General features: G+C 38.9%; 6 protein-coding genes and 1 long non-coding RNA gene across 12 annotated transcripts in view; 1 reads left to right on the top strand and 6 right to left on the bottom strand.

Annotated features, from left to right (window-relative positions):
* Nucleotides 1–26,405: 26,405 nt before the first annotated feature.
* Nucleotides 26,406–75,586, bottom strand: fxr2 (FMR1 autosomal homolog 2). Of its 2 annotated transcripts, XM_067446891.1 has the most exons (17): nt 75,176–75,586; nt 72,039–72,091; nt 69,864–69,957; nt 67,584–67,655; nt 64,893–65,041; nt 61,255–61,348; nt 61,051–61,167; nt 57,261–57,431; nt 54,203–54,281; nt 53,920–54,077; nt 53,617–53,703; nt 50,229–50,448; nt 47,240–47,419; nt 40,358–40,561; nt 33,806–33,904; nt 28,710–28,804; nt 26,406–27,734 (listed from the first exon to the last, which is right to left on the bottom strand). In XM_067446891.1, the coding sequence occupies exons 1-17, from the start codon at nt 75,224–75,226 to the stop codon at nt 27,624–27,626; spliced, it is 2,034 nt and encodes a 677-aa protein (XP_067302992.1). In that variant the 5' UTR covers nt 75,227–75,586; the 3' UTR covers nt 26,406–27,623. The 2 variants fall into 2 exon arrangements, with proteins under 2 accessions (XP_067302992.1, XP_067302983.1); XM_067446882.1 differs by lacking the exon at nt 33,806–33,904 and having other exon boundaries at nt 75,176–75,365.
* Nucleotides 75,587–80,082: 4,496 nt separating this feature from the next.
* Nucleotides 80,083–86,755, bottom strand: si:dkey-165a24.9 (probable G-protein coupled receptor 132). 2 transcript variants are annotated; one of them, XM_067452021.1, is made up of 4 exons: nt 86,384–86,755; nt 86,114–86,242; nt 84,383–84,965; nt 80,083–81,790 (listed from the first exon to the last, which is right to left on the bottom strand). In XM_067452021.1, exons 2-4 carry the CDS (start codon nt 86,121–86,123, stop codon nt 81,382–81,384), a joined length of 1,002 nt encoding a protein of 333 aa, XP_067308122.1. In that variant the 5' UTR covers nt 86,124–86,242; nt 86,384–86,755; the 3' UTR covers nt 80,083–81,381. The 2 variants fall into 2 exon arrangements, with proteins under 2 accessions (XP_067308122.1, XP_067308121.1); XM_067452020.1 differs by lacking the exon at nt 86,114–86,242.
* A 4,667-nt stretch (nt 86,756–91,422) lies between these two features.
* On the bottom strand, nt 91,423–98,806 carry ugt5g1 (UDP glucuronosyltransferase 5 family, polypeptide G1). 2 transcript variants are annotated; one of them, XM_067446912.1, is made up of 2 exons: nt 97,742–98,806; nt 91,423–94,806 (listed from the first exon to the last, which is right to left on the bottom strand). In XM_067446912.1, exon 2 carries the CDS (start codon nt 94,793–94,795, stop codon nt 93,209–93,211), a length of 1,587 nt encoding a protein of 528 aa, XP_067303013.1. In that variant the 5' UTR covers nt 94,796–94,806; nt 97,742–98,806; the 3' UTR covers nt 91,423–93,208. The 2 variants fall into 2 exon arrangements, with proteins under 2 accessions (XP_067303013.1, XP_067303002.1); XM_067446901.1 differs by lacking the exon at nt 97,742–98,806 and adding an exon at nt 97,293–97,433.
* A 15,671-nt stretch (nt 98,807–114,477) lies between these two features.
* Nucleotides 114,478–123,447, bottom strand: LOC137086778 (cornifelin-like). The gene is made up of 5 exons (XM_067452022.1): nt 123,433–123,447; nt 123,152–123,244; nt 117,162–117,289; nt 116,924–117,078; nt 114,478–114,683 (listed from the first exon to the last, which is right to left on the bottom strand). The coding sequence occupies exons 3-5, from the start codon at nt 117,265–117,267 to the stop codon at nt 114,486–114,488; spliced, it is 459 nt and encodes a 152-aa protein (XP_067308123.1). The 5' UTR covers nt 117,268–117,289; nt 123,152–123,244; nt 123,433–123,447; the 3' UTR covers nt 114,478–114,485.
* On the top strand, nt 121,141–122,642 carry LOC137086767 (uncharacterized). The gene is made up of 3 exons (XR_010907520.1): nt 121,141–121,184; nt 121,298–121,351; nt 122,125–122,642. It is a non-coding gene; the product is annotated as an uncharacterized lncRNA (long non-coding RNA).
* A 3,089-nt stretch (nt 123,448–126,536) lies between the features above and the next one.
* LOC137086795 (cornifelin homolog B-like) lies at nt 126,537–130,848 on the bottom strand. The gene is made up of 4 exons (XM_067452023.1): nt 130,653–130,848; nt 130,354–130,483; nt 129,736–129,890; nt 126,537–127,232 (listed from the first exon to the last, which is right to left on the bottom strand). The coding sequence occupies exons 2-4, from the start codon at nt 130,454–130,456 to the stop codon at nt 127,110–127,112; spliced, it is 381 nt and encodes a 126-aa protein (XP_067308124.1). The 5' UTR covers nt 130,457–130,483; nt 130,653–130,848; the 3' UTR covers nt 126,537–127,109.
* A 5,247-nt stretch (nt 130,849–136,095) lies between these two features.
* The window catches only part of ponzr3 (plac8 onzin related protein 3), a 7,153-nt gene continuing 401 nt past the window's right edge, over nt 136,096–142,847 (bottom strand). For 2 of the 3 annotated variants that reach the window (XM_067452026.1, XM_067452024.1), the window contains exons 2-6: nt 138,667–138,756; nt 138,474–138,539; nt 137,965–138,080; nt 137,730–137,884; nt 136,096–136,504 (exon numbers count right to left, since the gene is read on the bottom strand). In XM_067452026.1, coding sequence (XP_067308127.1) covers nt 136,385–136,504; nt 137,730–137,884; nt 137,965–138,067 — 378 coding nt within the window. In that variant the 5' untranslated portion in view covers nt 138,068–138,080; nt 138,474–138,539; nt 138,667–138,756 and the 3' untranslated portion in view covers nt 136,096–136,384. Of the gene's footprint in view, nt 136,505–137,729; nt 137,885–137,964; nt 138,081–138,473; nt 138,540–138,666; nt 138,757–141,805; nt 141,896–142,847 lie in introns of all 3 variants that reach the window. The other variant, XM_067452025.1, reaches the window with a different exon arrangement.

Here is a 142,847-nt window from a genome sequence, read left to right on the forward strand (position 1 = left end):
GCTTTGCAGAAAACATGATCCAGCGCTGTTCAGTTCTCCTCCAATAGCATCAGTGCAATTAAATCAATATTATATAGACATTAGAAATACCATAGACATTTTGTAATTCTTGCTGCCAATGATACAAAAAAATTGTGCTTAGAAACAGTCTCTCTGACAGCGTGCACATGTTGTCAAATGAGGTGTCTTTCACTGCTTACTGCACTTTAGCAGTTTAAAATCCCTTGTTTTTTAACCATAATGCTTAAAAATGCAGGCAGATGATAAGATTTCATTACCACACAAGCAGAACAGCAACGTAACTACGATAGAGATGATGGTCCAAAATCAGTAGCAGTTGATACATTTCTACCAGTTAATCATATCTACCAGTATATAGCCCACCCCTATTGTAGAATATTAAGCGTCCCAAACTAAGCAAGCCTAAGGCGACAGTGGCAAGGAACCCAAAATCCATCAGGTGACAGAAATGGAGAAGAAAAACCCTTGGTAGAAACCAGGCTGAGTCGAGGGACCAGTTGTCTCTGGCCAACGAACATGGTGTGAATATGATTCAGGCTGCATTACAAGTCAGACTATGGATTGCAATAATTCAGAATATTTCATCTAGATCCACCAGCTTGAAGATCAGGATACAACATGCCGACATGGACTTGAAGCTGGCCTTAGGGGTCTGTGCAGAGGACAGAGGATCTGTGTTGATGGCTGTTAGCAAGTTCCTCACAGGGGATCCGTCTCTAGGAGTTGTCTAGTTGACATGTTATCTGTTGACATTTAGGGCTGCGTTGATGTCTAGGTGCAGGTCCACCATCTGATCTGGATTTGGAGCAGATCCAGCTGACAATGGTTACCTCGGGATAAGAATGAAAGATTGTTAGCAAAGAATACACCAAATAAAACCATTACTGTACCTTATCGCTGCCATATTTATAAAAAAATGTGTATGTCACTTTTATGTATATAGATTATAACATCCTAAACACTAAAATTAGGGTTTTATTGACATGATTTATTATTTTGTGCAAAAAATACTGAAAATTTGGCTTCCCAAACGTTGATTTTAATCGTGTCTGGATTTACTTTCAGTGCAGAAACAACTGCTGATCCTTGTATCATTTGGTTAATTTCTACAATTCAGAAAGATCAAACAGATCTTAATATTAATCTGCACAAGCGACAATCAGGTCAGTTTTGGGAAAGATCTTGGGACATGTGGTCTTCACCTCACAGCCGGTAGGAAAAAAATCGGGATAGGACTCAGAAATCATGTTCATGGGAGTGATTATTAACATTTAGGGGTTTAACGATACACTCGTGTCACGATTAAATATGTATCTCGATACTGAACTCCCGACACGATATGTATCCCGATACGATATGTATCCCGATAAGCCGAAATAAAGTTTTTATTTTTATTTTGTACTTTTTTATTGTTATTATATTATTATTTGTGTATTATTATCAGGACCCACAAATATTCCCCCATTGCATTATTATTAATTATATTTAACATTATGTTTTGTCATTGTATGATTCTATGTAATCTGTAAATTAAAAAACAAAAATCCCTCACGAATTACTCACACTTTCAATGCAGGCAGCATTGCTCATGCTCGCTATGTCCTGCTGTTCCTGCTATTAATGCAGTATAAGAATGAACCATCTAAACTGCTTTGAATAATCATACTACTAAAACTAAATGTGATCTGGTGATTTAAATTATGTTTGCGCTTTTACTAAGGATTGCCGCTTTAAATGGTGTTTGCGCTTTGACTTTGGAGAGTGCCACTTTAAATAATGTTTTGCGCTCTCACTTTGAAGAGGGTCATTCCAGCAGTGCATGCATTTCAGATGATCAATGCAATCAATCACAGTTCTAATCGCAAGAAAGTGTCAAAATGGCCGCTCTCAAACTGTAAATGTTTAGCTCATCCAAGAATTTTAACTCACTCTCATGTTGTTTTTGCACGTCACGCAATCATTTGAACATCTGTTTACTACAGAATGTTCACTGTGTTAAAGCTACACTGTGTAACTTTTTTAGTTTATTCTTAGCTAAAAACACTTAGTTCTTTCAAAAATATGTGCTCATTAATGTATGTAATGTGATGTAATGCACTTCTTTCAAGTAATAAAGTATTCTCGTAAGTTTATAATATGCCATTGAAAATACATACGGGTGAGGGGTTCGAATGCCGGTCGTCATGTTGCTCCTCCATCTTAAAGTACATTAGCCAAAGAGGGACATACCCGTAAATTCAAGCTTCGCCTTTCGCGTTTTAACACTCGATGGCACTCATGGACGAGGTTGAACTGGATGCCATGTGAATCTTGGACTAAATTGGCCACTGTAGGAGTTAAAACAATTGAGAGGAACAGAAACTAATAATCACTGGTTGGTCTTATACCTTTTCACCACTAGATGGGGGAAATTATCACACAGTGTAGCTTTAAATATTTTCACCACATAAAGCCATTGTGTCTATTCAGAAGACTTGAAGATTTTAGAAGATTTGGATTAGACCACTTGATTACTTTATTTTTTGCATCGTTTAAGTTTGAGAGTAATGGACTTTAAAAATGGGTTTCATAAAGAATATCTTCATTTGTGTTTGGAAGTTAAACGAAAAACGACTTGATGGTGAGAATTATGACAGAATTTACATTTGAGGTACATTTGTAAATTTGTGTCTGGGTAAATTATACCTTATAAATAGGCTTACTACAGCAAGTTGAGCCTTGAATAAAACAACTATATTGCAAATCATATCGTTTCCATCAACGATACATATAGTCACATTTTATTAATGCGATATAACAATTTATCATTACATCCCTATTAATGTTACTGCAGTGTGAAGCAGAGCAGGAGCGAGTGTTGTGGAGCTGAGCAAGGCTGCTGGAGTGATTGTTAATGAGATGAACAACAAAAGCCTCACGAGCAGCGCGAAAAACGTTGATTATGCCATAGTCGCCGGCACCATTTCTGCTTTTCTGGTAATGAGTATGAGGTAACGCAGCTCTGTTTATCATATAACACATTTGAGTGAGTTTTAAATTATGTTATGACGTTACTCTGTGCGTTCACTCAGCGGCTGCTGTGACACTTGTTAACACTACAGTCGGAGTAAAGCGCATCAGCAGAATAAAACCAGAAACCGAGGGTTAAGAGATATGATGACATCGTTAGGCGACGCCCTCACACGTCCCGGTTCCTTGGTTAAAATAGCAATTTTCTCACGATTTACAAATAGTTGGAAACATTTGGGATATTGAAGGTTCTCAACTGAACAAAATATGTAGTATTGGCCTAGTGGTTTTGGGATATCTTACTGCAAATGTTACATAATGCTATTTTACAAATCTAGACGCACCCTAGCGGCAGCAAATCTAATTTGCCATGAGTTTAGTCTAGCAACTCTAAATACACTTCTGAGCTGTAAAAACCAAACTCTGGTCAGGCCAAACACATTGTGTGTAGAGCCAGTGGGCGGGGCTTAACATAATGACGGCAGAGAAGGTTCCGAGAAGGTTGGTTGTAGCGCTATCCTATCGCATGCAGAGGTAGTTTGAAAGACAACCGTTTATCCCGCCCCTCGGATTGAGCCCTGTCAATGGTGAGTTCCCAGAGCTAACTTCCTGATGTGGCTCTGGCTTGTCAGGCTAACTTAATGCAGTTTTAAGTGAACATTTGGGGAGCAGTTGGGGAAATGATGTGTAACATTATATTAGATCTGTGAATTAGGTCTTTATATTTATGTTAATGAAACAATAAAAGAAAAAAGGTAATCACTCACTGTTCTTAACTGAACTACATTTGTAGCTTTAATAATGATCAATTCATTTGTAATAAACACACTAAAGACTAAACATTGATTTTTATTTTATTTGATTATTTGTTTTTCTTTCCTAAAAAGTTTAGATAAGTAAAACACTACAATATCTATACAGCTCTGGGAGAGAAAAAAAATTAAGAGACCACTGCAATTTTTTTCTTAAATCAGCATCTCTACAAGTATGGAAGCCTACAAGTATATTCTGGCTTTACTGGCATAGGGATACAGTGAGCGTCGGGTTGCTTCCATCCTTAAAATTTTAAAGATGGCGGTTCATAAGAACAACGTCAAGCAGCAGACATTGGGGACAACAAAGTTACAGACTGGCAGAGGGCGAAAACGACTCTATACTGACTGGAATGACCACCAACTCATTCGAATGTCACTCAACAACCATAGGATGACCTCAGGTGACCTACAAAAAGAATGGCAAAAGGCAGCTGGGGTGAAGTTCACGGCGAGGACAGTTCGAAACGGGCTGAAGTTGTTGAAAGGTAGAAAAAAGCCCTTCATCAATGAGAAGCAAAGAAGAGCCAGGCTGAGGTTTGCAAGAGACCATAAGGATTGGACTGTAGAGGACTGGAGTATGGTCATCTTCTCTGATGAGTCCAATTTTCAGCTTTGTCCAACACATGGTCTTCTGATGGTTAGACGGAGACCTGGAGAGGCCTACAAGCCACAGTGTCTCACACCCACTGTGAAACTTGGTGGAGGATCGGTGATGATCTGGGAGTGCTTCAGCAATGCTTGAATTGGGCAGACTTGTCTTTGTGAAGGACGCATGAATTAAACCACGTACAAGGTTGTCCTACGCTCAAAGAAATGCTGGGTTAATAACAACCCAAGTTGGGTTGAAAATGGACAAACCCACACATTGAGTTGTTTGAAAGGGTCCATTCACTGGGTTCAAACAACCCAATTTCTGGGTTTGTCCATTTTCAACCCAACTTGGGTTGTTAGTAACCCAGCGTGTTTAGAGTGTAGAAGAAAACATGCTTCCTTCTGCTCTGACAATGTTCCCCAACTCTGAGGACTAGTTTTTTTTGCAGTGGTCTCTTCATTTTTTCCAGAGCTGTATATATATATATATATATATATATTAGGGATGCCACAATACTCAATATAATATTGAACCGTTAGGTACGCATTCATGGTTCAATCTGCGCCGGTTTTGCATTTAATTAATTATTTCCATTTCCCCCCGTTTGAAATATTCCCATAGACAGTAAAAGAAATGGACAGAGCTATCCCATTGACTTCGACGGCGGAAAGTGAGATCAGTAAAGGAGCACTCATTTCCTGATGGCTGAGCGAACTGCGCAGGGTCAGACTGAGCTTGACGACGTAGACGTGACGTGAGCCTCCTGTCTGACAGCTGTAGGTCTTCTAGTAGATGTGGAAAGTGAAATCTGAATCACATTGTTTAAATATTTTCTCCCGTTGCTTTTGGTTCTCTATGGGCTTCTCCCCATTTTTCCCCCTTGACTTTATCAGACTTTATGTCTCCTCGTCCCCCCGACTGTCTCATAGACAGTAAAAGATTGCCTGCGAGCGTCTCCTCTGGTCTATACGGTAATTTCTCAACTGTGCGACAGAGTCGCGTTGGTTATGACGCAATAGTTAGCCTATTTTTACAAAAACAGCTTCTGCGGGGCGATAGTGTAAGATACAAGGTAATGGAGCCTTTTATGCATTGTCGAGTTTCTTTAGAAATAAACAATGGACAAATGGAGTCTTTAAACGCCTCTGATGTAAAGTTATTCACTGTCAAAGTGACGCAAAAATGAATGGGAGTCAATGGGATGCTAACAGCAGGTGATGACTTGGTTAGCAATGGTCTGATCAAGTCAAGGGAGAAGAATCGGGAAGCCCATAGTGAGCCAAAAGCAACGGGAGAAAATATTTAAACACCCTATGGGTGGAACGCTTTCCGAGCGCTAGATTACCCCCTTGAATATTCCTCTTTATTTATTCTGCTCTTTTTTTAATGGTTTGCCTGAGTCTATGCGCTGATTTGAGCAAATATCCAATCATATGCACTAAAGTTAAGGGTGTTTACCCGCATTTACGTTTATACTCTACATTTATTCATTCAATTTCATACTTAAATGCTACTGTACATCTCTGAGCTGCCACTGTAAATCTTTATATATATTTATTTTATTTAATACAATACACTGGGAATGTGTATACATTTTTTTATGTAAAGTTTTAAGTTTAAGTAAGGGTTTTCAAGTCTTTTAAGTAAAATAAAGAAAGAGTATTGCAATAAAAACCATTTTCTCCTTAACCTTTTTCTGTTCCTGTCACCTAAGAATAGAAGAGCACAAAAAAAAAACCCGAACCGGAAAACCATGGTTAAAAACCAAAGTAAGGTTATGTATTGAACCGTGGACTAACTGTATTGTTGCATCCCTAAAAAAAAAAAAAAAAAAAAAAAAAATATATATATATATATATATATATATATATATATATATATATATATATACAGTTTCTATTACTGTTTTTTATTGCATATTTCTTCTAATTTTTATTAACAAAGATGAAATAGATGAGATAGACCTAACAAGTGAAGTGAAGTGTAGTCCCGGATTTACTCCAAATGATTACAAACAATTAGTAAAATAGACCGTGTAAATTACTTGCGTGTCCATTTTCGTTACTCCTTTTCTCTTCTCCCTCTGTCTCACTTGCAATTTGAAGCCATCTGTTGAAGTGGGATTCTACAGCTTACTCGCTTGCTCTGTGATCCTGTTGTTTCTGTAATACAACTAGTTAGTGCAGTTTAATGTCAAATTTATACATAGATGAATTTCAAAATTATACATTATAATTATAACATTATAATTGGGAAAATACGTTGACCATACAGAACTGACTGCAGGTTGGTATACAGTGAGTGAAAGTGAAATCATGCTGGTCTATGCTTTTTTTTCAGCAGAAGACAATGTGATTTTCAGTTCGAAGGACTTCTTTGTAACGTTAGTGATGGGAAGATCAGATCATTTTACTGACTTGGATCTTTAAATCATTTAGCAATCACCTCAAGTAGCGCAAACTTTGATAACAACTTCATATTTAAAATAAATAATAAAATAATGATAATAAAAACTATACATATTGCAGGCAAAATAACAAATTATGAGAAACAGATGATTCATTTAGGTTATTCTGGTAACGTTAGGCCTTGTTCATACTTTTGTCACGTGAGAGCCGCATAGGTTAACGTTAGTACAGCAATGAAACAGACAGATATTAATATTTTATCACCATTTATTTAGCAGTTAGTAATTATCAAAAATCACGTGACAAATGTATGAAAGAGAGGTGAACTAACGATAATCAACTTGAATTGCTAACGTTATGTCACTTACAAAATCCTTCAGGCAATGGCAAAAGTTTTGAATTGACAAAATAACTAATGTTTGATAGCTAACAATTGTAGCTTTCATTAGCTAACGTTTTAATATCACATAACATGCAGTAAGTTACTCCAACTGAATATAACGAAGCAATCCCTAAAACGAAGCAATATTTTTTTTATTAAATCTTACCTTAACTTTCTTTGCCGTTTTCCACCGTCAAATCTCCAAACAACAACCCTCTTCTGCAGCTCCGTCTTTTGGGCGCCTTTTCCGCGGCTATTTTTTAAATTTAAAGGGCCGGAAATAGGAACTCGAACCATTTGATTTTAAATATATATATATATATATATATATATATATATATATATATATATATATATATATATATATATATATATATATATATATATATATATATATATATATATATATATATATATATATATATATATATATATATATTATATTATATATATATATATATATATATATATATATATATATATATATATATATATATATTATTATTATTATTGTTAGGGTTGAAAAAAGTTGGCTTCAAAATAACAATAAAATGTTCTCATAGCAGGTTTTGCTGATTTGTCATTCATTTAGCTTACTCTTAAATGCATATCTCAATTAATATACTGACAGGTTATAGGACAGGACATAAATGATACAGATAATATTCAATATTTAAGTCAATATTTAGCAAAAATGAAAGACAAATTGAATATTTTATTTATAATAATTTAGAATATCAGGGTCACTTGAAGCGGTTTATAAGATGACACTGCCTTACAGTTCCATACATTTACAGGTGAATGTGATTTCAACAAGACTGTTTCTGGATATTTATAACATTGTTAATCCTGCATTCCAATCAACAAATCATATTTCAGTGACAAGCTTAAAGTTTATGTCAAGTTTATGTTTAAATGCAGGGTTTGGTGCTAGTTATTTACCTATCATTTCCCTCTGGGTTAGGTTAGGGTTAGGGGGTTAGGACAATGTTTCATGACAGGAATTGTGTTCCAGGATAAATATATACATATGTTGACCCAGGAATATGTCCTACTTAAAATCATGACAAAGATTTTCACATACAGCAACTCAAAATGTATCTCAGCCAAATATTCAAGTCAGGACCATTTAAAACAGTTCACAAATTTGACCTGTTGCAAACAATTCATAATCAGACACACACACACACACACACACACACACACACACACACACACACACACACACACACACACACACACACACACACACACACACACACACACACACACACACACACACACACAGACACACACACACACACACACACACACACACACACACACACACACACACACACACACACACACACACACACACACATATTTTCAACCTGTAGCTGTCTGTGTGTACACAGTATACACACAAACATGATTTTTATACTGTAAAAACTGTATATTGTATCACCCTACACTAAACCTACCCCTAAAACTTCTACCCTTCACAGAGAAATCTAAACTTTTTTTTTAAATTTCAAAAAGCATAATTTTTAATTTAGTTTTCTTCATAGAGACCAAAAACATCCCCACATGGACAAGGATTTCAAATATTGCCATTTTTGTGTCCCCATAACATAGGGTTTACCTAGACCACACACACACACACACACACATTGTTTTTTGTGTGAATTGTGGGGACTTTCCATAAGCGTAATGGATTTTACACTGTACATTATATCCCCCTACACTGCCCCTACCACTAATCACAGGAAACATGCTGCAGTTTTACATTTTCAAAAAACATAATAATAATAATAATAATAATAGATTTTATTTATAATGCACTTTTCATTCCGAAGAATCTCAAAGTGCAACGGGGGGGGGGAATAACAACAAAAAATGAATAACAAGTAAAAATATAGAATACTACAAACAGTCAACCAACACAGAAAACAGAACAGAAACAGAGCTGATGGTGAACAGAAACAGAGCTGATGGTGGACAGAAAACAGCTGATGGTGGAAGTCTCTGTTAGCTCCGCAGCACACTGTGGTCCACTCCATGTTTCAGATTTCTCCCAGCGGCAGTGTCCCGATGACATCGCCGAGGCACGACAGCTGAAAACCAGATGATGGGTCTTCATGACGATTCAAACGATGGGGATCGCCGCAGCACCATGCAGGAGTCAGAACATTCCTCCGGGCACTTCTGTGGACACACCGGGGCCGGCGCAGATGTCCAAGCCGCTCCACGGTCGCAGTGCAGGACGGAACAGCGACGCAGCCGAGAAGCAGAACATCCCAACATCATGCCGGACGCCGACGACGAGAGCCCGGATGACGCTAGCCCGGTGCAAACTTCAGCCACCATGCAGCCCAAGCCCAAGGGAGACCACCAGTGAGCACCCGCGGCGAGAAACATCAAATGTCCTCCAAACCAGAAACCAACCGCAGCAATTCAAACGTAAACATTAGAGAAGCGGTTGAAAACGGCGAAACGACCAACAATGACCTCTCAGTGGCTGCCAGCAATCAGCAACAGTCCCAATTGTAGCTCTGACTGTTAGACTAGTCACAAACATAAGGAAATAAAATAAAATGTAAATCTAATAGTACATTAACATGATCATTTGTGGGTGGAGAAGCGGCGAACAGACAACGCCAGCGTCCTCTCCCCCACGTTGCCTAGCAAGGCCAATCCACAACTGATATAGTCTTTTTGTCCAGATTAAACTGTACAATTAAGAGTTGCATCCTATCAAACATAGCCCAATTTCGTTACAAAGTATTATGCCATATTTTCAAATGTGGGCATTTTTAGCTATACATCTAAATTAACTGTAATTATATTTATGGCATATTTTCCATGTCAACTAGCCTAGAAATCTAGACACACCCTAACGGCAGCAAATCTAATCTGCCGCGAGTGTCGTCTAGCAACTCTCAATACCCTTCTGAGCTGTAAACGCCAAACTCTGGTCAGGCCAATCACATCGTGTATAGAGTTGGTGGGCGGGGCTTAAAATAATGACGCCAGAGTTGCGCTTGCGTGCTTCTAGTAAACACAAAAGCTGGCGAACGGCGGTCTTTCGAATCAGCTTTGACCGCGACTCTGGAAGACTTGGAGTTAAGCTTTTCTCTGAGAAAAGAACAAAGAACAGCACTGAAGTCATTCTTAAGAAGGGATGATGTGTTCGGAGTTTAGCCGATCGGATACGGCGAATGTTTAATCTATCAACGAGCTCTGCTTCACCTTCGCTGCTCTGGTTGGTTGTAGCGCTATCCTATCGCGTGCAGAGGGAGTTTGACAGACAGCCATTTATCCGCCCCTCTGATTGAGCCGTCAATGATGAGTTTCCAGACCAAACATCTTGATGTGGGTCTGGCTTGTCAGGCTACATGTCAACTGTACTGTATATTTGGCAAACATGGCTGTAAATGTTATTAACTATTAACAGGCTTACACCCTGGTTAGCCACTGCTGACTTTGCTGTACATTTACCAAATGTGGCCCAAATTTGGTGTAATGTATTCGGGCCATATTTGCTATGCCATGTCTGGGCCACTTTAGGTTCACATTCAGATTTGCCAGTGATTACTGTCCCTCACCTTTGCCAAAACTGCCCCAGATATGTTTTAACATAATTGGGCCTCATTTGCTGCACTATTTATGGGCCAGTTTAGGTTTACAGCCTGGTTAGCCAGTGCTGACTTTGCCATATATTTGCCAAATGTGGCCTAAATTTGGTGTAATGTATTCTGGCCATATTGGCTATGCCATGTCTGGGCCACTTTAGGGTCACAATCAGATTTACTGTCCCTATTGGCCAAAACTGGCCCAGATATTTTTTAATAAAACTGGGCCACATTTGCTGCATAATATGTGGGCCAGTTTAGGCTCACGCTCTGGTTAGCCAGTGCTGACTTTGGCGTACTTTTGCCAAATGTGGCCCAAAGTTGGTGTATTATGTGCAGGCCATATTTGCTATGCCATGTATGGGCCACTTTAGGTTCATATTCAGATTCACGAGGGATTACTGTCCCTCACCTTTGCCAAAACTGGCCTGGATATGTTTTTAAGGAAACTGGACCATATTTGCTGCATTATATGTGGGCCAGTTTAGGTTCACACCCTGGTTAGCCAGTGCTGACTTTGCTGTACTTTTGCCAAATGTGGCCCAAATTTGGTGTAATGTATTCGGGCCATATTTGCTATGCCATGTGTGGCCCACTTTAGGTTCATATTCAGATTTGCAAGTGATTTCTGTCCCTCACCTTTGCCAAAACTCGCCCAGATATGTTTTAACATAATTGGGCCTCATTTGCAGCACTTAATGTGGGCCAGTTTAGGTTTACACCCTGGTTAGCCAGTGTTGACTTTGCCATATATTTTCCAAATCTGGCCCAAATTTGGTGTAATGTATTCGGCCCATATTTGCTATGCCATGTGTGGGCCACCATAGGTTCACATTCAGATTTGTTAGTGATTACTGTCCCTCATCTTCTCCAAAACTGGCCCAGATATGTTTTTAAGAAAACTGGGCCACATTTGCTGCATTATATGTGGGCCAGTTTAGGCTCACATCCTGGTTAGCCAGTGCTGACTTTGCTGTACTTTTGCCAAATGTGGCTCAAATTTGGTGTAATGTATTCGGGCCATATTTGCTATGCCATGTGTGGCCCGCTTTAGGTTCATATTCAGATTTGCGAGTGATTTCTATCCCTCAAAACCTGCCAAAACTGGCCCAGATATGTTTCAACATAATTGGGCCACATTTGCAGCACTTAATGTGGGCCAGTTTAGGTTCAAGCCCTGGTTGGCCAGTGTTGACTTTGCCATATATTTTCCAAATGTGGCCCAAATTTGGTGTTATGTATTCGGGCCATATTTGCTATGCCATGTCTGGGCCACCATAGGTTCAAATTCAGATTCACCATTAATTACTGTCCCTCACCTTTGCCAAAACTGGCCCAGTTATGTTTTAACATAATTGGGCCACATTTGCAGCACTTAATGTGGGCCAGTTTAGGTTTACACCCTGGTTAGCCAGTGTTGACTTTGCCATATATTTTCCAAATGTGGCCCAAATTTGGTGTAATGTATTCGGCCCATATTTGCTATGCCATGTCAGGGCCACCATAGGTTCACATTCAGATTTGTTAGTGATTACTGTCCCTCACCTTCTCCAAAACTGGCCCAGATATGTTTATAAGAAAACTGGGCCACATTTGCTGCATTATATGTGGGCCAGTTTAGGCTCACATCCTGGTTAGCCAGTGCTGATATTGCTGTACTTTTGCCAAATGTGGCCCACATTTGGTGTAATGTATTCAGGCCATATTTGCTATGCCATGTGTGGCCCACTTTAGGTTCATATTCAGATTTGCGAGTGATTTTTATCCCTCACCTTTGCCAAAACTGGCCCAGATATTTTTTTAAGAAAACTGGGCCACATTTGCTGTATTATATGTGGGCCAGTTTAGGCTCACATCCTGGTTAGCCAGTGCTGACTTTGCTGTACTTTTGCCAAATGTGGCCCAAATTTGGTGTAATGTATTCGGGCCATATTTGCTATGCCATGTGTGGCCCGCTTTAGGTTCATATTCAGATTTGCGAGTGATTTCTATCCCTCAAAACCTGCCAAAACTGGCCCAGATATGTTTCAACATAATTGGGCCACATTTGCAGCACTTAATGTGGGCCAGTTTAGGTTCAAGCCCTGGTTGGCCAGTGTTGACTTTGCCATATATTTTCCAAATGTGGCCCAAATTTGGTGTTATGTATTCGGGCCATATTTGCTATGCCATGTCTGGGCCACCATAGGTTCAAATTCAGATTCACCATTAATTACTGTCCCTCACCTTTGCCAAAACTGGCCCAGTTATGTTTTAACATAATTGGGCCACATTTGCAGCACTTAATGTGGGCCAGTTTAGGTTTACACCCTGGTTAGCCAGTGTTGACTTTGCCATATATTTTCCAAATGTGGCCCAAATTTGGTGTAATGTATTCGGCCCATATTTGCTATGCCATGTCAGGGCCACCATAGGTTCACATTCAGATTTGTTAGTGATTACTGTCCCTCACCTTCTCCAAAACTGGCCCAGATATGTTTATAAGAAAACTGGGCCACATTTGCTGCATTATATGTGGGCCAGTTTAGGCTCACATCCTGGTTAGCCAGTGCTGATATTGCTGTACTTTTGCCAAATGTGGCCCACATTTGGTGTAATGTATTCAGGCCATATTTGCTATGCCATGTGTGGCCCACTTTAGGTTCATATTCAGATTTGCGAGTGATTTTTATCCCTCACCTTTGCCAAAACTGGCCCAGATATTTTTTTAAGAAAACTGGGCCACATTTGCTGCATTATATGTGGGCCAGTTTAGGCTCACATCCTGGTTAGCCAGTGCTGACTTTGCTGTACTTTTGCCAAATATGGCCCAAATTTGGTGTAATGTATTCGGGCCATATTTGCTATGCCATGTGTGGCCCACTTTAGGTTCATATTCAGATTTGCGAGTGATTTCTATCCCTCACCTTTGCCAAAACTGGCCCAGATATTGTTTTAAGAAAACTGGGCCACATTTGCTGCATTATATGTGGGCCAGTTTAGGTTCAAGCCCTGGTTGGCCAGTGTTGACTTTGCCATATATTTTCCAAATGTGGCCCAAATTGGGTGTAATGTATTCGGGCCATATTTGCTATGCCATGTCTGGGCCACTTTAGGTTCAAATTCAGATTTGCGAGTGATTTCTATCCCTCACCTTTGCCAAAACTGGCCCAGATATGTTTTAACATAATTGGGCCACATTTGCAGCACTTAATGTGGGCCAGTTTAGGTTCAAGCCCTGGTTGGCCAGTGTTGACTTTGCCATATATTTTCCAAATGTGGCCCAAATTTGGTGTAATGTATTCGGGCCATATTTGCTATGCCATGTCTGGCCCACTTTAGGTTCAAATTCAGATTCACCAGTAATTACTGTCCCTCACCTTTGCCAAAATTGGCCCAGATATGTTTTAACATAATTGGGCCACATTTGCAGCACTAATGTGGGCCAGTTTAAGTTTACACCCTGGTTAGCCAGTGTTGACTTTGCCATATATTTTCCAAATCTGGCCCAAATTTGGTGTAATATATTCGGACCATATTTGCTATGCCATTTCTGGGCCACCATAGGTTCACATTCAGATTTGTTAGTGATTACTGTCCCTCACCTTCTCCAAAACTGGCCCAGATATGTTTTTAAGAAAACTGGGCCACATTTGCTGCATTATATGTGGGCCAGTTTAGGCTCACATCCTGGTTAGCCAGTGCTGACTTTGCTGTACTTTTGCCAAATGTGGCCCAAATTTGGTGTAATGTATTCGGCCCATATTTGCTATGCCATGTGTGGCCCACTTTAGGTTCATATTCAGATTTGCGAGTGATTTCTATCCCTCACCTTTGCCAAAACTGGCCTAGATATGTTTTTAAGAAAACTGGGCCACATTTGCTGCATTATATGTGGGCCAGTTTAGGCTCACATTCTGGTTAGCCAGTATTGACTTTGCCATATATTTGCCAAATGTGGCCCAAATTTGATGTAATGTATTCAGGCCATATTTGCTATGCCATGTGTGGGCCACTTTAGGTTCACATTCAGATTGGTTAGTGATTACTGTCCCTAATCTTTGCCAAAACTGGCCCAGATATTTTTTAAGAAAACTGGTCCACATTTGTTGCATTATATGTGGGCCAGTTTAGGTTCACACCCTGGTTGGCCAGTGCTGACTTTGCCATAAATTTGCCAAATGTGGCCCAAATTTGGTGTAATGTGTTCGAGCCATATTTGCTATGCCATATGTGGCCCACTTTAGGTTCACATTCAGATTTGAAAGTGATTACTATCCCTCACCTTTGCCAAAACTGGCCCAGATAGGTTTTACCATAATCGGGCCTCATCTGCTGCACTCAATGTGGGCCAGTTTAGGTGTATACCCTGGTTAGCCAGTGCTGGCTTTGCCATATATTTGCCAAATGTGGCCCAAATTTGATGTAATGTATTCGGGCCATATTTGCTATACCATGTGTGGGCCACCTTAGGTTCACATTCAGATTTGTTCGTGATTACTGTCCCTCACCTTTGCCAAAACTGGCCCAGATATGTTTTAACATAATTGGGCCTCATTTGCTGCACTTAATGTGGGCCAGTTTAGGTTCACTCCCTGGTTAGCCAGTGCTGACTTTGCCATACATTTTCCAAATGTGGCCCAAATTTGCTGTGATGTATTCGGCCCACATTTGCTCTGCCATGTGTGGGCCACAATAGGTTCACATTCAGATTCGTCAGTGATCAATGTCCCTCATCTTTGCCAAAACTGGGCCAGGTGTTTTTAACTTAATTGGGCCGCATTTGCTGAATTATATGTGGGCCAGTTTAGGTTTACACCCTGGTTAGCCAGTGCTGACTTTGCCATATATTTGCCAAATGTGGCCCAAATTTTGTATAATGTATCCAGGGCATATTTGCAAATTCCATGTGTGGCACACTTTAGGTTCATATTCAGATTCGCCAGTGACTACTGTCCCTCACCTTTGCCAAAAATGGCCCAGATATGTTTTAACATAATTGGGCCTTATTTGCTGCACTATGTGTGGGCCAGTTTAGGCTCACACCCTGGTTAGCGAGTGCTGACTTTGCCATATATTTGCCAAATGTGGCCCAAATTTGATGTAAAGTATCCGGGCCTTATTTTCTTTGCCAAGTGTGGGCCACTTTAGGTTCACATTCAGATTTGCCAGTGATTACTGTCCCTCATATGTGCCAAAACTGGCCCAGATATGTTATAACATAACTGGGCCACATTTGCTGCAACATATGTGGGCCATATTTGGTTTACACCCAGATTAGTCATTGTCGGTTTTGCCAGATTTTTCCCATAGGTGGCCCACATTTGGTTTGTGATATTTGGGCCATATTCATTAATTATCATATGGGCCACTTTAGGCTCATATTCAGATTACACATTGCCATGAGTGCCGCATCTTTGCCTAAAAAGGCCCACATGTGATTTAAAATATTTGGGCCATATTTGCCATTTTACTTGTGGGCCACATCAGGCTCACATACATTTTATCCGGGCCATAAGAAGGCCTGCAGTGCCGCATCATTGCCTGAAGTGGCCCACATCCGCTTGCTATCTGGGTATAAACCTCTATTGTGCGTTTAGCATTTATAAACGCAAATATAATTACTTTTATAATTATCGGTGGTCCGGTTTCCTCTGGAAAATAAGCCTTTTCCTCTTTATAAAGTCAAGCTATTCAAAACTTAAATATGATTTGATAGCTTAGTTTGCGTTTGAATGCATGAGGCACTCCCACATGGACTTCATAGTTTGTCTTGATCAATACACGAGAACTCAAACGCCAGTTTCTATTTAACTGTGGTTAGCAAAGCTACATGATTTCCCTCTGATGGTAATAAAGAAATAAATTGAGCAGCTAATAGTTCTTTCTACAAACACTTCAGCTTTTTTAAAAAGAGATGTATTCAATGATTTGTTTGCGGTAGGAATGTATTAGCTAAAATTAATCTAGCATAAAAACTAGGTAGTCTCAAACATGGCCCAAAGCAATGTTTAACTATGCCTGGCATTTGGTTATTTGCCAAGCTAAACCACTCAACCTTATATACTTTAAAATTATAACCATTGAAGTGAATAACACTGATTTTCTCTTAATCACGGCTCCTGTTAGTGGGTGGGATATATTAGGCAGCAAGTGAACATTTTGTCCTCAAAGTTGATGTGTTAGAAGCAGGAAAAATGGGCTAGAGTAAGGATTTGAGCGAGTCTGACAAGGGCCAAATTGTGATGGCTAGACGACTGGGTCAGAGCATCTCCAAAACTGCAGCTCTTGTGCGGTGTTCCCGGTCTGCAGTGGTCAGTATCTCTCTATCTATGGCCCGTGTGGTCCGATCAAACAGACGAGCTACTGTAGCTCATTGCTCAAGAAGTTAATGCAATAGAAAGGTGTCAGAATACACAGAGCATCGCAGTTTATTTCATACGGGGCGGCATAGACACAGACCAGTCCGGGTGCCCATGCTGACCCCTGACCCCGCCGAAAGCACCAACAGTGGCACGTGAGCATCAGAACTGGACCACGGAGCAATGGAAGAAAGTGGCATGGTCTGAGGAATCATGTTTTCTTTTACATCACGTGGATGCCCAGGTGTGTGTCCGCTTACCTGGGGAACACATGGCACTAGGATGCACTCTGTGAAGAAGGCGAGCCGGCTGAGGCAGTGTGATGCTTTGGGCAATGTTCTGCTGGGAACCCTTGGGTCCTGCCATCCATGTGGATGTTACTTTGACAAGTACCACCTACCTAAGCATTGTAGACCATTTTCACCCTTTCATTGAAAGGTATTCACTGGCAGCGGTTTTCAGCAGTAATGCTCCTGCCACACAAAAATGAGTTTGAGCTTTGAGGTGTTGACTTGGATCCATAGAGGCCCCACCTCTCAACTTAAAGGACTTAAAAAATGTGTTGCTTACATCTTGGTGACAGATACCACGGCACACCTTCAGGGGTCTAGTGGAGTCCATGCCTCGACGTGTCAGGGCTGATTTGGCAGCAAAAAGGGGACCAACACAGTATTAGGACATAGGTCATAATGTTATGCCTTGTCAGTGTGTGTGTGTGTGTGTGTGTGTGTGTGTGTGTGTATATATATATATATATATATACATATACATACATATATATATATATATACACATACATATACATATATATACACATACATATACATATATATACATACATACATATATACATACATACATACATATATATATATACACACACACACAATACATTTTTCTTTAAAATTTAAATATGAGTGTGTATTTATACATAATAATTAAAACAAACATTTATTTTGGATGTGATTAATCGTGTGGCAGCACAAAAAAAAATCTGATTAATTTTTTCACGTAGTAAAGTAATGCATTACTTTTACAACAAAATATCTGAGTTACTTTTTCAAACAAGTAATACAAGTGTTTTCCCGTTTATTGACTGTCAGCTCTCTTCTCCCCGTGTTGAAACTGCAGAGACGTGTACGCTCTGTAAACATGAGCTGCTTTAGTAATGAATGAAAACACTGAAATGCACTCAGAATATTACATAATACATATTAAAATCCCCCTCAATAACTTTATCCCTTAAAACTCATCATCGATCACCAAAAGGACACCTCTGAAAAAATGTCTTTATGCCTTAAAATAACTTGGATGTAACTCTACACCTTTGCCTCATTTAGTATGCGGATACAAGAATATGCAAATGATCCCCGCCTCCACTCACAGCAGCTCAGAGATCCACTCGGTCGGTTCAACCTGTAGTAAATGCTGCACAATGGCAAGAGAAATACTGGTGTAATCAGCCATATATGCTTCAACCTGATTCAGAAGAAGTGGAAGAGTAAATTATACAGGCTCGATATATAAGAAATGTATTGCATTTTAAGTATCACTCTCTGCATCATCAGACATATAACGGTAATTAATATGATTCGCTTTTGGCTTGGCTATGTTCAAACCGCTGATAATGTGATGCTAATGTTACACATGATAATATGATTCGCTTTTGGCTTGACTATGTTCAAACCGCTGATAATGTGATGCTAATGTTCCCGTTCGCCATCTCAGAGTCAGAGCTCTTCTGAAAACCAGCATCCGTAGAAACGCAGTCAGTGCAGAAAGGCATATAGTTCATCATAACATCAAAATATACATCATATACATAATTCACTCACTATAACGCTAAATATAGCCGATTTTTCATATCACCAGTAAAATTAAAGCAGCACTAGGTAACTTTTGCTCTCGGGGTCCCCCTACAGTTGGGAAAAAATAATGTCCTCAACTGCTGTCGTAAACTCTGTCATCCTACATCAGGGGATGCCATCGTGCGTGCATTTGTTGACATGACAGCCCTGATAGCCCTGAACTAGTGATGCGCGGGTCGTCTCATAACCCGCAGACCCCGTATGTCTATTTAATGGTCGCGGGTGAGCGGGGCGGGTTGTAAAAATATGTACTTTTTAGTTACACCACTTTTTCGTTACACCACTGTAAAAAGTGGTGCAGGGCGGGCCAAATAACTTCATAAAAGTGGCGCCGCGGGTTGGTGCAGCACTAACAGTTCCCCTGAACACTGCAGGAGGAGTTCACTGCAGGTGTTCTTCTGGCGTCGCGTGTGAAATGTCTTCATCCCAGGTACAGTCAGTGGCTTATGTTTCAGCATGTCATATGAATATAAGTTCATGGGTTTTATTTTTTTCAAACGCCAAATAATCGCGATGCTCACGTTTACAAGCCAGCGTCATTATAGTAGTCTATTGGTTACCGTTTTACAGAATCTATATGATACTTCAGTTCAATGTTTGAGTGGTAGCTCACCGTAACAAGCAGGACAGCATCGGTCGGGCACCTGTGATCAGGTCCCATCACTTTTTCGTTTCCTCTTATTGCTTTCCTCCAACAAAACCTTTTCTTTCTTATTTGTCTCTGCTGCTTCGGACATGACTATATTATCCGCCAAACAAAGTTGGGCTCGCACGTCTGAATGTAAGGAAGTGTGGGTGTTGGTGGAAGTGACGTATTTGCCGTAAAGCAGTCGAATTCTGTAGTTCTTTTTGCTCTCGGGTTACTACCCGAAACCCGAAGTTTAAAAGTACGATTAAAACCGATACAGACCCCCTCAGGCTATGGCAGACGTGTCATTCAACCTATTGTAAGTCGATTTATCATCACAAGTCTTGAAAATATATTATGAAGGTTGAAAAGTTACCTAGTGCTGCTTCAACCAGGATAGCCTGCTTCTTGAGACTCCTCTGCTTAAGACAATAGTTAATGATATGCTAAGCCCCGCCCTCGTGACGTGATTGGTCAGCAGGTAGTTTGTGAATTCAGAAACACCGGCGATTTCAAACTGAGCTTTTGATCAAGTCTTTGGTTCACTGCAGTTTAAAGGAGAAAATACTCAGCAACACAGCAAATTTTGAACTTTTGCAGTACAGTCGACTTGGATGTTTCAGTTATTTCAACTTAAATTATGTTAAACTGACTTTAAAAAAATGAGTTACATCTTGTATAACTGATAAAAACATGTTTAACATTTCTTAACTTATTTTGATGAGTTAAAACAATGTAAAAAACATGTTGTCATAACTTATTGAACATATAATTTTTTTTACAGTGAATAGTGTTGACTGATGAGTTTACACACCGTTTGTCTTAAAGCATATTTAAACCCTATTCAAACAGTAATTGTTTCTCGTGGGAATTTTCAACATTGGCAGAGGATTGTCTGTGATTTTATTGCAGTCTAAATCCAGAATGTCAGTGTTTTTCTCCCACCACCCGTGTAAAAATCCCCGGCCGAATTACCTCCTGTTTTTTTTGACAAACACCAAGGTCGTGTGGTGATTGAATTGCCGTCCGAATCCACATCTCTGAGTTTACAAGAGATCACCTCAAAACCCATTGTTAAAATCCTTTTTGACCACTGCAGAACACCGTACAATTGTGATCTGCTGTAATTTGGATTTTAATGATCTAGCCCAGGGGTTTTCAAACTTTATCAGGTCACGGACCAGAGGTGGACAAATTACACAACTTCATTACTTAAAAGAAAATGTACAACTGGTCAAATATTACTCCGTTACAAGTGAAAGTTGTAAAAACAGATTTTCACTTAAGTAAAGGTACAGATTTATTTGTTTTCAAAAGTACTCAAATATCAAAAGTTAATTTCCTTTTTTATGTCAACGCATTATTATATTATTGTTGTAAAAATGCACACTATGCCATCAGGGTTTAAGCCAGTCAGTGATGCTCCAATCTGACATGCTAGCATATAATAGACTAATAACAAATACTTGTAAAAAAGTTACAAAAGTTACAAAGCTGCTGTCACTTTAAGGCCGAATGCACGGATCCTATACACGGATACACATCTGATATTCTCCCAAATGTTTATGTTCACTTAAGAAATAATCATGTTATACAATTAAACATTTTGACATCCGTCTTCTTCCATTTTGCTATAAACTATAAATGAGTGTTCAAAAGATGCTGGGAAATCATTGAACTTCAAGAGACCCTACAAGAGAGATTCCTGATAAGCTTTCTGCAAAAACCCAAAGATAAAAAGCATCCGCTGACTTCAAACGTTTCTACAGAAATCACTTTCGACTTTGAGGACCGTAGTGGAGTAAAAAGTACGATATTTGTCTTTCAAACGTTGTTAATCAGACGTTTACAGAAAAAATAATACTGAAGTAAAGTACAGATACTCAAAAAGTGTACTTAAAGTATAGCACTCAAGTAAATGTACTAAGTTACTGTCCAGCTCTGCCAAGGACCCCCAAATATGATGAACCTTCATGAGGGACCCCCTTCCTAAAAGCCATCTGTTTTTATGTACAAAAAACATTTAAACTGTTTGATAAATAGTAAATGTGACATTATAAATATAACATATTGTTTCCCATCTTCAATTAATGTTGGATGTATAAGCCTGTAGAACATTTTCAATTAAAAATGATTTACATTTATGCATTTAGCAGACGCTTTTATCCAAAGCGACTTACAACTCAGGAGAACAGGAAGCGATCCGTCAAGAGGCAAAGAAACACAAAAAGTGCCCCAAATACCAAGATTTGTAAACTACTCAGAGTAGCAAAACAGAAAAGGGAAGAAGAAATGAGAAATAGAGGAGGAAGAGTTATTTTATTTATTTGCATACAACTTTTTATTTGCATACAACTTTCACAATAAATGTATGCAAGCGGCTTACCCTTCCCCCTCTCCTGATTGGCTTCATCACTCGGTCTCCTCTCCACCAATCAGCTGGTGTGTGGTGAGCGTTCTGGCGCAATATGGCTGCCGTCGCATCATCCAGGTGGTGCTGCACATTGGTGGTGGTTGAGGAGATTCCCCCTTCTATGTAAAGCGATTTGAGTGCCTTGAAAGGCGCTATATAAATGTAATGAATTATTATTATTATTACATACTATGTTAAGAAAATTGCCTTACAAACCCAGTGAGCGAGATAAAGAGGAAAAAATAACTCAAGACACAAATCAAACATATTCAATTCTGGAATGTATACGGCAAGAAAGGAGAGAAACAGTTAGAAATGAAACGGTTCGATTGTTTGGTAGACTTTTACTCCATTTTTGCTTTGTCTTTTTATTCTCTGAAATTGGGACCCCTTAGAACCTTCTGAAGGACCCCATGTTTGGAAACGCCTGATCTAGGCTACACTTGTATTACTGAAATGCAGGAAATTATTTACAAGTACAATATTTCATCACTGCTTAGAAGAGAAAGAGAAGAAAAGCACGTAAACATTTTGAAATGGGCCGTTATTACGGCAGTAATTCTGTTAAAAAAGCCACGCATCATCTTTACCTCATGTTTTAACTTATTTCCTCCCATTTTCCACAATTTAAAAATTACATTTTGAGATGAAAACACAGACACCCTTTTTAAATATAATGCATTAATATCGTCCTTTTTGTTAAACAGGAGATATAAATTAATTAAGATACAATTTTCCTAATAATAAATTACGATTTAGGATTCAGATGCGTTATATAATCAATATGGTTATATTAATATAACTAAATCTATGAAGTTAGTTAATATACAATATTATATATTGATTCTAAATCACTATTATAACAAGCTTATGTTTAAATGTTAATTCAATTCAAATATATTTTTTCTTTATTTTATTGTCATCGCTGCATTCAATTAATTAGCATCAAACAAACAATCGAATCCTCATTCTCAGTGAATAAAGATGAAACGAAAAGATTGAACAAATGATTGATCCACCAAATATGTGGCGGTATGCATCTTTTGTCATTAAACAAAAGACGAGGAAGTAAAATGGCTTTTTCTTAGCATCTGTTTCCACTGTGAATCATCGATTCGTCGCTCTGTCTTGTGTTATACGTACTCTTGAGTTTTCTGAATTTACTCACAGACACGTTTTTGGATCCAGCACACCTCGAGTAAGCAAGTTTGGGTTAATCAGCTGAGAGTTCAGGGTTTATGAGACCGTAAGTTAACCTACTTAGGTAAAAAAGAAATTAATAAGTAACATAACTGGTAACTAAAACAATTAGTTACTTTTTTAGGTAGTAACACGGTATTCTTAATCCTGTCACGATAACTACTTTTTTTGTTTTCCGATATATCGTCCAATTGCCGATAAACATTAGTCATTTTAAGATTATTTTATGCCACTGAATATATAATCCTAATTAAACAGCATAATGCAAGTAGACCTACACACTTTCAAATGACAAACTTTTAATTCTTTAGAGATCATGGAAATTAAGGGTTAAAAATATATCCTTAATAAAAAAAAAAGTATCAATAGTAAATAAACATTTTCCCTTGTGAAATGTCTGACACTCGTCATTCTGTATTGACATTTATATGTGCACCGGGACAGGGGATTGCGGCTTTGAAATGAGTCCATTTGGGCTTATTCTTCCGGACTGTCAGCAGCTGTCCGGAAAACACTATAAACGCCTCAAATGGCACCTTTTTCCACCTGTCTGTGTATATGAAGGAACCGCTCGAGAACCACTCTCGCCTCCGTCATGGAAAACATACAAGATGAAAACACAGTACAGTAAAATGTTGGTGACATTCATTATCATGTAAACATAATGGGCGATATATTGCAACACACTAAATTATTGAGGTCATTTACATATATTGTGCGATATATAGATTATTTCGACAGGCCTAAGTATTGTAACAAATTACTTTTAAAAGTAACTCTGATATATATTAGAAATGCATCTATCCATATCAAAATTAGGTATCATAGTTGTTTTTAAAGGGGTCATATAATGGTACATGCACTTTTACAAGTTGATTATACAGCAATGCGTGTTGGTAGTGTACCCTTACCCAACCATCCTATAATGATAAAAATCCATCAAGTGTTTTTTTTAAATCTCCTTATGTTTTCCCGTCTGAAATTAAGCCGTTCGATGTGTGACGTCACACGATCGGACACCCCTCCCACAACTGTCGATTGACAGCAGCGTTTCATCTCAGACCCGCCCTGAGCGAGTGCAAGCTGTCCGCCATAGGCCTTTTTCACAAAAAAATGGAAATACGTCACTGTCGCGTAGGCGTTCTTCCGCTTCGCGCTTATACTAAGCAAAATGTATACCGGCAGTGTTTTCTCTGAGCCTTTTTTGACGCAGATTCCTCCACCAAGACCAATAAACTGGACAAAGGCTACAAATTTCGCAGGCACCATAAATACCATTAGAGGATGCTGATGTATCACATTTTAAACAACTTAAAACATGTTGTTTCGCAAAGATAAACAATAAAAAGCGTCAATATGGCAAGAAAACTTGCAAATGATGTGTACATTTTATATTTCTAACACAACTGTAATGTTTAGACGTTATTTAAACCTTACCTCACATAATCGTGATCCATTTTAGCAGCTGCACCGTTGCCCTCCGCCTGGGAGGGACCAGCTGACGTTTGTTCACCCTTTCAAAATACAGATTCCCTTTTGAGTGGTACTGTAAAATTGTTCCAAGGGAAAAGGCTTGGGACAACACCACTTTTAAGGTGACTGATGGTTGTTCCACCGAAGTAATCCTCCTTGGCAAAGTGTCTGCTACAGACGTAAGTGCTGCCTTTTCTCACAGAGAAATTCGGCCCTTCTTCTCTTCTAATAGCATGAATCCACAAATTTCTTGTTGCTTGACCAGACGGAAATGAGTGAAAAGACAGGTATGGTTGTTTTTGGGTACAACATGAACAACCCAGGACACAACAAAAACTCCTGTTTTTTGACTCACCCATTTTTGCATTTCCCGCTAGCTACTACTACGGTAACAGGAAGTGTCTTTGCACGTCCGTAACTAACTTCCAGTTAAAAATGCGGAAGTGTGAAAAAGGTCTATTGTGGATACGCTGGAGCAGAATGGCATCTTAGCGATTGTGGCGTTCTGTTCTTGGGTGTAATAATGAACACAGCAGTCATTTTGATGTGGATATCTCTGATATCTCGAATTGATACGGTTGAACTGGCACAGATGTGTCCTGAGAGACTCGCGTTGTCAAACTTTCTCCTGTTGCCTAAGCAACGCTTCACACTCAAAGCCCCCACCGAACATAGGGGCGGGGTGAGCAAAGCTCATTAGCATAAAACACACATGCACAGAAACTGCTTGCACCAGGTTAAATAAGTGATTTCTTAGAATACTAAATATAATTTTTAATTAAAGTATATTACAAAGTTTTAATTTAGACACTAAATAATCATATTAACTTGTACAAAAATGGCATTATATGACCCCTTTAATGGTTTTCTTTAACTAAAAATTGAATTAAAGTAAGTCTTTTGGGGATTTTTAGTTCGTGTGTTGCTTAAAAACAAAACAAAACCTCAAAATGACTTCTAAAAGTAACTTTCACTGATATACATTAGAAATTCATCTATCCATATCAACATTAGGTATCATAGTTGTTTTAATGTTTTTTTTAAACTAAATATGTAATTATTTGGGGGGGTTTTAGTTTGTTTATTGCTTAAAACCTCAAATTGGGGGTTTGATTTATTTAGATGTGTTCAGAAACCAGTTCATATTATATTTAGTTTGACCACTTTATTTTACTAGTCGTTTACAGGAGGGATGCGCATTTCTTGTTAAAGCGCTTCTGACGTATTCTGCGGTATTGTGCACCCCATTTCTGGAAAAGAGCCAATAACTGAAACCAGAGAAAAAGGCAAGCAAGACTGCACACAGGTGTCATTCCAGAAATAATTTATTTCACTTCCATTTTAATCTTTTTTGTTTTTTTTACTACGATGTGGAAAGTACAACCAAAAAAAAAAAAAAAAAAAAAAAAATACCTTTGAGAGCAGGAACTGAGATGACAGTAATAAAGTGAAGGAACGGCCCCTCCCCTTTAACATTGACGACCAGGGACACGACAAACGCTTGAACAGCTTCTCTGCCACGGCACCAAACTCTCCAGCAGAGACAGAAGAGGCCACAACTCCTTTACAACAAACTGGAGTGCATTACAATGCTCTCGGACGCATGTGTGTGCATGCACGTGTGTGTGTGTGTGTGTGTGTGTGAACTACAGCATCTGTCTCAGTGTTACTGGCTTCATCTTAATAGGGTTTCACTGTTCTCAGAGTGCCTTCTAGACCATTCACACCAGAGGGGCATAAACTACCCTTCCGGACGCGGTCGAGTGTGTGCGCGCTTCCTTTCACGCTCACACTCATCCTGCCTTCCTTTCCCAGAAGGGCCGGTGGACCGCTGAGGAAAGAGATGTTGAAACTCTGAAAATTAAATCAACACTCTCATCCTGTCAGTTAGTTCATTGGCGTCTCTCTCGCTCTAGCTCCGTTTGGACACTTGTGCCACTTTCACCCCACTTTACCCGAAGAGACTGAATCCATTCGGGATTCTTCTGAGTTGTCTCCCGGATCATTTAACGCTCCTCCCAATTTATATGCTCACAACATGTACAATCGGACACACACTCGTACACACAAACACACGTTTCAAATAACGACTTGACCTCGGACAAACATCCTAATTTCATGTTTGGCATTAATTATCGCTCTTTCGAAACCCCTTATTCTGCATAATCCTGTCATTTCCTCACACAAAATAAAAACACCAAACAAACAGGAACCATCTACTTCATCTCATGAACAACGCAAATATTAAGGAGAAGGAAAAAAAAAAAATACTCAAGTTTTTTTCAAATTCAAGGCACAATGTCTCTCCGTTTTGCCCTTAAACTCAGAGTACCACAGACTCGACTGTCAATCACTCGCGAGAGGCTCCGCCTTCAACCCATCGGCTCTCCGCTAGCTCCGCCCTCGTTTAGTTAACACTGTTTTTCAGAGATGCGTCTGTTTGGGAGTGTTTTTACAATCCCACACCAGTGAGTACAAACAAACAATGACAGCAACAACAACAGCAAAAAACAAAAAAACAAAAAAAACAAAAAAAATAAAACCCAAATAGTCACGTCCTGTTTTCTGTGTTATGTCAGAAATTTTGAGTCATATCCATCAGCTCATTTTTGGCAAGCTTGTCTTAAATATGCACTAAGTACTGATAGATAGGATAAACATACACCGTTATGTGTGGTTTAAAGTAGATGCGTTCGTCATTTTTTTTTGTATCATTTTGTTCTCGTAGACTTGTATGAATTCAAGGATTTTAGTCGATTTTCATTCGTCAGTTTAAAGGTTTACGTGAATGCAAGCAGGGACAGAGTTTGCCATGGTGTCTTGCTTTAGACGTGGGTCTTGAGGGGGCGAGATGACTTTTTAGGAGACCCCGTTGACCAGGGCTCCAGCGTCCCCGGGCGATGCCACGCCGTTGCTCGGCGAGCGTTTGGAGGGAGTGCGCTCCTCCTTACTCACACTGGTCCCGTTTTCCTGAAGAACAGAGAACGAAATGCAGTTGAGGAGTTTGTTCTATGCCTGATCCTAATGAAATTGTCCTTTTTCCCAAAGGAAAGCTTTTTAACATTTTATAATGGACACACACACACACGCACGCACGCACGCGCGCGCACACACACGCGCGCACACACACGCGCGCACACACACGCGCGCACACACACGCGCGCACACACACGCACACACACGCGCGCGTCAGGTGGTACTTTAAAATGATTATATTTTCTTAAATCCTGCTTTTTTTTATTTATTAAATGTATTAATGTTCTATTAATATTTCATTATGTGCTTTTGTCATTTTATCAATTACATTTAAAAAAATACTGCTATGTAGGATTCATTTATTTTATTTCAGTTTTACTTTTTATTAGTGCTGTCAAATAGATTGATAGAATAGAAAATAAATAGAAAATAAAAGTGTGTGTATATTTACAAACTGTGTTTAAAGTTGCGATTAAATAAGGATTGTGAATCGATAAATCACATCTAACAGTCTAGTGTTCATTATAAACATTATCTGTAAATAAATAAATAAATAAATAAATATTTATATAAAATGTATAAAAATGTAGATAAATATATAGAGACAAGCCTGTTAGATGTGATTTATCACGATTAATTGATTTGACAGCACCATTTTTTATTAATTTTCAGTACAAAAAAAACCCCAAAAACATTTTTGCCTCAAATGTATTATAGTTTACTGCCATCACAACATTTTTAATTCTCATTTAGTTTAAGTTTTTCAAGTAATATTTTAATTTTATTTTAGGTTAATTTCAATTAAAAAGAATGTTATTTTTTAGTTTTAGTTAATCATATTGATAAGTAAATTAAACAATTTTGGTCAAAAATGTGCAGCCCTATAAGGCAAACAGAGCAAACCTGGAAATTTTTTATAAAAGTAATAATAATAATAATTAAAACAATAGTGTTGTAGTATTCGCAGACCTTGGGATGGGACACGTGCGGCGTCGCCTCTTCCTTTCCTGGGAGATTCTGTCTGCTCTGGGAATCGGCACGAGAGATGAAGTCAGCAACAGAAACTAAATCAACACAGATCAGATGGGGAGAAAAACGGCACGAGATCAAACAAGAGCAGCAAACTGATAACCTACAGCATGAAAACATCTCGTATACACACCTGACACCTTCTGAAATTAACCTCAACCAATCAAATCAGCAGAAGCCACAATCTAAAGATTAACATACGGATGCAGCGAGACCCAGGCAGAACAGGAATGACATTTAAGAAAATGTAAAATTAGAGACATTAACATTGTAATAGGAAGATTCAAAATAACAGAGAAAATAAATCAAGTCTAATATCTAAAGAAGTGCATCTAACAGATGAAGATTAGAGTATAGCGAAAGAAAGGCCCAAAAGAAGATATTTGCAGAGGGAGAAGAGACAAAGCCAAGAGTGAAACTACACATTTTAATGTTGTGTCTACTTAACAGGAGGGGACTTTTTACAGGAAAGTAATCAGTGAGATTCTTTGTATTTCTCTCTCAACCATTTAAGCGACACCAGCTCCCTATGGTCTTTATAAGCAGTAGCTGTTCCGGCTTATTTGGTGCCCTAGACGAAATAAGCCATGTGCTCTTGAGATTTGTCATTACATGCTTAAAACGAAACTATAAAAAAAGAGAAGAAAGTTGTGTCTGAGAGTGTGTCTGTCTATATCGCCTTAGCCAGGGACCGGAAAAACGAACTGTGGTTAACACATTGAAGAGACAATGGCAGATCTTGCATCATCTGCAGAGATGGAAACATATTTTGATAACCATTTTGAACCAACTCTGATGGAAAATACACCCGCCCAAAAAACCAACACACACAGGAAACATCGTGCTACATAAGAATCTAGAAGTCATAAAGATGGATAAGATTCTAGGGCTGTGAAATCAATTAATTGAGTTTAACATAAAAGTTTGGATATATATAATAAAAGTGATAACATTTTTGTAATCTAAATTACACAATGTGAATAATCAAACATCACTAGGGGTGTAACGGTCCACAAAACTGACGGTTTGGTACGGTACAGCAGGGGAGAAACACACACTAGTGATGAGCAGTATACCGGTACTGGAAAAATACCGGTATATATTTTATTTAAAACGGTATGATATCATGATTTTGCACATTTCGGTATATGCTGCCTTCCTGAAGTTCACCGCTGGATGGCAGCGCGCTACACAAACTGACCCGAAACAACCGGCAATTGTGACAACTTAGACGAACAAATGTATAAAGCAGTTGAATCTCACTCGATGCCCAAAACGAATTAATAAAGAGAGGGGTAGAAGTGGAATTTGTAATTATTTTGCTTATAAAACTGATGAAGAACCATCAAACCTAGGCAAGAAGCATCTGTCACTATCCTGACTTTAAGACTTCTGAAGAGATCGACAGGTCAGTGAATCAAACCGTTTAATTTAGACATTTATTTCCTTTTAACACTGATCAACGCACACACATAGCCTAACATGAGATCGAATAACACAAAATCTCCAGCGTTCGTTTCAACCAATGACATTTAGATCTCATAATATTCGCATACGTAATATTGCACTATTTACATTCACGTTAGACACAACCGACTCGACTGTGTTTATGTGAATACTCACTAAAGGCGGACATTTTTACATAATTCTGTGTATTTGAGTGTTTAAGGAAACTTAATTTGTAATGTACGAGCTCTAAGTTACAGGCTTGTGTGTGTGTGGTTATGAGCTCATATCTCTTGTAACTGTTATTACGAAATGCTAAAAATCGCTTGCATGTTCAATTGATTTCCGTTCTCCATCCCGAGACGAGCGTGAACTGTTGAATCGGATTATGCAGATTGCTTTAGTGTAGGTGCGACGTCTTTTGAAACCAGAAGCAATTTGCTAATTTTGAGAGATTTTTGCTGAAATGATTTATCACAAGAACGTTTTCAAATGACTGATTTGATGTGATAATGTGTTATTTGTTGATTCATTTACTATTAAACATTTGTGGTAATTTCCCACTTTATAAACTCAAAACTTGCATAATTGTACTCATTCGCGTGCATTATACCCGCGTTAATAATTCATTGGATTTTTTTTACCACGATTCATTACAGGCCTCGACATTAAGCATGTTCATGTGGTTGTCCTTCGAATAAGTAAATCATCACTTCATTAAATCATTCACTTTTTTCCAGAAAAAATGTATATTTGTATTTTTTTGTGTGTTGTAAATATAATTTATTCTGCAGCAATATTCTCAACAGTGTTTAATCAGCTTTGGCATATTGAAAACTGCATATTTTTGATAGGTTTACCTTTTTTAAAGGACATTTTAACCCCAATCTTACTTTATATTCTTAAATTTGATCTATACATTCAATTAAAATAAGACACTAGGCTATATTAATTAAATTAATTTACACTGAAAAATTACAACTGCATTAAATAATGTTATGAGATTTGTATTTTTGGATGAATAAGAAATTTTAGACAGTGTTTAAACATGAAACTAAACCTCCAGTAGGTGGCAGCAGGTGAGTCTTAATGAGTGAGTCATTGAGTCATTCATTCAAACGATTCATTCCAAAGGCTGATTCATTCACGATTGAGGCAGTCGTTTACAAACAGGTTATTGAATCTTTGATTCAACCGATTTATTTAAACACTGAATCATTCAGTAACGCACACTGTTGCTGTGAGACGCGTTATTTATGGTTCTGCTGTTTGGAACTTTGTTACTTTTAATCTTTGTTTGGAACTATTTTCACTGCTGAAATAAAACAAAAACACTCCGGCATCTACAATGTAAGTGACATAAAAGGGTTACTTCAGCGATTAGCATATGGCTTTGTATCAGTAGAAACCCTGGAGTATATTCAAATGATTGTGCTTTCCCCCCTCATATCTCCCTGAGACAAGAGATTTATGCATTTTATTTCTGGAAAAATTCCTCCTATGATGCAAATTGACGATTTTTGCATCATAGGAGGAATGTTTGCTCAAAGGCTAAAGACTACAGCCAGCAGAGGGAGCCATTTCCGCATGTTTTGAATCCGCGCATGGGGGATGGAGATCACACTGAGAGCTCAGCTCGCAGCTACAGGCACTCATTTAAACGGAGCTATGGTGAGCAATGTAAGTCTTTTAACTTCTCAAATTAATTTCTATGAAAGTTAAGCTTGCAAAGGCATGAACTGAAACGCGCCAGACTGAACTCGCGTTGTGAATGTATGCCGCGAGTGTAGTCACGATTACCTCAGCTCTCATCACGACAGCTCATCAGCTCATTTATCTCACTCCTGCGGCGACTCACTCATTATATTGAACAGACACGTTCAGTTTTTAATTGTAGTGTCTGTTCTCTAACTCAGTCACAGTAATCAAGTTGGTGGCTTTGGGAATGGCCTTACAGGGCAGCGAAGCATTCTGGGAATTGTAGTCTTTCATCCCCAGGAGACAAAAATACATTTTCTGTCTTTTCTCAGTCTAGAAGACACCAAATTCAAAAATAATTTCACATTTCTACTGCATTGATGACCCAGTTTAAATACAGATTCATCTTCCCAGCGCTGAAGTACCCCTTTAATGTTAATTTGTTTACGGAACTGTCATATGAAATCAGTGTAATTTTCAGTCGTGATGGTATTCAGGACACTCTTGGTTGAGTGATGTTGTTTAATTGTATCATTTGATATAAATATAAGAACAACATTTTGAATGTTTAGCGCTGTTTCTCTGTGTGAGCGGCATTCATGTGTTGTGATTTATCCCCGAGAGGTTGCGCGAGCGTCAACAGTGTGACCTTGTTATCGTCAGTTTAATAGATATGTGATTTTAGTCATTCTTTTAGGATTGGGACGGAATGGAAATTTTTCGTGGGATTGGGATGGGAAGAGATTTTTTGAGTGGGATTGGGATGGGAAGAGATTTTTTGAGTGGGAGTGGGATGGTAGAGGTTTGAAAATCCTCTCCCGTGGGCCGTATCACCCTCTATTAGGTACCCCATTGGAAGGGGTCAAAATAAAGAGATACGATACGTTTCAGGACTAAGGTACCATTCACAACTTCTGACAGTGGAGTTGGAAATAATTGCATACCGTACTACTCGGTGGAAAGCCATAAGATTCATAAAAAGGAAAAATGTATAAAAGACCAATAAACATGTGTTTTTGCAGAAAACATAGTCCTGTTAAAAAACAAAAGCTTAAATACTATAAATGCACAAAAAATGATCATGCAAGTTTGAATCTGGTCAGCAACACAATCCCGCCCAATCCTCTTCTCTACCATCCTGTCTATCTCTCTACTAAATCTGCATAATAAAGAGGGAAATAACCCTTAAGGGTCTATTAAAGGGTTAGTTCACCCAAAAATGTAAATTCTGTCATTAATTCCTCACCCTAATGTCGTTGGACACCCGTCAGACCTCCGTTCATCTTCAGACACAGATGAAGATATTAGTGTTGAAATCCGAAGGCTCAGAAAGGCCTTCATTGACACCGATGTCATTTCCTCTCTCAAGACCCATAAAGGCACTAAAGACGTCGTTACAAAGCCCATCTCACTACAGCGGCTCTATAATCATTTATGAAAGCCACTACTGAAATCACGAGACATTGGCGATCCGAATCATGAATCAATACACTGATTCATAACCGTTCGAAACTGTTTTGAAATCGGCCCATCACTATACAAGTCGTTATTTAGTTTTTTTTGCGCACAAAATCTATTCTCGTCTCTCCATAAAATGATTGTAGAGCCGCTGTAGTGAGATGGGCTTTGTAACGCCGTCTTTAGTGCCTTTATGGGTCTTGAGAGAGGAAATGACATCGGTGTCAACGAAGGCCTTTCTGAGCCATCGGATTTCAACACAAATATCTTCATCTGTGTCTGAAGATGAACGGAGGTCTGGCGGGTGTCGAACGACATGAGGGTGAGGAATTAATGACAGAATTTTCATTTTTGGGTGAACTAACCCTTTAAATGTGCAGCTGGATGATTCTCTTTCTTTACTCCCTGCATCTGCCCTCTTCCCACTCTCTCACCTGGCTGTCTGTCACGGCTAGTAGACCCTCCCTCAGGACGGTTGCCACGGTTACGGCGACGGCGGCTCCTATTGCGGCGCTGGGGCCGGCCCTCCTCTTCTGCGAGAAATGAGGAAAGGCAAAGAGAGCATGAGATGCAAGGGGACCAATTTGTCTTCATTTTATCTTCTGAGGCACATTCCTTTGAGGATTCTTTACGACCTGAAGGCTTTCAGGTGGACAGACTTTAATCATTTTCTCAAGCATGCAGATTATCCCCATTTTACAAATATAACTCGTTCCAAAAATCCAGTTAAGAGTTGTTTTAGTTGCCATTACCTTGGAAATAAGTCATGTTTTTTTTATCTTTTATCCTTGAGACAATTTATCCCCTTAAACTCAAAGCAAAGAAACTATTTTATTTGAAAAGAGGGACATGCACTACAAGAATGAGGTCAGTAAGATTTTAAATTAATACTTTTGTTTAGCAAGGATGCATTATAGTGAGCAAAAGTGACTAGGGTTGTCAAACATACTGCCACTACTGGTGACAGTCAGTACTGTAATTTAAAAAAAAAAAAAAAATGTTTTTATAAAAAAGAGACAAAGAGAGAAAGGTTGCCATTTACCGGTAGGACCAAGTACCAGATTATAGACATTGCTTTGAAACGCTCTAACTCGTGTTTGTTTGAGTGTTTTCTGAGTGTAAAAGTCTTCCGTTTTCTGTTTACAGCATGTTTTTACAAGCGTTGAGCATTGTAGCCAATCACCATCTCATCTGTTGAGCTCGTTGGCCAATCAGCAGGGATAGTCACTAAGGCCTAGCTTTTCATCCCATCTTTTTCTCTCCGTTTTGTCCTTTGTCTGGCAAAAACGCTCTCCAAAGTGGATAAATCTGAAAACGGCATTTTCACATTGTAGTGTGGGCCGTGAAAACGCAGGTGTTTTTGAAATACTTAAAGGATTTGCTCACCCCCGAATGAATATTTCCTGAGAAACTTACTCACCTCCATTCTCATGCAAGATGTTCATGGTTTTTTCTTTCTACAAGTCATAAAGAAATGAAGGTTTTTGAGGAAAACATTCCAGGATTTTTCTCCATATTGTGGACTTCAGTGGGAACTAATGGGTTGAAGGTATAAATTGCAGTTAAATGCAGCTTCAAAGAGCGCAACACGATCCCAGCAGAGGAATAAGGGTCTTATCTAGCCAAACATTTTCTAAAAAAACAAAACAAATTTAACCCAAAACGCTCATCTTGCACTAGCGTCCACAACTTCAAGCATTACGTAGTCAAGATGAAAAGGTCACACGTGACGAAGGCAGAAGAATCGAGCCAGTGTTTACATGGCAAAGGAGGACTGTTCAAAAGTTGTATGTTGAATAGTACTAGGACGGTTACCGTTTTACCGCAGTCACGTGATGCCTACCGCGGGTCTGAGATCATCACCGCTATCACCACCAAAAAAAAAAAAAAAAGGTTTACATTCTAGCCTTCATATTTTTTGCTAGAAAAACTAGCATGTTCACTTTATCGTGATTTTTTTTTATTTGTATAAAAATATATAATTTACTATAGGCTACTCATTTTCTCTCTTTACATAAATATATTTTCTACTTAAAAACTACATTTTGTTATTTTACTAACCCGAATAAAGACTCAGGCCGGAGACACACTGCAAGCGTGTCGTGAGCGTCTCGGCTGCGTGGCGTGTCCGTTTTTATTTCGGCTCCCATGTTAACCGGTTAGCGCTTGCATACTGCCAGCATCAGCCGCGCAGCTCACGCGTGGTCCGAGCCGCGCGGAAAACGCGTGCATGCTTCAAACAGAAGAGACGCCTATTTTTCACGCGACACGCGAGCGTGTTGGAAGCGTTTCTAGGCAAAATAGCATAGGAAAATATGTTTATATGCCATTTTGACACAAATACATATTAATAAATGACATTTTCATGTGTGAAAGTCTGTAGGTTAACATAAATGCAGAAATAGGTCTAATTGTAATAATAAAAAACAACATAATTATCGATTTTGAAATATTAAACCTGTCAATACAGAACGACATATTCTGTAGCCTATTTTGCCATCAATACCATATGTATGGTCAATAGGCTACTGCCGACATGTCTTTGCTGTATCAATAGGCAATATATTTATATTTAACATGAAGTATAGGGCTTCCCAGCAGCAGCAGCGCCGCGTCAGACACGCTTCTGGTGTGCAAAGACAGAGAAAACGCCGCGCAGCCGCCCCGCGGCCGACACGCAGCAGAAACGCCACGCTTGCAGTGTGTCTCCGGCCTCATTCGCGCTAGTTTGTGAACGCTGTTTTACGTGATTTTTACCACAGGGGTGAAGCACAAAGCTTTTACAAGGGAAATACATTTGCAGATGTTACATCGCAGCCATGAAAACAGGCTATGGATTCCTGCCGAATGAGAGAGGGAGGCTGAGCCCAATTTAAGATTCGCCAGCTCTTTAAATCGGTTTTGCAATCTGGTCGGCCGATATTTCGATTTCCGTAAATCTTAACAATAGGGCTAACGTTAGTCCATTTTATCCCACGGGACATCTTGTTTCTTTCCCCAAATCTTCACTCCCTGCACACTAATTATCGCAGGGAATTATAAATGTTTCTTCCTTTCTTTTGCTTTCGTTTTTGTCTATTACACCCGTTCACATCTTACTGCGGTAAAGTAGAAAAACACTGTAGGACGTAATATTATTTAACACAGTTTGTGCTTGTTTTTAGACTTGAGGCGCGTCAAGTTTATTTGAATAGCGCCATTCACGTGCACCCAGCGGTTTTACTTTCGTTTTCTCTAGCGGTGAATAATCAAACATAGCCTAAATGTCTTGACCCTGTGGAAGATAAAATTCACTCTTCAGACGTTTTACAACATCAGGAGAAAACGAAGACGAAGATATTCGAGCAGGAGTCTATCCAGCTCGTGTCCCACATTCATCTCAAAGCGTCGAGCGGTGTGACACATCTTTGCGGGACAATAGGTTATAAAACAAATATTTTTTAAACAAATATTTAATTCTCTTATATTCTTAAGTTAACCATTATTTACACCCATGCTTATGAAATGGATGTTTGCACGTTTATTATTGTAAAATGTAGGATATATATATATATCTGGAATACAGTACAGTATTTAAAATACCATATATGCATTAGTTATACTCTCAATTTAATTTACAGAGCAAACTATAGAAAAAGATTAATGTGTGGCATCACAACAAGATGCACAAGAGGGTGCGCGGCGCCACGCCTATTGCACGTCTTTTCTTTTATATCACGGGTTTAAAACCGGTTTACCGCGGTAGTTTCTTGCTTTTCAACCGCGGTAAAAAAAAAAAATCCACACCGTCCCAGCCCTAATGTTGAATGACATGTGCGCATACAGGATGTTTACTTAAGTTTTCGTTTTCAGTGCATGTGACCTTTCCAGCGTGATTATGTAATGCATGAAGTTGTGGATGCTAGTGCAAGACTTTTTAATGACTGATGGTTTCTCTAGATAAGACCCTTATTCTTCGGCTGGGATCGTGTAGAGCTCTTCGAAGCTGCATTTAAATGGCAATTTGGACCTTGAAGTCATTTAAATCCACTATATGGAGAAAAATCTTAATTTATTTCCGACTGAAGAACATCTTTGATAACAAGGGGATGAGTAAATGATCATGAAATTTTAATTCTGGAGTGAATTCATTCTTTAATTCAAAAGTTTTTGCTCTGGTAACAAAATCGGTTGTGTTTACTGTTTTTACTCCATTTTCGATTGTTGATTCATTTCCACAAAAAAAAAAAAATGAAGAATGAGAAATACTTCTGAAACATTTACTGATCTTAGTTGATTAGGCAGTTATTGCCTTGATTAGTTTATTTCAACATTTAAAAATACATTATTAAAATCAGATTGAGATCTACAAATCAGAGAAGTGGAATCAGTTGAATTCTGCTTAGTGAACGTTAGAAGTAGGTCACCTCACCACACTCTTCAAAAAAAAAAAGAAAAAAAAGTTATTGTTGTTGCCAACTGTTGTTGAGATTTCAACTCACCAAAACAAACACGTCCCTACCCATAAAAGGGTCTCTGCCCTATTTAAATAGCTCCGCCCCACACATACACAACCCAGGCCACGACAATGGCAGAATCTGTGTGTTACTAATCTAGGTCGAATATTCAATGAAAACGTCACCCCTTCCATCACAAAAACACAAACCGTTCTCATGAACAACTCGATAGTACACGAGCCTCGACAGTCTAACTAATGAACATATTGCAATTACGACCAGATAAGGGTATTATAGATCATGAAAGGAGGAAAAAAAAACTACATATTAGGAGTGTAGTATCTTACTTGTCAGAGATTTTTTGTAAGATGACGCTTGAGACAGACAGTGAGGAGATTTAGACGCTCCATACAGTGTAGAAATGAACGGATCTTTATCATCTCTAAAGTGAGCCACAATACGATCACAAACTTGGACAAACAAGTGAACATGACACGAGCAGAAGCAGCATATATTAGTTCTCGGCTAATGTACGTTTTTATGTTAGTCTTGTGTTTTGAATAATGACGTGCACTGAGCACTTCTCCCCATCAATAGTAGACGTGCCCCTTGCTGCTGATTGGACACAAGTTTGTTTTTGCACTCGGCTTGAGTCCGTTTTGTAAAACAGTTGTGAAATAAACCTCATCACACCTTTAAAGGGATAGTTCACCCAAAAATGAAAATTCTGTCATTTACTCTCCCTCAAGTTGTTCCAAACCTGCATGAATTTCTTTCTTCTGCTGAACACAAAGGAAGATATTTGGAAGGATGTTTGTAGATAAGCTGATTTTGAGCCCCTTTGACTACCATAGCAGGGGAAAAAATACTATGGTAGTCAATGGGGCTCAAAATCTGCTTATATACAAACATTCTTCCAAATATCTTGCTTTGTGTTCAGCAGAAGAAAGAAATTCAAATTGAGGGAGAGTAAATGATGACAATTTTCATTTTGGGGTGAACTAACCCTTAGAAGCAGCCAGCTAGTGAGGTGAAAGTGAATAACCACAAGAGCACGGATGAAGAAAGATGCACAGAAACCACTGCTTCGCTGCTGCACTGCATACCCTTGACTTTAGGGGTGAGGCGAGCTCTCGTGTTACAAGTGCTCACAATATTAAAACGTGACGATATTTCTGGTTGAGGTGTCTCGCCATATGAGGCGAGTTTGTGGAGTAACCTAGACTGGGTAAACTCAGCCCATTCTGCTGACAATTTGATATCATTCTGCAGCTCAGGCTGGAAACGTACATGTTTTATTCTGCTTTTGTTACAAATTTGCACGGACAAATCACAAACCGGCTTATCCACCTGACGCGCTATTGGTGGGTTTAACACAACGACGGATAGAGACGCGATGGATCGCTGGTCTGACTGGTTGAAGGGCTATCCAATTGCATACAGAGTCATTTGAACAATGCTCGTTTATCGCATCTCTTGAGCAGTAGCAAATACAGAGCAGACTCTCCAGACCAATGATCAATCTTTAAAGATTGAGCTTGGTCTGGTGATAGCCAGATTAGGCGTAACCTTTAACAGTGCTTGCATTATATTGTTCTGTTGCATGATAATTCATAGTCAGAAAGTGTAATGAATGTCACTTCAGCTCTGAGATGATTAGCGTAGGGCTGTCACGATTCCTCAATTAAATATCGAATTAAATTATTTACCAAAATTGGCACATTCCACAGAAGAGGACCCATGAATACATTATTTCCCTCAAGACCCCATTAATTTCCACCTTGCTTATGATTATCCAAATTCAGTATTTCCAGTTAATTTAGCTGCAAAGAAACAACAGCATGAGACTGTCTGGTTTCACCTTGTAAACAATCAAGTGAAGTGTATCACTTGACTGTTTACACTTGAATGTAACTCGCTCAAATCCTTACTCTAGCCCATTTTTCCTGCTTCTAACACATCAACTTTGAGGATAAAATGTTCACTTGCTGCCTAATATATCCCACCCACTAACAGGTGCAGTGATGAAAAGATAATCAGTGTTATTCCTTTCACCGGTTATAATTTTACTCCTGATCGGCATCGGCAATGTTATGATCAAATGCCAGGCATAGTTAAACATTGCTTTGCCATGTTTGAGACTATGTAGTTTTATGCTAGATTAATTTTATCTTAGCTAATACATTCCTAACGCAAACAAAAAATTGAATTCAGTTCTTTTAAAAAAGCCCTGAAGTGATTGTTGAAAGAACTATTAGCTGCTTAATTTGTTTCTTTATTACAAGTAGAGGGAAATCATGTAGTCAAAATGTTATGCCTGATCGGTGCATTTCTTAAATACAGCGAACCCAAAATCATGCATCATCTTGTCTTGTGAGTTAAGTATATCATCACACCCCTAATTGACATCATTAGAATGTAATTATGGGAAAAGGGGAAACCATAAAAAAAAAAGAAAAAAAAAAAAGATAATCCTGCTTTGTAAATACAGGGCACTAATTACGTGGGGTCAAATTTCCTTCTTAAATAAACTCTGAAATGTTGTCATACCCAGTCCGTTCTCGCTGGCGGCCGCCTGACTGTCCGATTCGTTAGCGGCTGCATCCATAAGGCTGGGCTCCTGGTCATTTCGGCGACGGCGTGATCGCCTCCTGCGGTCAATGCCGGCCATGTTCTCACTGGCGTCTGTATCGCCGCCTAGTTCACCGTCTCCCTCCAGCAGAGAGTACGGGTTACTGTCTGGATCTCGCAGCACTGGAAAAAACACAGAAGATCAGCAGGGCACAAAAGGCCACAGGCAGGAGTTTGCATGAGGAGACAACTTTTCAAAGTCCCTGTAACTATTGCTTGAAGTTCCCGCACTTTATGGCACGTTTGCACCACTGGAACTAGGAACGATTTGAAGCCGACTAAATTGGTTCCTACTTCAGAGTCGGGTCTAAACAAGCACAATAGGAGTAGTGCGATTTTTAAAAATCCATGTTTTCACTGTTATACGGTAGGGGGCGCTGTTATGCATCATCTGAAATCTGGATCAAAACACAGGCGAAGCAACAATAAAAGCATTGCTTATTGCACATGTAAAATAACGCAGTCATTAGGCAGTTAATTTATTTACATGCTGTTTATTTTACTGAATAAAACGTCAACCCAGGACGAGCTGTGCTTAGCTTGATGGACTCGATCTACTCCATCTGTTTTGATCATCGTTCTGAATCTGATCCAGATGAAGCCTCCTGTCACGTCAGGCAAGTGTTTTTTTCTAGTTTCAGCCCAACACCGTTATTTTCCACATCCACGTTGTTTAAATGGCAAAAGCACTCGTGCCCATCTGTTCGGTTTTGGTTGCTTTTTTACGAAACGTACCCGCATTCAAGTGTTGATAAAAAACAAATGCATGAAGCTGGAATAAAAGGCTTTGTTTGTCGTTTAAAAGCAGAGGATCTGTTCTTTCTGTTGATATAATGCGTGTTCAGATATTCAGATAAGGCAAGAAATTGTGAAAATAATAAAAAAAATGCTACAGGTGGCTGGCAACAACAACAAAAAATGCTGGTTAATAATAATAATAATAATAATAAATTGTTTATAATATCTTATCAATTGTTTTGATTTCTGAATCGTATCTTATGAAATTGTATTGATTGTTTTTTCAAACTTGTAAGGGAAGATTCAAATATAAATATTAAAAAGGTATTGTGAACTTACAAATACACTTGCAGACTTATACACGCACACACATGAGAAAGAACGTTAAGCAAAGAGGAAGGAAAGGAAGAAAGAACAAAGAAACCAGCAACCTCTGACAAGATCACCTGATAACCTGGGTCATTGATAAAAATCAACGGATAGCCGGTGAACAACTTACTAATAGTTAGTCAGCAGTTTAAGTTCCTCTGGAAATACCCAAAGACTGTGTATATATATGCTTTTGGACTCTAGGGTGTTCATCTTTTGATTTGATTGATTGAAATCTCTCTCCACGAATACTTGCTCATTGCTCTGCTGTATAACTAACTTGAATTGCTCAAAGGAAAATTCGGTATTTTTACATCTATTGCTTTGAACTGGATACAAGGTAATTATCCTTCGTATTCTTCCACTCATACAGGACTGCCCTGTTGAGATTGGAAAAGCTGAAGTATTATAATCTGTAACCTTTTGATATTTTGCTAATAACTATTGATTATTGTGTAACTTATAATCATATTTTTATCTTTTGTATAAATAAATGTATTTTATAAAGACAAAGTACTGTTCAGTTTTTACTTCAGCTTATAAAGACAGTTCTATAAGAATAGAAAGAGCATTATAGTGCATCTTACAAGGCCAAGGTCAACCAACCATCCATGAGAGAACCTGCTGGAGGGTAAGCATGAATTCATTGAAATGGTTATTGACCGATTATTGATTATGTATTGTTCATTAAAGGGTAGAAGGTCATCCACCTAGATCACTGGTATATGATAAACAAGCTAGTGTAGGTTTAGACCTAATTCTGACCTGACAGCACAAGGCTACTTAGTTGCAATTATTATTATTGTATCCTAAGGGTTAATCAGGACCTGAGATAAATCCCAGATCTCACTACATGGGGGCTCGTCCGGGATTGCGCAATTTGATATTGTCCAATCTAAAGGAATCCGAGTGAACAATAAAAAGCTCAATCAATAAAGCGTTCGTTGTCATGCTCCAACAGAGTCTCTATAGCACAGGGAAGAAAATTCACTAAGAAAGTGACTTCTTCATTTAACATTAGAAATCTGTCTCGTGGACGCCTAAAAAAAAGGTTTCTCTTGTTAATAACTGGTAATAAAATCTCGAGGACAGCGCTGTGGGACCAGAGAGTACCCAACAAGAAACCTCAATGAAGAGATAATTACCAAGATACACAATCATGGAAAAGATAACTAATATCGTCATGCTCCCACAAGATAAACTGACTAAACGACTAAAAGAGGCAGGTCAGGGTGGAAATGAGGAAACATTGACCACTGAAAATACTTTGTACACCGCTAACATCGAAGGCTTCGATGTCAAAATCAAAGTAAAAAGCTTACTGTAGATATTGGAGACAGTGAGGCCACCGTTCCAATTGTTACGGGAATCAACATAAGAGTGACTAAAAACGGTACCCCTTATCAGGATGCGCTGACTGGGTGTGGCTCACCAAGCCCGTGCACCGAAAGAGAAGGGGCAGTAAGGTATGATTATAGCCAAGATGGCAGAGAATATAATATAGTACCTAGAGATACAGGGACTATTCCTAAACATGATGATTTTGCTATTGAATTTAGTCCTCAGATAATAGAGGGTGAACATTGGGAAACGGGAGGAACTAGGTTTAGGCCGTGTCAGACCTCCACTGAAATAAAAAATTAAGATAAATACAGACTACAAGTAGAGAAACAGTATGACGAAAAATCAAGTTCAGAATATACTGAGGATGAGGAAATACCTCGTAGGAAGAGGATAAATTACAGAAAATCTAGAAACTAATCTGGCGAAAGGCGAAGCAGTTCTCACCAGAGGGAGCATAATACACTGGGAGGCAGAACGTTTCTAACCTGTCCTGGTCTAATTTTATCACTAAAAGATTCGCAATTGGCTAATATTAAGAGACCAGGTCAGAAAATAATAAAACTAGCCTGCGGGCCTACTGCAGATGAAATCCTGGATATGCCAGGAACAAGCTCAAAAGCTAAAACAGATATGCTAGCAGAACAATTGGATTGTATGCAAAAATCATTGTTACCTCCTGTTAAATGAGAAAGGAGACCGAAGAGAACCAACGATAAATGATGTATGGAAATTGAAAGAGGCCACTCACAAGGAGTCGCCGCCCAACAAAGGCAAAGCTCCTAGAAAGCAACAAAAAGGTGATAAAGATTATAGAAAAAGAATAGAAGAGGAAGAAGAATCTTCTGACTCACTGTCTAGGTCTGAGTACTCGGATTATGAAAGTGAGGAGGAGAGCGAAAACAAAAAAATGATTCCTCATAAGCCACAGATAGATTTGTCTCTGATGGCAGCCATCGCAGGGCAAGAAAGGGGAAGAACAAACTCAGAATCAGATAAGGAAGATAAGACTGCTAGGCCTAGACGTGGACCTGCGATACAGGCCAAAAGTGACAGCATCACTTCAATCCAGCTTTTGCAGAATATGAGATTTCCAGGGGCAAATAATAATAACAACATGATCAAAGCTAAAATGGTAGCTGAACTGGGGGAAACATTGAACGTCACAAAAAGCCTAGTTGAACAAATGATTAAATATCATACAGGATTATCTTTGAGACTAGAAACATTGAATGACCTCACAAGTGATTGGGATAGATGAAGAAGCCGAAAAAAGGAAGGAATTAGAGATTATAAAAACCACAGGATTGTGGCCATACCTTTCTGAAAAAGCCAGAGAGGGCTGGACTGAGATAAAAATGCTAGCCAGGTTTAAAAAGTTTGTTGTAGACCTACCAGGCTGCAGGGAGATCGCAAGTTGGGGGTCAGAAACTGACTGGACAGAATTGTCTAAATTTGCTGCACGATATGACAGAGAAACAAATGGAAGACAAAGAATAAAAGAAAGCTCTAAGAAAGAAATAGACCTGCAGAAGGGGCTAGAATAAAGCAAAAATCTAGCCATCAGAAAAATAAAGTCAGATCAAATGACAGGCATAAAGGAAGACCTAATGATAATGAACAGCGTAAAACGGCTTATCAAAAATCTAAACCACAGGCTAGGCCAGCACAGTTCAAAAACCCAGGAGGGAAAAATGATTACATTGAACCAGAAAAATGGGTTAAGATGTCTGATGATCAGAAAAAGGCCCATATGAGCAAGAGGGATAAAAAAGCAGAACCTAAAACCGACAGTGCTCGTAGAGTCAGGTCTAATAGAACAATTAAAGAGAAAAACAAATAGGAATTAGAAACCCCAGGAAAAGCGACTATAGCGTCGAAATTAGTGAAAGAAACCGAAGAAAGAGATTTTTATATAAATTATAAAGGCATTAGATTCCTTTTGGACACAGGAGCAAAAATTACACCAATAACAAAATTACCTCCAGGGGCCAGGAAATTAGATGGAAAATATCGAGTATATGGCTTTAGCAAGGAAATGAACCCTGTATCAAGAGATAGATACTTTTGGGAAGGAATACACTGTATAGTTGACAGCTCCAATTTAATGAGTCTAAAAGATGCAATTAGGATCAAAGAAATGACAGAAAAAGTTCCTGAGGAAATAAAGAAAATTAACTGGCGTAAAATAATCGACCTGGGGAAAGAAATAGATAGAGTTGTAAACAAAACTGTTACCAAAAAATGAAGTAAGAGATTTACTCGAAAAATATATAAGTAACTGTGCAAAAAGTAAAAATTATTGTGGAAAGTTATCAAATAAATATGAGTACACTATCGTGGGCGGAATCCATTCGCAACAAAGGCAGTATCCTCTAAACAAAGCCGCCTATGCAGAAATAAAAGAAACCATAGGAGAGTTATCTCGAAAAGGGGTTATAAGTATACAGGAAAACTGTCCAACAAATTTGCCAATTCAAGCCGTGGAAAAACCGGATGGGAGCTATAGGCTAGTTACGAATTTCAAAGCATTAAACAAGGTAACAATACCGGATACAAGATATCTTATTAATGCGAGGGATGCAACAAATAGTCTAAATGATGGTAAGATACTGTCTAAAATCGACTTAGCTAATGGGTTCTGGTCAGTTCCTTTAGCTAAGGAAAGCCGAGCGGTTACCGCTTTTACTTTTGAAGGAAAGCATTATGTTTATAATGTAATTCCACAAGGACTAGCGAACGCTCCGAATGTTTTCCAGGCAATAATATTGGAAATCCTGGAAGGCTTTCCAATTACAGTTTATATTGACGACGTTCTGATTGCCACGAAAACAGTGGAAGAACAGATGAAAGTTTTGACAGAAACCATAAGAAGACTAGCTGACGCTGGCTTCTTATTAAACCTGAAAAAACTTGAATTAGAAGAAAAGGTTGAGTTTCTAGGATTTGAAATTTCAGGAACTGAAAGTGGCATTGCAAAATCAACTCAAGAAAAACTCACAGAGTTGAGGAAAACACGGATCGAAAGCTTAAAACAGTTGCAAAGCCTATTAGGAAGATTACATTTTGTAAGAGATTTGATTCCAGGATACAGTGCTAAAGCTAAAACACTGTATAAAGCTACGGCTGGAGACAGCTTTAAATGGGATTAAAACTTAGAAAAAAATCAAGTGTGACTTTATTGACATGGCTTTAAGCTCAGGGCGAATCATCAGGAGAAATCCTGATAAGAACCTTGTTGTCAAAGTTGATAACACAACTGAAGAAATGGAGGTTATATTATATAACGAAGGTAATTCAAAATCACCGGTAATGTTCATTTCACAAGAAAAACCAGCAAACCACAGGAAGTTGGAAAATATGTCATCGGTAGATATCTTGGCAACAATAGCAAAAAATCTGATTACAATTAAATCACTGGCTGCAGAAAAATTGATAATAGTTGTAGCTAAAGGTGATGGTATCGATTTAGTGGTGAGGGAAGCCAAAAACCTAGTAAATGAACAAAAGATGGTTCATGTTTTTACTTGGGCGAAATGTAAGAAATTAATCTTTGATAGGCAAATCGAATTTAGAAATGAAAAGACTCCTAAAAAGGAAAAGCAGACCATAATAAACCTAAAGCAACTGTGTTACTTTACGGATGGGAGTTCGGACAAGGATCAGATTTGATGGGGATTTTTGGTCAAGCTAAATGGTAAAATCATCTACAGAGAGAAAGGCAGGCTAGAAGATGATAAGAGCGCTCAGGAAGCTGAGGTGACAGCTGTGGATAGAGCCATTACACATATGAAAAATAACAATCACAAAGATTGTATATTGGTGACTGATAGCGAATACATGTATCTGGGTATCGTTGAGAACCTAGCTACATGGGAACAAAATAGTTTCCATAATGCTAGAGGGAAACCTTTAGCACAGAGAGAGTTATGGAAAAATATACAAGAGAATTATAAAATTGTTAAACCCAGGGTATTGCATCAGTCAAGCCACACTGTTAAAAAAACGGAAGCAGCAAAGGGGAACAAAGAAATCGACGAATACATTAGTGTACGTGCGGTGACTAAGAAAAGTGAGAGGACTTTGTTGCAAGACCTGCATGATAAGCTAAACCACCCTTCGACAACATATCTTGCGAAATACTGTCATCAGATGGGTTTGCATGTTCAGAATCTAAAAATGGACTAGGATCAGAGGAATCTTTTAGGATTTGCAAAATTTGTCTCAGACGACCAAATCTTAGGAAAAAAGTGTGCACCCGGCTTTATAGTCCGGAAAATACGGTACTAGAAAAAAAACATTATATTAACTATTAAAAGATTGAATTTTGTACTGATTACGAGCGGCATGTACCCGAGCTGATGGTGTTAGTGTTTCGAGGCCCCGGTCCTCCGCGGCCCCTGCCAGTGCTGGAGCCCCGACCTCGACCCCCGCGCTTGGACCCCCGGTCATCTGCCCCGACACCTTTAGGCCTCAGGTCCCGCTCTCCCGTCTCTTCCGTCTCGGAGGCATTTGACAGCTCAGAGTTTGTTCCTGCGGAGAAGACAAGGATGAATGAAGAAAAAAAAGATGTGTGTTAAGCAGCAAATGTTGAGCAGATTGAAAATTTTATTTTACAATTAAATGTGACAAGTTTTGTAAAAAAACAGGTTGTGATTGCATTATCATTTGAAGCCATTTAGGATTATAGGTTCACAGTTATTGATGGACTTATTTGTAGAGCTTCTCATAAATTTATTGAAGATAGATATTAAGTTGGCAAAGGATTTTGAGAATTCATAAATGCCAATATACATTTTATTAATATGGCTGAAGGCACACCACAAGGAAAAGGAGTCATTTACTATTTGATGAGGCAACACATTGTGCTGTGAAAATAAAAATAAAACTTTGGTTTGTTTAAAAGACCGCCGGAAGTAATATCGTAGAGAATGCTTGCTCAAAATAACCACTTCATAGCATAAAAAAAAGAAAAGTAACATTAAATCACCTAAAATCTACACTGTGTTGTTGCTAGAGATTGTGTCAGGTATCAGACACTTCCAGGTGAACAGCAAAAGGCAGGAGTTAAGAGAAGTGCTGTGGACGGTTTGTGCCATCTAGTGGTTTAGAGGAAATTAAAAGCAAATATGCCTTGTACAACAGGGTTAAGGCAGCCCTTTGTAAATCTTGTTATACATAATCCTAAGACAGAGATATAATAAAAATGTTTGCGCTTGTAGTCGTGATGTAAGGAATACTGTTTCTGGGTCCAAGCCTCCACTTGTTGCACTATTTAATCATATTACTAAGCTTTTATAAACTGCCTGTGTATAAAAACCACATTCTCTGGACTCCCACTGTCCCGGAAAGCATTTTAAGGATTCATAAAAAGATGAATCACTGTCTGGAGATCAAAGTTAGGATCATGATTCTTCAGTAGTTTTAGTTTAGTACCATTTGTTTGCTTTTGGGATCTGATACAGCGTTCAGACCCAGAAAATGTGATGCTTGACTTCAGACTTTAAGGGTTAGTTCCCCCAAAAATGTAAATTCTGTCATTAATTCCTCACCCTAATGTCGTTTGACATCCGTAAGACCTCTGTTCATCTTCAGACACAAATGAAGATATTAGTGTTGAAATCCGATGGCTCAGAAAGGCCTTCATTGACACCGATGTCATTTCCTCTCTCAAGACCCATAAAGGCACTAAAGACGGCGTTACAAAGCCCATCTCACTACAGCGGCTCTACAATCATTTTATAAAGCGACGAGAATAGTTTTTCTGCGCAAAATAAAATTATGACTTACATAGTGATGGGACGATTTCAAAACAATGTTTCGAACGGTTATGAATCAGCGTATTGATTCATGATTCGGATCGCGTGTCAAACTGCTGAAATCACGAGACACTGGCGATTCGAATCATGAATCCATACGCTCATTCATAACCATTTGAAACTTTGTTTTAAAATCGGCCCATCACTATACAACTATACAAAATCTATTCTCTTCGCTTCATAAATGACTGTAGAGCCGCTGTAGTGAGATGGGGTTTGTAACGCCGTCTTTAGTGCCTTTATGGGTCTTGAGAGAGGAAATGACATCGGTGTCAATGAAGGCCTTTCTGAGCCATCGGATTTCAACACTAATATCTTCATCTGTGTCTGAAGATGAACGGAGGTCTGACGGGTGTCCAACGACATTAGGGTAGGGGTGTCCATGGTTAACCGATTGACCGATTAACCGCTAAAAATTGCGTAACCGAGTGAAACATTTTGCTCGGTTAAGTGGCGTCAATGACGTGCCTTGAATTTAGTTGTAATATATGTTTGCACCCCTATAGACCGCCAGAGCGCTCCCAGACATTTGTAGTATCCATAGGGTTAGGGTAGTATCCACAAGAAGAAGTCATGACCAGCTTTCTAAGCGGGCAAAGAAAGCGTGGGAGCACTTTAAAAATGAGAGTGACGGGGCGAAATGCAAGTATTGCAATGCAGTGCTTACCGCATTTTTCAGGCTATAAGTTGCTCCGGAGTATGAGTCGCATCAGTCAAAATATGCGTCATGAAGAGGAAAATAACATACGTCGCACTGGACTAAAAGTCGCATTAGGGCAGAAGCAGAGCGGGAGCCGTGCGCGCTGTGCATAACGGATCAGAAGAAAGAAAGTTTGAAGTGAGAAACTTGTAAATGACTAGAGAAAAGCAGACGTTATTTTAACTGTAATGAAGAAAACAAAAAAGCTGATCGCGGACTGAAAGCAAGATGGCCAGAGCTGAAGGGACGAGTCCACAGATGCTTGATCTCTGCCGGGAGAGGCTCATCAGCCGCGCGAGTCAAACGCTGAGTCTGTGTGAATCATTCTCGGCTGCATATTTTACTAACGTTACATGCTCTAATCGTGCAAGCGCCCTCGCGGCCACTCGCATTGCTCGTGAACTGGAGCGCATCTCATCCTAATTTAACGAAACTCAGCGTACGCCTCGCAGACATGAAATAGATCTTAAGAAACTTGAAATGTCTTTTAACAATTTAAAACGAAAAGAAATGATAATAATAAACGAAAAAGGCTACTCTCTGATTGTGTAATCCATGATGTGCATTTCTCTCTATAGGCACGTTTACTACGGAGATGGTGGTCGTCAAATTAATAAGCTAAAAATAACCCTGACGCACACTATGGTTAACCGAGTATTAACCGCTAAGGGCCTCGGTTAACGGTTAATGAAAAACTTGAAAACGTGCAGCCCTACATTAGGGTGAGGAGTTAATGACAGTTTTCCTTTTTGGGTGAACTAACCCTTTATCAATTGGCTAGACTGTCCAAGACAGAGGAGCATCATGGGAGTTGTAGTCTCACCATAGCCAGAGTAGGTATTGTTAGGTTTGCGTCCTCGTCCTCTTCCTCCGTAGGTGCGTGTGGTCTGCAGGGAGTTGGTGCTGTCGTCCGTGAGGTAGCCCCGCTCCCGCTCGCCCGCGACCCCTGACCCCGAGCGGCTGGGGGGTGCGCGATATCCCACCCCAATCTGACGGAGCTGCTCATCGATCTGTAGACGCTCGAGACGCAACTGCTCCACCTCCTGTCAATCACAGAGAAAGAGCTGTCAGGCGCACATGCAGAGTTAGAGAAAACCACCACAAAAGATAATATAATACAGCCATAGTAAAAAGAGGAAAAAAAACACTTATCTCTGACAATATAATATATGACAATATAACACAATATGTAATAGTATATTATATGACAATTATAATGTATAATATAATACAATAAATAATGCAATAAATAATATAAAATACACAAAAACTATATATATATACAATAATAATTCATTACATTTATATAGCGCTTTTCAAGGCACTCAAAGCTCTTTACATAAAAGGGGAAATCTCTTCTAGATGGGAAACCACCACCAATGTGCAGCATCCACCTGGATGATGCGATGGCAGCCATATTGCGCCAGAACGCTCACCACACACCAGCTGATTGGTGGAGAGGAGACCGAGTGATGAAGCCAATCAGAATAGGGGGATGATTAGGAGGCTATGATGGACAGAGGGCAATGGGCAAATTTGGCCAGGATGCCGGGGTTACACCCCTACTCTTTATCGAAGGACATCCTGGGATTTTTAATGACCACAGAGAGTCGGGACCTCGGTTTAACATCTCATCCGAAAGACGGTGCTCTTTGTCAGTATAGTGTCCCCATCACTATACTGGGGCATTAGGACCCACACAGACCACAGGGTGAGCGCCCCCTGCTGGCCTCACTAACACCTCTACCAGCAGCTCCTGGTTTCCCAGTTGGTCTCCCATCCACAAATGATTGAGACGCATGCATACATACATATATATATATATATACATATATATATATATATATACATATATATATATATATATATATATATATATATATACATACACACTTTTACATATACACACACACACACACACACACACACACACACACACACACACACACACACACACACACACACACACACACACACACACATATATATACACATATACATATATATACATATATATATAGGTTTTAATTTTTTTAACGCAAATATTGCTTTTATATTGCTGACAGTATTATATGATAATAACACAATAAGTAAAAAGATTCAACATAGCATAAATAATATAAAACCATATATAATTATAAATCAGAACATAAATTGCAATAAATAGTATAAAGTAAAATACAAAAAAAACTTTATAAACATTATAATAAAATATAATTACTGGTTTTCATTATATAAAAGCAAAATTAATAATATATTAATATTGCTGACAAGATAATATAATACAGTTTGTAGCACAATATAAAATATTATAAGATAATTGAGTATAAAATAATATAGTATAAATTATATAAAAGACAACGAACTATATATATATATATATATATATATATATATATTTTTTTTTTTTTAAAGCAAAGAAGGATATAGCTATACATGGGGCGTGCGTGCATATGTATGCATGATATTCTATTACAGTGGTTCTCGAACGGGGGTACGTAAAGGCACTCCCAGGAGGTACGTGAGATTTTAAAATATACAAGTTTTTAAAAAAAACAGAATCCATGCAATAATCCTTTAAAAAATAATTATTTAATAAATATTTCAAGAAAATATAAGTTCAAGTTCATAAAATGAATTTTATATTTAGTAGGCTATTAATTTCCTTATCCTACAAACCCAGAATCCCCCCATACCAAGATGGTTTGACCCAACCCGTCATCTGCCGCCTGGCATCACCTTTAAACCACTTGGATTGACGATTGAGTGTTCGAGATCGTTTTTCTTTCTTCTTTGAAATGTTTACATTTTGTATGCGTTTATCTGTTCCACAGTTTAATAAATCAATCAGACACTGACGGCACAGTGTTCTAAGTATTTTATCCAACCAAAAATGCTTTGCGCTGGTTAGAAAAAAATATTTCACAGGGGGTACAGCACAAAAAAAAAAGGTTGAGAACCACTTTTCTATTTTATCCATTTACCAAATACTAAGATAATATAGTATAAAAGACAACAAATATATAATATCAATAATATAATATTTAATAAATATTTAGTTTGTTTTACTATTGAACAAACAACAACACGTGTCTCTCCAGTAGAGGAGGCTGCTGAAGCGATTGGCATCGGTGTGGCAGGATTATCTGCACAGACAGCATTTACTGCAGTGGGTTTTCAAGAGATACAACATGTCTGTAAACGTGTTGAACCAGAATGTGACAGCTGTGGGTTTGAAACAGCAGCTGAGCGCTGGTGGAGCTGGGGCGGGACAGAGAAGGGGAAACATCTATTTTGAGAGGTGCCTGGGTCGATGGCATGTAATCCACACTTTGCCCCCTCCCCCGCCAAATCTACCCCAATGGGGTATTTTTAGTATTAGTTTGTGGTTAAGGGTGACCAACAGTTTTTTAATGAAGGTGGACATCAGCTGACCAGTCAAGAGACAGCAGTCTTTAGTGGTACAGTGCAATTTAACGTTGCAAATAAGGTTTCAACAAGGCACCCTTAAGGGTTAGTTCTCCCAAAAATTAAATGTATGTCATTAATGACTCCCCCTAATGTCGTCCCACACCCGTAAGACCTCCGTTCATCTTCAGACACAGTTTAAGATATTTTATATTTAGTCTGAGAGCGTAAGCAAGTGTATGCACACTATACTGTCTACGTCCAGAAAGGGAATAAAATCATCATCAGAGTAGTCCATATGAGACATCAGTTAGTTCATTAGAGTCTCTTGAAGCATCGAAAATACATTTTGGTCCAAAAATAACAAAAACTGCGACTTTTTTCAGCATTGTCTTCTCTTCCAGGTTTGTTTTCAATCCTCAAATAAAGATTTGAACAGTTTTGAATAATTTTGAATAATTTTTTATGAATCATGAATTATTTTGGGACCAAAATGTATTTTCGATGCTTCAAGAGATTCTAACTATCCCACAGATGTCACACATGGACTACTTTGATGATGTTTTTACCTTTCTTGTCCTTCTGGAAAGGGACAGTGTAGTGTGCATACGTTTTCAATGGAGCGGCACTCTCTCGGACTAAATATATCTTAAACTGAAGATGAACGGAGGTCTTACGGATGTGGAACGACATTAGGCTGAGTCATTAATGACATACATTTCATTTTTGGGTGAACTAACCCTTTAAGCAACTGCAATCAGTTCAGAAGCTGAACAACCTTTTTTTTATAACTGGTGACTGACCTGAAGGTAGGCCACGTGGTATTCGAGCAAGGCCTGGGCGTTACTGATGTTCTCTTTGGTTCCAACAAAGATGAAGGGAACCATTCCCTGAAAAAAAACAAAAGAAGGGGAGCAGGAACAGCCGTTGTGATGTTAGTAAAATCAGAAGCAATATCGGATGTAAAGGTTAAAAACATGTCCAAATATGTGTGTACACTCGCACGAAAATAAACAGCTTGTTACTAATGTGTTGTTTTCCGCACTGAGGTTTTATTTAGATGTATCAGTGAGAGGTTTGTTGTATCAGGCGGGCGGCTCATTCACCTCTTGGCTGCTGACAGTGTTGTCTCTGCCAGCCCCCTGCCTGCCTACCTCCTCCCTGGGCAGCTTTTTATCATTGTCCCCTTCGATCCGGACCCGAACCACACCTGATTTGTCTACTATTTCCTGGATAATTTTGCCGTTTTTGCCAATGACCTTGCCTGTTTAAAAGACAATCACTGTGTAAGAACATTTGAGCTAGACTTTCACAATTATTGCATAGATAGATAATGTCTGTCCACAAACTTCGTCCAGAACTCCTCATGAAAAGCCAAAAATAACTCACCTACGAGATTCCTGGGAACCTGGAAGGAATCCTCTTTAAACTCCAGAAAGGTTCTGGCCTGCTTTACTGCCTCTGGGGTCTGGACTCAGAAAGAGAAAACCCGTCAAAACACTGCGGTCACTCACATTTTATAAAACCACAAAAGATGGATGAACGAGGGGTGCAACGGTACACAAAAACAACGGTTCGGTTCTAAATGCACAGTTTCCAGTAACGCAGGGGGAAAACACACCAGGTTATACTGGTTTACTAAACGAACCAGTACTGAAAATATTTGAAGAGCTTACACTTTTAGATGCAAAATATGTTAGCCAACCATTTAAGGATAAGGTTATAATTATTGCGCTCACAATTGTGCATTGAAGTCTGGAAAGTTAAATAGACTCGTTTGCTGTCAGACTCGTTTTGCCTTTATAGCCCCTTTCACACTGCGATTCCGGCAAATACACGGATAATGCGACCCGGCATTTGTTCCCGGGCCGCTAGATTTGGTCCATTCACACTGCCAGTGAAATACCGTAATATGTGCGCTTTCACACACAACGTTTAACGGTCCCGGGTCGAGTTGACACGTGACATCCGGATGTGACGTATAACGGCGAGCGATCTCAGCTTCAGCGCGGATAGTAAGGAGCTCGGTGGTCTCGACTTGTGTCCAGTTTGCGCACATTTCTGCTAGTTTCATTTTAGTTTCTTTTGTATACGAACACTCTCTGCGTTTAAAACACCGACTAGCTCTTCTGGCACTGCAGGGTTGTGTTATTGAAAAAACAAGCTCTAGGAGTCGCACGATAACTACGTACACGTTGCGGCATTAGTTTCGGCTTTTGTTCACACATCGCTCGTCCCGGGTCGAATCCCGCAACGTTACTAGGTCCCCGACCCGGGTTCAATTCAGTAATCAATGCCGGGACGTGGCTGCTTTCACACAGAAGGCGACCCGGCAATGTTCCGGGAATATTGCGGGTCCGACGTGCAGTGTGAAAGGGGCTTATATGAAATGCACAGTTTAAGATTAAAAGAAAGATTATTTTTTAAAACGATGTCCAACTGGCAGGTCTCCACAAGTAAAGAGACAGATGAGAGGAGTAAGATTTAATAGTGGGAAACAGATAGGATGAATCTTACAAAAAGTTGCATGGTCATTAGCAAACAATAGATAAAGAAAAACATACAAGAATTAGTGTTGTCAAAAATATCAATATTTCGATATATATCGATACTGGAATATCTGAAACGATACGATTCTCAGTTTTTACAGTATCGATATCAGCTGCGCTCTCCTCTCTCACCGTCAGCGAGTTGACACACACACCGGCATATTCTCACTCAGCCCGGTTAACCTCTGAGCACGGTGAACACGCGTTCTGCTGGACTTTTTCCTCATGACAGTGTGTTAGTGTTAGTGTGTGATCGGTCTGAATTTCGCGCGGGATTGCACATAAATTAATTCTACTAATCCCCGCAGATTTCGTGCTCCACATCTGAAGCGCACACACACATAGCCTACCGTAATAAAGCCGCCTCTGACATGATACAAGTGCAAACATTTGCTTCCTTTTCCAGCTTATTATTGGTCAAATACACTCAAAGAATTATCAGTGCACATCTGGAAGAGTATTAACGTAAACACAGTCGCAAACAGTTCAGGAAGAACGAGTAACAGGAACAGTGTTTAGGATCCATGCGTCTGTTAGTCTTAAAGGGACCGCAGTCATGCTATTCAAACTACAAAAAGACAAACGATCAATCTGCTCTCTTATTTTTTTACGGTCTATGCTCTTGACTGATCAACTTGTGTAACTTTAACAGTTTCATCTGTACGCTATTGAATTTTTTTTACAAAGAACATTATCCAATGTTGTTTTAAATGTAATTACTATGCATTTTTTTTAATTCAGTTTCTTATCTGAATGTTAGACTTACCTGAAAAAATAAAGCAGTCTGTTTAATTTGTATCTTCTATTCTATTGCATTTATTTGTGCTATTGTTTGTAATCTGTTTATTTGTTCTTATTTTATTACTGTTTACTCGTCTTTTTAAATTCAATTTACCATTCGAAATCAAGCTTTCTTGTGCTGTGTGTAAGCTATTGCAACACAATTACCCCATTGTAAAAAATACATTGAGATAGCAAAAATTTGTGAGATAATTTTAATAGTAATTGATCAATTGATCAATAATTGTTCAAATCAAAACGATGCTCAACCCTAAGGAACATGCTGGCCACATGAATTTTTAGTAAAAAATAACAATGAATAATAAGTTCTGTTGTCATATTAAGCATCTTATCTTATTTATTTATTTATTTTTTTACTGTGGTATCGATTTAGTATGGATATATCGATATTTTAGTCTGATATCGTATCGAAGTCATAATTTTGGTATCGTGACAACACTAACAAGAATAGACCAATTCAGAGGCGGTGACTGTCATCTCTAATCTAATGCTCCTTCTCCAACAGTTAAAATGACAAATGCATACTCACAGCGCTCCACAAGATACGCTTGATCGATCGAAACAAACATTTTTAAACAGCTCATTGTACACGCAAGTTAATCGCCGCTCTAAATGAATGCGCTGCTGCATTATAACATGCGCACACACACACAGACAGAAACGCCTGCCAGGTAGAGTGAATTCACACGCAAATCGCTCTCACTAATGCATTAATATATGTAATATTTACTGTGCTACTTTATCTGTATGATTTAGAACGAGCAGAAATCTGTGAGAAATACAACCCTTACCCAAAGATAAAAAGCTGTAGGAGCAATAGCCTTGTGTGCAGTGTCTCAGCTCAAAGTTCAGGCTTATTTGTGTTTATATATTATCTGTAAATAATATTTATCTTTATTTAATGGCACCATCAGCGACTTCACTTTAAAATCACAAATCTCAACTTAATGTCGTTCAACTTCTATCGCGCAGCTGTTAAATCAACACTGTATGCGTTTGGCACACATGCACACCGAACCAAAATACCCATATAAAGCTTTGCGGTACGAATGCATGTACCGTTATACCCCTAAGCAGATTTTAAAGAACGGATGAACCTCTCCGTAGATCCTGAATGTGCAGCTCTCTTCTTCCAGCTCAATGGCAGTGACGCCGGGAACTTTGCGGGCCTGCTGGATGTTGGCACCGTGAGAACCGATGGCCAGTCCCATTAGATCCTCACGGACCCTCACTTCCTCCTGATACGCAGACGCCAGCTGTTTACTTGTCTGCGGCACACACAAAACACACACAAAACACGTTGAGTTGGCTGTCTGTTTAATTAAGCCACAGGGGGATTCCGGCATGACCAGAATCACTTTTACAGGAACATGCATATCATGATAAACAAAAAAATAATCAACAGAAAGAAAACTGCACTAACAATCAACATTGCAACAAAGTTTGAGCTGCAGACGAATTCTTTCTGAATTGTAATGCTTAAGGGGGAAAATCTGCTCAAAAAAGCACAGATGGCTCAATGTTTGTTTACTTAGAGAATTTGAGGAATAATAATATTGTTGAACAAAAAGTAAATCAAGTTATATATCATCATCAGCTTTTCAATACCTTTTTAAGACCTTTTAAAGACCGTCTCAAAATATTTTAAGACCTCATTGCACAAGTTCTAATCGGCAACAAACCTTTAATAAACAGTTGTAGTCGAATGTAGACTTAAAATCTCTATCGTAGGCCAATTTTGTATCGTTTATATTGCATATCTGTTTCGCAACATATGGAGGGCGACACATTACAAAACTGCACATTTCGCAAAATACATGACGTCACCCGTAGACGGCGCGCACCAGGGATGGAAATTAACTTTTTTCAAAGTCTACCGCTCAACGTTTTTACCAGCCACTTTTTTGTTTTTAACTGACAATGTATAACTGCACGTGAAAATTAATACTACAAGCTCTACAATACTTAAGCAGTTTATTTAATCTCAAGTCTCAATGAAATGCTGACATTTTCACGATGATTTGTGGTCTTTTATGGCTTCCAGTTTTATGGTTTTTAGTCCCAACAATGAAACTATTTGTTCTGGCATCTTTGAAGCGTGTTGACGACACACCGAGCAGAACATTGTCAGTAGGGATGCACCGAAATCAAAATTCTTGGCCGAAACCAAAAAAGAAGAAACCAAAGCCAAAAAACGAAAAATAAAATTCTAACTAAAATGTTTAACTCGACCTCACTCATGTGTACATTAAATAATAATGCGCATGCCTACTGGCCTGCAGAAAGGTACAGAAATTGAATAAAGTAATCAAATGTAAAATAACTGCATATTTAACTGTTTAAATGAAAGATTAATCCTTATTAAACTTACAAAAGCTATTCAATCAATTGTTTAATGTCAAACTAAATATAAGGAGATCACTCAGGCAGCAGTAAAGGCTACTGCGCCTTTAAAGGTCCCGTTCTTCACGATTCCATCTTTCAAACTTTAGTTAGTGTGTAATGTTCCTGTTAGAGCATAAATAATACCTGTAAAATTATAAAGCTCAAAGTTCAATGCCAAGCGAGATATTTTATTTAACAAAAGTTCCCTTTCAAAGCCTACAGCGAACGGCCGGTTTGAACTACACCCCTGCACTTCCTGCTTTAATGACGCAACTAAAACCGTTTGTTGACTAACCCTCCGCCCACAAGAACACGCAAAATAGGGGGCGTGGTCTCGTTGCTCTCTCATGTGGAGAAGAGCGCGCATTCAGCATCTCCCCGTTATGGTAAGAGGCGGGACCTTTCCGGGCAAAGTGCGCTAAGCTGCTGTCCAATCACAACACGGGAAGCGCTGGCCCAATCAGAACTCGTTACGTGTTTCTGAAGGAGGGACTTCATAGAACAAGGAAATCATCAGGCCGTTTTTAGGACAGAGGAAACAGCGCTGTGCAGATAAGTCAATTAAATTAAAGTAAATTGTGTGAAAAATGCTGTGTTTTTTTACACGCGAAACATGAACTCATGTTATATTGCACACTGTAAACATAATCAAAGCTTTAAAAACACGCAAAGAACGGGACCTTTAAGACCTGATGCAGGGATATGCTCGTCTTTCTCGACTGTGCATACTATACAGTTCACTTACGGCATATTCAGACTATGTCTGCTAGGATACTCATCAAGATGGACATGTTGACTTTCTTCTTGTGTGAGTTTGTCCGTTTAAGCGCAAGACTTGAAAGAGAACTCAATATTTGCGTGCTGTGAGACGAGCGCTCGCTCTCGGATGATGCACAGCGTCAGATCTTCTCACAGAGCGCGCGAGTCTCACAGAGCGTCTTCACGCGAGTGATGACGGAGAAAATGACTGGTCATATGCGCACATACGGCAGCACTCGCATGCATTGAACAAAGTTTACAAAGAGGTGAAACAGCTCGGTAGGGTAAGCGAGTTTACCCGCCACAACTCAAAATCAGCCGCATTTGGCTGGTGGCGGTGCTAATTTCCATCCCTGGTGCGCGCGCTCCGAGCCGATCTCAGACTGATCGCCCCGTTGTTTTTTAATACTTATGGGGATGAAAATAAATATATTCATAAATACTTTTTGGAGTCAAACTCTTTTGACAAAGCTTGAACAAAATACTTCCAAAATTTAAGACTTTATAAAGCCATGATAAGACTTTTAAATACTTTATAAGGGTCTTAATTTTCCCAAAATTGATTTATCACCTTTTAATACTTTTCAAGACCCCGCGGATACCCTGAAAAATACTCTTCCACAATATTTACTCAATTGAATAAAAACTACTCTACAAATGAAAATATCAAGTCTGAAACTGAAACAAGGGGGAGCTGTCATTTCTGTTAATCGATCAAGTGGATATTATTACCCGTCAATGCAATAATCTCAACCAGCTATTATTTCATCATAGGACAGGCTAACCGATTTAAATGGTAAAGTGAGTATTGAATGGAAGTACAAATTAGGGATGCACGATATTGGATTTTTGCCGATATCCGATATGTCGATATTTTTCAGCTCATTTTGGCCGATGCCGATACCGATGCATGTTTATTTTTCCCCTTTGTTTGGAAACAACACCATTTTGCGCAAAAACTACAGCTGTATGCAGCTGTAACCTAAATATTGTATTTTTGGATTTAACGTTTGTGCACATGAAGTGGGGGTGGCATGACATCCATTGATGCTGTCTTTTAATTCTACAATTATTGTAGAGCTCCTTGGATTATTTTTCATCATCCATTTCGTAAAATTTTATTACAGATTAATACACGGTATATAAAAGTATTTAATTTACAAGTGTCATGCTTGTGATTTATGACATCATTACTGATTTGTTTATTCAGAACAAGAAGTAACTTCAATTTATTTGTGTATTCTACTTTTCATTGTATTAGTGTAACAACAGCGCCCCCACTACATGTATAAATATATAGCGGTGTAGCTGGAGGGCACTAGGACCTGGAGGAGCTTCTGCTGCTGTGGAGGCTGCCGCAGGCGCTAGAGAGTGGGGAGACGCGATTGGGCTTGTTTTGGGCTAGTTTTGTTGTGAAAACGTGGCAAATCTGTTGCTGACGGTCACGTCCTTCTGTACGTGCATTCAGAAATTCAAGGAAGAATTTAAAAACAGTAAATATAAATCACTGTACATGCAATGTATTTTCTTGTTTTCACTTGAAGAATGACTGCAGTGCTGACATGGTCTCATCTGTAGCACTCCTTGCACACGTGAGTTATTGCAGGCGCATATCAACACGTTATCATATCGGCATAATGTTTTCACATCGGCGCCGATGCCGATTTTTATATTTTAAGCGTTTATCGGCCGATTCCGATGTCGTGCCGATAATATCGTGCATCCCTAGTACAAATTGCTGACCTCTAAGTGTTTGGTGGCCTCCTCGTTACGGGACATCAGCATGAGTTTGGTGCGAATACTCCGGAAGTGCATGTCACTCAGTAGGGCTGCTCGTTTCACTGTGGACTCGTTTGTGGACTGAGGAGAAACAGAAAAACACCGTCAGACACAGGAGCACACATTTCAGTATCACAAAGCGAGAATAAATGAGAATTAAACACTCACCAGGACTATTAGTTGGTGTGTAGAGGTGTTGTAGAAGATGCAGTTGGCTCCGATTGCTTTCCTGAAGTCTTTGTGGATGTTCTCAGTTAAACAGCTGCATGATTAAATAAAAAATATATGTATTAAAATAATTCCAAAATACACTTTCAATTAGGGCTGGGCGATATGGCCCAAAAAAATTATCACGATATAATTTAGCATATCAGTCGATATCGATAAATATCACGATAAATGTAAAATCTTTATTTCTTTAAAGTTTAAAGGCATATTTTTGCTCATGAGTGAAATATGTAGAAAACAGACAGTTAGCTGTAGTTTTAAACTATCCTTTATTGTCAAAACATGACAAACACTTCCCAAACAAGTGAACAATTTATTTAAACTGAGGTAGATTTATTTATTAAAATCTTAACTGTGGTCAGCATTTTTTTACTCAACACTATATATCAATAATATATCATTATACAGAGCTTGACATTAAGCATGTTCATGTGCTTGTCCTTGGAACAAGTACATCGTTCAAGCTTGTCCAAGTAAAAAATTAGCTTGTCCGGAAAAGTGTGTGTGTGTGTGTGTGTGTGTGTGTTTGTGTGTTGTAAATATAATTTATTCTGAAGCAATATTCTCACCAGTGTTCAATCAGCTTTGACATATTTAAATCTGCATATTTGTGGTTTTTATTTTTATTGAATCATTTGAAATTTGTGATATTTTCACCTTTTATAAAGGGCATTTTCCCTTAATCTTATTAACTATAGGCTAAGCTTCATGTTTCATTTTATATTTGTAATTTTGATCAATACATTTAATTAAAATAAAACACTATAAGGGCTGTTACCAATCAAATTAAATAATTTACACTGAAAAATTACAACAGCATTAAATAATGTTTTGAGATTTGTAGTTTTGAATAGACAAATAAGACATGTTGGAAAGTATGTTTAAAGATCAAATTAAACCACCAGTAGGCGGCAGCAGGTGGCCGTCTTAATGAGCGAGTCATTGAGTCGTTCATTCAAACGATTCATTCAAACAATGAATCGTTCATTTACACACGTTGTTGTGAGACGCGTTGCGGTTCTGCTGTGAACGATTTTCGCAGCTGAAACAGAACAAATAATGCAATATTGAGCGTTTATATATTTAATTGTCTAAGTAAAACACTAAGAACGCAATCGGTCAAAAAAAAGCGTTTTAAGAAACATTTTGAGGCCCATTCTCTTGCCTCACAGTGGATTGGTCCACCGTGCATCTCACCGACACACACACATACACAAACACACCTCACCGACAGTGAGCTGGTCGGGAGAGAGAAAAGTTAAGTATTTGTGGATCTCCAGTAAGGGCTGTCTAGTCTATTTTATTCATTTTAAACACCAGATGACATTATTTCTCTTTTGATACAGGCGATGCGGAGTCATTAATACATCACCAAAGACAAACAATTATGATAGCGATGTACAAGTCCGATGTTTTAGTGATTATAGTTTGGTAACGTTAGCCTGTTGTAAATAAGTCACCCACTACAGCTAACAAGGTAATAAGCCGGTGTGTGAATGTAGTTAATGTAGATTCACCGCTGTGTTGGGCTGCATGTTATATGGAAGGACTTTGAAGAAACAAGATAATTTAATAATTAAATTCTGTGTGGTGAACGTGAACCTATGATAAGCAGTCCACGCACGTCGCTCTGTTTTATGTCGGATGGGATCGCTAAAATATCTCCAAACCACTGAAGTTGAGCGAACTAACTTGTCAACGATATCTGTGTCCTCCGAGCTGGCCGTGAGCGCTGCATTTTCTTCACTATTGCTCATTTTTATCGCTCCACTTATCTCCGATCCTCCAAGCCTGTCAGCCACAGACTGTAAACATTACCGCGTGCAGCACCCAGACGCCCGGTCTGCAATACGCATGCGCAGCATTACGCATAGCGCGTAAGCATTATATCGAGAATTTATCGACCTGTTGTTATCGTTTTATCGAGGGAAATTATATCGTGATAATTATCGTTATCGTTTTATCGCCCAGCCCTACTTTCAATACAGCAATGGATCATTTTTTTCATGTCACACCATTTGTTGCGGTTGGCATTGGCTTAATTTGGTTAACCTAAAACAACTATCAGCTTTGAGGATGCAAGACAGATGTGAACAGAAGAAATGTGCACATACACACTACTATTTGCATTTATTTGATCAAAAACACAGTAAAACAGTAACACTGAGATATTACAATTTAAAATATTCCTGTGATCAAAGCTGAATTTTCAGCATCATTACACAAGTCTTCAGTGTCACACGATCCTTCAGAAATCATCATGATGATCTGATGCTCAAGAAACATTTATGATTATCAATGTTGAAACAGTTGTGGTGCTTCATATTTTTATGGAAATATATATTTTCTTAGAAAAATCAAAAGAATAAAATTTATTTGAAATAGAAATCTTTTAGGGTCAAATTCTCAGTATTAACTAGTTGTTTATTAGCATTGCATAATACTAGGATATTACCGGTAATCCTACTGAATATCTAAACTTAACCAAAACCACTACTACCTTACAAATTATTAATAAGCAGTAATTAGGAGTTTATTGAGGCGAAAGTCATAGTAAATCATTAGTTAGTGAGAATTATACTAAACTAAAATCGAAATCTTTTATAAATGTCTTTACTGTCATATTACATCATTTTAATTTCATTCATTTATTTACTGACACCCAAACTTTCCGACTGTAGTGCAAGATAAATATTTCAAACGTTATAAAAAGCCCATTTATCTTTCCACCCTAACTATGCACAATTATATAATTAGTTGCATTTAGCATTTATTTCCCCTGCTGTGTAGGGTTGGGAATCAAATATCAAGCCCAATTCTGTTCATGAACCGGATACTTAAAATACGGTAAATATTAACCTGCATACGGATACGGTAATGTTAAAATTGATTCTGGTAATCGATTCTAGTGTGGTTTTAAACCATTAAAGCGCAAGATAACACAATAGAGACCTCAATTTGGCACATGTTTTCTGTGCTAGACACATCAAGGGCGCGCCATACACAAAAAAGGACCAACTGAGTTCTCCTTCGCATCATCTTGCACTTGAACGAACAAAATCCTCAAATGAACACAGTTAGTTATGTCTTAAGTGAGCATAAACTGTTGAGAAAGAAACATGCGTACATTGGCTTATCAGTGCATTTGGTCTTAAAGTGACAGCAGACTAACAATCCTGCTACTGCCTGTGTCACTAATGTAAACCAAAGAAAAAAAATTAAATTCACTCACTGATCTTGACTGAATAACTTTTGTAACTTTTAATAAGGATAAATCAATATTTTATTAATAAAAAGAAAACTATGCATGTTTTTCACATTTTATTTAAATTTCTGAAGTTGTATTTATTTGTGCTATTGCTAAATTTATTCTTATTTTATTACAGGCTGTATGCTTTTCTTCAATAATGTTATTACTTTAGGCTGCTGATTTTGATTCATGGCATCCAGCTGCAACAAAATGTTTTGCAAAAGGACAATCAAAACTGGGAATCGATAACCAGAATCAGAACCATTGCAATAAAAGAGTTGCATGAACATTTAAAAGTGGACCATCAGAACACCGCATGTGGACTTACATCTCTCTGAGATCCTCGGGTACAGCGATTGGGACTTTGTAGAAGGAGTTTTGAGAGGAGGAGCTGTTGGGATTGACTGGCCGGATTCTTTCCGCTGTGACGATTTCGTTGTATGTGGCGTCACAGGCTGCATACTCGATCACATAGAACTGAACGGACAAAATAAATAATTAAGAACATATCACAATGGCCACCACACACACACATACACATGATAATGTCTGCATGCTAACCTATACTTGTTAATATTTTTAGGTTAAATTGTATTATTAATCATTGGTCAAACATGGCACTCTGGGATCAAATATGTTTGTATAATGATGCTAATATGACAACTTAAAACCATTTAACCCCAAAAGCAATTTGCAATGCCCTATTACTTGCAATTAGCCATGTAATAAGCAGGAGAAATGTACAGTCATGTTTGAATCTGGCTCCTGATCACCCTGTCGGGTTTATTTTGCAGTAATGACCAGCTGACTGTTTTTCATACAAGTCACAATGGCCTCTTTCACAGCTTCGCCACTTTAAAGACACGGCAAACAGACTGAAGCTGCTCAAAGACGGTTTTGTTGTGTTAGACCACTAGCTCAAAATGACATTAATTAGTCACTCTGAGGAGACGCGTTAGCACAGCACACGCTCAGTGAGACCGAAGCCATCTTGCAGGCAGAAGCATTAGGCAAACATTAAGTATCTTTCTGCCTGAAATGCAAATAAAAGCAGAGAGGAAGAAAACTGATTTGAAGATAATCGGGTAACGGCCCTTCCTGCCTAAAAACAAACCCTGTGATAACACGGAGCGGCCCAATCTAATATCAGCGTGACACGCGACTACACTCGATGACCTAGAATGCAGTCAAAAGTCAAGTCTAAATTCGTGCTATTGTTCGACTGGCCCAGTATCAGAGTAAAGTGTGCAAGAGGGAGAAGGCCGTGTCCCAGCGCTTCCCTATGAGGGGTCCGCCTGTCACCTGTACAGTTTGTATGTCTCCCTTATCAGACACGCCAAATATATTCTGTATCAATTCACCTACTCATACTACGTCCTAAAAGTGTACTCTTTTTGTGAAGAAAAAGTACATACTTTTGAGTGTGTAGCAGAAGAGTATGCAAGCTTTGGGAAAAACCACTTTGCCATCTTTAACGGACTCTGTCGCTTAGTTAATCATCCTCACAGTTCAAATCCTCCACATTCAGTTTAATCTCCATCCGTATCGGAAAGAAATGTAGCCGCTCGTTGATCTTCCATGTGTGGGACTCTCCTCATGTGTTTGCAGTTTAAATATAATGATGCATTTAAAAGTAAATGGCCAAACATGTCATTACAAAAGTTCACAATGCTGCTGAAGGTGAAATATTATGTGGAAAACACTGAATAAATATATATTTTTGCCAGGTTAAATACTAATAGTTGGTCAATCAAACCCCTTTATCTAAATCCCTCTACTTAACCGTCGGGACTTCCACATCAGTCATGTTTCTAGTTTTTGAACACTTTATCAGCGTTTGTAGTTCTAATCGAATCCTCGTCTCACTCACAATGGGTTGTGGGCAATATCAGCTGCTAGAGTGCCCATCGATACGTACTTCGAATTCGGACCGGAAATAATAAACCATCCGGGTATCTTTGGAATACTCTTTTCAACATATGACTACTACTATTTTCGAATACTATTTAGTATGGATAGGGTTAGTTCTTGCAGTCTCTACTAACGAGCTGATGAGTTGAATCAGTTGTGATTAATGAGGGAGAAAAAATGTGCAGGGCTTTAAAAGGATGGACAGAAATCTCTCAAGTGTCTTAAATATTTTGACTTGTGTTTGGAAATTAAACGAAACAGCATAAGGGTGATTACATGTCAACAATTTACATTTTGGGGTGAATTATACCTTATAAATACAGCAAGTTGAGCCTTGGATAAAACTACTATATCACAAATCATATCGTTTACATAGATTTTTATATTGCGATAGATAGATAGATAGATAGATAGATAGATAGATAGATAGATAGATAGATAGATAGATAGATAGATAGATAGATAGATAGATAGATAGATAGATAGATAGATAGATAGATAGATAGATAGATAGATAGATAGATAGATAGATAGATAGATAGATAGATAATGTATTAAAGTATCGTTAAACCCTTATTCAAGAATGAAAACCTTTCCTAGTAGAGTCCTAGTCCTTTTCTAGTCATAATAGATAATAATAGGTAAATATTATTTTATTGATCCGGCTATTTGAGCATTACTAGTATTGAATCCAGAACATTGCTTTAATCTGAGGGCTTAAGTGGGAACCATATAGAAGATCCCAGATGTCTAAATGGACCTACATTTTGCAGTCGCACATCTTGCTTATGCATATTAAACACATATTCTAGAGCTTCGGGCGATCTGCTGTTAGATCACCAGGGGCTTCAGTCTGACTCAATAAATGAGATCACTCTAGTGTTTATGGGTAACTGGGTCAGTGCTGCAGATGTGTGTGTTATAGACCTACTGGAGCAGCAAGTCCCAGAAAGACCTGAAACACCCTTCTTTAATATGCATACATTCACTTTGGACTGGCCAAATGAGGGAATAATGAGGGACAGAACCCTTGAAAATGCAGACCCTGTAACACAGATCTGATCAAACATGCTCACGTGCAGAGCTCACACACCTGGACTGGACTTACCTCTCCCTTCATCATCCTCACCCTCGCCAGCCACCAGCCACAGGGCTCCTGCTCGTTAGCTCTGGAGTAAACCTGCAGGAGAAAGAGCAGGTCAGGTGAGTGTGTGTGTGTGTGTGTGTGTAAGCAGGAAAACAATCAGTATTTGTTTGTACTGTAAAAGGAATGTGTTGAATAAAGGCATGTTTGAATCTAATGGTCAACTGATTTCTTAATAGAAGACACCAATACCTTGAGATTAGGATGCCCTATATATATATATATATATATATATATATATATATATATATATATATATATATATATAATAAACAATAGCAATGCACATACATTTGCAGAAAAACTTATTTTACACTATTTTCTAGCGCAAACAAAACATGCATTATTCATTGACTGTAGTCAGTAGATTTTTGGATCAGATTTAGACCTGTTAAGTAGTGCATGGTTTTAAAATTCTGGCTGATACCAATAAACTAATAATTATTTTCTTATAACCAATAACAGAAAAAGTAGATATAAAAATGCTATATTATTTTACAATATAGATCACAAACACTAATATCAGTCAATAACAGATATTGGTACAGATAAAGGGCAATATCAAACTGTCAATCATGCTTTGTAAAAATGCTTTTTTAAGGGGTCATGACTCTTTAAATTATTTTAATATGTTCCTATAGTTTCACTTATGTTAATAAAGGTTTTTGAACAAAAATAAATAAATAATTTTTTTTGGGCTTAAATAGTCTTATAGTCAAAATATAACTTTTGGTCACCTCTGAAATGACTTTTCTGCTCACATTAAGGCTGCATGGGCATCCAATTAAAATCTTATTATAAACAAAGCCCCTTTATACATCATTTCCTGTTTCACTCCAAAGTACGCCATTCTACTTAAAGGGGGGGTGAAACACTCAGTTTCAGTCAGTGTCATGTCAATCTTGAGTACCTATAGAGTAGCATTGCATCCTGCATATCTCCGAAAAGTTTTTATTTTTTTAATAATTATATAAGAAAGATGCGCTGTTCCGAGTCTTTCCGAAAAAAGCCGAGCGGGTGGGGGCGTGTCGTGTGAGCGGAGCTAAATAATGACGTGTGCAGCAGCGCGCTGTGTGTTGAGTCGAGCGTCATCCCTAACAGCGGAAAAAAACTTTATTCAAAATAAAAATATGGCTTTTAATCAGATACAGCCATACATCTATGATCCGGAATCAGACCCAGAGGCTGCAGTTGAACAGGAGCAGCAGCAAAAACGACTAGAGCAGGATGTCTGTATGTGGTAAGTTACAAGTTATACACTAACTATATAATATGCTTAGCGACTTGTGTTATTTACATATTTATACTTGAATTATATCGTCGTATTTTTGTCTTTGAAGGTGTACATGTGGGAAGTGCAGTTGTGCACGTGTGTTTGTGTGTTTACGCGTGGTTTGTGTAGACAGTAAGCGGACTAAAAGCAGTCTCACTCACCCTTCTAACGTTGGGACTGCTCCTTCCTTCAGCATTAGGCGATTGGGAAAATTCGGCGTCGAGCTGGGCCTTGTTTATGAAACAGTCACCGAAATGCAGCGAACAGATATAAACATTCGCGCAACTCAGTTGCTGATCCGGAAAAGCAAATTACATCCACTGTTGCCTTAACGCGGGGTTTTTGGCGAATCTGTGCAGGACTGTCTTGGTCTGGCAACCAAAAACCCACTTTTTTGGTGACATTGTTATGTGCTATGTGTAATTGTCACCTGTCCAGCATCCTACAAGCCCCGCTTTGATGGGCGTAGGCTGTTGCTTTCGCTCTCTCCCTCGCTCTCTCTCACGCGCTTCCGGTAGAATTGTCCGTAAGGCCCATACAAGGAAATTCCGCCCCCACTAACGTCAATGGGGACGCATGATCTCAAAAAACTTGCCGAAACTTATGACTAACCGGAAGTAGTATTTTTGACAAAGAAATACTCCCATCAAACGTCCACCTTAACTTTTGAAACTTTGTCTATGTTTAGTATGGGATTCCAAGTCTTTAACAGTGTAAAAAGATCAGTATGCATGAAACAGCATTTCACCCCCCCTTTAAGATGAATGTGTTGTAAGTGCATTTCATGTGGTCTTTAAAGAACGACCTGTGTTTTAGAGCTAAGGAAGGTAATGCCAGATGACAGTCTAAAGTGTGTTTGTAAGCAGAGCCTTTCAAAGGGCTATTTCTCCAGCGGTGATTCATATGTGGTGGCTTTCAGGGTGATGATTTGAGGAGTTCTCCAAAGGTTTTAGGAGTGAATGTATCCCTACCTCCACCTCATCTCCCTCACAAATGTCCTTGTGGTAATCGGGTGGGGGCGGCAACCTCACGTCACTGAACGGCAGCTGTCTCTCCGGCTGCCAACTTGTGGAAAGAAGCCACACACACACACACACACACACGTCAGTCATCTTTCTAATGACAGGTATGACTCTAGTTTCACTTCTTTGACACCCCCCCCTACAAAAAAATATACATTCACTGGTCTAACAAACTCAACGCAGAAAGAAACTCGGCACAGTTTAATTGGATACGTTTACTCTGGCAAACGTTAGTCAATTTAGTATCACCCTGGTGGAGGGGTAAATGTGTGAGGAGGGGTGTCGACACTGAGATATGAGGGCATGTAAAGTTCACCACTTTGAATAAATCACTTTTTTTGAATAGCCTCACTTCTATTGAAATCCCTTACATTATCCCTGTTGGACCATATCAACTAAACTCAGACACTATAATCTAATAAAATCCAAAAGCACATGGTATCAGAGAGATGATAGAGCTACTGGTTGTCCATGGGTCAGCAGAACCGTCCCAAGAATGGCAGAGCTACTGTCCCACACTCCCCTGCCTGCATACCTCACCCGGGCTATTTACGGATCTCAGTCAGCCCGAAATGGGGAGTGAGAGTAGAAGAAAAAAAAGACAGATAAAGATGGGAGGAGTACGGTGACATGGGAACTATAAAGAGCTGTCTGACAGTTGCCCGACAGAGTTAGCACAGGTGCTGAGAGAGAGAGAGAGAGAGAGAGAGAGAGAGAGAGAGAGAGAGAGAGAGAGAGAGAGAGAGAGAGAGAGAGAGAGAGAGAGAGAGAGAGAGAGAGAGAGAGAGAGAGAGAGAGAGAGAGAGAGAGAGAGAGAGAGAGAGAGAGAGAGAGAGATGAAAAGTGGAAGTGATCTATCAGTTAAGCGCTAAAGAAAACAAGCTGACAGTGACCCCATCTTACATGCATTTAAATAAATGACATATCCAGATTGATCTACTTGTACACACACGTTCATACTATATAATTAGGGATGTACAATATATTGGCCACCATTTCGGTATCGGCCGATATTTGTTCATTTGTGATGTTATGTCACCTTTGGCTTTTGGCTTCCTCAATTGGGGACATCTACATTTCAAATGTATTACCGATCTGCCCACATTGACACTATATGATCATTAAAATTAGCTGGATAACACCATTTCTCCAGAGCGGCTGTACAGCCGAATCAAATTATGTAGCTCTATTTTCCTGTTAACACTGTGAAGCTGCTTTGAAACCATTGAACTTTTAAAAGCACTATAAAAATAAAGGTGATTTTATTTATGCTTAGGATACATAAAATCATAATGAGAACATTATTATAATTGTGCTTGGGACATGGCTTTTAATGGTGAGACTTTTGGTTTTGGAATCAGGCTCAAAAAATATTAAAAAAATTATTTATTGGCCAAAATATTGGCAGTTGGCTTTTAAAATCTAAGTAATTATCGATATCGGCTAAATTTTGAATCAGCGCATCCCTAATCTTCATTTTTTTAAAGTTTGGGGTTGGTACTTTTTTATGTTTTTGAAAGATAATGCATACATACAAAAAAATAATACAGTAAAATATGATTACAATTTAAAACATTTCTATTTAAATTTATTTAAAAATGTAATGTATTCCTGTGATCAAAGCTGATTTTCAGCATCATTCCTCAAGTGTTCAGTGTCACATGACCCTTCAGAAATCATAATATGATGATTTGCTGCTCAATTAGCATTTTTTATTATTATTATTAATGTTGAAAACCTATGATCTGCCTAATAAATTAAAAAGAACAGCATCCTATATAACATTATAAATGTTTTACTCTCACTTTTGATCAATTAAACGCATCCTTGCAGAATTTTTAAATCGTAACGACCCCAAACTTTTGAACGCTAGTGTGTGTTTACGTATTGTATGTGAATATTTCAAGATAACTGATGGGCCAGCCTGCAGTACCATTCCTACGCCTCTTTTAAAGACCCCAGAGATACATACACTGCATTTAAAACAGGGTAAAACTCTCCTTGGCTAACTTTATATTTGGTTGGTTGTGTAGGTGGCAGAGAGTGAACACTCAACACAAGCAAAACCTTGTCAGAACAGACAGAGGCTTTGGGAAAGAGCGTGGAAGCGCTCGGCCAACTTACTTGTTTTCAAAGACTATTGTGAGGGAGTCTTCGTGTACATCCTTGATGAAACCCTAAAAAAAAAGAAAATTTGATCAGCAAAAGTGTTCTGTATGGTACCAAGTTAATACCGGTTGTCGAGGGCGTTATATTTGCACATAAAACCCGCGTGAGCCACCAAAAACATGTGCTATATCACATTAAGTTGATAAAGCAACATGCATATACAGTATGTGCCACAAAACGTGGCCACAAGCACGTCACAGGTGTGAGAGCTTGTGAATGTGAGACGTAATTGGGGAGTTGGGAGGAGGCACCCAAAGCCCCCTCCTCAAAATCTGTTCCTCATCCATCACTCCTCCTTCCGCCACAAATCTCTCCGAGCTGCCATAAAACGATTGCTCCGGTCGCCACCCCCATCATAGCTTCGCTACATACAGACAATGCCTAATATGGGACGGAGAGACTGAGACGAGAGAGAAAATTAGGCGAGACTGATTTAAAAGAGACGGGCCGGTTTCAGGAACACTAACAAGGCCTATTTAGAGTATGCATTCACGTACAAACGCCTAATGGACGAATCTGAATCCACATTATCAACTGACTGAGATATTTCTTTCTGTATGTCTGTCAAACCAGCTCTATTTATGAACTAAATCCCTGCTTTTACAAGTCAGCAAAATCTGAAAAGCAACTGGGCAGGCTTTTAATACAGACTGTCCTGTGTTGAAGCCATTCCAACGCCCTACCGAAGTGAAGTTGCATACTCCCATGTCTGCGGACCGCTTGAGAGGCCTTACGTTAGGGTGGCAGTTCTGGGAACGTGACGCTACCGACGGGATGAGTGGCAGATAACTAATCTATGACGGAGAACCTTGGCCATGTGCATCCTCCATTCATTCCCTCGCGAGGGAACCTCGTTGAAACCTTGAAGCTTAACTTGCACGTCTGAAAGAAATTACTTTCATATTTGACCGAATCATTCTTTTATAAAACCTATTTCACTTATGAATAGGTCTTATAAAAAGACTGTTACATTGTGCGGGGGAGAAGAGCTTGACAACAAAACTGAAAATGCATATTCAAGACAGGAGCATAAATAATAATCTGCACATACTGGTTGCATTGATCTCTACTCTGAATATTAGGGCAGACTTTCCCCTTCAGTGTCTACTTGCTGCAAAAAAAGAGTTGGAAAAACGGTCACAAAACTAAGACTTAGTAGCAATTCTCATGGGCATCTCAAATCAGAAGGGGAAAGTGGTGACACTTGTTGGGATTACATGCTAAATAGTCAATTAAGAATTAGTAAACCATGTGACAAGTGCAGAAAATGTGCTAAAATGGCAAGAATTCCTCTTTGACGTACCATCACATCATAATAGGTCGTGGAAGGGAAAAGTAAAGTAATGCCTGCAATCCTTAAGATCATTAAAAATCACACTGTACGACATGGATCTAATAAATTTGGGTACGGCATAAATAGACTGTACGATGACATCTATTGAATAGTAAGTTAGTATAGAAGAATAAAGTGTCATAAGCATGCGCTAGTGGTAAACAATTCGAGCGAGATCGATCTCACTTTTGTGGTTATGATGTGCGACGAAAAAAGGAGGAAGCAAAAGAGGACAATACGGACAGTCATGGCTAGGGGAACAAAAAGCCAACATGGTTAGTTTTAGCGACATGTTAATACGCCATTTCATGTTGCATTTCTATTGGCTAGTCAGTAGACGTAGCAGCAAACCGCTGTGAGATGATCATGCTGAATTTCTGACACGCTCAGAGAAAGATCGCAGGCTATCTTTGGGTCGCATGACAGTGAAAACGGCCATCTTTGAATCCCTCTCAGGAGCCACAACCGCAGAAATCACCACGATTGGTCATCCTTCGTCTGGGACAGCCCAAAAATCGCACAGGGCATGAAGAGAGCAAAGGATACGACCAGATAGGAGAGTGTTAGTAATAGTATTGGTGGGGGTTGTCGAGTGTTGGGTGTCAGCAGAGATCACCTGTTCCTCTCCCACCTGCTTTGGCCCCTCAGAGTTTTACAGCTTGAAACAGCCGCCCGTAAAATAGTGCATCCTTAAATAAGAAAAATCACAACATAGGGGAAAAACATGCCCATCAATACAAAATAAAAATGCCGTCAGGGTCAGACTAGGTTGAATATCTGTTCAGACATCTAAAGAAATGAATGAAACGTGGGACTTCACAGCTGCAGTCCGATAAAAACTGGAGGGGTCACAACACCTAAATACCTTGTGATTAGGGGCTGTTCATCACCTACTAGGACTGATTTCAACTCAGCCTGAATAAATGCACAGGCAATAGGAGTTCTGGAAAAAGCCCTCGGTCCAAACAACCCGTTTGGTTGACGCAACACTGTTTTCTTCATCACAAAAGCTGAAGTGAGTGGTTTCCCACAGTCTAACCTGAACTCAAGTGGGCCAGACAAAGAGGAAAGGCTTGTGAACAACACCACCAATTGCACCAGACCCCCAATATTTGACGCTTTGATATGTATAAAAATCAACCACAGCCTTAGTCTTAAATGAATAGATCATTTCGGAAGAATGACGACATCATTCACTTTTATTGCCTGGGGAGAAGAAAAAAAAGAGCTGCAGTGAAAGGGTATAACGCTGTCAACATCTCCTTTTGTGGCCCACAGACGAAAGAGAGGGTTTGGTACAACATGAGGATGATAAATGATGACAGATTTAATTTTTGGGCGAACTATCCCTTCAAGCACTGATGGAGTGTCCCATCATGTGTCTCAAAACAAAGTGAGCCACCCAGTCCTCTTACGAAAGCCCCTGTGATGCTGTCTAGGTAGGGCAACTCACTAGATTTTGAGACACGGACATTGGCTTCTTGTCAACAGACTCATTAGCTAACCTGCTAACATGGCTCGGTGGTTCTCCTGTTTACCAGCAAAGAAATAACACCAATAATATAACGTTATCCAAACAGGCCGATGACTAGCAAGCAGGTCCAAAAAAAAAGAGAGAAGAGAGCACCCTTTCATCTTGGGCCTGTTTGAAAGTGATACACATCACTGCATCCCACCTGAGCTGCCCCGACCCGTTTGTAAACGCGTACACTTGACCTTTAAGGTTTCATGTTGTTGTTTAAAATGAGGTTAACGTTACCTTGTAGAAGGCCCCGTTAGAGCCGCGCACCTCCACCGCCAGCCCGTCCATGTTCGTCGGCGACGCGTCCCCACGGCTGTGCCTCTCTTTAGGCGGTCCGACAGCGTGCGAGTCCGGTAACGTTACCACCCCCAGCTTCACGGGCCTCTCGCCGTTCTCCGGCCGCTTGTGTGTGTCCAGTGTTTCGGGTGATAGAGGGGGGCAAAGGTGACGGGGGAGCACAGGAGCCACAGGGAGGGGTTCGGCTCCGACACCCTTCCCAGCGGGGCAAATCAACTCAATAACTGCGGCGTAAAGCGCGAGGGGAGCTCGCGGGAGTGCAGATAGTTTCGGGTCTGGGGCTGGACTGATGCTGTCTGATGACGGTGGATGTAAACGAGGTGTTAGCACAACAGCTAGCGCAGCCGCTAATCAACGGTCACCGACACCTTCTGCCGCTTGAACTCGCGGTTCCTGCATATGATTTTCGTGGGAATCCTCTCTGCTATGTCTGAAAACGCCGTTGATTAGGACGTTTGTTCTTTATTAAGACTGTAATGCTGTGCTGCTTCTCCCTTCCCCTCCAACACACGCCGTCAGAGTGGGGCAGCAAGTCTGTGAATGACCCCGAAATCCCCACCCCTCTCCACTCTACGCCCCGCCCATCGTGGTGTTCGTGGTTGTGATTGGTGTACTGAGCTGCCACTCATGCACAGCTGCGCGTTGTGATTGGCGGAATCGTCGAGGGCTGGTCGACGCGGACCCTGTGCTCGCGGCTCCTGGTTCGCCGGGCTTGTCCTATTAGCGACAGTTGTAGTTGCTATATTTGGGTGGCTCTGGTTTTCTGACGAGACCTACTGATTCACAAAAACTCTGATATGTATACATTATTATATATTATTATGATATGTATTTTTTTGGGAGCGCTTATGTCTTTTAGCTATTAAATCTATTAGTATTTTGCCATTTTTAAATTATCTTAACTGTAGCACTTTGAGATTTGTTCCAAATGTAAAATGCAATACAAAAAACATTTATTATTTGTATTATTACCCCAGTTTCCAAAAAGCTCCCCTACCTTGGGGAAATATGATAATGTTTGATAAACATGAGGCGATGCCAGATGTTTTTGGGTCTTTTATAACACCCTATGCAACCACATAAAGATTCATGAAATGTAGGCCTACTGAAATAAAAAACACTTTTTTTTAAGGTGGATTCATGCCAAACATTTAAAATATCCAGTGTATTTCTTTCTTTTTTTTAAAATCAGGATTTATCTTAACGTTACACTTGAAATTGGTTATAACCGCTTTGAAATACTTCATGGCAACATTAAAATACCATTATGTAATCATGCATAACCACTGCAAAACATTCCTACAATAGGCTACTTTTGTTTGAAACAGATGTTGGATTGTGAACTCTTGCTTCAGGTCTGTTGCACGTTATGGCATACAAAAGGAAACAAAAGTACCATTAAGGTTACCTAAAAATGCATCAGTCTACGATGCTGGGATACTTCTCAACAAACACTGAAGGTGTGAACTGTTCCAGGATGCTGGGCGACTTATTGATGGGTGAGGAATGACACGTCCAACATTTTGACCAAATGAGCAGGTGAGGAGCTCAGGAGGGGGTTGAAGGCACAACAGCTGAAGAGCAGATGCTTGAGGACATGTGTCAAACATCACAGGACGTTTGAACAGATCCAAGCCACTGCGTTTCTGAAGTATGGGATATAAAGTGAATTTGGACATTATCCTTCCGAAATCATTCAAATATGCTGGTTTGCTGCTCAAGAAGATTTTTCTCACTCAGGGAGATTTGTCATTTTGCATAACGCTGCTCTCAGCCTGCTGAACAGGTGCAAGGAAAACCGTTATAAATGAGCTGTGATGGCTAGAAAACAACACAATTCTACCCTTATTTATGAAATGACTCTGTAGTAAACACACACATGTATATTAATGGTACTGTAGCGCCACAATGCCTGTTCTCATAACTTTTTGGATGTGGAACACTTATCCACAGAGCATCAGTATTGAGTGCAACTAAAAAGCTGAACTGTAAACACAAGGGTTTCTGGTATTGTCCAGTGGTCTGGCAATTCACTTTTGAAAAATGAAAGGTTCTTTATTGGCATTGATGGTTCCATGAAGAACCTTTAACATTCGATGAACCTTACCATGATACCACAAAATGTTTTTTATAGGCCTAGTGGAAAATGGGTCTTTAGAAATGTAAAATGTTCTTAACAGTGGCTCTTTCACTGCAAAAAAAGAAGGAACAAAAATAAACCTTTGGGACCCTTATTTTTTTAAGAGCTGTGATTCAAAGCAGTTCCAAACAGTTTTAGAGGACCCCTTAACAAGTCAAAGCTTGTGTTACTGCACCAACTCTGTGCCAAAAAGGCATATTCCGATTCAAATCGGTCATGCTGAACGATGTTACATGCAGCACAACGTTCTCCACCGCTTCTTCAGACCCTTTCACCTCTGTCACATGTGCTCAGGCTGAACCTTCTCTCATTTGTGGAAAGCCCAGGCCGCCAGTGGCAAACCTGCCAATTATGATGTTCAATGGCAAATGCTAATCGAGCTCCACGGGCAGTGAACACAGGGCCCACTAGAGGACGTCGGACCCTCAGGCCCCCATCATGAAGTCTGTTTCTGATTGTTTGGTCAGAGACATTCACACCAGTGGCCTGCCAGAGGTCATTTTGTTGGGCTCTGGGAGTGCTCATCCTGTTTCTCCTTGCACAATGGAGCAGACCGGTCCTGCTGATAGGTCAAGGACCTTCTACAGCCCTGTCCAGCTCCCTCTGAGTAACTGTCTGTCTTCTGAAATCTCCTCCATGCTCTTGAGACTCTGCTTGCAGACACAGCAAACCTTCTGGTAACGGCACGTATTGATGTGCCCTCCTAAAGGAGTTGGACTGGCTGTGCAACATCTGTAGAGTGCTGGTATCACAACCCATTCTCATTCCCAAGGCGTCAAAATCCAAAACATGGTCAAGTGCCTTCTGCGTCACAATGAAGACGCTAAAGGTGCCCCTTGGCGTAATTTTTCGACGCGCGGGGTGCTCCATTCATTTCAATGAGAAACATTTGGCGTCATACACAGGTGCACTGGTTATGGGAATGTTATCGTCATAGTGAAATTTTATTGGTTTATAATTTTGCCATTGTGACATGTTAGAGTGTGATTCTCAATTTAATAAGCAAATATAATTTCATTTACATTTATTTTATTTATTTTGTGACTGTAAATTGTTTTGCCTGTTATGTGTTTTATATTGTTAAGATGTGGGTAGGTTTAGGGTAGGAGTTGGGTTAGTTGCTCCAAAATAAAAAAGTAGCCTTTAAATATTAATGAAATCATGTCTGCTTTTAAAAACGCAAAGAATTAAATGCATCTGTGTATGACGCCAAATGTTTCTCATTGAAATGAATGGAGCACCCAGCGCGCCGATAAATGACGCCTTTAGCGTCTTCATTGTGATATACTTTACATTGTGAGGCACTTTACCATGCTTCGGATTTTGACACCTTGGGAGTGAGAACGGGTGGGGTATCGCATCATGCTAGTAGTGACACTGACCCTAGCCAAATGCAAAACTGGTGAAAAACAGTCCGAAAAGATGAGTAGGGAAAGAAAATGTCAGTGGCCTCCACCTGAAAAACCATTCCCGTTTTGGGGGTCGTCTCATTGTTGCGCATCTAGTGAACCTGTTGTTAATTTCATTAACGCCAAAGTAGCTGAAACTGATGAACAACCCCCTCTGCTACTTAACTGACCAGATCAATATCCTAGGAGTTTAACTTGATGCTATTCTCTGATTAAAAAGTGTTCCTTAATTTTTTTTTTAGCAGTGCATAAGGCACAATAATCACTGGTTTAAATCAAATGGTAGGCTATGTGGTCTTTGTAGTGAGGTTATATGAAAAACAACACGGCAGATTACTGTTTATAAGTGTTTATTGATGCATAATCACACTGTTTCACATTCTATTTTAAAAACAGTAGGCATAAACTGCACAGTAAGCAGTACATCATTATTCTGTTCTGAATAGCCACCTTTTTCCTACGCCCCATGATGCTTAGCGCGAATTGTGGGAGTAGCTAACTTGCGCTAAATTGTATATAAGTTGGCTCCATGGGTTGACTCAATGAATGGCATTTAAAAAAAAAAAAAAAAAAAAACTGGGTACAGTGAGATGACGTATTCTACCCTTAAACCATTGCACATTAAAAGGAAATTTACACTTGTGAAATCATTAACTAATTACGAAAACAGACCATGAATAACCCATAAAGCGCAGTTATTTTCGCAGCATTATGTACAATGTTTGTGACATAGCATGCGATGCAAGCTTTATTCATTTTTATTAATCTTTATTAATATTCACAAATGTTCATTAACATTTCAAAGTGATATAGGTCCTACGTCATTTTGATAGACAATTCAAATTTGCTTTAGAAATATTAAACACTGATTAGAAACGAAAAGGGTAGACAATTACATTTTGAAGAAACACCCGTGTGAAATCAAATCAGGAAAGAATTATAAAAAATTATATTCTGTAGGCTGCTACAGTGAAATATCGCAAATTAAATCGGGAGACTACCATAGGTCTTTCACACGCAGTAGGCATTTTCCTATGCCTTTTTCATACTGTTTCAGCGGAATACAAAGGCAAGATTAAAATAGCCTACCACACTTTACATTATTATTTTTCTGACGTCTAAAACCAGACCACGAAGGAAATTCTGCAGCTTATTCAGTCAAACCCACGGAAAAGGATTATTTGTAGTGCAAACGTATGGTTTTAAATGAATTGTTTCAGTCTTTTTGAGTGGAGCTTTCCCAAACCGGAAGTGCCTTTCTGGATCTAAAACGCAGTAGGAAAAAGGTGGATGTTTCTTGTGGAAGTGAACATGATAGCTGCAGTATGGTGGAATAAATACATTTCAGCCCATAGTATAAAAGCATCCAAAGCAAGCACATGCAGTCTCTCTCTAGGCCTGTAGTTACGTTCATATTCTCAGAGCAATACTCATTGCTCAACCCAATCTGATTTAATCTGCCTTTGCATATATCTTCCAGTAGGTGTCAGACATGATTTGGAAATCCTTAAAACCATTTTAAAAGGGCTCAACCTTTGCTCTGGTTTCAGTGTCGCTCGGGCCAAGATCTTTGTTTTTTTTATGCAGATGTCTCTATAATGCTGAGCCACTTCTATATGCTTATTTCTAATTTCCGTCACTGTCAACACGTTACACGAGTATAACAGACAAAATAGACTACCATACAAAAGTTTGGGGGCAGTTTTTTTTCCTGAAAGAAATAATCAAATACTTTTCTTCAGCAAGGGTGCAAAAAAATTATCAGCAAAAAACTTTACACTCTCATGAAAGATTTCTATTTCAAATACATCCTGAAAGGAACGTGTCACAACATGAAGCAGCACAACTTTTTTCAACATTGATAATAATAATAATACATTTTTCTTGAGCATTAAATTAGCATATTAAAAATGATTTCTGAAGGATCATGTGATTCTGAAAACTGGAGTAATGATGCTGGAAATGCATCACAGAGGCCAATTCTTTAAAAAACAGTGAAAAACCCAAATTTCTGAACGAGTGTAAAGTTACACCTCAACTCAGAGATGTAATAAAGTATTTGCAGCAACATACACTGTAAAAAATAAAAACCGAAAATGTACTGTTCATTTTCTGCCAGTACATCCAGTAATTTTATGGAAATTTCCGTTAACCCTTTAACCACAAACTAATGCAATGTGTAATTCAAAATACAGGTAAAACACCTGTAAAACACCAATACAGAAGATTCCTTCATATTTATACAGTAGCCTCCATTGTACCCTGTTTTTACAGACTTTTTTTTTTTTTTTTTACAGTGTAGAGACAGTTGTGTATTAGTCTCCTCAGGCTGTCTAGGAATCTAAAAGCTTGTCTGAAGATGCGGGTGGAGCTCTAACACGTGTAGTTCCCATTGACAGCAATCCAGAGGACGTGCCAATGTCTCATACCAGCCATTTCTTAATGACAACACTGATGTCATCACAGTGGCGACAGGTTATTAGTCAAATCTCAGTCTGATAAGACATTTTCACGTCATTGTGTGAAAACAATCTTGGTTTTCAGCACATGCATGCCTTTCAAAGACACTAACCCTGATTAGCATCTGCACACACCAGCTAAACATCTGGACTGCGGTTGAGACGGCCTTTGGGAAAAGTCTGTACTCGCGATCCCTGGTGCACCCTATGAGCCCGGCAGGGGCAGAGAAGAGATCTGCGAAGCTCTTGGCGAGCATCGTTGCAAAGAAAGATGTAGAAAAGAGGGTCTAGGAGGGTGTTGAGGCTTGTGAGCCCGTAGCAGATTCGATAGTAAAGGTAGAGGGAAACCTCCACTGAACACTGGTCTTTTTCACTTTCGGTGAGAAGCAGGGTGAAAAACCTGTAGCCGACCACCAGATGATAAGGACCAAAAATGACAATGAAGATGACAGTGATGACGACCAGGGTGGCGACGATCCTGCGGCGTTCGTGATCCAAGACAGATGGGGAGTTTCGTAGAGTCACCCCAATCCGGGCAGAGGTGTAACTGAATGTGAATAAGAGAAAATAAAGGACAAAAGGTTAAGAATGATTGAGTTATGATTGTGTTTACAGTAGCATTCCTGTAAAGAGACAGACGCTGTATCTGTGTTTATCATCTTTACAATGGCATTTTGCTGGTATGCTAATTCATTCCTGGGCCTGTGTTCTGAAACAATGTCTTTAATGTGGCAATAAATACGGGTTGCTAAAAAGTTTGTAGGGGCAGTAACAAACATAAGTGTCTACGATAATAAATCTTTAACAAATAACCTTTAAAACACGTGCCAAGTTCTTAGAAATGTACTCATGTACTTCATGTTAGTTTCATTTTTGAAAAATATTTATACCATTTTCATCCAAAATATCAAATTAATTATGCTAAAAAAGTTGTGATGAAACCGCATGATAAAAATCTAAAATATAGATTTAATTATATTTTAAATCTAATTTATAGATTTAAAATGTATATATATATATATATATATATATATATATATATATATATATATATATATATATATATATATATATATATATATATATATAACAAAGTATTCATTCCTGGACATGGTGTTAAGGAATCTAATCACAGGTCATTTTACAGTCTGAACTTGTCAAGGTATATGAACAGAGGACTTGATAGGTTTGAATATGAAGTAGTAAACATAATCCAAAGTGACACGTGATAAAAAATATAAAGGATAGTATCGGAGCTCCAGAGCCATCCATGGACAAGAGACCAGTCCTGGACTTTACATTGTGTTTTACAGCTCCAGAGCCATCTGTATAACCACCAGCGGTCACACAGGCTTTGGAGACCACACAAGATGCAGTCGCCAACGGGACAGAGAACGAGATGAGACAGAGAACAGCGAGAGAATGACCTGAGGAGTTACTCCTCGCGTCTTGGGCACAGTTACAAATGAAGGTAAGACACAAATCACACATAAAACAGTCCAAACAACACATGAGTTGAAGACCAAATGATCTATTGACAACAAGCGACAGACACTTGTGGCAAGCAGGGCAAGGCCGAGGCCGAGGCCGAGAGAAAGAACGAGGCCTGTGTGGTGTGAGTGCTAATGAGTCTCACGGAGGAGCTCCGTGAGGATAAAAGGAGAAGAGACCAGAGAGACCAGTCCTGGACTTTACACTGTGTTTTGTTAATGTTTGTGTGGCAGTTGTCCATGAGGGGCTGCCGCTTTACCTAGTTTTTTAAATTTTTTAGATACATTTTTAGGTTTTTGGTTACTCAGGACCGCCCACAACATTTGAGCTTGGGCGGTTCGGTCTGGACTTGATCCATAGAGGAGTGATTACGCCTGAACAGAAACTGTTCGAACCAATGAAATCATCAGGGCGGGCTTTAGACGATGATTGACAGATGATCAACAGTAACGTAATCAAATTCTTTTTTTTTCAACACCGGCAAAGATCGTGTATTCCAGTGTGTGTACAGACAGGGCTGCCAAGTTTTTACAACAAAACATGCCAACTACTAGCCTAAACAATAGCCACTCATGGAGGGTTCTCCAGAAAAAAATGGCTTTTGGTGGGTAAAATGTGTTATTTTGGCAAGGTTGCCTGTTAAAATGTGCATTCCTGGGTCTATATATCACATAATTGAGGTCGCTTCAACCCACCGACATGGAAAACAACCCGCTGGGAAAAAACGCAGACTTGACAACAGTGCAGTTGAGCTCTGTTGACATTTGACAACTAACGTTATGCGTCTCTCCATTGCTCTGATTGGTTTTAGGTCTATCCAATTGAGGTCTTTCCTGGTTCGGTTGAAACGCCCCATAATGGAGCAGTATCAGACTAATCTAGAAATCTAGACGCACCCTAACGGCAGCAAATCTAATCTGCCGCGGGTGTCATCTAGCAACTCTCAATACCCTTATGAGCTGTAAACGCCTAACTCTTGCCGGACCAATCACATCGTGTATAGAGTCGGTGGGTGGGGCCATAATGACGACGGCCGAGTTGCGTTTGCGTGATTCTAGTAAACACAGAAGCTGGCGAACGGCGGCGGTCTTTCGAATCAGCTTTGACCGCGACTCTGGAAGACTTGGAGTTAAGCTTTTCTCTGAGAAAAGAACAAAGAACGGCACTGAAGTCATTCTTAAAAAGGGAAGATGTGTTCGGAGTTTAGCCGACCGGATACGGCGAATGTTTAATCTGTCAACGAGCTCTGCTTCACCTTCGTTGCTCTGGTTGGTGTAGCGCTATCCTATCGCGTGCAGAGGGAGTTTGAAAGACAACCGTTTATCCGCCCCTCAGATTGAGCTGTAAATGGTGAGTTTCCAGACCAAACATCTTGATGTGGGTCTGACTTGTCAGGCTAGTATCAGATTCATATTCTGACTAGAATTGAGTATGACCACGTCAGACTAGGTTTTTGGACTAATAGCGAAGTTTTCAGCTCTGAAACTTACAGGATATTCTTATAGTATGATGACCTCTTTATATGTCAAAAGCTCAAGGAAAATCGTATTTCTCAGTTCATGACCTCTTTAAATAAATTATTAGTTGTGGACCAAATAAGATGCTTCACTGAAACACTAAAGCATGAATGCAAGTGCCTTTCACTTACCCTAGTATAGAGCAGGGCATCAGGAACCCTAAAGCAACTGTGGCGATTTTGAAGTAAGCATATCTGGTGCTCACGGGGTACTGCTCCAGACACAGCTCTCTCTGGGGCTCGAACACCGATGGGTAGAGGCCCGTCAGGCAGAACAGAAATATCAAAGTCCACACTACTACACCAGAAAAGGCTGCCACGCGCACTTTCCGCACGCCACGGCTGCTTAGAGGATACACGATTGCAAGACAGCGGTCCAGGGCAATGAGGCAAAGAAAAATGACGCTGGCATAGAGGTTAACGTAGAAAACGTAGCCCACTAGCTGGCATGTCACAGACCCGTAAGGCCAGTGGTGGTCTCCCTGCAGATAAAGGATCCACAGTGGCAAGGTGAGGAGCTGGAGAAGATCTGAAAGCAGTAAATTGAGGATATAGACCAGCTGGCAGCCGCCTCCACCAGACCGGCCCAGCTGGTACAGTCCCCAGAGGGAGAGCAGGTTGGCTGGGAGTCCCAGAGAGAAGGCGAGGCTGTAGATGTAGGTCAGACCTACTCGGTCATTTGCCAGAGGGATTTGGCAGCTCCCATTGGTCATGTCTGTGGAAAATTAGGGAAATAATTGCACAACTCTTAAAAGTAAAGTTTTTTTTAATGGTTTCATGAAGAACCTTTAATATCCAAAGAACCTTTCCAATGCACAAAAGGGTTCTTTGTAGTGAAAAAAGACTATAAAATGGTTGGGAAAAAATGGTTCTTTAAAGAACCTTTCACAGAACGGTTCTGTGGGGAACCAAAAATGGTTCTTCTATATATGGCATCATTGTGAAAACACCTTTTTGGTTCTTCCTGGTACCTTTATTTTTATGGGTGTATATAACAGGAACGCACAATATATCGGTACCAAATTGGTAATCTGAAGATATTAGTCATTTTTGATATTGAATCATACTGGATATTAAATTGTGCCTACTATTTTTTACATTACAATGAACTTTACCATCATCTAACGTACAACCTTTAAAAAAACACTAATTATGTAAAAACCGCTTTAGTAAATCACTATATTCTATCATTCAAAAGGTTTAAAAAAAGAAGAAGAAATTAACACTTTTATTGAGCAAGGACATGTTTAATTTATCAAAAGTGAAAGTATGACTTTTACTTTGTTACAAAAGATTTCTATTCCAAATAAAATAATCCTGAAAAAAATGCATCAGAGTCTCCATAAAAATATGAAGCTGCGACGGAGCAACTGTTTTCAACATTGATGATAATCAGAAATGTTTCTTGAGCAGCAAGTCATCATATTAGAATGATTTCTGAAGGATCATGTGACACTGAAGTAATGCTGAGGAACAAAATGTATAACTGTACCTTTAAAGGTAGACAAATGGTCCTTAGGGTATAAATCTGCCATTGTTTACCTCTACTTAGAGGTACGAAAATGTACCCCTAAGGGTACCACCCCAGTGTCGGCCATTCACTTGTACCTTTCCTCTTTTTTTTTTTCTTCTTCTTTTTTTTTGGAGAGTGCATATTTTAAATATATTATTAATAAATAAAAAAATCATACCAATTCCAAACTTCGGAATGGTAGTGTATTTTTCATATAGTGTATGTTCTGATGTACCACTTTAAACATCAACCATAACATGAAAAATGTATCATACCCTACCGGCCAGAATTTTAATAATGTGCATCTCTGGCTGTTTTTAGGGATATTGTGCAGAGGGATGATAACTTACTCAGAAGCATGGTTTCTAGGGCTGTGACTTGTCCATGACAGTTTAATCTTCAAACTCTTCATTAAACATGCTGAACCAAACCTCTCCACTGCTCTTAGTTTTCCCAATCACTGCTGACAATTAAGCCACCTTAGCAGAGCACAGAAATGTCACATGACACGGTTCTGCTATAGAATTAATGTTTGACATAAGATTATAAATAGAACAATCAACAAACTGCTGTTCCAGAACATAATGCACAATTTATTACAAAAGGAGAAATATTCTCACCTCGATTTGATCTTGAGAGTGTCTTCGGCATGTCCAGCTCCACTACATGTGCATGAACCTGTATGTGTGTGTGTGTGTGTGTGTGTGAGAATCAGAGTGGAAAGTGTCCAACCAGGGGCTTGTCTTGCTTTTTGATCATTTCCCCCAGCAGGAAGCCACTTCTACTGCTTTTGAGCAGCAACATCCTGAAGCCTTTCTCCTTCAGAACAAAAACAGCCTCCTGCCTGCTGGCCATTATGTGAGGCAGAGATATGAGAGAGTCCAGGCTGTTCTTTCAGACGGAAGGGCCACTGAGAGACACGCCGTAACACCCTTACAAATGTCCCCTGTGACACCCTTCTACCCCATGCCCCCCTGGCCTGCTCAGGACACTGTTTTGATTGGTGTATCTACACAAAGTAAAAGCAAAGTTCCCAAACAATAGATGTTTTAGCAGCCAATGTACATTTGTGAACAAAGTAATCCTTTGGGCTGGTCTGAGTATTTCAGAAACTGCTGATTATTTAAGCTCAACCATCTCTATAGGGTTTACAGAGAATGGTCCAAAAAAGATCAAATATCCAGGGAGCGGCGGTTCTGTGGGGGAAAATGCCTTGTTGAGAACGGCCACACTGGTTCAGCAGATAGAAAGGCAACAGTAACTCTAATAATCACTTGTCTCAACCAAGGTCACATGCAGGAACAGGAAACTGAGGCTACAGTTCACACGGGACACCAAAACTAGACAATAGAAGGTGCGACACTAAGGTCAGAATTTGGCGTGAACCACATGAAAGCATGGACCCATCCTGCCTCATCCTCATCCCACACTACCAGCAGCCTATTTTCTTGGCAACTTTGTGCTCCTTAGTATCAATCGAGTATCGTTTAAACACCACAGCCTACCTGAGTATTGATGCTGAACATCAGAGGTGGACAAACTACACAACGCCTTTACTTGACTACTGGTGAAATAAGTGAAAGTTGTAAAGATAGATTTTTACTTTAGCAAACTTACAGAAGTACGTGCATTTAAAAGTACTATATCAAAAGTAAACACATTATTGTATTAAGGTTGCATTGATGAACGCACGCTGTGCCATCATGTTGTTTAAGCCAGTCATTGATAAACTAATTTCAATGCTTGTTTAAAAGTCACAAAGCTCTTATCAATGTCAAAATCATACTAAAAGAAAGGTTTCTACAGTGTGTTTATTTGACAAGATTATGTTAAAACATATTTCTAAAAGGACTTCAGTTTACATTATTAGACCAACTATGTTTTTGCATGGTAACTAACGTCATCGTCAAACTTTACCCGTGTTAGCAGTGTATCCATAATGGTATGCAACTTGGCAGGCAAATCCATAAAAATAAACAAATGTTTTTTTGTCGTTGTCTTTTTCAGTTGTGTGTTTTTTGTAATAATTTTGCCTGTGTTAATGCTAACATACTTTGGCACAGGTATGCATTTTATTGGAATTGGACTATTTCACCCCCATTTCCTTTAAAATAAATAAATTTTGCACTTGGTACACAGCATTCTACCTCTCATTACCTTTTGGACAAAACTATATATATATATATATATATATATATATATATATATATATATATATATATATATATATATATATATATATATATATATATATATATATATATATTTGGACATTTAACTATAAATTATGCAATCTTTGTTAATAGGCGTTCATTCGGTTGCTTCAAAATTAAAAATGTTACTATTTTTTTACCAGATGGTGCCATTTTCTCAGGTTTGGCCTATAAAGCAAACATGTTTCATAAAATATGTATTTTATACACTCTAAAAAATGTTGGGTTGTTTTAACCCAGTGATGGGCCAAATATGGACTAACCCAGCAATTGGGTTGTTTTAATCCTGCGGTGAAATATTTGCTTAAGACTTAAAACAACCCAATTGCTTGGTTAGTCCATATTTGGCCCAACATTGGGCTGTTTTTTACCCAGAAGTTTTTATAAAACATTATTCATAAAACATTTTAATAAACTTAAACTTTTTTTTTTTTGGTTTCACTTTGTAAACTTTTTTGACTTCAACAATAATCTGCCAATGGTCTTTTTTTAAATGAGACTAAACTTAAGTCTCCCAGTATTTTTTTTTTTTTTTTTTTTTGACGTGGGCATTTTTGTCATCTACACTCTAAATAATGCTGGGTTGTTTTTTAACCCAAAATGCTTGGTTAAGACTGTTGGGTAATTTTTGTTGGTTTATTTGATCACATTTTAAACACCATTGGGTAGTTTCAAATTTCCAGTCGTTGGGTTAAACCTGCTGGGTCGCAATGCTTGGTTGATTCTCCCCTGCGCTTGGTTGTTTCACGTGCTTCCCGCCTTGATTTAAATTAGCTCCCAAACTGTCATTTTGAAAGGACAATGCTAAAGGCAAAGCCACTGGTTGCAGATGTTTTAAGATATGTTCATATGTTTTCATTAATAATCATTTTAATTAGCATAGTTATAGTTTTTTTTCTTCTTCGCGGCAACAATCCTTAAGCTGACATGACGTGAAGACGACAAAAGTTTTACCTCAGAATCCGATGCAATGTAACTTACTGACTCGTGTTAGTTCAGGTAGGCTAGGCATGTGAGACGATAGATTAATACAGTTTGTAATTACACGAAACCATGATCCCCTTACGAAAAATTAAACATGGTTTTATGTAGGGATGTCACAAGTAGGCCTACTGGTACTTCGGTACCAACTACATACTGAAATGTTAAAAATGTGACGCGTCACGCAGGGCTCCAGACTGTAGACGAATATATACCAGTGCCTGTGTATATTAAATATTATTTAAATATTACTCTTCCATGTTTTGCGTCTCTGTGTGAATGACGGGGGCGCGTGTCATATCATGAACACAGACACTCAAAAGTCAAGGCAACCCGTCAAAATAAAAGTTTGATTTAAACGTGAATAAATTGACAGAATATGGTAGTTGTCATTGTTGCCAATTTTAACTAATTTGTGTATTGTACCATTTGTCAAGCAATAAAAATGATTGTTTTAACAGTCTAAACATGCATTCTTCATTTGTTCTTTCATGATTGTCTAGTTTTACAGTAGGACAATGCACAGGAGAAATTTTAAGAACAACCCAGCAAGAATAACCCAGAATAGCAAATCCATTATTAATGGTAAAATATTGACTACATTTTGGGTTTTCTCAACAGCCCAGCCTGCTGGGTTAAAATGCCACTGGGTTAATTTAACCCAGCTTGTTTTCGGTCCAATATTTACCCAGCGCTGGGTTGCCAATTGGGTTGTTTTTAACCCAGCCATTTTTAGAGTGTATGGTACATTTTTTTAATTGATGCACCAGGGGGAATTTTGACAGCAAATGTTGATTTAGTTTTAGTGATAGTCTTTTGACTAAAATGCCATTTAGTTTTAGTCATATTTTGTTTTAGTTAAATATAAGATTTTAGTAGATCGACTACAGTTCTGTACTCTGGCGTCTGAGAAGCAGCTTTATGTGTGCACACAGAAAAAAACGCACTGAATTGAGCTCTCTTTCGAGCCACCATCATTTGGAGGACTGCTGCTAAATTTGCTTTATTATGCAGATGTGAACATGTGGTAAATGAATGAGAGCAGGAAAAAATTCATGACCTGAGATAAGAAATACCAGGAAGTGGATTAGAACTGAAACAAGCAAAGAAGTGGCCCATTGAACTTTTAATGATGATTTAAAACACAGTGAGAGAGCAGAGGAACAATGTCAAGGCTGAACTGAATACATCTCAGTGGCTTCTTTATAGGCACTAAATTATGTGTTTGGTAAAGACTTCAAAATTAGAACAGCATTCAGAGTACAACGATGCATATACGCTTTATTATTCCATTTATATGAGTTTTTAATGAGCTGTCACAACCATAAAGTCAGTCAAACTATACTTATTGATACCTCTTCTGATACTGTAAAAAATACACACTTTATAAAATACTGATAAACAATATTCAGGCATTGCATTTACAATTTACATGAGGCCAGATCAGACTTTTCCAGACACCATTCATGAGGCTCTCCGTGCATGCATTCCCTGGGAATCAACCCAGAATGTATTTAGCAGCAGATGTTTTGTTATTGCACAACATGGTAAAAAACAGATTTCATGCTGTTTTTGTTTTGTTTTGTACAGACTACCAAAAAATAAATGAAATGGACCAGAGTTGGATAGGGAACATTTTTTGCAAACTGCATGATGTTTAATTTAGTTTCACCCAGTTTTGAAATAAGTAGTGTTGGGCAAGTTACTGAAAATTAGTAATTAGTTAAAGTTACTATAGTTACTTCTTTTAAAATAATTAAATTACTTTACCAATTACAGTATATCAAAAGTAATTAGTTACTATAGGGAAAGTACCTTTTAGGCTAGAAAGGCAGGTCCAAGGCACTCAGTTAAGTGAAGGATAAGGAAATAATTAAAAAGCCTTTATTTGGTATGGCTTAAGTCATTTTAAAATACAAGAGCCAACATGTTTCGACCCAAATTGGTCTTCATCAGGGCTAAGCAACACAATGAATGAGAATGATAACAATTTATATGTTACACCCCATAACCCAACGACATCCAATTAGCCTAATAAGGACTAATACAATCAATTAATCCAATGAGGCAATCAGGTGTACAGGATTGGGGATACCAACGTAATAGGGAAAGAAAAAACACGAAAAACAAACAAACAAAAAAACAGCCAAACTCTATTGGGGAGTTTGTCTGTCTTTTTTTTTCTTTCCCTCTTTCCCTATTACATTATCCCCAATCCTGTACACCTGATTGCCTCATTATTAGTTATTACTAATATATTATTACTCATATTAGTCCTTATTAGGCTAATTGGATGTGGTTGGGTTATGGGTGGGGTGTAACATATAAATTGTTATCATTCTCATTCATTGTGTTGCTTTGCCCTGATGAAGACCAATTTGGGTCGAAACATGTTGGCTCTTGTATTTTAAAATGACTTAAGCCATACCAAATAAAGGCTTTTTAATTATTTCCTTATCCTTCACTTAACTGAGTGCCTTGGACCTGCCTTTCTAGCCATTTGACTTTTCCCTTTCCCAAGAGCACCGATTACAGACTATTTAACTCCACCAGAGCGCCGGGTTGAATCTGTTACAGTACCTTTTAGGCTACTTTTATGTCTGCTTTTTAAATGTAAATATGAAGTGAATAGTTAAACACAATAAACAGAATTGTTAGACCTATTTATTGTCATTAACAGGGCAACAGGCCTTCAAATCAAGCAGTATCGTGGTGTTTAGTGTCCAGCACTCCTTTAGCGCAGCTGGGAGAGTTAGGGTGCTTTCACATCTCTAGTTCCGTTCGTTTGGTTCGAACCAAGGGCAAACAATTATACATTGTTTCATTTTCCAGCTTTTTTGGTTCCTTTTCACACCACACTGATTGCTTTGGTTCCGAACTAGTTGAAACGAACCAAAACGCAGGCACGTGACAACATCCACATCACTCATTGGCCATGGCGTATTTCCTAAACTGCTTTTCGATTGGCCAGAATTTACGTTTGGGAAAATACCAACAGAAGAGGAAAAGCCAGCAAACTATAATAACACTATGGAGAGACGACTGCGCGGGCTGGTTTTGTCCCTGGCCATAATCTACTACACGGTGTGTATTTACCACAGTATGCAAACAATACATTTCTATAATGAAGCGCGGATGCGACTTGAAAACAACGTTCTAATAAACTGAAGACGGCGAGCGCGCATCGCTCGTCACTTCAAGAGGAGGCGTGCATTAATTATTCTTAACTCTGACATGCTCATCTTGCAAACATATTGCCGACGATCTATCAGGTAATGTCACACTCTAAAAAATTATGGGTAAAAAACAACCCAATGTTGGGTCAAATATGGGCTAACCCAGCAATTGGGTTGTTTTAACCCAGCAATTGGGTTGTCTTAAGCAAATATTTAACCCAACTGCAGGGTTAAAACAACCCAATCGCTGGGTTAAAATAAACCAATTGCTGGGTTAGTCCATATTTGACCCAACATTGCGTTAAAACAACGAAGAATTTTTTTAGAGTGCATGCACATAATGTCAGCGCAGCTGGTTTAGTCCAAAAATGATCAGTACTTTTGCATTTGGTTCTGTTCGAGGTCGGATCACGTTCTCACCACAAACAAACCGCTCCAGAGTTCGTTTGAAAGCGTCGTGAGACCAGCTCTTCAAGGAGGTCTCGGTACGCTTGTTTGGTCCGCTTTTGGTGCGCACCCGAGTGCGATTGCTGCTTTCACACCTGACCAAACGAACCGCACCAAAGAGGGAAAGGAACTCGAGTACGATTCAACCGAGGCAGGTGTGAAAGCACCCTTATGGCCTTTTTACACCTGCTCACTTCATTCATTTTTCTCTGACCAGATATCAATCCGATTGCGAAAAGACCAAGGGTAAATGCCTTCCGACATTCTTTCGAAATTGATTTAAATCTGATCACTCAAAAAAAGGTAAAGAAGGAGCGACGACAGTGAAGGGACGAGAGAGGACCAGGCCTGGACTTTATGTTATTTTGACACTTTATTATGAGGGGCTACCTGTGGTTTTACTTTCAGTTTGTTTATTCATTTTGGTTTGTTTAAGTGTGTTTAAACGTCCGCCGGTTCCCCCCTCCTTCTTCCCATATCTACGAACTTCCTTACAGCGAGTAACAAACTCATTTCAATTTCAGTAGCCTAGTTGTAATTATGCTACTTTATTTAAAAATATATATTTAGTTACATGCGCGTTACCGCTAAAAGTATTGGAATTATAAAATAAGTGCATATCAAAAGCTCAGTCCACCTTCCTCTTTTTGATAGACTTCTTGCAACACAAAAGCATACAGACATATACTGATGTCAAAAGAGCAATCGCAGTGAATGCCAGTAGAAATGCCAATACGTCGAGGTTGTGGTAAGAGTACCAAGGCAAATTGTTGGCCTCAGAGCGAAGATGAGCCGCTCCTTTGTGTCTCATGACAAACTCAATCCAAAAAGTGGCACTATCAAGAGGAGACATGGGCCGATCGTGATGCAGCTCGGACAGTTTGCGGATGCCGTTTCGGTACAGCGGGTTCTCCAGGACGTCTCTGAGGGCTTCGAGGAATTCTTGCGACGTAAGTGTTGCGACTTTAAGCACTCGAGCCGCGCTTCGAATCTGCAGGCGCAGAACGTTGTCAAACTGGTCAAAGAGGAGCGGCAAAGCTAAGACGGGGACTCCATGGTAAATAGCTTCGAAGATACCGTTGGTGCCCCCATGAGATACAAACACGCGAGTCTTTGGATGGCCCAGGAGATCATTCTGAGGAAACCAGTCTAGAAGTAAAGTGTTGTTTCCCAGGGTCGAGGGTCGTTCCCCGCGGTACCTCCATACGATTTTTTGAGGGATCTCCGCAAAGGCGGAGGCGATTGTCTCTGTGATCGCTTTAGGGAGAGCACTGACCACAACTCCCAAAGACATGACGACTACTCCATGCTCTCCTGAGCTCTGCATAAACTCTTCCAGTTCCACAGGAAGTGCTTGAGCCGGCTTACATTGAAAGCCGCCTATGTAGACCAAGTTAGGCATGCTGGGTCGTGGAAACTCAAAAACAAAGTCCATTCTTATTAACCAAATGTCCGCAGATTGCTGCATCGACAGAAGGTCAGCACCAGGTGGGAAGTGACGCTCAAGCAGTTGGGTGTAAATAGGCATGATGATGTATCGCTCCTGAAGTAGGCTGAAAAAATACCGTATGAAATTTTCTGTCCGTTGCAGGAAGCTCATCTGGTCGTGGAGCAGTGAATTATACATTGGGACGTAGGATGGAGGTGATGGAGCAGTTTGCATGTGGCAATCCCCAGCATTTAGCCAACGTACGTTGTAAACCATGGGAACGCGGAGGAAATTGGCTAACAGGACTCCGACTGGGAACGCCGGGTCTGTTAGAAGCAGGTCAAACTTATCCTCTCGCAAGCGTTCGACGAGCCCTGCGTCATCCAAAATGGAAGAAATCATTCGAAGCGCTCCGTTGTGAAATACCTTTAGCATGTTGGTGATATCTTTCTGCTGTTCAAAGAAGCGAAAGAAGGGGGACATCCTTTGTAGTGCTAGCGACCTCTCGATCAAAAACTTAAAGTAGTCAAGGCCGACGTCTTCATAATCCGTTGGGTTGACAGTGATGGTGCTGTAGAGGGACGGATTATCTTGGATGTACCAACTTTTAGACAAACGCACCACTGTAAGGCTGTGGCCGCGGGTGTGGAGATTTCTCAAGATGACTTGCATGTTCACCCAGTGACTGCCATCCTCAGGCAACACCAGGATATTTCCACCATTACAGCAGCACGACACAAAGAGTAGACAAGTCAGTGCAGATAGTTGTGTGGACCGCAAATCCATTTTTTAGAAAGCTGTAAATAAACACAGAGAGAGAGAGAGATTTATTTAAATATTTCATGTATACAATAGACATGGTTATGAGCAAACACTGTATGTTTCAAATGTAGATGTAAACAGACAGCACTTTTGGAAGAGTAATGACAATGCAGCACTCTGTTAAAGCTGCACTATGTAATTTGTAATATGTCCCTAGAGGTCGCCTATTCAAAACAAAGGCGTAGTTTGTTGATGCCAAGTTTGAGCAGAATCTTGGGACATGTGGTCTTCACCTCACAGCCGATGGGAAAGAATCGGGATCGGACTCGGGCAGAAATCCCGAGTCCTATGGATGTGATTGATGTGATTATTAACGTTACTGTAGTGTGAAGCAGAGCAGGGCCGAGTGTTGAGGAGCTGAGTACGGCCGCTGGAGCGATTGTTACACAAACACACGCCTCGCGAGCAGCGGGACTTTTATTATGACGGGAGACAGTCGCCGGCGCCGTTTCCGCTTTTCCGGTCATGAGTATGAGGTAACGCAGCTCTGTTTACCATATTAGACACATTTAAGTGTGTTTAAATGATGTTCTGACGTTACTCTGTGCGTTCGCTCAGCGGCTGCGGTGACACTTGTTCACACTGCTAAGAGTAAAGCGCTTCTGCAGAATAAAAGCGGAAACCGAGAGTAACGCAGATATGACGCCATTAACAGGCGACTCCCTCAGACGTCCCGGCTCATTGCTTAAAATAGCAATTTCTCACAATTTACAAATAGTTGGAAACATTTGGGGGTATTGTAAGAACAAAATATATATCACTGGCCTAGTGGTTTTTGGATATTTTACTGCAGAAATCCTACATAGTGCACCTTTAAGTCTCCTCCAGCACATCCCAAAGACTTTCAAAGAATTTGTCACACTTTCTTTATTTGTTTAAAAGAAATAAAAAGCTATACACACACCACTAATTAGGGTTAAAAGAACTGTTGCCAAACATAGAAGTTGCTTGAAATGTAATAATCATTGCAATATTCTTAAAATCATAGACTTTTTAAGCATTATTCAAATCCAAACCGGGTAGTGTATCATACAATATCATATAAGCTATACATAAAATTCACGAGTTCACACTTACATATAATTTATAAAGTAAATTTAAGATACAAAAGTAGCACGTCCGATTCAACAAGCTGTCGAAGTTTGCCGAGGATTACCGAGGACTCTGATGATTGAGCTGGCGACTAAAGTCTGGAAATATGCTTATGACTACCGTTATTACATAACATTTAATTAAAAACCTGCAACAACCTTCCTGTCGAGAGATAAAAATAAATTTTACTGTAATTGATTGTGCATGCAGATTATATTTTAAGTTATATAAACGAGTTTATATTTCTTTCTATAGGTTAATTTAGACATGTAACATTTTACGCATGTCTAGGATAGTCAATATTGAATGAAATTTAACTACACAAACACCATTAACGGATAGTTCACCCAAAATAAAAATCCTGTCATAATGTCTGTAAGATATCATATTAAATGAATTATATATTAAATCTGTAAGAGTTTCTTTCTTCTGCTGAAAACATAAGAAGATATTTTGAATAATGTTTGTAAAAAAAAAGCAGCTAGAGCAACACTGACACTATGGAAAAAACACTATGGTAGTCAATGGTTGCTGTATTTGCTTTGTTACAAGCATTATTCATATCTACTTTTGTTTTCAGCAGAAGAAAGAAATTCTTGCAGGTTTGGAACACCTTGAGGGTCGGTAGCCTAAACGCACTCACTCACACAAATAAGTTTATCCGATTGTTTCAATATGCATTGACACAGATTACTTTATTTGAATGTTTCCTTGACATAACACGACACTGAGAAATGCAGACATCAATGCACGATGACGTCAGGAACCAATGAATCGCCTTTTTGAAACGGTTCATTGAGCCGAAATGTCCGAAAAGAACCGGTTCGCTGAAATGAATCGGCTTGTTTAGAATCGCTTCGAGCGGCGTGTGCTATATGGGGAGGCTGCGGACATTCTCGCGGCTTGAGGAGTCATGTAGACGGACACAGCGGGAGCGGACGGGCGGGGCGAGCTGCAGGAAATGCCGTCCGTGCTGCTGATAAACTGTTACCAAACGGAGGTAAGACTGCGTGTATATACCTCTCTTATTGATGATTGGCTGAGTGCTCTTCACTTGCCTCAATTATCTTATCATGCCCCTCCCAATCTTTGTCACTAAACAGTTAAATGAAGGCACAGTTTGAGCGTTTTATATACAACCTAGACCAATATTTACTTCACATTAGTAATGTTTCACATATCTGAAAACACTAAAGTGCAATACATTTTGCCCTGCCCATATAAACACGTTTCATGAATAGCATAATATTTACCAATAAGCATCAGGAAGGATTTATAGGAGCACACTAAAAAGAAAACAGTCAGAACTAGAGCATTTGTGATTTTGAGTTTGATCTGTCCTGCATCTATATGGCTATACTGGAATTACCTGTTTGTGTTTTCAGATAATAATCCATTTGTGAGCTGGAACAAGCAATACCGGTGACCGTGTGCAGAGTGATAATCTCCAGATCTTCAGTTAACAAGCAAAAACAAATGCTCTGCGGCTGTTCAGTGCAAGATATTCGTCTCATCCACAATGGCCAAGTCCTTACTGTCAAGAACTTCCCTCTTCCTAAATCACACATCACATCCTCTCCGGCTCCTCCCATTGGCTTTCTCTTGCAACCCATCTGCCCTGTCACGGTGTCTTTGTAGCTCAAATATTTGCATTCAGCACAACAGATGACCTCAAACACTCTATTAATCCCAAAATAAACACACCACCAAGAGGCTTTTTAACACGCTATGTGCCCATAGATCAAGGATTTTAATATTGCCTTACACATTATGAAAATAGCAGATTTTTGACTAAAACATTTGTGAAGTTTACTTTACCTTTTGTATGACTCTACGCCAATCCTGTCGACGCTCTGGTTGTCTAGACTGGGGCAAACACTGCCAAAACAAGCTTTGGATTTCCAAAATGTGTACATGCATTCAACACAGATGTAATCACATACAGCCACACTGCGTAAGACACGCAAAAACAGGCGAAAGGCTGTGTTTCTTTGTTAAACCTCCTTCTCATGCTCTGTAACATGAGATCTAAAGTGAGCTCTGGTCTCAGTTTTTGATTAGCTTTCATTCAGAGAGAGTGAAATATCCTCACTGATTGCCGGTCTGCCTTCACGTGGATCAGTGTGAAGTGTGAGGTTTGAATCGCCAGGCAAAACTGGGACAGCAAAAGAAGGGCTATCAACACTCAGCTCACACACCGTTTTCTGTTTGCCAAAAAACAGCTTGCTGGAGTGCATTTTAACGTTTACACTGTAAGGTCACTAATCTGTTCTGTGTCAAGCAAAAGCCAGGACACTGAGTACTTTAGATTCATGTGCTTTTACAACGCAGTATTTTTACATTTAAATGCATTTTACATTACATTTGTTTTATTTAGAATGGTCAATTTGTGTTACACCTTTACAATTATAATGTTATTCATCATCATAATTTGTATCAAAACATTTTAAAATAATTCACTGTAATGGAAGAGCAAAATGGCAATGGTCTTGAATATTTGAGAGCTATAAAGTCATAATCAGTAGGGGTTTGGAGATCAGAAAATTCAAAATTCCTTTTCTAAAAGAGTGTGTTTGTCATTTTCCAACAAAAATACCTGAGCATCCTAAAAACAGGATAAATTTACCTGACAAACAAATTTGTGCACATTCTGAGAATATATCTTGGAATTATTTTCTGTACCCCATTGTCTAATCGTTTTATATTGTTTAAAAAAGGGTTGTCACGGTACCAATATTCAGTAAGCAGCCAGTTATGTACACTGATAAAAAACGATCCTGTGGTGAAGTAAATACCGGTACAGAAAAACAAACAGCCTTGTTGGCAAGTGCTATTCGCACTAATTCTGCTTAACAATGCCTGGTTGGCCCAAACAAGAATAAAAACAGACATACTTACTTCAGTGGTGCAGTCAGTAAAGCAGCATATGGAACAAGCAAGATTCGAATCCTCCTTTTGCCGAGCTCACTCTTCTCCCTTTTTCCATCACACATCACATCGGAAAGGCATTTACTTTCAATAAAATTTTTCTAAAAAGTGAAAATAAAGTGCCTAACGAAATGTTTTGTGTAGGATTAGGGGTAGGTGTAGGGAGTGTTTTTATTGTCAGATGCCATCCATTTAATATTTTTAATAAAAATATTATAAAAGAGATGGCTGACCGCACACTGAATCCAAAAGAGACTAAAAAGTCTAAGAAACTATATCATTTTTATTTTTTCAATTGCATGGTGCAATAACGTGCAAAGTGCAAGTGCGTTAAAAACAGAGGAGCATGAGCAAACGTTTCAGCAGGTTGCTATCCTCAGTGCTGAGGAGCCATCTCTTTTGTTTTGCTTAAGTCTTCTCTGGCTCTACGCACCTGAAAGAAAAAGAATCTTTCCTACTGAAGAGCGCAACAACCTTCTTTGATTAATAAAAATATTATTAAATGTATAATTAAATGCAACTGTTATTATTGCATCCTGTTAATACACTAGCCTGACTTTATTAAACTAACCTGACAAGCCAGACCCACATCAAGATGTTTGGTCTGGAAACTCACCATTGACAGCTCAATCTGAGGGGCGGATAAACGGTTGTCTTTCAAACTCCCTCTGCACGCGAGAGGATAGCGCTACAACCAACCAGAGCAACGCAGGTGAAACAGAGCTCGTTGACAGATTAAACATTCGCCGTCCCGGTCGGCAAAACTCAGAACACATCTTCCCTTCTTAAGAATGACTTCAGTGCCGTTCTTTGTTCTTTTCTCAGAGAAAAGCTTAACTCCAAGTCTTCCAGAGTCGCGGTCAGAGCTGATTCGAAAGACCGCCGTTCGCCAGTTTCTGTGTTTACTAGAAGCACGCAAACGCAACTCGGCTGTCGTCATTATGGCCCCGCCCGCCGACTCTATACACGATGTGATTGGCCCGACCAGAGTTTGGCGTTTACAGCTCAGAAGGGTATTGAGAGTTGCTAGACGACACCTGCGGGCAGATTAGTTTTGCTGCCGCTAGGGTGCGTCTAGATTTCTAGGCTAATGCACAACTATACTGAGGTGCAAATAGTACATACGTGTCAAAATAAATAGAATAAATATAAATAGTATAAATAGCATCTTATTTTTACACATATTGCAACAAACTGCTATGGAGTAAATACAAACCCAATTCAAAAAAAGTTGGGACACTGTACAAATTGTGAATAAAAAGGAATGCAATAATTTACAAATCTTAAACTTATTTATTATTCATAATAGAATATAGATAACATATCAAATGTTGAAAGTGAGACATTTTGAAATGGCATGCCAAATATTGGCTAATTTAGGATTTCATGAGAGCCACACATTCCAAAAAAGGTCAATTGGCAACATGATTGGGTATAAAAAGAGCCTCTTAGAGTGGCAGTGTCTCTCAGAAGTCAAGATGGGCAGAGGATCACCAATTTTCCCAATGCTGCGGCGAAAAATAGTGAAGCAATATCAGAAGGGAGTTTCTCAGAGAAAAATTGCAAAGAGTTTGAAGTCATCATCATCTACAGTGCATAATATCATCCAAAGATTCAGAGAATCTGGAACAATCTCTGTGCGTAAGGGTCAAGGCCGGAAAACCCTACAGGATGCCCATGATCTTCAGGCCCTTAGACGGCACTGCATCACATACAGGAATGATACTGTAATGGAAATCACAACATGGGCTCAGGAATACTTCCAGAAAACATTGTCGTGAACACAATCCACCGGCGTTTTCTCTGGGCCAAGGCTCATTTGAAATGGACTGTGGCAAAGTGAAAAACTGTTCTGTGGTCCGACGCATCCAAATTTGAAGTTCTTTAAGATGACAAGGACGACCTAAGTTGTTATCAGCGCTTAGTTCAGAGTCTGCATCTCTGATGGTATGGGGTTGGATGAGTGTGTGTGGCATGGTCACCTTACACATTAACCATCAATACTGAAAGGTATATCCAAGTTCTAGAACAACATACTATGCTCCCATCCAGACGTCGTGTCTTTCAGGGGAGACCTTGTATTTTCCAACATGACAATGCCAGACCACATACTGCATCAATTACAACATTATGGCTGCGTTTAAGAAGGATCTGGCTACTGAAATGGCCAGCCTGCAGTCCAGGGCTGCAGACGTTCTTAACTCTACGCCATTCTTAAGTTATACCTTAAGGTATCCCTTAACGTTAATCATGGGCGTAGGTTTGGGGGGGGGGGGGGGGGGGGGGACGCTAGGTACTAGTCCCAATCAATATTTTAAGATGGCAAAATTGTCCCCACCAATATTTTAGCAAACTCCTTCGTGCTGCTATATGGATCGATTCTGTATCGTCCTGTATTTACAAGCAAAATGACGCGTCCCGCCGAATCAAACCAATACGGACGCGATGCACAAGATTGGGTTTTAGCAGCTTTGCTGCCATAGCGACGGAGTCTCGAGAATATGCGCTGGAAACTTGCGCGCTTTTTTAAAAACATGTCGAGCTCATGTCCACCGTTTAAACGCAAGAGGATTTCCAGATATAGGGTTCAATAGAAAAAAATGTATCAGTGAGTCTGTCCAGTAACTTAAGATGAACCTAAGACAAACTGCAACCTCTGGAGAAGCATTTCAGTGTCTCAGACTGTCTGACTGGAAGCAGCAGTGATGACGGGCACATCCGTGCTTCTAGGTAGGCCTATTGTTTTTTTAATGGATAATATATTAATATAATATTCCATACATTATCAAAGCTTGGCAGACTTATTTTTCTAGACATTAGACCGGTTCATTAATAGATTATAGCCTAATTAATGTTATTAATTTATCATTTAGCTATATTAATAATAAATAACTCTGTCATATAAAGTTTGACATTTAAAAAATATTTAGATAAAATGGGACAAATAATTGCATAATAATATAGTCATAATAGTAAAGTAATAAAGAAAATTTAATTAAATTTTTGAATTTCAGAACATTTTTGTCAGTAAAGTGGTTACTGGTTCAAAATAACTGCTTAAAGAGACAGTGTACCCAAAAATTAAAAATCTGACAATTTCCTTTTTAAACCTGTATACATTTCTTTGTTATGTTGAATTCCTACCATGGAAGTAAATGGTGCCCCCAAAGCAGCCTGGCTACAAACATTCTTCAAAATATCTTCTTTTGTGTTCAGCAGAACAAAGAAACTCATACAGGTTTGGAACATCATGAGGGCGAGTAAATAATGACAATTTTTATTTTTGGGTGAGCCATCCCTTTTAAAGTGCACCAATATAGGCTACTAAATAGTTCTTTAGAAATAAATAAAATAATCAAATGTAAAATAATATAAAATGTGTTCTGTTGCAAGCTTACGGGCCTACTTGATTCCATGTTTATTGTTGAGCTGTTGTCCTTGTTTAATTGTCACTACTATCACTCTTTAAATGCCATAAGTTCATACATGATTTTCAAAAACTGATTCAAAATGATTTGGAAAAAAAAAACTTACACACAAAATAACTTATTTTCAATTTAAAAAGTGATTGTGCATGATTATATAGCATTATGGCTTTACAATCAAAAAATGTGGTTATAATGGAAGTCAATGGGGCAAAAACTGCCACAAACGGTAAATGAGGGAGAAACAAAAACTGATCCTGTACAAAAACTAACAATGCATCAAATCTAATGTTGTTACTAATATTTGACATGCTCAATAATGTGATAAGAGGTATAAAAAAAAAAAAACCCACAATCATTTTGTATATTGAAAAAAAGTAATTTTGTGTGCATGTTGTGGTTTTTTTCCAAATCAGTTTTGAAAATAATTTATGAACTTGACAATTAAAGAGTATTTTGTTTATTATTATTATGGTACTTGATTGGGCTGAAAAGCCTAATAAATTAATAATCGTATTCATTCCTAAACTATGGTGCATTTCCATATTTGTATGATTCCAATTTTGTATGATAAATGAAAGTTCAACTATTTCTGAAGTGCTTCTTTTATAAAGAACATAATGTTTTCGCATAAGGCAGTGAAACAGCCCCGGAATAGAGTAAATAATCGATTATTGAGCCATTGATATAAGCCAATTCAGCACCGCCGCCACGGACAGCACCCGCTAACGTCGCACTTAAGAAGGTATACCTTAAGCGACCTCCTAAGGTATAGTTCGGGGAACACACCTAGAAATGGTATACCTTCAGTTAAGTTAAACCTTTAGAGTCTTCGTAGCGCTCTAAGAGACAACGTTATCGGGAAATGCAGCCCTGATCTTTCACCCATAGAAAACATTTGGCGCATCATAAAGAGGAAGATGCGACAAAGAAGACCTAAGACAGTTGAGTAACTAGAAGCCTGTTTTAGACAAGAATGGGACAACAATCCTATCCCTAAACTTGAGCAACTTGTCTCTTTAGTTCCCAGACGAATCTTAATCTAATCCTATAGTAAGTACATGTTAATTAATATTACTCCATACGTAATATTTAATTACATTGTAACAATGACTCCTTAAAATAAAATAAAGTGTAACCCTATTGTGTTATTTACTTGTTAGATGTTTCGGACCCACTTTATATTAGGTGGCCTTAACTACTATGTACTAACATTGATTAATCATTTGATACAATGCACTAATTGTGTACATACATGTTTTTACATTGTACTTACATTTAAAAATACCTGCATGTAATTACATGTAATTAATTTCTGTAGTTACATTTGTCATTACACAGATGACACTTCCCTTACACCTAACTCTACCCTTAAACTGACCCACACCACCACACCTGTCCCTAACTCTACCCTTAAACTGACCCACACCACCACACCTGTCCCTAACTCTACCCTTAAACTGACCCACACCACCACACCTGACCCTAACTTTACCCTTAAACTGACCCACACCACCACACCTGTCCCTAACTCTACCCTTAAACTGACCCACACCACCACACCTGTCCCTAACTCTACCCTTAAACTTACCCACACCACCACACCTGACCCTAACTTTACCCTTAAACTGACCCACACCACCACACCTGACCCTAACTCTACCCTTAAACTGACCCACACCACCACACCTGACCCTAACTTTACCCTTAAACTGACCCACACCACCACACCTGTCCCTAACTCTACCCTTAAACTGACCCACACAACCACACCTGACCCTAACTCTACCCTTAAACTGACCCACACCACCACACCTGTCCCTAACTCTACCCTTAAACTGACCCACACCACCACACCTGTCCCTAACTCTACCATTAAACTGACCCACACCACCACACCTGTCCCTAAATCTACCCTTAAACTGACCCACACCACCACACCTGACCCTAACTCTACCCTTAAACTGACCCACCCCACCACACCTGTCCCTAACTCTACCCTTAAACTGACCCACACCACCACACCTGACCCTAACTCTACCCTTAAATTGACCCACACCACCACACCTGACCCTAACTCTACCCTTAAACTGACCCACACCACCACACCTGACCCTAACTCTACCCTTAAACTGACCCACACCACCACACCTGACCCTAACTCTACCCTTAAACTGACCCACACCACCACACCTGACCCTAACTCTACCCTTAAACTGACCCACACCACCACACCTGTCCTTAACTTTACCCTTAAACTGACCCACACCACCACACCTGACCCTAACTCTACCCTTAAACTGACCCACACCACCACACCTGTCCCTAACTCTACCCTTAAACTGACCCACACCACCACACCTGACCCTAACTCTACCCTTAAATTGACCCACACCACCACACCTGACCCTAACTCTACCCTTAAACTGACCCACACCACCACACCTGACACTAACTTTACCCTTAAACTGACCCACACCACCACACCTGACCCTAACTCTACCCTTAAACTGACCCACACCACCACACCTGACCCTAACTCTACCCTTAAACTGACCCACACCACCACACCTGTCCCTAACTCTACCCTTAAACTGACCCACAGCACCACACCACACCTGACCCTAACTTTACCCTTAAACTGACCCACACCACCACACCTGTCCCTAACTCTACCCTTAAACTGACCCACACCACCACACCTGTCCCTAACTTTACCCTTAAACTGACCCACACCACCACACCTGACCCTAACTCTACCCTTAAACTGACCCACACCACCACACCTGACCCTTACTCTACCCTTAAACTGACCCACCCCACCACACCTGTCCCTAACTCTACCCGTATCCCACCTCAATATCAGCATAAGTGCTTTGCAATACAATTTGAACACAGTAAGTACATTGTACTTATTTTTTTAATGTAAGTACATACACTATAAAAATTATTTAGAAAAAAAGTTACCTGGTTGCCTTAAATTTGAGTTAATACAATGAACATTTTTTGAGATTTGACAACCTTTATTAAAATATTAAAAGATTTTGTCAGCATATTGAGTAATTGTGTGTGTGTTATTTCTGATGACGCAGTGAAACATGCCAAATAGTGCTATTTTCATGATTTATCAAAATTTTTATGTAGTTCAGATACAATAATATTTGGAGTTTCTATTTATTAAACAAATTTCCTTCATTGTATCAACTCAAATTTTTAATTTCAATAAACACAAAATTTTAAGGCAGCCAGGTTAATTACTTTTTTAAGTTAAACCAACAAAAACCAACACATTTTTTTTTACAGTGTAAGGCCACACTGTAAAAAAAGGCAAATTTTTAACCTTTGCAGTACAATCGACTTGGATTTTTAAGTTATTTCAAATTAAATTACGTTAAACTGACTTTAAAGAATGACTTACATCTTGTATAATTAATAAAAAAAAGTTTAACATTTTTTAACTCATTTTGATGAGTTAAAACAATGTAAACACATATGTTGTCATAACTTATTGAACATATAATTTTTTACAGTGCACCTAATATAAAGTGGGTTCGATGTTTCCTAGTAAAACATAAACTTTAAGTGTGTGGTTTAATTCAGTTATATTGTTAAAGTAAAAACTATTGCAAAGGGTTTGGAAGCGTATTGCATTCACTTGAGGAAAAAAAGTCTCATGTATATAATATAATATAATATAATATAATATAATATAATATAATATAATATAATATAATATAATATAATATAATATAGTTTTTGCTGTGTTTTTCTGAAATAACGAGTTAATTATATCAGAATCTTATACTATATGTTTGAAATAATAAATAAATACACAAAATAAAATATTGTGGCCTTACAATTACTGCTTTCTATTTCGTTCTGATTTGTTGTTGTTTTAAAGGGGTGGTAAAACACAATTTCACTTTTCTAACTTTAGCTATTGTGTAATGTTGCTGTTTGAGCATAAACAACATCTGCAAAGTTACAACGTTCAAAGTTTAAAGCAAAGGGAGATATGATTTTAAAAAATCAATTTTTAAGGACTACAGCAAACGGTAAGGCAACTACAGCCTTTGATGAAACTTTGTTCAGCCTTCCTAGGGACGGGGGGAGTTATAGGGAACAATGGTTCAAATTTAAATCTCGCTCTCTGTGCTGTACATTTTCATGGAGGAAAATGGTCCCTGCAACGTACCATCACATATATGATTATATATATATATTAGAGGTGGGCATAGATAATTTTTTTAAATCTAGATTAAAATGGCTCATCTGAATTCTGCCGAAGGCTTTCAGTGTGTGTGTGCTACACTCTCACTTACGTTACGCTAGGGGTGTAACGTTTTTGTATCATGGTTCTAGGCTCACGGTTTCGGTACGGTTCTGTATTGACTATGATTAGGGAAAAAAGTACTAATGTCAAATAAAAATAAAGAAAATAAGAACAAATAACTTAAATACAAGCAGCAGCACAAATCAATACTATTGCGCAAAGATACTGATAAAATGAACAATGCTTTTCAGGTTTTTCAGTTAGGTCTAACATCCGTTTTTAGTTAAAGAAATTGAATAAAGTAATCAAATGTGAAATAATTGCATATTTCACTGTTTAAATTAAAGATGAATCCTTATTAAATTTACACAAGCTCTAATGCAGGATATGTGTCGTCTTTCTCGACTGCATAAAGTTCACTTAAGGCATATTCAGACTATGTCTGCTTGGATACATCAAGATGGACATGTTGACATACTTTTTGTGAGTTTGTCCGTTCAAGCACAAAATTTGAAAGAGAACTAAATATTTGCGCACTTTGGGACGAGTGCACACTGCCATGATCTATAGACTAACTGTGCAAAGTTCAAATGTTTAAATGTTAATTTGATGCTCAAAAGAGGTGACCGGAACTTAATAACTTTTAAACAACAGTTAATATTGGCTAACTTCAACATTTCATCTTTCAGAACTGAGTGAGCAAGAAGAAGTCAGAAATGTTTTTTGACACATGAAGAAGTCCTAAACAAGCTACAAAATCATCTCATTAAAGCATCTCGCTACAAATAAAAAATGTTTTCCTATTTAAATCTGGACTCTTCTGTAGTTACATCATGTACAGTATTGTTCAAAATAATAGCAGTACAATGTGACTAACCAGAATAATCAAGGTTTTTCGTATATTTTTTTATTGCTACGTGGCAAACAAGTTACCAGTAGGTTCAGTAGATTCTCAGAAAACAAACAAGACCCAGCATTCATGATATGCACGCTCTTAAGGCTGTGCAATTGGGCAATTAGTTGAATTAGTTGAAAGGGGTGTGTTCAAAAAAATAGCAGTGTGGCATTCAATCACTGAGGTCATCAATTTTGTGAAGAAACAGGTGTGAATCAGGTGGCCCCTATTTAAGGATGAAGCCAACACTTGTTGAACATGCATTTGAAAGCTGAGGAAAATGGGTCGTTCAAGACATTGTTCAGAAGAACAGCGTACTTTGATTAAAAAGTTGATTAGAGAGGGGAAAACCTATAAAGAGGTGCAAAAAATGATAGGCTGTTCAGCTAAAATGATCTCCAATGCCTTAAAATGGAGAGCAAAACCAGAGAGACGTGGAAGAAAACGGAAGACAACCATCAAAATGGATAGAAGAATAACCAGAATGGCAAAGGCTCAGCCAATGATCACCTCCAGGATGATCAAAGACAGTCTGGAGTTACCTGTAAGTACTGTGACAGTTAGAAGACGTCTGTGTGAAGCTAATCTATATTCAAGAATCCCCCGCAAAGTCCCTCTGTTAAAAAAAAGGCATGTGCAGAAGAGGTTACAATTTGCCAAAGAACACATCAACTGGCCTAAAGAGAAATGGAGGAACATTTTGTGGACTGATGAGAGTAAAATTTTTCTTTTTGGGTCCAAGGGCCACAGGCAGTTTGTGAGACGACCCCCAAACTCTGAATTCAAGCCACAGTACACAGTGAAGACAGTGAAGCATGGAGGTGCAAGCATCATGATATGGGCATGTTTCTCCTACTATGGTGTTGGGCCTATTTATCGCATACCAGGGGTCATGGATCAGTTTGCATATGTTAAAATACTTGAAGAGGTCATGTTGCCCTATGCTGAAGAGGACATACCCTTGAAACGGTTGTTTCAACAAGACAATGACCCAAAACACACTAGTAAACGGGCAAAGTCTTGGTTCCAAACCAACAAAATTAATGTTATGGAGTGGCCAGCCCAATCTCCAGACCTTAATCCAATTGAGAACTTGTGGGGTGATATCAAAAATGCTGTTTCTGAATCAAAACCAAGAAATGTGAATGAATTGTGGAATGTTGTTAAAGAATCATGGAGTGGAATAACAGCTGAGAGGTGCCACAAGTTGGTTGACTCCATGCCACACAGATGTCAAGCAGTTTTAAAAAAACTGTGGTCATACAACTAAATATTAGTTTAGTGATTCACAGGATTGCTAAATCCCAGAAAAAAAAAAAAAAATGTTTGTACAAAATAGTTTTGAGTTTGTACAGTCAAAGGTAGACACTGCTATTTTTTTAACACACCCCTTTCAACTAATTGCCCAATTGCACAGCCTGAAGAGCGTGCATATCATGAATGCTGGGTCTCGTTTGTTTTCTGAGAATCTACTGAACCTACTGGTAACTTGTTTGCCACGTAGCAATAAAAAATATACTAAAAACCTTGATTATTCTGGTTAGTCACATTGTACTGCTATTATTTTGAACAAGACTGTATTAAGACTGACGGAAAATGAAAAGTTGTGATTTTCAAGACCGATATGGCTAGGAACTATATTCTCATTCCTGCGTAATAATCAGGGAGCTTTTTGCCGTCCCATGGGTGCAGCGGCACAAATATATTACAGCAACTGAAAGATGTCCTCAGCTACACACAAAAAAAGAGATTTTTACTTCTTCTTCCCATTGCTTAATGAGCTAAAGCAACACAATTGCTATACATTTTGTCCTTACTTATTTTGATTGTGTTCAATCCACTTAAATAGAAGCTAAATTGAAGTTTACTTAATCCGTTTGTGTTGAGATTACATGAATGATTTGTTGCATTAACTGAAACTGGGCGGGGTTTGTTAGCTCCCAGCATGCTTTGCATATGGCTAAATCAAGAGTGAGTAAATGTTGTTATTTTATATGTAAAAGTGTTATTTTGTGTATTTTTGAGTTAGATGAGAACGGAGACTTGATTGTGTTTAATATTTAGTTATGTTGGAATTATTAGAACAATTTAAATTACATTGAGTTACCATGAGAAGAGTGAGGCATTTGCTTAGGCTGTGGACTTAAACAAATAGTGTTAACTTTTGAATGCATCATTATATTTAAACTGCAAACACATGAGGAGAGTCTCTGCATTAAAGGAGTATTTCAGCGCTGGAAAGATGAATCTGTATTTAAACTGGGTCATTCATGTAGTAGAAATGTGAAATTATTTTTTAATTTAGTGCTTTCTAGACTGAGAAAAGACAGAAAATGTATTTTTGTCTTATAGGGATGAAAGACAACAATTCCCAGAATGCTTCACTGCCCTACGAGGCCACTTCCAAAGTCACCGCTACTAGATTACTGAATCACTTTCCCACTGTGACTGTGTTTATTTTCATAAAATCAGTTCAGCTAGAGAACAGACACTACAATTAAAAACTGAACGTGTGTGTTCACTATGTGAATTAGCCACTGAGGGAGTCTCACAGCCTAAAACGCTGAGAGTGAGATTACATTGACAGTCATGGATGAGCTTGTGATGAGAGCTGAGGTAAACGCGTCCGCGGCATAGATTCACAGCGCATGTTCAGTCTGCCGCGTTTTCAGTTCATGCCTTTTAAAGCTTAACTTTCATAGGAATTAGTTTGAGAAGTTGAAAGACTTACGTGAATGCCTGAGGCTGCAGCTGCAAGCTGAGTGCTGTGAGTGTGATCTCCCGTCCCCCACGCGCGAGTTGAAAACATGCGGAAATGGCTCCCTCTGCTGGCTGTAGTCTGTAGCCTCTGGCCAACAATTCCTCCGATGGCGCAAATTGACGATATTTGCATCATGGGAGGATTTTTTCCAGAAATAAAATGCATAAATCTCTTGTCTCAGGGGGATTTGAGGAGGGGAAGCACATCTAATCGCTGAAGTAACCCTTTAAAGACCACAAATGGCAGATCAACGAGCGGCTACATTTCTCTCCGATACGGATGGAGATTAAACTGAACGTGGAGGATTTGAACTGTGACGAATCTGACGATGCCTTACAGGGCAGTTTAAACGGTGACGGGATGCACATAACTAAGCGACAGAGTCCGTTAAAGATGGCAAAGTAGTATGTCCCGAAGCTTGCGTACTTTTCTGCTACACACTCAAAAGTATACTTTTTCTTCATACAAGAGTACACTTTTAGGACGTAGTCTAAGTAGGCATATTGGGACGCAGCCTCTCTCTCCCCCTGCAGAACCATTATCACCACCTGATGCTACTAATTGGAGATTTGCTGTGATTGGATGATGGAAGAGAGGAGAGCATATTTAAACTGCAGCTACCTACAGAGCAGTGTTGGTGGTGGCTTGATGGTGTACAAAGGCTGAGGTCTTGTCTTCATCTCCAGACTGACTTTGGCTGTGATCAAGCTTTTAGTTTGATTTGGTGTATCGGTCTCCATTGTGTTGGGCCTAAACCTCTGTCCGTTGTCTTACGTCAATGACTGATATTTCAAAAAGAGAAGTGACCCTTCATTTGAGTTAGGTACTGATTTAGCCTTATTATATGATGTCTCTGTTTTCTTTTAGTAGGAAGCCAAGGTGGGTGCCATTTTGTTTTCGATTACCTCCTTTCCCCTGGTTATGTTAGATAGGGAGTTAGTTTAGCCTGCTGTATTTAGCTTTCTTTATTTTGTAACAGTTAGTTGTTTTTTAGGAGTTAGCTTTGTGTTTTGGCCTTGCCCCCTTCTGAAGCTGATACCCTTTTCATTACTTTTTGCTTGTTGAATTATGTAAATAAACTTCTCTTATGTTACATCTGACTGGTTGTTGAGCTTATTGTAGTCATTCTGGTTCTGGAGATGGGGTTTCCTCTGCTGTTGCACATTAATTTACCACCAACCATATCTATTTCTGCTGCAATCCACCCCTAGACCAATAGGGTTCGTAACATAGTCAAACGTTTGTCAACCACCTATTACAATATTATAATTTAATTGCGTAACATTAAAATATGAAATTGAAGCGGATAAAATGAAATTGAATGCCTGCATGGGAGCCATATAAAATTAACTTTGAAACTACTTAATTGGGTCCCTTAAAATGTATTCATTCCATGATGTTGAACTTACATGAACAAATGATGTTTGTTAAACTTAAATGATTCATGTGGAACCAATATACTCAATTAAATTATGTAAATCCAACACACTTTTTTCTTTTTCATAGGTAACTTCCAACTTGACCGGCACTAAGTTTGTGTAGTTGCAGAGTTGCAGCGGCAAATTAGGTAGTGGATTTACCTGCGCGATTAGCCATGTTCTGTGTGTTGTAAAGGGCTGTGAGTCGTAAGTATTAAGTCGAAGTTGTACAGAATACCAGCGAAAAACAAGGAATGGTTCGGCTGCTCTTAACATAGATCTCAAAACACCGGCAAGCCCCACACTTGCACCCCCAGTTCAAATCTGCTCTCCTCGTCCCTTCTGCCACAGTCTGTTCACATTTTCTTGCCTTTCACGTTTCAAAAGCTCATCTGTTATTCTGGTTCAAATAGATACGTTTCCGGAACTGCACCAAAGTAAATATCTTCTGAATCGTCTCTCACAAACATTTTCATGGTTGCAACTTAAGGCACGCTCTCTGTTCAAGCAGGTTGTCACGTTGGCTATGTTGACGGAAGTTTGCCTATTTTCAGACCAACCCGATCACACATAAATGAGTATAAATAGTATGAGTGTGCAATGTCGTGGAATGTATACACCAAAACTCATTTTGGCGTGCATATATTACGCTGTATTTCACGTGCATATGATACGCAGTTTATGGCGTATATATGACACGCTCTCTTGGGGTAGGTTTAGGGTAGTGGGGTGGGGGGTTCGTATGTATAATACGCCATAAAGTGCGTATCATATGCACGCAAAAAACAGCGTATCATATGCACACCAAAATGAGTTTTGGCGTATACATTCCACGACATTGCACACTCGTACTATTTATACGCATTTTTCGTGAGATCCGGCTGTTCAGACGCTTCGTAATACCATTGCGCCGCTGCATTCATTTACGGCAGAAAGCTCCTTGTCGGTCTTAGTACACGATGTAACAACAGAAGAGTTTTAAACAGGAAAAATATCTAAACTCTTTGGACATTTTTTTGAGCGTGATGCTAGCGGTCTAATCTGATTCAATTATCTATGCTAAGCTATGCTAAAGGTGCTACCGCCAGACCCAGAGTTCGGCTGAATGGATTCAAAAACGGTAAAACGCAACTGTTTAACTGAATTGAATATTCAACACTTAAGTCTCCTTTCTCGTCTTACTCAAAAAATACACAAAATAACACTTTTACATATAAAATAACAACATTTACTCACTCTTGATTTAGCCATATGCAAAGCATGCTGGGAACTAACAAACCCCGCCCAGTTTCAGTTAATGCAACAAATCATTCATGTAATCTCAACACAAACGGATTAAGTAAACTTAAATGTGACTTCTATTTAAGTGGATTGAACACAATCAAATTAAGTAAGGACAAAATGTATAGCAATTGTGTAAAACTCAACTGTTTAACTCTAAATGAGCTTATTTTTAAAAATAGTGGCATGTTCCTTTAAGACACAATACAACTTGTAGATGACTTATCTTGGAAAGATCTCAAGCATTCATGTTTGTTGGTGAGGCGAGCTGCCAATATAGCAACAAAGGCAGGTGTAATTGCTGACTTTGACTCCAGGCTATGACTCACTTATCACAAAGCCACAGCTTCCTCTTTCCTCTGTTACTTTCTATAGTTCATATTACCTGCTACAAAAACATGCTGCCTCTGGGACTACTAATGTTATATTTGCAGATGACTGAGAATATGGTACCATAAAGGGTTAGTTCACCCAAAAAGGAAATTTATTTTATTAACTCTCCCTAATGTCGCTCCACACTCGTAAGACCTCCGTTCATCTTCACACACAGTTTAAGATATTAGATATTTAGTCCGAGAGCATATGCAAGTGTATGCACACTACACTGTCCATGTCCAGAAAGGGACATATGAGAGGGAAAATATGAGAAATCATTAAAGGGTTAGTACACCCAATGTGTGTCATTAATGACTCAACCTAATGTCGTTCCACACCCATGAAACCTCTGTTCATCTTCAGACACAGTTTAAGATATTTTATATTTAGTCTGAAAGCGTATGCAAGTGTATGCACACTATACTGTCCATGTCCAGAAAGGGAATAAAATCATCATCAGAGTAGTCCCTTTGAGACATCAGTTAGTTCATTAGAATCTCTTGAAGCATCGGAAATAATTTTGGTCTTTACTTTGGACTTTATTCAGCATCGTCTTCTCTTCCGGGTTTGTTTTCAAACCTCAAATAAAGTTTCGAACGGTAATGAATCAGCGGATTGATTCATGATTCGGATCGCATGTCAAACTGCTGAAATCACGTGACATTGGTGATCCGAATCATGAATCAATCTGCTGATTCATTACCGTTCGAAACTTTAATTGAGGATTGAAAACAAACCCGGAAGAGAAGACTGATGCTGAATAAAGTCGTAGTTTTTGTTATTTTTGGACCAAAATGTATTTTGGATGCTTCAAGAGACTCTAATTAACCCACTGATGTCTCATATGGACTACTCTGATGATGTTTTTATTCCCTTTCTGGACATGGACAGTATAGTGTGCATACACTCTCAGACTAAATATAAAATATCTTAAACTGTGTCTGAAGATGAACGGAGGTCTCATGGGTGTGGAACGACATTAGGGAGAGCCATTAATGACACACATTGGGTGTACTAACCCTTTAATGATTTCTCATATTTTGCAAACTTCTATGAGTGCTAAAATTTGCTTAAAAATTTAGAGCATAGATAAGCATAGAGAGTTGATTATGTACTTAAGCAATTGATGGTATATTAAATCACTTCATCCACCAGTGGAGAATCTCAACCAACTTCCAGAATGGGTCGATCTCATCGAGTCCTCAGTTAACCCACTCTTGTTACCTGGGTTGTCACAACAGTTGGCTGTGGGACGGGTACCATCACTGGGGGAGCGGGCATGACCGCAGACTGAACATTTACCACTATGTGATTTGGATGACGTCTTTTTAATTCCCTCGCTATTTGGCACCAGGAGCAAATGTTGCAGAAGGTCACATACATGCAGTCAGATCCCAAATCCCCCTGTAAGAGAAGTCAACCATAGTTAGTTGAACGTATTTCTTCTCTTCAACTCAAGTTGTTATGACAAGTTTTGGATTTTAAACTCAAGCTTAGAATAGTAATACAATACTGCATTAAAAGTAACTAACTAATTACACTGTAAACAAAAGTCTGTAAAAATAGGGCACAATGTACAGTATAAATATAAAGGAATTTTCTGTATTGGTTTTTTACAGGTGTTTTACCTGTATTTTGAATGACACATTGCATTAGTTTGTGTTTTGAGGGTTAAAGTAAATTTCTGTAAAAATTACTGGATATTGTACTGGCAGAAAATTGCCAGAACATTTTCCGTTTTGATTTGATACAGTGTATGTTGGAAATTAATGTGTCAAGTCATTGTCAAATGTGGTTACTTTTTCTCACCTGGGCTGGGTTTGCTTGTTTGTATTTTAATACCAAAAAAAGTAATATTTTTTGGCGAATGTAACACAAACTTGCACACTTTGGGCCCTATTATACATCTGTTGCAATGCGACGGCAGATGCGAGTGTTTTTTGCTAGTTTCAGCCTGACGCAGTTATCATTTTCTCCTCCAGGCCATGTTGTTAAAATAGCAAATGCACTCGCGTCCATCTGGTCTGAAAACGAGGTGTGTTTAGGCGCATTGTTGCTATTTTGAGAAACTGAAAATGACTGGGCCACTGACCAACAAAAACCTGATCTACACTCTTAAAAATAAAGGATCCAGGAAAAACCTTTAATATCCAAAGAACCTTTCCATTGCACAAACGGTTCTTTAGACCATAAAATGGTTAGAAAAAATGGTTCTTTAAAGAACCTTTCACAAAACGGTTCTTTGGGGAACCAAAATGGTTCTTCTATTGCATCACTGCGAAACCCTATTTATGTTTCTTCCTGACACTTTTCTTTAAAGGCGGGCGGACACTGTACGAATTCAATCGGGAGTTCGTGAGATATTGCAGACGCTACGAGTCCTTTAACTTGATCATCGCATCAAATCAGCTGGTACACGGCACGACTGTTTGCACCACGAGCCGGCCGCGATCACACAAGCTTTCGTGTTAAACACAGAGACGGGAGCTTTCAATGTTGCTGCTAGAGCTTACAAAAAATAAAGAAAAAATGTGTGCAAATGATTTGTTGAAAAGCAGAGAACAGTAGCCATTCCTTTCAACCGAAACAACCAGAGGGAGAGAGAAGGGTGCGCGTGAGAGAGAGAGAGAAAAAGTGTGTGTGTGTGTGTGTACACTGTGTGTTTGCAGCCACTGAGCTAATGATACTCATAGATTGAGCCTATGTGACGTGCTTGTGCATGATTTGCCAATAGGGGACAGTCATATGCTGGTAAAAATCGGGCCGACTCCCCGAACTTTTTAAACATGTTTAAAAATGATCGTAAGGTCAGGAGGTGCTCTTAACGTGCTCGGCTCCTCTCACATGGTGCGAGCCGCGACCATACGAGCATCCACGATGTCCACGCGATTTCTCCCGAGAAAAAAAATCGTCTGCGAGTTCGTACGACAGCAAAAATCGCACCGTGTACGCCCGCTTTAAGGGTGTAAAGTTAATAGCACAGTATTTTTTGTGCACAACACACATACACTCTGCTTATTACACACACAGGGCACACACATTTTTTAATATTTTAAATAAAAGGATTCCTGTCTGACAAATCCGCCATGGTGCAAGTGCAACTATAGCTTTTAAAGGAAATGGGAGATAAGACTCTGATTGGTTTATTGCACTTTATGCCTAAAACACACTCATGACGTTTTGGATCATGAGCCTGGTGCGCTGACCTTGTTTCTGTCGTTAAATTAGCAAAAGTTGATTCGGACACACCCTAAGTGCACTTGCAGCTTGAGTTTCAAACCATGAGCTCAAATCATTAAAATAGAGTTATGAAAGCAATCCGGTCTAATGCGTTTTTGATTACCTCTGGGAGTGGTAAAAAAAAAGTGGACAAGCTCAAAACATTTCAGACCCCGTTTACACCAGTATTTAGTGACGTCCACTTGTGATCCGATCAACTAAAATGCATCTTAATACCAGGGGTAAATGGGCATAGACTGCAAGTCTACTGGGTCACCATATTCAAATTCCATAGTATATACAAATAATACATGTGACATGTCCAAATGGCAATGGTATTTGTAGGGCATGTCCAAAATCCAATGGTATAGACCCATGTAATGTTTTGGTACTTGTTAAGTTTTTAGAAGCAACACATAAGCTACCTGTATGCCGTATCGAGCTCTCACAGAAGTCCGCAGTGCCATAGATATCGGAGGAATGATGGAAAACTCGTCAATCAGGGGCAGACAGAAACACTCCCCAAGATTTGAGGTTGTGGAACAAGTAAATAAGACGGGGCACCATGTGGCGAAGCAGCCTAGAAGGAAATACAAAAATAGATAAATGACTGAATGAATCACTCCAAATGGGGATGAGCAGGGTAAGTCACTTCAAACTCACAGATTTCACAGTCATCGAAGCATCCACAGATTCCTGTGCTCCACTGGTCGTTCTGGATCGTGCTTGTGGTCGTCACAGAGCTGATCTGAGGCTGCTGATACATCATGTTTGCTGCTACACGGAAACCACTGCAGGGCCAACGGAGAAAATAAGAATAAAATAAGCCAAAAACTGATTCATTATTGATACAGTATTAAAGCTGCACTATGTCATTTTTCCGTTCGCTAGAGGTCGCCTATTCAAAACAAAAGCGTAGTTTGATGACGCCAAGTTTGAGCAGAATCTTGGGACGTGGTCTTCACCTCACAGCCGATGGGAAAGAATCGGGATCGGACTCGGGCAGAATCATGTTGATGGATGAGATTATTAACGTTACTGTAGTGTGAAGCAGAGCAGGACCGAGTGTTGAGGAGCTGAGCACGGCCGCTGGAGCGATTGATACACAAACACACGCCTCACGAGCAGCGGGACTTTTATTATGACGGGACACAGTCGCCGGCGCCATTTCCGCTTTTCCAGTCATGAGTATGTGGTAACGCAGCTCTGTTTATCATATTAGACACATTTAAAGGTGCACTATGCAACTTTCCGTCCACTGGAGGTCGCCTATTCAAAACAAAGGCGTAGTTTGATGACGCAAAGTGTGAGCGCAGCATCTTGGGAGATGTGGTCTTCTCATCACAGCCGGTGGAAAATAGGACTCGGGCAGAAATCACGTTCATGCATGCGGTTATTACTGCATACTGTAGTCTAAAGCAGAGCAGGACTGAGTGTTGTGGAGCTGAGCACGGCTGCTGGAGCGATTGTTAAACAAATACCTGCCTCGCGAATACCGGGACTTTTATTATGACGGGACGGGACACATTCGCCGGACGCCTGCACAGATCCGCTCTTCCGGTTATGATTTTGAGGTAATGCTGCTCTGTTTATCATATTAGATACATTTAAGTGTGTTTAAAACGATGTTATGACGTTACTCCGAGCGTTCACTTGTTCACACTGCTAAGAGTAAAGCGCTCCTGCCAAATAAAAGCCGAAACAGAGGGTAGCGCAGATATGACGCAATTGACAGGCGACTTCCTCAGACGCTATGCTGAAACGTCCCGGTCCTTAGTAAAAATAGCAATTTTCTCACAATTTACAAATAGTTGGAAACATCTGGGATACTGTAGGTACTCAACTGAACAAGTGCTCTGTGTTATTATGGCTTAACGGTTCAACTGAAAGACATTAAGGGTGGGTTCCACCAACAAGGATTAAATTAAGATCAGTTTAGAGCTAATCTAGGATTTGTTGATCTAGGCTTTAATTTAAATCTAGTTGTGTTGCACCACTTAATTTTAAACCAAGATTAACAAATCTGGTATTAGCAGTATTTAACCTGCGATTAAAACCTCCATATTAATTTTCGCCGCCATGATGAGCCACTGACAGCAACAATACTTACATTCAATTTCCTTCTTTATTGAACACCAGAAACACTCTCTCTGACATAAGGAGCTCTCGCTGATAAAGGAAATAAACGTGTAAAATGTCCTCTGTCTTTATAAAGTGCTAGAGAGTAGCAAGTTTAAATTTAATCCCTAACTGAAATTTTAATCTGAGATTAAAGTTGTGGAGCAACAAGATTATAGTTAATCCAGGTTTATTATGAAAATAAATCCAGGATTAAAGTCATGGTTTAAATTTAAGCCTGCTTATTTTTAAACAAAGTTTAAAGTTCTGTGCAACAGAATTATAAGATAAACCTTGATTTAATCTAGATTTAAAGTTAATCCTTGTTGGTGCAACCCACCCTAAGGCTTATTTAAACACAAGAAGGAAGAATGTACTTGTTTTTTTACCCATATATATTTTTGCAGATGGGTTCCCCTCAGGACCAGAAAGGCAATTGTGATTCAGAAAAAAGGTCTGTAATTTAAAGTAGGTAATATTTTAGTTCTGGAGCTTGACAGCCACAGGCCTCATTCGATTTCATGGAAGAAAGTCACGTGTTTGGAGAGCAGTTTTTGAATTTGTAACTTTCGATAAAACTATTCCTCTGGACGTTACAATGATTATAGATGACTAATGATGTGAATGGATGTTTATTCAAAAACAAATCAGCTTCCCACATATAAGACAAAAAACATTTAGTGTTTAGAATAAGATTTAGAAAAAAGATTTACATTTAGTGTTTGTGTAGCTCTGTAAATGATTGAATTTTGTGTTCTTGCGCAAAAAAATAAAAATAAATAAAATTTCTCTTAAACAGCTGTTTCTACTTTTACTAAAAACGGAATGGAGAAATACAAGCTCAAAAAAAGCACCAATCAACTAATTAACGGATGCTAGACCAAAATGTAGATTAATATTAATATTCACAGGGCCCAGGACAAAATTATTAGAATATATTATAGGCTACCTAGATTTTAAAAAGGGCAGTACTGTGACAAGGCGCTGAGTGTCTATTTCATGCTGAGTGCTAAGCCATTTTTTTTACTGGTCGTTGAATAATGTTGAATAATGTTCACTTTTGGCTCATTACTGTCACTTTTTACCCAGCCGTCCAATCACAGGGGAGGAGGGGCGGGAAAAATACAATATATCAACAAACCACTACATTCTGCTTGTACATCGGCAACAGATGACAACAACAAGCATAATAATAATAAAAAAAAACAAGAGCCAGAGAAAATACTTTACATTGTATCGACATTTTAATATAGAAATATTACAGAAACATACTATGTGTGAAATGAGATTCTATACTTTGACGGATATTCAGAAGTAAAGCATCTTAACTGAGAAAAGAATGAGGCTATTCAGAGTTAGGCAGTCACAGAACACACAATCAAAACAGCAGCTGCCATTTACAGTCCCTCCTGAACCAAAATAACCAGTGCTTACTGCATTCACGCCATAATACTGCAATTAACAGACGGCAACCTGTGACTTTAGCTGTTCACGTCCTCAGACTCAGATTTATGCGTTTCACTTCCAACACTTTGAACGACGAATTGAATCTGCAGCAGTCAGGTGATTGTTTGTTCATTATTATTGTAATGTGATGTGCTTTGACACAAGGTGGTTTAACGCCGTCTCTCCTGGCGCTTTGCAGACTCTGCTCTGGCTTTGTGCGTTTTTATATACTGCTCTAACATCCTAAAACATTATAAACATCCCCCAAACTGACAATAATAACCAACTGCAAAACCGCAGAACCCATATACGTCACTCACAACGCTCTGAGGACAACAGCGCCATGCCACAGTCTCATGCCGGAAGTGGGCGGAGTTAACGAAAACTAAACAATCGGCACGGCGGAAGAAGAGGACACGGTAAACAGCTGTTTTGTGTTGTGGTATTAATCTATCAAGTTTATTTATGTTGTGTATTTGATCCATCGTTGTTGTATTAACACTTTATACTGAACGTGGCTCTATTTTTTTCTAATGTGCTCTGCTTTATGATGTCTATCGCGTCTGTTGATATGGTCTTGGTTTAAGTAACAATTGTTTGTGATTTTATTTTGTTGTTGGCGCCGTATTTTTTATTTTCTTTTATCTGATACTGACCAGTGTTTTATGTGTTTTTCCCACTAATTTATTGAGGCATTACGATTTGCAGAGGATCAGCTTTACTTCATCTACATCAATGCAAGACATTCTGCAACAGTTTCTACTGCCCAGTGTTTTAAACTGACCAGATGGCACAGTACACCTTCAAATTCACTTCAAAAAGCAGCTGTCCATGGAGGTATGAAGATTTTGAGTTATTTACACAGTAGCAAGAAATAGTATTTATTTGTTGTCCCTTTTGAATTAGTTGGTTATAAAGTTTCAAGTGTGTGTATATATATATATATATATATATATATAGTGCTTAAGCTAACAAAATGCAAACACTATTTCATGTGTTTGAATGTGTCCCATTAAAATTAAATTAAGTACACAACCAAGCATTATATATATCTGTTTGATTTTGTTGCAGTAAATTGAATCAGATTGTCACCCAGGATAATGGAAGCTGATCAAAAACAAGGTTAGTTTTAAAAGGCTCTAATAAAGACATAAGCTACTTATACAGATAGTGTGTTGTTATATGTCACATTTTCCAGGAATGTTCTTCTATTCTATAATGTTCAATTGGTTTAGACTGTTCCACAACAGTTGGATGGCTCTATTGACAGTAGGATCTTCATGTTAATGGTAAGAAAAAGAAGGAAAAGGTATTTTTTTTAAATACAAGCTTCCCTTCATTAGGATAAAAAACATGAGGGCTTTTCACACTTGAAATAGTAAACTCTGGGTATACAGAATCTTGGGTTATCTTGCTTCATGTTTCACACTGATCATCATTTACCCAAGATGAACAATTAATCTGGGGTATTCATACACTGCCGTTCCACACTGTACTTTAATAAACCATGGGATAACGTATGTGCATAATCAGGGTCACTGACAGACACTGCACTGCACATAATATGTTTTCAGAAATGCTCAAGCTTTGCATGTCCTTGTATTACAAGTTTATCCTGAATGGACATTTCAGACTATACAATAATTTAAATGGTCTCTTCTTCACTGCAATTGCGTTTTCTGTTTGCATTTGATGTTTTTTCCTCTTCAATGCTGACTTTATTATTTATATTGAGTGCACAGTGTTTCAGTGACTGTCCAAAGCACGTAAATATAAAAGTGTGAAATGTTACTTTACCTGAGGTTAAAAGTGTGTTTAGAATGACGATAAGCTCAGTGTGAGAAGCCCTATGAAGTGCTTGCCTTTGTTTCTGTATACATTTTGAACTGAAAATGGTTAATTAATTTGATTGTGACAGGGTATCATTTATGTCAGAAATTTAGACATGAGAAACTGAATTTCACAACTTTATTATACATGCTACATCCTGACTTCAACACACGATATTGTTAAAACACTTCCAACATTTCATCCTATTTCTTTGTACCCTTGTCTCATGAAGGAGCCACGGATCACAGAAGACCTCTGCACTGCAGTGTAAAGACTGTGGAACAACCAAAAGTTTTCAACAGTTCAGTGGAAGAGCCCTGATTTCTGAAATTTGAAAGTGGAAGACTAGGAAAAAGCCCTTCAACTTTCACAGGCTGAATGGTTGACCGACAACTGGCCAAAGAGACAGTTGTCAATGTTTATAGAGGTTACATTTATTTTAGATTTAATTTGTCATGTACCTGCTGTGCAATAACTTTCAACTTAGTTCAATTTATTCCCCTTGGTCTGATTGTGTATTTTTTTAAAGCAAACCCAAGCTAGTATATGATGCCTTTGCTACTTAAGGGGATTTTTAAGGAACATTTTTTAAAATTAAACAATTTCTGTGTGTTTTGGGGTTTGATTAATCTGAATCATGCATAACAGTGTAGAATTGTGTAATATATATTATCTACTTTGAATAAAAGGTTTATTCTGAGATGCTTGAGTAAAAAACAAATATATTGTGTCATAAAAATAAATGTTCAAATGCTCAATCTTTGTTTTCATTTTTTGTGTGTTAAGATTTGTGTTCAGTTTATCTAATATAATATTTAAGACATAATATAAATAAATAAAAAATAATAGCAACTTTTTACTTTAAAAACGTTACAATGTTTTTTTTTTATAAATACATTTTTTAACGTAAATTATTTTATTTTGTATTAATATCCAGTATTGTTTATTTTAAAACATATTTATATGATTTAACTATGAGTGAGTATATCTATCTAGCCTATCTATCATCTCTCTATCTATCTTCAATTAGAACTTATTAATTAAATACTTGACATTATTAACATCGTTTAAACTTTGGGCTTGAAACGCTCCAAATAGAGCAATGTATGCGAAGATAAATCAGCTCCGCCCACTTCCGGCATGAGACTGTGGCGTGGCGCTGTTGTCGCCCTCAGACTGTTGTGAGTGACATATATGGGTTCTGCGGTTCTGCAGTTAGACCTGTCTCCAAACTGATGAGAACCATAAGTTGATCTCACCTGCAGATATCAGATGTCAGACGTTGCTTCAAAAGTCCCCGGCGGTGTCCTATAACCAACTCAGTCTTGAATTTGAATGCACTGGTCAGGTTGCTATAATATATAGAGATATTTAAATTGTAAGCAATAAAGATTCTCAACAGAAAGAAAAAAAATCACTCTAAGACTTAATGAAAACGTTTATAAGAATAACCACAGGATGGTTTTCTTGGTTCACTTAAAAGTCAATTTCAGAACAATATAAAGTATAGGCTACATCACATGCAAAAACAAGTCTTCACCTGAAGTGCGGCCCCCGAAAGACCATTTCCTTTATTCTTATTCTCCAGTACTTCTTGGGCCGGTCCCCTAATGAGTCATCACACTTTTTATATAGCAAGCCCTTATATGGTTAAAAAAGCCTTCTGGACTTATGAACAAACCTTCCTATGCGTCCAAGGCGGCAACAGGTTATAAATATTAAAAAAATACATCACTTGCTAAAGGTTTTCTAAGTCTCAGGAGGCCTCTGCTCAAACCACCGGTTCTTAATATGTATCTAGTTAAGTTGAACTTCCCCTTTCTTCTTAATATCTTTACACGCAATCAGGCCCTCCTTCTTCATATAAAGTGTGGGTAGAAGTTAAACGTCTAAGTAAGTCAAACTGAAACTAACACATCTAGTAAAAATAAACCCACACCTCTTTGGTCTAAATCTGAATATAGTTAAACCACTTATGGGCAGCTTTTCTGCAAGGCAAGTTCGGATCATCTTATGCATCAAGAGATCCGAGCTTCTCTCGCAGCTTAAACATTTCACAATTTGAGCATTCAAATTCACTTTCCAACAAAAGGTTTTTAATGCCGTTCGGTACACGTCTATTCGATTTCTCCATTTGTCGAATGAGAGTAAGCATTTGTTTTCCACTCCAGGTCAATTCTTTACCGGGAGAAGTTTTCTTTTCTTGCCGCTTGAAATGTTCATTTCTCTTTCTTCTCAGTCCTCCTGAGCTGTCTTGCGTCCCTCATAATAATAATACTAATAATGTGTTCAATTTATATAGCGCTTTTCAAGGCACTCAAAGCGCTTTACATTGAAGGGGTCTCTCCTCAACCACCACCAATGTGCAGCATCCACCTGGATGATGCAACGGCAGCCACATTGCGCCAGAACGCTCACCACACACCAGCTGATTGGTGGAGAGGAGACCGAGTGATTAAGCCAATCAGGAGAGGGGGATGATTAGGAGGCTATGATGGACAGAGGCCAATGGGCAAATTTGGCCAGGATGCCGGGGCTACACCCCTACTCTTTATCGAAGGACATCCTGGGATTTTTAATGACTACGGAGAGTCAGGACCTCGGTTTAATGTCTCATCCGAAGGACGGTGCTCTTTGTCAGTATAGTGTCCCCATCACTATACTGGGGTGTTAGGAGTCACACAGACCACAGGGTGAGCACCCCCTGCTGGCCTCACTAACACCTCTACCAGCAGCTCCTGGTTTTCCCAGTTGGACTCCCGTCCAGGTACTGGCCAGGCAAAAACCAGTCTTGGGCTACAGGGTGATATGGCTGCTGGTGCTCATGTCTTTCCGCTAGAAGATCATCCTAATGTCCCAATGATCATAATGTCATCATAACATTATTATTGAGAGAACGTGTTGCCAGGGATTCAAAGGAATTCATAAACACTTGTTGACCATTCACGGCCGATTTGTCAAGCGTTCCTGTGGTGTAGAGGAGGTATGGCTTTGGAGACGCTCTGCAGGGAGGGTGGGATCTTACACTTTCAAAGCGTTTGGCTGCTTTCACACCTGAGCGTTTGTTTCGGATCCTGGTGGATTCTCCCTTGGTTCAGTTCGTCTAGGCATATGCAAACACTGCAATCACGCTCAGATCAGCACCAAAACAATCACTCTGAGATCGCCTGATCGAGGTGGTCTCGGCCCGACTGCAAACAAACTCTGGGATGGAATGCTTGAGGCATGAAAGCAATCGGACCCAATGGACCAACAACCAAATGGTATTATAATTCATAACAGGAAATGTGCTTTATAAATAGTCTGAACATTAGAACATTAGTTATCACAGTTGAAAGCCAAAAGTGTCCCTCTTCATCTTAAAGTGTTGTGTAATCATGGTTCTCTTTACGAGAGTGCTGTCCCGATGAAGACTTGACAGTGTTTGTGCGTCTTAACAAAGTTTACCTCTAGACAGCGGCACGCTGGGAGATCCAGAGAGAGCGTGTTTGAAAGTGATGCAGTATTAAAGTTGCACTATGTAATTTTTGTGTCCCCTAGAGGTCGCCTATTCAAAGCAAAGGCGTAGTTTGATGATGCCAAGTTTGAGCAGAATCTTGGGACATGTGGTCTTCACCTCACAGCCGATGGGAAAGAATCGGGAGAGGACTCGGGCAGAAATCATGTTGATGGATGAGATTATTAACGTTACTGTAGTGTGAAGCAGAGCAGGACCGAGTGTTGAGGAGCTGAGCACGGCTGCTGGAGCGATTGTTACACAAACACACGCCTCGCCAGTAGCGGGACTTATATTATGACGGGACACAGATGTCGGCGGCCATTTCTGCTTTTCCGTTCATGAGTATGAGGTAACGCAGCTCTGTACATTTATATTGAATTGTGTTGAAATTGGTGCTATGACGTTACTCTGTGTGTTCGCTCAGCTGCTGCTGTGACACTTGTTCACACTGCTAAGAGTAAAGCGCTTCTGCAGAATAAAACCAGAAACCGAGAGTAACGCAGATATGACGCCATTAACAGGCGACTCCCTCAGACGTCCCGGCTCATTGCTTAAAATCGCAATTTTCTCACAATTTACAAATAGTTGGAAACCTTTGGGATATTGTAAAAACTCAACTGAACAAAATATATAACACTGGCCTAGTGGTTTTTGGATATTTTACTGCAAAAATACAACAGAGCAACTTTAATAAAAATGTAGTATATAATTTAATAGCAGGAGTGACAGCTACATTGGTATAATGTGTGCCAATGGTATAATGTGGCCAAAATAAGCGCATGGAGCGAATCATCTTGATGGGTGACACCAATACAACTCTGACCAATAAGAGGACAGTTGTATACATGTGAATTGCTAAACAGCATTTGCTTTAAAAGGTTGCCTTGTAAAAGCGAAACGAACCAAGAAGACAATGCAACATCGTTGCATTTGTTCCTAATTTGGAACAAAACAAACAATCTATAGGTGTGAAAATACCCTTTGTCTATCCTACCTTTAACTGTAAGAGTAGAAAATGTCTGGATCTAGTTCCTATTCACTTTTTGTAAAAGTGGAAAACGGCAGCCTAAGGGTGTGTAGATGTTTCTAAGACTTTTTGTTGTTGTTGATAGAACATGAAACAAACGCTTGTATATATATTTTTAAACAGCTTTATTGAGTGCCCCAACATTTTAATATTCTATACATTTAATCATTTACAGATCTGCACAAACACAGACACACAGTAAAACATATGTTTCTAATACCAAACCTCCAGTGTCACATATCAATGGCTCAATATAACAACTTTCCAACTACAGTGAACATCATACTAAACAGACATTTTCATAAAGATCCAGAGTGCGAGATAAAAAGAAAATGTATGCTATGTCTTTAAAAATGAAAGCAAAAGACAACAATCTATAATAAAAATAATTAATGTGCTGTCACACTAAAAATCCCAAATCGGCATATTCCTTAAGGGAACCCATTGTTCAGAATCCTTCACTTCCTGGATTAAGGTTGTACACCAATAACATCTAAAACACAATGCGATGCCAAAGGGCTGATCTCAGGTCAGTGCATGTGGGAGGAAGATCAAAAACTCTGATTATACCCACAGAACAGCAAGTCTATGTGTTTTGGACTGACATGACTGTGATCCGATAGGGACAAAGAGTGCTTTACAGAATGTATTGTGAAAATGATAATGAAGGTGAGGAAGGTGATGGTGATCGTTAGGTTGGCCTGTTGTTGAACAGAGTGATAGGTGTTAGTCTTGCCTTCATCTCCCGTCTGATCTGGCACCATGAGCACGGTCCGCAGAAGTAAGTGTACACGCAGTCATTACAGATGGAGTCCTGTGTGAAGAGAACAGGGGTTAAACAAAATGCACCATGGTTTAAGATCCTGGACCTATAATGGACTGTTATCTTCTGTTGCATTACAATAGTGCTAATGTGATGGTGTTCAATCGTTTATAGACCTCATACAGAGCAGCACCATGAGAAGTATAAAAGTGAGGCTGTGAGGGATAAACTTAAAGGGTTAGTTCACCCAAAAATAAAAATTCTGTCATTAATGACTAACCCTAATGTCATTCGACAACCGTCAGAAAGGCCTTCATTGACAACAATGTATTTTCCTCTCTCAAGACCAATAAAAGGCACTTAAGATTTCAAAACAACGTTTCGAACGGTTACGAATCAGCGTATCGATTCATGATTCAGATCGCCAATGTCACGTGATTTCAGCAGTTTGACACACGATCCGAATCATGAATCATTACGCTGATTCATGACCGTTCGAGTCTTTGTTTTGAAAGCGGCCGATCACTATACAAGTCGTTATTTTTATTTTTTTTGCGCACAAAAACTATTCTCGTGGCTTCATAAATGATTGTAGTGAGATGGGCTTTGTAACGACATTAGGGTGAGGAGTTAATGACAGAATTTTCATTTTTGGGTAAACATTAACAAGTTTTCATTGGTGTCCGTTGTAAAAAAAAAAAAAAAACTATATTAAGCCAAGCGGTGGTCCCTCTTGAAACACGGAAATTACTTAAACGGCAATTCACCGACTGGCCACTAGAGACAGGCTCCAAAAGGGGAAAAAATCAGTTTACAGCCTAGTACAAAAAGTGGGTTTGGTCTATACAGCTAATTTTACCCTTCATAACAACTGCGAGGGGATGAATTCTCTTTATAACTCAACTGTTTTGAATTATATTAAAGCTTAAATTTCTGCATAATTAAGGGCATGGCCACTTGAAGGACGGGGGGATTGTGACTATGGTAGAGCTAGGTGGGTGTGGTTTCAGCAACTAGTCACCTCAGCTCCACCCATGTCCCGCCTCTTTGCTCATTTTCAGTTATCCAGGAGTGACGCGCTGCCAAGATGGCAACGGCCGACTTTAGGCTTCAAAATTGCTCTTCAGAAACATACGGGTGACGACACGGATACTAGGTCCATATTTTTTTACAGTCTATGTATGAAGCTCCTAGATCACTTATTTTTATAGTTTATATCAAAATATTTATTTATAGTTTTTTACTTCCCATGGTGGAATGAGGAATGAGGCAAGGGTTGTATATTTACAGATGTATATTTACTGAGTAATTCAATATTTTGTAGTGGGGTCAGAATGCCTATTTTCACAGTTGTGTAAAAATGGCTTTAGAAAGATGGCAGCATCATTATTTTATTTTCACACAGAGATTGGTAGATCTATTGGGTAAATTGGTTGACATTAGCAATCTTTGTTGCATTATATGCCAGCAGTGACCGTTTTTTTTTTTTTGCCAGGAAGATACATAGTAGCATATACAATTTTAAAGCATATAAATGAACGTCTTTGAAATTTCAGCCAGTAACTTTTTTAAACAATGGCACTTACATTTTGTTTAACTAAATGTTGTTGCAACCATGTATGAATAAATGAAAATGCATATTTTTCTTAAATACTGAACGATTCCGTATTATACGGAACGGTTGGCAACCCTGAAATTTCTCTGAAACATATTCCCTTTAAAGAAATTATTCAAAACTATTACAAAAAACAAAAACAAACAAAAAAATTGTAGTTAAACAATAGTAACCAAAACATATGGTTTTGCTACACTAACCATAGTATTAGTAGTAAAACTGTTGTTATACAAATGGTAATCATTTCACACACACACACACACACAAAAAAATGGTTACTATGCTTTTACAATTATAAAAACATGGATAATTTAGGGTTTTTCAGTTTTCCAAAACACATTAAGTAACAGTTCAACCCACTGAAGAGATCTGTCTCTCACAGCCTCACTTTTATTCCCGTTCAAAAATGACACCATTTTGAATTTAACGTGGGTGAAAAGGTGAAAACGAGGCTGAGGAATAACGCTAAACCTAGGCTCGAAATCACCCCCTAAACCATTCACTATTTCCTACGTTAGTCCACTATTACAGTTCACTTGCAGGAGTAAATCAAATATCAGTGAGTGAATTTGGACAGTCGTTGTGTATACGTTACTATACATCGACTGTAACGTTACACCCGTTTTGGACACACCTACAAATGGCTGTCCCATCAAATAGTGCCCTAGCTTTAGACTTTCCAATAGAGCACACTTTAACTAAACTTTCAAAACTGGTCGTCTAGTGATTTTTATACTATACTAGCTGAACTATATCCAGCGCTAACAATGTTGTTTACAACAGGAGGCCTCTATCCCTTGTTTTCATTCCGGTCAGAACGTTAATATTGCGCCACCCTGATCAAGGTCTATTCAGCTTGTAATAACACAAAATTATACAGTTTCTTTCTAATCTAAGCTTTGTTTATCATAAAGGTTTTTTGGTTGTTGTTGTCTTTACCGTAATGCCGTAACGTTTGCGTGTAGACACCCTCATGGCGAGAGTAACAGGGGGAATACATCCGCAGCTGTCCAGCAGAGGGAGACAGAGACACTCTCCGTGATCTCTGGCTGTAATGCAGGCGAAGCAAGGGAAGCACCACACAGAGAAACAACCTGCAGAAGAACGACCAGTTCAATTAATTATTCTGCCTAAATAATCAGACGGTGCACCAGCTAAAAAACACCAGAGTGGTTCTAAATCACCCATAGATTTCTTTTAATTTAATTTCTTAAAAGCCTTAAAGAGACCCAAAAATGAAAATTCTGTCATCATTTATTCACCCTCATGTTGTTCCAAAACCTGCATGAGTTTATTTCTTCTGCTGAACACAAACGAAGATATTTGAAAGTATGTTGGTGTCCAGGCAGATAGAACAACCATTAACTACCACAGTAGGGGAAAAATAGTTTGCTTTGTTACAAACATTCTTCAAAATATCTTCTTTTGTGTTCAGCAGAAGAAAGACACTCATACAGGTTTGGAACAACATGAGGGTGAGTAAATGATGACAGAATCTAAATGTTTGGGTGAATTATCCCTTTAATTCATTATTAGTTTTTTTACACACAAACTTACATTCATTGACGTTGTCGCATTCACAGATGCTGGTGGTCCACTGGTCTGATGCAGCAGACACTACCAATGGCCTGGGCTGCTGAATCACCATCTTGCTTGCCATGATGAACGTTTCTTAGATTAAAAAACTCTGAAATCACAGAAGAAAACTGTAAATAAGAATCTAAAGCACAATTTTGGAATGTAATACACAGATGACTTCAAAAGGTACACACTAAAATCTGTTACTTTGTTGCCCCCGTAAAGAAAACTAATTTCAAAAAATCTCAAAGTTGCTTCAGGAGCAGATTTGTTCTTACCTGGGACAGATGCAAGTTCAGCAGGCGACTGAGAGATTGAGAGGATGACCCTGTCATTTATTTAGGGGGCGGGAGGGACGTCGGGAATGTCTGGACGTAGATTCTCACTCACACACGTATGCACATAGTAAAGGATGCTTATCAAAGAACAACTTTAGCTGTGTTTTCATCAGACCAGCGCATGCTAATAATGAGAAAAATGTCAAGCATGCAAGATCAATAGATTTGGAAAATTTCACACGAAATACAGCACGATTGTAAACGTGTAGCTAGTTATCCTTATTGTATTACATTTTGTCTTTTGTGATTAAGAGAAAGTACCTAAAATATGTGAAAATGTGTCTGAGATTAATGTCACAATCTTTATATGGATGCAAACTCAGGCCTACTTAAAAAATCGTTGCAACAGAATTAATGCACCGTGCATATATTTATCAGGAACGTTTTATGAAATCATCCGATCGATCTTACAGTACTGATTATGTAAAGATATCGTTGTCTGCCAGTACATTATGTCTCATGGTATGTAGCCTACTTTAAGGTTACAGTAAATAGTAGTGTACAGCATAAAAGGCATCTGAAAAAACAGGAAAACAGCATGTCTGATTTATTTAATCATATTGCGATATAAACAACAAATTTGTGTTTCTTTTCTAAGCATGATTTCTTTGCTTTCAATTAATGTAATTCTATAAAATGTGCAATCGACTAGATGACATTATTTGGAGTGAATGTGAGCCAGAATGTGGATCACATTATTCACCCGCATTATTTATTCACCCCCATTATTTGGGGTTAATGTGACCCTATACTTGAAAATGATTTTTGCTGAAACTAGTTCACAGCATGCTTTGCTTGGGACTTGATGAGTAGAGTCAAATTGTTGAAATTAAGTGATAGTGTTTAATCTTCAGCTATGTTGGAATTATTAGCATAATTTAAATTACACTGAGTTACCATTGATAGTGGAGAAGAGCGGAGCGATTGCTTAGGCTGTGGACTGATATACAGCACATGACATTACAGAGAAATTATATTAGCACTTGCATGTTCGCCATTGCTGGCTAATAGAATGAAAGCTAATTTATACACTCTTGTATAGTTAAATGACAAAATGAAAGTAAAATTGTGTTTTGTTAATCAAATCACAAAATGCAAGTTTACTTTTATTTCGGGGTAGAGGCAGGGTCTCTAGTGTGCACACTTCTCTTGTTAGGGAGCCAAATCAAAATCATTGTGAGACTACTCAATCCAGTTACTTAAATATTACTTCATTCCATGATGTTCAAATTATGTGAAAAAAACTGTTTTCTTAACTTGATGGAATAAGTTGACTAGATTTCTAAAATGGAAACCAGAAATATTTCCTATTTGAGTGGTCAAAATTTCACACACACACAAAATTCTATTTTGTTATTATCTATTAATTTAAAAACAGGGACAATATATTTTTACATTTTTGTTGTGGTTGTGGGCTCCCAATATTATAATTAACATATGATTTTGTTTGATTATTACCATTTTTGGTCTGGTTTTAATACAAATCAACACACTGCAAAAACAACAACACATAAACAATGAAAAGAGTTAGCCGAATATATCAGTAACCACTTTAAATCGCAAGCCTTTCAAAACATGACATAACAAAAACACTTTTAAAAAACAAAACATAAATATGATAAATAAACTATTTAACAAATATATTTGTATTTTATACTTTAATTTTCACACACACACACACACACACACACACACGCACGCACGCACACACACATATATATATATATATATATATATATATATATATATATAATTTTTTTTTTTTTACTTACAATGTTTTGTTAAGTTGATGCTTGAAATTAACTCTTACTATCCTTAATTGGTCTTATTTTGCAATTTAAGGCTTATTTTAAGCAGAATGTATAGTCTGCTAATGTATTTGTTGCAAGTAGGCCTAGCCATATTTGTTTAGTTTTTTATATTTCTAGATAGGAAAAAAAAATATGCAGACAGGTAGCCTAACCATGTTGTTTTGAAAATGTTTATTTCTTTACACAGTTTGAGAAAGTATTTCGGATGTGGTCCACATCAGGCAGTCTCTGTCAAAACAGTGTTGGCTCAAATCCGTTTTGCAGATATGGGCCAGAGCAGTTTTTAGCCCTTTTTTAAATGCAGTTGGCTCAGATATGTATCACAGATTCGGGCCACACCAGTGTAGCCTATGTGAAAACAGTTTCGGCTCAGATTCATATTGCAGATCTGGACCAAATCAGTGTCAGTCTTTCGGTTACCTATGTGATCTGGGCCAGATCTGTAATATGATATGAATAGGCTACTGAACTGATGGCATTTAGAATGTTTAAGCTGAAACCTCTATCTGGCACGGATCTGGATCACAATCAGAAAACATCTCTAAGATAGAAACGGAGGAGGGGCTTAAAACGGATCCGGGCCAAATGTAATTGCAATCTGGGCAAGCTTGCGATCTCTGTGTACTATATAATCGCTTCTGACTGCGGAACTTTTTGGGACGAAACAATCCCGCACCCTGTCGTGGCTCTGTTATAAAGCTCACACAAACAGTATTACTTTAATTTAACATGAATAGTTAGTATGATACCTACTACCTTGAAATAGCGATGTTTCTTAAAATGGCACTCCTGCCTCCGGTTACGCCCTTCATGAATATTAGTGAGTAGTCAGCGCCATCACTTATTTTGCAAATATCTGCTGGTTGTTTTGAACGAGTTGTAAAACGGGGACAGCTCCATTCGGGAATGAACACCAAAAACCTGGACTGTCTCCAGAAAACGGGGACGTCTGGCCACCCTGACAATCCAAAACACCTTTTTTTAAGCTATTCAGGTGCTGTGTTTTCTTCTTTTTTTTCAAATTCAGAGCTAACTAACCACCAAGCCCATGCCATGTGTGATTTTTGAACAAATTGATTACTACCTAACTAAGGAAAAAACATTAACATTGCTGTCACATAAACATGCCCTCAAGGTAGTGAGCACTAACAAGCAAGAAATGCAACAAACCGGCTAGACACGAAGGAAAGGAGCCGATATCAAGGGAGCAGAGCTCATGAGGATCAGGTGAACACAATTAAGCAAACAAGGACTAGACTAAACAAGAGATGGGGGGAGAAGATGACCATACAAACAAAGACAGTTCAGGCACAAGACAAAAAAACAAAACAACAAAATTACACGACGACAAAAAGGACAAGACCATGAGGGCAGGACCTTAACATAATTACTATTACTAATTACATTAATCTGAATCCAAACAGAGAACCAAATGTGACATAATGTATTTGAATCCTTAAATGGATAGTTTTATTATCCCTTTTATTATATTAGCCAAAAATTGTATTATTAATTCCTCAGCTGTAACACCTTTGTTCATCTTCAGAACACAAATGAAGATATTTTTGATGAAATCCGAGAGCTCTCAGGCCAATTTAATTACCACTGTCAGGGTCCAAAAAGGCACTAAAACACTGTTAAAAAGTCCATGTGAGTCCAGTGGTTCAACTTTAATGTCATGAAGCGACAAGAATAATTTTTGTGCACAAAAACAAACAAAAATAACAACTTTATTCAATTTCATTCTAGCCTGTAAGTCTCCTGAAGTTTATGTTGGAATTAATGACAGAAATTAAATTTTTTTGGTGGTCTATCCCTTTAAACCTCAATCTCTGAATATCATTTACATTTATGCATTTAGCAGACGCTTTTATCCAAAGCGACTTACAACTTACAACAGCGATCCGTCAAGAAGAGGCTACGAAACACAAAAAGTGCCCTAAATACCAAGATTTGTACACTGCTCAGAGTAGCAAAGACCAGAAAAGGAAAGAAGAAAGGAGAAATAGAGGGGGAAAGAGTATTTTTTTTATTTTATTTTTATGTAAGATTAAGTGCTCATGGAAGAGATGAGTTTTTACCTGTCTTTTGAATGAAGCGAGTGATTCTGTTGTGCGTATGGAGGACGGAAGATCGTTCCACCAACCAGGAACAATGAAAGAAAAAGTTCTAGAGAGGGATTTCATGCCTCTCTAGTCAATTTGATCCGGGCAGCGAGTGGTAGCCAATGCAGAGAGATGAATAGAGGTGTGACATGAGCCCTTTTGGGCTCATTGAATACAAGGCGTGCGGCAGCGTTCTGGATCATTTGCAGCGGTTTGATTGCAGAAGATGGAAGTCCAGCCAAAAGCGCATTGCAATAGTCAAGTCTAGAAATGACCAGGGCTTGGACAAGAAGCTGTGTTGCATGCTCCGTAAGGAACGGTCTGATTTTCCTGATGTTGTGCAATGCAAACCTGCATGACCGAGCTGTCTTCGAGATGTGGTCTTTGAAGGACAGCTGGTCATCAAAGATTACTCCAAAATTTCTGACCGACCCTGAAGGAGTAATCAAAGATGAACCTAGCTGGATGGTAAAATCGTGTTGTATGGTGGGGTTAGCAGGGAAAACAAGCAGCTCAGTCTTTGCTAGATTGAGCTGCAGGTGATGTTTTTTCATCCATGCCGAGATGTCCGCCAGACAGCTTGAGATTCGTGCAGCTACTGTGGGATCATCTGGTTGAAATGAGAGGTAGAGCTGTGTGTCATCAGCATAGCAATGATATGAGAGACCATGTGCCTGAATGATGGGTCCCAATGATGTAGTGTAAATGGAGAAGAGGAAAGGGTCCAAGCACTGAGCCCTGAGGAACACCCGTGGTCAGTTCATGTGTTTTGGATACCTCTCCAGGAAACCTTAAAAGACCTACCTGTGAGATAGGACTCAAACCAGTGGAGTGGAGTCCCTGTGATGCCCAGTGATGAGAGGGTGGACAGAAGAATCTGATGATTCACAGTGTCAAAGGCAGCAGACAGATCAAGGAGGATGAGGACTGATGATTTGGATGCAGCTTTAGCCAGCCGCAGGGCTTCAGTAACTGACAGTAATGCCGTCTCATAATAATAATAATAATATCACTTATCAGAAGATACTGTGTTCAAATTCCTTCTTTATTTCTTTAATTCGACATGTTTGAAATTATAATGAGGAGACAATTAATTTAAATCGTTTGTTGACAATGAATAAAAGGGAATGGAAAAGAAGATGAAATGAAAGGTGTCTTGTAAAGGTGTAAAGCAAGGAAAAACTCCTAAAGATGCACAATGAATAAACCTTGGGACAAGGATAGATAATTAGACATGCTATATGATACTGATATCTAATATACATGCATGCACGTGTGTGTGTGTCCTTGTGAGGATGTTTTTTTGTTTTTTGTCTTGTCCCCATGAGTAAAAAACAGCTCAGAAATCATGTTAAATCTTTTTTTCTTTTTAGGTTTTAAATGTTTTCTGTGATGGGTAGGTTTAGGGTTATCGGATAAATAAAATAACAGGAAAACCCCAAAAGGCTGAGCAGCTTTTAATCACAATTATTTTTATTTAAACATATACAGTGAAATAATACATAAACACATATTCATAAAATTAAACACAAAATTAACAAGGGCCGCATGATTCCAAGTCACAATCTCACAGTTGATACAAACAGCGTTGCAGTAAGTCTAAGGAGTCATCATGCGTTTCTAGAAGAGGTTTCAGTGTTCATTCCTCAGCAGACTATAGCTGAAATCCACATCAGTCCTCGGGTCAGAGATGAATTCCAGACCGAGTTCATTTTGGAGTCAAAGTTACAAAATCGCTGACTGATGGTGAAGCGTTTTATTTTCGGCAGCTTAAGAGGGTGACGGGGTGGTTGCGAGACTTCAGCTCGCGTCTTATCTGACAATAGGAGCACGGCCCGCAGCAGAAGGATAACACACAGTCATTGCAAATAGAGTCCTGTGAGAGAGAGAGAGAGAGAGAGAGAGAGAGAGAGAGAGAGAGAGAGAGAGAGAGAGAGAGAGAGAGAGAGAGAGAGAGAGAGAAATCAGTCAGTCGACAATGAAGTTGACATGATTTCACGTATATATTACAAAAAATGCTTTTCTTATTTTATATTTTTGTCTTGTTTCCAGTCCAAATATCTAAAAATTCTTAATTCAAGAAGCATCCACCAGAATAATTAGAAAGGCAAAAAAAAAATCATAGCGGACGACTCTCACCCTGCTCACCACCTCTTTAATCTCCTCCCATCAGGAAGAAGATATAGGAGCATTAAGACTTCTACTTCACGTTTTAGAGACAGTACTTACCCTCTGGCTATTAGACATCTGAATTTGCACTGACAGCTAGCTGCACTATCAACTGTATGCACTGTGCACTTTCTTGTCCTTGTCAAGGGGTATTGTCTTTTTAATGTCTGTGGGGGGTTTGGTCCCCTTTAAGTCCTACTTTTTGCTGGGTATTGTTGGGGAACATTGTCTGTTTTTGTACTTATGATGTTTGTCTTTTATGTTATTTACGTCTGAGAGTTGTACCAAGACAAATTCCTATCAACTTGTTGACATTGAATTTGAATTTGAATTTACTAGATAAGTAAAGTGACAAAATATATTTTTTCTTGATTTCCGGGGAAAAGTTTTTCCTTAAAACAAGCTAAATATCTGCCAACAGGGTGAGAAAAATAATCTTGTTTCTGTTTGGGACGGAAACAAGAAACAAGATTTCAATCAGAAACAAGATTATTTTTCACCCCATTGGCACACTGTAAAAAATAATAAAATAAATCAGGTCTCCTATTGGAAATTTGGTCACATCTACATTTTTCAGTTGGCCAAATTGAATTTCTGTGAATTAAATCGCATCAATTCACAGAAATTTCATTCGGCAAACTGAAAAATGTAGATGTGGTCAGTCACTACAAAATGTTCAATTGGAGACCAGTGCAGATAATTTAGCTTGTTTTAAGCAAAAACTCACTCAATTTTGCTTTTCCCCCTCAGAAAACAAGAAAACATATATTATGTCGTTTTACTTATCTAGTAAATGCATGTTGATTTAAGACTGTTTTAGATATTTAGACTAGAAACAAGACAAAATGACTAAGTAAGAAGAGCATTTTGTGCAGTGCACATTCTTGTTTTTTTAATAGCTCCTGGAAAACCTGAAAAAATCCCTGATTTACCTCAATGCCATACGTGCGTCGGACAGACACTCTCATTGCCATAGTGATGGGTGGGATGAGGCCGAAACTGTCCAGCAGAGGCAGGCAGAGACACTCTCCGTGATCTTGGGCCGTGATGCAGGCGAAACACGAGCTGCACCAGAACGCAAAGCAACCTGCCCAACAACATGAGGAAAATCACACGAAGGAAAAGATGTCCGACCATGCATGGTGATTTCAGTGAAAAAGCACTCACAGTCTTGGAGGTGGTCGCATTCGCAGATGCCGGTGGACCATTGGTTAGAACCCGGAGCCAAAACGAGTGGCCTGGGCTGCTGGATCACCATCTTAGTAGCCATGATGATTTGAGCTCTGAAAGACAACACACCGAAGCATTTAAAAGGCCCGCTCCATAGATCGTATGTGCACAGCCGGTTTTACATTTATGCATTTAGCACACTCTAAAAAATGCTGAGTTAAAAACAAGCCAAGGTGTGTTTAAAATGGACAAACCAAAGAAACTGGGTTGTTTGAACCCAGTAAATGGATCCATTCAAACAACCCAATTTCTGGGTTTGTCCATTTTCAACCCACCTTGGCATGTTTTTAACTCAGCATTTTTTAGAGTGCAGATGCTTTTATCCAAAGCGACTTTACAACTGAGGAATACAGGAAGCGATCTGTCATTTAGAGGCGAAGAAATGCAAAAAGTGCCTTAAATACAAAGATTTGGTTTTATTATCAAAAGACAGGGTAAGTTCTTACCGTGGGAGAGAGACTGTTGGGACGGTGATGAAGAGCAGGAATGAGCGTTGATGAGAAGGTTTCAGACTTTATAGGAACCAGCAGTGACCAAACACATGCGTAGAGACACGAGATTAGCATCACACCACGTCTCCACTGAGCAGGTTAGTCGGGTACATGCTTTTCTTTTTATCGATAGATTTGAGGTGATTACCAGTTCTGCTGACGTGAGACATACTGACTAATCGTCTTAATGAGGCCGTCCAGCGATGCAGAACCTGATGAACCAACATCGACGGCGATCCTGGAACAACATTCCAATCAACCAATCAGATTTGAGGGACAAGTTTACAGTTTGTGTCAACTTTAGGCTTACTAACAGGGACAGATGCTTCTACATCAGTGTTATTCACCTATCATTTCCCTCTGATTTTACAGATCACTTATGGGTAGGGTTAGGGATATGGTTAAGATCACATTTTCGGACAGGAATGTTGAACCAGGGATAATGATGGCAAAATAACTGCAAAATCAGGACGTGCGTAATGTACACGGATACTGAGAACTATGTGAGAAAGAAACAAATCAGTGAGAAAAAGCAACAACAACAACAAAAATCACTCAAGGCAATTATTTCATAATGTAAATGTTTCAAGAAGTAACAGTGGTCGAAATCACGTTTTTGACACACTAGCCCTGTAATTCAGGCACTACTGATGTTTTATTAGTCTTCACACACAATATCCAGCTCAGTGTTTTTTTTTTTTTTTTACAGTAATATATGCTATTATTAAAATATGCTCTACTGTTTAAAACCTTGGGGTCAAGAAGATTAAAAAAAAGTATTATTTAAAATGGACAGTAGGGATGTCAATTTTCACAAATTCCCATGATCGATCGTCGTTTAAATTAACGATCAATTAATCGATTAATCGTTAACCATAATACTGAAATATGCGTCTACAGCAGTGGCTTATAGCCGACAGCATGACAGTAGGCCTATGTGCAATGCTGCTCAAAGCACCATGTTCACCAAATGAATGAGAAGGATTTTTTTTAATCTAAACAAAGGGCTATGGGATTGTAAAATTAGTCGATGTTATTTATAATTTAATTAAATTACTTATTTAATAACCAAATATAAGATGTAATACAACACGAACGCCGCCTCAGATCTGTTATTCAGAATGTGTGGACGCACTTGCAAGAGCAACGTGCTGAAACGTCACCTAAACCCAGTTAATTCAAAACGATTTATTAAAATATTGTTTTCATTAATGTTATGTAATGTGACAGTCCCAATCATAGTTATTATTAGTCGTGCGTTGCTGTTTGAACGGTGCGAGCTGAAGCCAATGAGCTGAATCAACACTGGTAAGTTACACTGAAGCTTTGGTAGCGCGTTATTTAACTCAACAAAAAGCTTCCTATATGAGATTAATCAGATTTATATAAAGTTAACAAAATATTACAAATTATATATCTTCACAAAATGATGCGAATGGACAAGTGAACTTGAATTGAGTTGCTGATATTCATATTCAGAATGGGAGACGCGCTCTTCCTGAAACAACGCTCTGAACATAAATGTTCCTAAACCCAATGACTTTACAACCATTTATTAAAATAGTGTTCTTATTTCTGTTATATAATATGACCGTCCCAATCATCGTTATTATGCATTGCTCTGTATGCGCTAAAGCCGAAGCACTGAATGAAAACCGGTAGCCATCACTGACTGAAGCCATTTGTTAGTGCGTTTTATTTCGCTGAAAGAAACGCATCCTATATGATTGATCACATATATAACGTCACAAAATAAATGTAAAATTACAAATTACTTCAGCACAATCTGATGCGAATGCACAAGTGAACTTGAACTAAGTTACATGCGCGAGTCAGAATGCATGACTCATGTTGTGCACGCGCTCTTCCTGGATCAACGCAATAAAACAAACCCAAATAATTAACAATCACAATGTTTTATTACAATAGTGTGCTCATTAATGTTGTGTAGCCTAATATGACAGTCCCAATCATAGTCATTATTAGTGCTGTTGGAGCTGCACGCTGAAGCTGATCACCGCCACGCTTTTACTACCGCTCGCCTCTAACGTTAATTATTAACCAAATGCATCCTTATGAGATAAATCAGCTAAAGATAGGCCTGCACAAAATAAACACAATATTACAACTTACATTTGCACAAAACAAAAGGCTGCGAATGCACATGCAGACTTGCAGTCATGATGAAGGAGTAAGGCCGGAGACACACTGCAAGCGTGGCGTTTCTGCGGGGCGGCTGCGCAGCGTTTTCTCTGTCTTTGCACACCAGAAGCGTGTCTGACGCGGCGCTGCTGCTGCTGGGAAGCCCTATACTTCATGTTAAATATAAATATATTGCCTATTGATACAGCAAAGACAACGTCGGCAGTAGCCTATTGACCATACATTGACGGCAAAATAGGCTACAGAATATTTCGTTCTGTATTGACAGGTTTAATATTTCAAAACGATAATTATGTTGTTTTTTATTATTACAAGTAGGCCTATATCTGCATTTATGTTAACCTAAAGACTTTCACACATGAAAATGTCATTTATTAATATGTATTCGTGTCAAAATGGCATATAAACTCCTTTTCCTATGCTGTTTTGCCTAGAAACGCTTCCAACACGCTCGCGTGTCGCGTGAAAAATAGGCGACTCTTCTATTTGAAGCATGCACGCGTTTTCCGCGCGGCTCGGACCGCGCGTGAGCTGCGCGGCTGACGCAGGCAGTATGCAAGCGCTAACCGGTTAATATGGGAGCCGAAATAAAAACGGACACGCCACGCAGCCGAGACGCTCACGACACGCTTGCAGTGTGTCCCCGGCCTAACTCCAGCTCTAAAATGGTTCCAAATAGAACTCGGGCACGCTCGCATAATTTTTCCTCCCGTTTCCTGGGTTTCCTCACGCACGCGCATGACCCTGCTTAATCGATGATCGATAGGTCTTATCGATCAAATGTCTTATCGACAATTAATCGATCATCGATTAATCGTTGACATCCCTAATGGACAGTAAAGGCATTCATTATGATTTCTATTACGCATAAATATACTAAATGTAATAAAAGTTTTGTTTTCCTAAAAATGTACCAGGTTTACACAAGAACATTGAGCATCACAACGGTTTTTAATGAGAAATAATAATTATAATATTAAGAAAGCAGCAAACCATATCAGAATGATTTGTGAAGGATCATGTGACCCTGAAGACTGGAGTAATGATGCTGAAAATTCAGCTTTGATCACAGAAATAAATTACATTTTAGATTACTTATGGGTTAGGGATATGGTTAAGATTACATTTTCGGACAGGAATGTTGACCAAAATATGTTGACCCAGGGATAATGATGGCAAAATCAGGATTTGCGTACACTGATACTGAGAACTATCTGTGAGAAAAAAAACAAAATCTGTGAGAAAAAGCAACAACAACAACAACAACAACAAAAATCACTCAAGGCAAATATTTCATAATTTAAATTAAATACAATTTTGCCTCTTCATGAAGAAGCGCTTCCTGTAGTCCTCAGTTGTAAGTCGCTTTGGATAAAAGTGTAACAGTGGTGAGGTTCTGGGGCCTATTGCACAAAACTAGGATAAGGGATTAAGACGGGATATCTTGGTGATCTTGTCATCTGTATGCAAAATTTAGTAAACCACTGTCGTGTTACCGTACCCTGAAGGCACACTCACACCAAGAACAATAATGATAAATAAAGACAACTGTTTATTAGCGGGTAAACTGAGCCAGTTTTTGACACACCGGCCCTTTAATCAATTGAATTAATTAGTCTTCACACAAAATATCTAGCTTAGTGTTTTTGTTTAGTTTTTTTACTGTAATATATGTTATTAATGAAAATATGCACTGCCGTTTAAAAGTTCAGGATCAAGAAGATAAAAAAGTAAAATAAATGAATACTTTTATTGAGCAGGGATGCATTAAATTGACTAAAATTGACAGTAAAGGCATTTATAATGCTTTCTTATAAATGTTCTTTTGCAGTTTGTATTCCTACAAATGTACCAGGTTTCCACAAAAATATTAAGCATCACGACTGTTTTTAATGAGAAATAATAATTATAATATTAAGAAAGCAGCAAACCATATCAGAATGATTTGTGAAGGATCATGTGACCCTGAAGACTGGAGTAATGATGCTGAGAATTCAGCTTTGATCACAGAAATAAATTACATTTTACTATATATTCATATAGAAAAGAGTTATTTGAAATTGTAATTATATTACATATTTTACTGTATTTTTTGATCAAATAAATGCAGCCGTGGTGGGCAGAAAATAATATATTTTCAAAATATATTTTATTATTAAAATCAAA

This window comes from Pseudorasbora parva, chromosome 1 (genome assembly GCF_024679245.1).
Source record: "Pseudorasbora parva isolate DD20220531a chromosome 1, ASM2467924v1, whole genome shotgun sequence".
Taxonomy (NCBI): domain Eukaryota; kingdom Metazoa; phylum Chordata; class Actinopteri; order Cypriniformes; family Gobionidae; genus Pseudorasbora; species Pseudorasbora parva.

Bases quoted from the DNA above. Each gene is read 5' to 3' on its own strand.
- fxr2 (XM_067446891.1), bottom strand. From the start codon at position 75,226: ATGGACGGGCTGGCGGTGGAGGTGCGCGGCTCTAACGGGGCCTTCTAC. The intron at 69,958-72,038 runs GTAAGTTGGCCG...TCTTTCCACAAG, and splicing joins ACAATAGTCTTTGAAAACAA to TTGGCAGCCGGAGAGACAGC. The intron at 54,078-54,202 runs GTGAGTTATTTT...TCTTTTAAACAG, and splicing joins GGTTCCCAGGAATCTCGTAG to GCAAGGTCATTGGCAAAAAC.
- si:dkey-165a24.9 (XM_067452020.1), bottom strand. From the start codon at position 86,414: ATGCCGAAGACACTCTCAAGATCAAATCGAG. The intron at 84,966-86,383 runs GTGAGAATATTT...AATTTTCCACAG, and splicing joins ACTCTCAAGATCAAATCGAG to ACATGACCAATGGGAGCTGC. The intron at 81,791-84,382 runs GTAAGTGAAAGG...ATTCACATTCAG, and splicing joins ATGCCCTGCTCTATACTAGG to TTACACCTCTGCCCGGATTG.
- ugt5g1 (XM_067446912.1), bottom strand. From the start codon at position 94,795: ATGGATTTGCGGTCCACACAACTATCTGCACTGACTTGTCTACTCTTT.
- LOC137086778 (XM_067452022.1), bottom strand. From the start codon at position 117,267: ATGATGTATCAGCAGCCTCAGATCAGCTCTGTGACGACCACAAGCACG. The intron at 117,079-117,161 runs GTGAGTTTGAAG...ATTTCCTTCTAG, and splicing joins CTTCGATGACTGTGAAATCT to GCTGCTTCGCCACATGGTGC. The intron at 114,684-116,923 runs GTAGCTTATGTG...CTTCTCTTACAG, and splicing joins GAGCTCGATACGGCATACAG to GGGGATTTGGGATCTGACTG.
- LOC137086795 (XM_067452023.1), bottom strand. From the start codon at position 130,456: ATGGCAAGCAAGATGGTGATTCAGCAGCCCAGGCCATTGGTAGTGTCT. The intron at 129,891-130,353 runs GTAAGTTTGTGT...GTTCTTCTGCAG, and splicing joins ATGCGACAACGTCAATGAAT to GTTGTTTCTCTGTGTGGTGC. The intron at 127,233-129,735 runs GTAAAGACAACA...CTCTTCACACAG, and splicing joins GCAAACGTTACGGCATTACG to GACTCCATCTGTAATGACTG.